Source organism: Pleuronectes platessa, chromosome 19 (genome assembly GCF_947347685.1).
Source record: "Pleuronectes platessa chromosome 19, fPlePla1.1, whole genome shotgun sequence".
Taxonomy (NCBI): Eukaryota; Metazoa; Chordata; class Actinopteri; order Pleuronectiformes; family Pleuronectidae; genus Pleuronectes; species Pleuronectes platessa.
Genome location: NC_070644.1, coordinates 1320686 through 1426469, shown reverse-complemented (window position 1 = coordinate 1426469; position 105784 = coordinate 1320686). Strand labels below are relative to the sequence as shown.

General features: G+C 39.8%; 4 protein-coding genes and 1 long non-coding RNA gene across 6 annotated transcripts; 4 read left to right on the top strand and 1 right to left on the bottom strand.

Annotated features, from left to right (window-relative positions):
* Nucleotides 1–1517: 1517 nt before the first annotated feature.
* LOC128424613 (long-chain fatty acid transport protein 2) lies at nucleotides 1518–18091 on the top strand. The gene is made up of 10 exons (XM_053410879.1): nucleotides 1518–2084; nucleotides 6561–6764; nucleotides 7486–7644; nucleotides 8215–8339; nucleotides 9001–9195; nucleotides 9609–9699; nucleotides 9820–10018; nucleotides 11756–11853; nucleotides 14482–14612; nucleotides 16360–18091. The coding sequence occupies exons 1-10, from the start codon at nucleotides 1604–1606 to the stop codon at nucleotides 16534–16536; spliced, it is 1860 nt and encodes a 619-aa protein (XP_053266854.1). The 5' UTR covers nucleotides 1518–1603; the 3' UTR covers nucleotides 16537–18091.
* A 205-nt stretch (nucleotides 18092–18296) lies between these two features.
* prrc1 (proline-rich coiled-coil 1) lies at nucleotides 18297–30958 on the top strand. Its single transcript, XM_053410947.1, has 9 exons — nucleotides 18297–18440; nucleotides 19628–19768; nucleotides 20243–20635; nucleotides 21131–21276; nucleotides 22006–22108; nucleotides 22194–22357; nucleotides 23579–23682; nucleotides 25221–25323; nucleotides 27472–30958. The coding sequence occupies exons 2-9, from the start codon at nucleotides 19672–19674 to the stop codon at nucleotides 27679–27681; spliced, it is 1320 nt and encodes a 439-aa protein (XP_053266922.1). The 5' UTR covers nucleotides 18297–18440; nucleotides 19628–19671; the 3' UTR covers nucleotides 27682–30958.
* Nucleotides 30959–45091: 14133 nt separating this feature from the next.
* Nucleotides 45092–56120, top strand: lmnb1 (lamin B1). The gene is made up of 11 exons (XM_053411396.1): nucleotides 45092–45617; nucleotides 48396–48552; nucleotides 48825–48950; nucleotides 49156–49326; nucleotides 50378–50503; nucleotides 51022–51242; nucleotides 52533–52761; nucleotides 52857–52961; nucleotides 53496–53615; nucleotides 54452–54556; nucleotides 55110–56120. Exons 1-11 carry the CDS (start codon nucleotides 45262–45264, stop codon nucleotides 55149–55151), a joined length of 1758 nt encoding a protein of 585 aa, XP_053267371.1. The 5' UTR covers nucleotides 45092–45261; the 3' UTR covers nucleotides 55152–56120.
* A 3463-nt stretch (nucleotides 56121–59583) lies between these two features.
* LOC128424647 (uncharacterized) lies at nucleotides 59584–62367 on the bottom strand. Of its 2 annotated transcripts, XR_008333043.1 has the most exons (5): nucleotides 62220–62367; nucleotides 61618–61800; nucleotides 60896–60997; nucleotides 60095–60242; nucleotides 59584–59859 (listed from the first exon to the last, which is right to left on the bottom strand). It is a non-coding gene; the product is annotated as an uncharacterized LOC128424647 (long non-coding RNA). The 2 variants fall into 2 exon arrangements; XR_008333044.1 differs by lacking the exon at nucleotides 60896–60997.
* Nucleotides 62368–68906: 6539 nt separating this feature from the next.
* slc27a6 (solute carrier family 27 member 6) lies at nucleotides 68907–99698 on the top strand. Its single transcript, XM_053410764.1, has 10 exons — nucleotides 68907–69511; nucleotides 73803–74012; nucleotides 75270–75428; nucleotides 78349–78473; nucleotides 82640–82834; nucleotides 89313–89403; nucleotides 89503–89701; nucleotides 90745–90842; nucleotides 95228–95358; nucleotides 96626–99698. Exons 1-10 carry the CDS (start codon nucleotides 69025–69027, stop codon nucleotides 96800–96802), a joined length of 1872 nt encoding a protein of 623 aa, XP_053266739.1. The 5' UTR covers nucleotides 68907–69024; the 3' UTR covers nucleotides 96803–99698.
* The last annotated feature ends 6086 nt before the right edge of the window (nucleotides 99699–105784 follow it).

The following is a 105784-nucleotide window of genomic DNA, read 5'->3' as shown; positions in this document are numbered from 1 at the left end:
AACTCATACACAGAGATTCCTAGCAAAATGGAGGTTTCATTTGTTATATGGTATTGAGAGCACATGTAGACGTGCACGTCATGTTTGTGTGTCTCAGTGGTGGGATTGGTGATGATGTGTGCAAGTGTGTGAGACTGACAGGGAGGGAGGGAGAGGGAGTGAGGAATTATAACATAACACAATATTATTTCTCTGATTTGTTTACCTCTGGATCCTGTCATAACTGCACACAAACACACACACACATACACACATGCACACACAAACCCACATGCACATAGACATCCCCCTCACACACATCCAAACACACACCCACACTTTTAAGCTCAGCGCTCTGTTAATCATAAATAGAAATATACTCAAGGATTTTAGGTGTGGTTTATTATATAAACATGCATGTGTAGGCCCTCATGTACATATGAGTATCACACGCAAACAATTTTTTTTCCCACTCTCTGAAGTCCATATCAACACAGCGTTCATATCAGTAGAAAACATTAGGTTTATAGTTTCCATAATACAGAAATAGTGCCACTAAAGGAGACCAGGATATAGTATTTTACCTTTATGCCAAATATGGGAAAATGGGTCAATATTATGTTAATTAGTATTAAGTATCAATTTGAAGCCAGGGGCTCAGAATGAAAGGATAAATACATGGAATGCATGTTTTTGTGTTCTAATGGTAGAGGTATAAGGAAAAGCACTTACAAAGGGTTTCAATTGGACCGTTTTTGCCTTGAAGGTGCTAGAATGTTGTTTTTTTCTTTACGCAGTGATAAAGATATCGGGAAAAAATAGCACATCTTTGGTGTCATGCTAAATGCATTAACACAGCCATGATGATCCAAAAAGGCAAAAATGTCTCCAAGGTCCCCTCAGGGGCTCCAGTGTGAAGGTGTGTACAATTCCTCATATGTCAGTGGCTGCCTCAGACATGATCCGGATCTGTCGCTGGCAGATTCGGACAGTAACACTGCTCCAGGTGGTTTTGCTGCAGCGACTGCCTTCCAGAAGGTCTTAGATCAAGAGGAAGTGTGTTGCGTAAACACTGGAATATGAGCTTCCGAGTGTGAGCTCTGTTCACGCTTGTTGTTCAGTTGTTGTGGTATTTAGGTAAAGAGTGAATAAAAAGTGACTGTGTGGGTAACCAGTGTCTCCCCAGAAGGAGTCCACCAGGCTCAGTCTTCTAGGGAGATCATGTAGAGCAAGTTACTTTGAGTGCGGATGGCTCAAGAGTTCTGTGTATGTGTCTGTGTTCGTGTGCATGTCTGTCTTATTTTGGTTGAATCATTGTGAGAACATTTTGGCTGGTCCTCGCAAATTCAAAGTGATGTTTGAGGGTTATGACTTTGTTTCAGGGTAAGGGTCTGAATTCGGGTTAGGCGTTTACTTATGATAGTTAAGATTAAGGGCTAATCTTTATGTCAATGAATGTCCTCACAGCTATAGGGAGACAAATTGTTCATAGCGTGTGAGTGAGTGAGTGAGTGAGTGAGTGAGTGTGTGTGTGTGTGTGTGTGTGTGCTAGGGTGTGCTATCAGCGGCAGGTTTCCTGGAGCCCAGTAGCTGTACAGCAGCGGACCAGTGTGGAAGTTGGATCATGATGGTGAGCGTGGTGCTGGGCAGCTTCCTGGCAGCGCTGCTGGCTCTAGTTTTCTACCAGAGGCTGACTTATCCCTTCTTCTGGGTGGATTTGATGTACTACTTTAAACTTCGGAGCTACCGAAAGACGTCGCAGGCTCGCATGCAGCAGGGGATCATCACGTACCTCGACTGTTTCCTCTATCAGGCGAGAAGGAAGCCGAACAAACCCTTCATTATCTTCGAGGAGCAGACCCTCACATACCGGGACGTGGACATCAGGAGTAACCGCTTTGCCAACGCGCTGCGAACGGAGATCGGTGTGAAGAAAGGAGACATTGTGGCTCAGTTGATGTGCAACGAACCGGACTTTGTGTGTGTGTGGTTGGGATTATGCAAACTGGGCTGTGAAATCGCTTTTCTGAACGTCAACATTAAAGCCAAGTCTCTGCTCCACTGCCTACAAAGCTGCGGGGCGAAGACGCTCGTTGTCGGGGCAGGTAGTGCACGTTTCCTCACACGTTTCCTCACACGCAAGGTGTTACAGCGTGTAAAGTCATACAAAAAACAGATGTACGTGCAGAGCCGTACAAAACCTTTTAGGGGCCTCTTTCCGCCCGAGTGTCAGGGTTCCCAGAATTTAAACAGCACACAAATTCTGAGAGTACAAATGTACAATTGTGGGAGGCCCTATTGAAATTGTAAGGATTATTCTGAGCGTAGTGAATGGGACTTTTGAGGGCTTCAACGTGCTCAAAAAGTTTCTAAAGTTTGCAGTAAAATAGAAAGTGGTGAAAATGTACGTATTCTGGTGTATTTGGAAATTGGCGCAGCAAAATAGCTCAACAGCGGCACCTACGGAAAAGCCCCTCATTTAGCATTCAGTGATCCTCACGAAAATGAGGACAGTTGTGAATCATGATCAGATTCATGACGGAACTGGAAGCCCGCCATTTTGGATTTAGTGGCCATTTTGGCCATATTCCACAGTTTTACTTTGATGTACTTGTCGTAGAGCTTTCATCAGATCAACTTAAACTTTAGTTGAGTGTCATCACAACAAGATGGAGATCTAAAGTTATTAAAAGATCGATTTTTCGTCATACCGTGTGACCGTGGTGTGGCTTCAAAGTTTGATTACACGCCATCAAAACACAAGCTTCTGTATCTTGGACATATTTGTATTTCTCCTCATCCACTTTGCGAAACCATGTCAAAATGTATCAAATGGGTCTCAAGACATTGATAATGTAGCCATGGAATAACTATGACTTTTAATCTTGCGGATTATTAATGGCGTGCCATCAAAGTTCATCTGTTTACCATGACACACAAAATCCCTGTAACTTCCGTGTTCATGGGTCCATCGCCCTCAAACTACATGTGTGTGTCAACAGGCCCCCCCCCCCCCCCCCCCCGAAGATATTCAGATGGTTTTAAGGAATGGGCGTGGCAAAATAACTCACTAATGCCCCCCTAAAGGGCAGCCCCGGCACTACAATTGGTCTGCGACTACAAAAAACGATAGGGACATGTGTCTTTTCAAGACAAAGAAATAAGTCTCTTGGACAGATATGCTAGACCACACAGGAAGCCCGCCATTTTGGATTTACATTTTCCACACTTTTACTTTGATGTACTTGTTGTAGAGCTTTCATCAGATCAACGTCAAATTTAGTTGAGTGTCATCACAACAAGATGGAGATTTAAACTTATTTAAAGATCTATTTTTCATCACACAATGTGACTGTGGCGTGGCTTCAAAGTTTGATTACACGCCATCAAAACACAAGCTTCTGTACCTTGGACATATTTAGTCCAATCGAGTCCAAACTAGACATTAAAGACAAGAGTCGCGACCTGATGACATCTACAAAGACACCATGACTTAAAATCATAGTCCCCTGCTGGCTACAGGAAGTGAAGCGTTTATCCTTGCCGCAGTGTGCAAACACATGCAACGCGGAGACGAGTGCTTGGTCATCGATCGCTGTCTCTCGATCGACTGCAACAGACTTGAAATCACCTGTGCTTGGGCCCGTTAGTGCTACAACGTAGCCCTAGTCAGGGCCCGAGCAATGACAGTGGGAGGCCCTATTGAAATTGTAATTATTATTATTATTATTATTATTCAGGCAAATTAATTGGCTTTTTGAGGGCTTTAACATGCTCAAATTCTTAAAATTTTTTGCAGAAAGTTAGAAAGGGGTGAAAATTTACGTATTCTGGAGGAATTTTCAATGGGCGTCGCAAAATGTCTCAATGGTGGCCCCCGAGACCTCCGGAACGTGTTCACATTGACCGATCTTCACAAAAATCGATACACAGGTGTATCATGACCAGACTTACAAAAAAGTCTGTAGGTGCAATTGGAAAAACGCAACAGGAAGCCTGTTTTTATGCATTTAGTGGCCATTTTGGCCATATTCCACATTTTTACTTTGATATACTTGTATCAGGGCTTTCATCAGATCAACTTCAAATTGAGATCAGTGTCATCACAACAAGACGGAGAAAAAAAGTTATTAAAAGATCGATTTTTCGTCACACGGTGTGACGTTGGCGCGGCGTCAAATTGTGATTACATGCCATTAAAACACGACGTTTTGGACCATGAATCCTTTGATGCTGAGCCGTAAACAAACAACTCCACTCCTGCAGTGTCAGTGTTCAACGATCAAAGGAATCTTTATGTCTTGCAAAGGTGACATCTCTCTTTCTCATTTTCTCTCTCTCAGAATTGGACATTTCCTCAAACCGTGTAAACATTGAGGTACGGCGAAGGTTCATCCTTCGCCAGAGGAGACGATGTTGTCATTACTCCACTGTGCATTGTCCTATCACCACCAAACTTCTGTCTCATGATCAGAGTCCAAACCTGAACAGCTGTGTCAATATTTATTTATTTTTTCAGGCAAAACGCATCCAACCATTCAAAATACATGTGCTCGGGCCCGCCCAGTGCTGCTTTGCAGTCCTAGAAATTTTAGAAATTGTATTTATAGTTATTATTATTATTTAATTATCATTATTATTATTCAGGCAAATGAATTGGCTTTTTGAGGGCTTTAACATGCTCAAATTCTTACAAAAATTTGCAGAAAGGTAGAAAGGGGTGAACATTTTCATATTCTGGAGAAATTTGCAATGGGTGTCGCAAAATTGCTCAATGGTGCCCCCGAGACCCCCGGAACGTGTTCACATTGACCAGACAAACAAAAAAGTCTGGTGCAATTGGAAAAAAAAACGCAACAGGAAGCCTGCTATTTTGTATTTAGTATTCATTTTGGCCAAATTCCACATTTAGGTACTTGTACCCCTTTTTTTTTTTTTTTTATGCTTTTGACCAATTGGCAATTTTGTTGCAATCACACCATATCGTCAATTATGGAAAGCGTAACATTTAAAAGTAGCTCATTAAAGCTGTTTTCAGTCATGACCTGCGAGTAAATCCGGAGAATTGAATATGGAGTTTTCCTGCAGTTTGCCTTTCTCACATGCTCAATGCAGCGGGAGGTTCCCTGCACAGATGTGTTTACAACAGCAAAAAATCATAGGCAGGAAGTGACAAATTAACTGTGTGGAGAAACTGCAGAGTGCAGTCCATATCTGAAGGCAGCTTTATTTTGTATTAGAGATTAAAAAAGAGTTCATCACAGACAAATAGTGTGCCATGACTTTTCGAGGCACTGTTCACACCTGGCATTAGAACACATCTTGACCGATATGATGGCGGTGGCCAGAAATAAATCAATGTATGTGAATCACAGAATAATAACAATGTTTCAGGTTCATTATGAAACTGTAGCAGATAGTTAATTCCCCATAAATTATATAGAGAGCAAGTGTAATTAAGAAAAATAACTAAACATAAAAAAGGTCATATTTTAAAATGTAGACAAGAGAAAAGTATACACATTGAAGTATGTATGCAGAACATGGGCTATTAAATATGGAGTAGTAGATAACATAATACTGCTAAATTAAATGTTAGATATTTGAGTAAAAGCTCCAAATATTAATTCAAATTAGTAAAAGTACTTGAGTGTTTAGTGTTATATTACTGGATTATCACTTAATATACTGTTGGGTAGTTAAACTGAACCAACCATTATCTTTTTAAAGATGATCAAACGTTTTGTATGTTACATTTTTACCAACTACAGTGTACAGTGTAGCTGTCAGATAGCATGGATGTGGTGAAGTTAAAGGTAACCTGATAACTGACAGTTGACATGTACAGAGCAAAGTACAATGCCATGACTTCTCCCCTCAATAGTCACACTGAAAGTATGTACATGACTGGTGTGCAGTCCCTGAATGTGAGGGATGTGACTATATTGACCAGGGGTGTCACGATTCTCCAAATCCACGATCAAGAGATTATGTAGATTTGTGAATCTCAGTTTTTGTGTTGTGTTGTGTTGGGGGATAGAGTTTCCCACTCTGCTGACTTGCACGTTGGGTCAGCAATCTCAGGGTTGTTATCTGTCTTGAACAAAGCAAAGTGTGTAATACTGATAAAAATACAACTGTCCCTGACTTTGAATAGAATGAAGTAGATGATGTGATGATATACATGTGTGATAGCTTTTATTGTGCAATAAGTTTTGTTACTTAGTAGGATAACGACAGCTCAGTAGGTTGCACCTGCAGCTGTGGCAGTGGGTTTGGGTTTAACAGTTCCCGAAGTTCCTGTATGTCAGTAATAATATTGTGAGTTTCAGTCTAGATTATTCATTCATCATTTCACTGCTACTTTTTACCTCGTGTCCGTGTCATGGTTTGACATATAATCACATATTTGAGTTAGGAGGACAAAGTAAGTGGAACACTGTGGACGAATGTATTTAGTCTGATACAACATCTAAAATAACCATTGAGTGGAATCAACAGCTCTCTGAACACATGTTTAATGGCTGTGGTTCTGTGTGATGAAGCAGCGCTCAGATAACCCAATTTGTCTGTTTATCCAGATTTGGTGCATTTGGTGGAGGAGGTGCTACCTGATTTGAAGAAAGACAACATGGCTGTGTGGGTGGTAGATCACACATCACCATCCGAGGATGTCAACAGTTTATTGGATAAGGTGGAACACATGTCTGGAGAAACCTTAAGTGAACTTCCTAAAGTTGACATCATGTCAAACTTCCTCTTCATTTTTACTTCGGGCACTACAGGTACTGTGTGAGCTTTGTGTTATATTATTACCTATAAGTGGCCAGCCACCTTACAATGTGCAGAATTTACAGCTTAACTCTAGTTGAGTACTTTAAGATGAAGTGGCAGATGAATAAGTTCATGTGATAGGATCAAAACCAGAAAAGCACACAATGGACATTGAGTTGAAAATGTGTTTTCAGCACTGATTGTCACTCTGACATTTTTTTATTATAAAATGTATTTTTTATTTATTTCTAATATCTGTAATCTCTGCAACTTTTGAGATCATGATATCGGATGTTGGTCTCATGATTGTAAAGCTGAGAACCGTCTAATTTTTTGATATAAATACACAGTTCTACCAAAATAAGTCTCACCAGACAGTGAGTTACCAGCTTAATGGCCATGTCCAGATTGTTGTTTTGTAATGCAAACAAAGACTTAGCAGTTCTTGGCAGTAGCAGCGTTTGGATCCATACAAGACAGGCTGCTGATTCTGCACAAACCACCAGTAACCAAATTTGGTGGTCCAGCAACTATGAAATGGTTTGGCATAACATTTTGTACATTCATGCCCCTGTAAACTAGGGAAATAATTCAACTAGTCAATATTTTCAACTCAGAGGCCATGTGTTTTGAATTTGTTACATGAATAACAAAATGGGACAAACTACAAATTGGTGAGATTGTACAAAACATACAGCTTGTGAACCTTTTCCTGGTACCAATCTGTCCCAGGTCTCTCGAAGGCAGCCCGCATAGGACACCTGAAAGCCATAGTGAGTATGGCCTTCTTCGCAGTGTGTGGAGCAACATCTGATGACATCATCTACATTACTCTTCCTCTTTACCACATGTCTGCTTCCCTGTTGGGAGTTGGAGGATGCATAAACCTTGGTAAAAACAGCCATACTTCAGTCATTGTAGATTTTAAACTCAGTCTTTGGTGTGTTTACACATACAATGCTATGTATTTCACCTTCAGACTGAAAGCCATGAAATTAAAATGTAATTATACTTTGTGAACTTAATTTTGTACACACATTTAGCACTTTTCCAGAGCAGCATTGCAGTATAGCGATTTCCCTCTGTCTCCAGTATTAATGCTAGGCCAAGGCTACACTCTGAAAACACTAATGATGCACATGTGCAGCAAATGCCGTCAATAATAAACACAATCACAGTTACAGAATCAAGAGACTTCTCTAACAAATGCTTAAGGCAAACAACATGAAGAAGGATTTCGGTTTTATAGGTCCATAAGGAATTCTCACTTCCTCACATTGCAGGAGAAAAGCCTGAAACAAAGAAAAGGGAAGTTTCTCTCTTCAGCTATATTTGTAAATGTTATGTGGACATTATTAAAATGTAGAAAAAGAAAACCTCTGAGTTTCTAGTTGCATATTGTCCCACATTGCTGACTGCTTACCTTTCCATCTTCACAATATTTTCTCTTTTGGATCTAAGGTGCAACTTGTGTGTTAAAAAAAAAGTTTTCTGCCAGTCAGTTTTGGAAGGACTGTGTGAAACACAATGTGACTGTGGTGCAGTACATTGGAGAGCTCTGTCGATACCTGGTCAATCATCCTGTGGTAAGTTTATAAAACATAGATCTTTTTTCTTGGTAAACTATAATATTGGATTTCAAGTTTAAAGGTGCAGTTAAGGCCCCTAGAGTTCACTAATGGGTGGACAATCCTATCGGGACCCAAACCTACACCCAATAGAGAATTCATTGAGAATTGTCATATTTTGACAGATCCGGCGTAGATTTTCTAGATTTTTCATCACTGTGGCCCAGGAAACTCACAGACGAGTATCCCATCCGTAGTCGCTGAGTGATAGGATTTAGTATAGTAAGTGAGAAGTGAGTCAGAGAAAATAAAAAAAAGGAACTTGACATTTTGTGCTCGGAAAAGAGATTCCTACATTTTCCCAGTGGGCAGGTGAAAACCAGTACTTTTAATAGTTAAAGGCAGAAAAGTAAGTCGTCCTAATGTCTGGAAATTCTGTCCTGATGGTGATGACCAGAATCAAGTTCTGGAAACCTCCGTCAAATGACCAGGACTATTTTTGATGGGTGATGTTGGGTTATGAAACTTGAGAATCTCCCTACTTCTGACACAAATATGTTCAGTGCCCCAAAACCATTTTGAGCATATTTCTTGTCATTTGCACTAATAAGTACATTGACATCTTTCCCAAAATGTAGGACTATACTTTTGTTAAGTTAAATGCTGCTTTTACCTCTAGATTCCAGAGGAGAGCGCTCACAGGGTCCGGCTGGCAGCAGGAAGTGGTCTCAGATCAGATGTTTGGAAGAAGTTTACCAACCGCTTTAAAAGAATAAAGATCAGAGAGGGTTATGGCCTGACTGAGGCCAGTATCGGATTTCTCAACTACACAGATGAGGTCGGACCGATTGGGAGGGCAAGCTATTTCAACAAGGTAAGGAATAAAAAGTCCTCTTGGACTTTGTCACACTCACACAGTTTTGACACAGATTTGTGTTTTTATGGTACAATATATTCATAGGTAAGTGAAATACTATATAGGTAGAGGCTATGGCTTGCATTATGGGAAGTGTAGGATCCTTGAAACCAGGTAAATAAGAACACTATGGCTGAACCAAAACAGCAAAGTTTGTAGGTTGAAAAATAAAACATTTAGCTGAATAATCTCAAAGGCTTTAGAAAGCTATAAGGTGGTTATAAGCCACTGCCATACCACACAATCTCCACTGAAATACCGTTTATCTCATTATGAAGTAACAAAAAAGAGGAAATATGAAATTTAAGTATAAAGTCAACATTAAACATCGATCATCAATATATGATATGTTGTGTTTTTTTCTTTTCCAGCTTTCTATGCCATTTGAGCTCCTTCGATATGATCCCCAATCATACGAGCCAGTCAGAGCAGACTCTGGAATATGCATACGAGCACAAAAAGGTAAATTAATAGCATGCCAAGTATTTTTACATGACAGGGATTGAGTCTGTCAGACATAGCTGTATGTACAGAAGAAGAGCTGATGTGTCCTCTAAATGTGCATTGTCTTTCTGTGCACAGGAGAGGCAGGGATCCTGGTAGCCCCTCTGACAGCTATGAACCAGTTTCTGGGCTATGCTGGAAACAAGGTCCAATCAGAGAAGAAGCTGCTCAGGAATGTGTTTATAGCTGGCGACGTCTATTTCAACACTGGAGACCTACTTCTCCATGATCACAGAGACTTTCTGTACTTCCATGACCGCATCGGAGACACCTTCCGGTACCATGACAGTGTGTCTGATCAAAACTGTGCTAATGCAACCTTGCTCAAGTATTTGTATCTAACTTTGTTTTAGTTTGTCAAAAATTATGATACACAATGTTTTGTTGGGGTCATATTGATTACCATGACTCTGCCAGCCAGCCCCTGAGTAAAAACTCTGGAGAATGTCTAAATGACCCTATGTGAGAAAACAACAGGAGATCCATGAGCAAGTGGGTGTGTTGATGATGCAAAACTGAAAAAAGCAAAAGAGTACAAATATCTCACGATGAAAAAGGGCCGCCATACACCCATAAGACGCACACAAGAACGCTTTTTTCAGCTACACTGTTTACCCCTGAAACTCCAAAGTGTTTTGCGTCAGGAATAAACAGTGTTGCAGCCAAAGTGACCCCATCTTCAGACCTAATAAAACAACAGAAAAAAAACATAACATGCCTCCCTACTGCTCGTGAGGTATCATCTAAGTGCCCAGAAGCCCAGACATTCATATTTGAGTCGAAACGGCTTCATTTACAATATGTTTTAAGCCTGAGAGTTCACTACCTGAAGTAGAGAGGCTAGCGAACGAAGCGATGCAAACGTGTATCCTGTGCATGGCAGTGCTGTGCCAGTTAGCACTTTAAAAGACCTGGGTCAAAGCTCAGTTGATTTTACTGAAAATGAACTAGTTCACATTCATAGTTCATTTTTAGTGTTTATTAGTTCAAGTGAGAGCAGATTGGAGGAGGTAACAGAAACTCCGGCTCAGTACAAACCAACTGCAGCTTCTGCACTGATCTTGACGCAGCCGTGCTGATCTCTGAGTATCTGTTACCAGAGAGGAGAGTCAGTAGCGCAAGATATCATCATATGTAAACTGATTCATTCAGTTCAGTGTTCACAAAAATGCCATTTCTAGTTGATTATTAATGTTGGGGCTTTCCGACACTTGGATGACACCACACGAGCAGTATGGAGGCATGTTATGGGTTTTCTTTCTGTTGTTTTTTTCTATCTGAAGAATGGGTCCCTTTTACTTAAATTGTATTGGATTTTGCTGAAACACATTCTACCCCAAAAATGGTTTTGTGGACTCAAAAACATCACCCAACCTTCCAATGGCTTAGTGGTGAGTAGATACAGTAATGAGTGAATTTAACTTTTTCGGTGAAGTATTCCTTTAACAGTGATACCTGCAGACAATGAATAACAGGAGCAGAGAGGACTGATACTGAGTCCTATCATATGTCGCTCCTCTAGAAACAGTATTTGGAGGTCCTGTCAGATTCTCCAAATCCTGTTTTATAAAGGGGATATGATGTGACGGAGCTTCCTGCTTTAACATTTATCATCAAAATGTTTCTATGATGCATGTTTTACATTTGGTTTATCTCGTCACTAACTCATTTTTCTTCTGCTATGTTTGAAACAAAGTGAGCATTTAATGTTGTAATAAGAGAGCACCACAGACATAAATAAATGCTAACAACAGCGTAGGCTACTTCTGTATGCTATGGTGATCTACACAGCAGTATAAATCAGGGTTAGTGCTATAGTGTCTCACTCCCATTAGAATTGTTTTTACCGTAGCATCTCCCCTTAACCACTATGACACAATGAGCCCAGCATGGAGCACAGTAAGGCCTCAGACTGAGCCACTGGCAGAGGAACTAAAAGATGACTGTCAGTCTCTTGAGCACAACTTTTACTCTGAAGTTATTGTTTAGCTGCATCTAATCTTATGTTCTACAGGTGGAAAGGAGAGAACGTGTCCACCACCGAGGTGGCAGAAGTTTTAGGTCTTGTTGATTTTATCAAGGAGGCCAATGTGTATGGAGTCACTGTACCAGGTCTGTGGAATCTGTGTTACTCTATAATATATATTACTGCTAAAGTTGTTTTTTGATTTTGTTTATTTGGTATCGAATTGAGAAGTGGGAAATATTATTTGAGGAGCCACAAAAACAAAAACAAATTTGAAAGATAATAATAACTAATATAATTATTATTATTATTATTATTATAGAAAAAGAAAGTATCGGCACAAAAAGGCCTAAGTGACCAGGCAGTGTTTGAAGAGTTTTTTTTAAGCTGTCCAGAGATGCAGCATTGCAGATTTAGAGTTATAGATGGTGAGCTCTGTCTCCGAAGGTTCGCAGTTTGGAGTTGGGGATGGAGAGCAAATCTGTGTTTTAGAGCCGCAGCCTTCTGAGCCCCCGCTCAGTATACTGTATGGGTGGAGGAGGTCAGTTAGATATGGTGGGGCTCGGGCGTGAAGGGATTTATAGGTGAGAAGGAAGAGTTTTACTTGATGCAAGCCAGTGGAGGGTCAGGGGTTTTGTGCTGCCAGAGCTAAGTGCGGGTGACAACCCTTGCGTCAGAGCTCTACACAAACTGAAGTCTGTTCAGGACATTCTTTGGTACACCGGACAGGACTCCAGGTGTTTTAATTTATTTGAATTTTTTATTCAATCAACAAAACCAGTTCTTCATATCAATCAGTCAATCAAATTGAATTTGTACATACCATATTCACAAATCACAGTTTGTCTCATGGGGCTTAAGAGGGTTTGACATCCTATGTCCGTAACCCTCAGCAAGTCAGGAAATACTACCAAAAAGGCCCTATAGAGAGGACAATATGTGAAAGATTCCTCTCCCAGGACAACAAAATGACAATATTTAAAACATTCATGAGATAGTGTCTAAGAGGTGATGGAAGCAGTAATAACAGTTGACAGGATAGAGGTGTTGTCAGTAGAATATGTGTAGAGGTTATATAGTAAGTGGTAAATGGTTTTGTATTTATATAGGGCTTTTCTAGTCTTGATGACCACTCAAAGCGCTTTACAGTACAGTTTTACATTCACCCATTCACACAAACATTCATACAGTGCATCTATTCGCAGCACTTTTGTTATTCTATGGGGGGCCATTCAGGGTTCAGCATCTTGCCCAAGGACACTTCGGCATGTAGATGGGTCAGACTGGGGATCGAACTGCCAACCTTCAGGTTTGAGTACGACCACTCTTCCCCTCAGCCACAGGGGTAGAGTGGTCGCCGCTTACATCGAAGCAATCAGTTCTAATCATAATCTACGATTAGCTACCACCACGATCACCATCAATGATCTCGATCAACCATCACAATACCATTACGATCATAATCCACAATCACAATCCATCATCACAGTCACAATACACAATCATGATCCACAATGACAATCCATCATCACAATCAATCATCAAAATCCATGATGTGGCCGCAGCAGCGATCCTGAATTTGCAAACAATAAAGCACCAGGACTCCAGGGAAGAAGTCATATCAGTAACATGCATTGATCAGACATTAACGTGATGAGCAGGAAAGAGAAGTTCCATGGGTCCTGTGTCCCCTGACAATCTAGGCCTATAGAAGCCTAACTAAGAGCAGGCCCAAGAAAGGTTTTAAACCTACTCTTTATCAATCATTCAAATTGTATTTGTTTAGCCCATATTCACAAATCATTGTTTGTCTCATAGGGCTTTAACAAGGTGTGACATCATCTGCCCTTAACCCTCAACAAGAGTAACGAAAAACTACCCCAAACACCTTTTTAACCTTTTTCCACTGGAGAGGAGCTCATGTGACTACAGGAATGTGCTGGTGCTCAATTAAGTAAAGTGGTAACACAAATAGGATTTTTTTTACCAAACAAATTGTCCCTTTGGAAGATACACCCAGTATTTGTCTAATTTAGAAAAATGAACCCTTGTATAAGCCTGAAATGAAGAGAATCGGTGTAAAGGGACCAAAAGCATCCCTGCATTAAACAAAGGATGCACTTTATGTCTCAGTGCTGGGTTGGTTCTACACTATCTGAGTTTGTCACACTAAATGCACATTCCACCTTCTATTAACCTGAACTGACAGATCTGTGTGATAAGTTTATAAATTGTCACTGATAATAATAATATAGACTAACAAAACATATTTTTCACACAGCTTATTACTGCTAAATGGAAAAAAAAATGCCTGTTGCGTCTTTGCAAGCACAAACAAGCTATTAGAAGTTTTTATCTCCACCTACTGGAAAAGGTTTACTCTTGTTGAGGTTGTAGGGCAGAGGATGTCAGACCTTGTTAAAGCCCTATGAGACAAATTGGGATTTGTGGGCTATGGGCTATACAATTAACCTTTGATTCATGATTGATACAGCTGATGTTTGAATATCAGCCAATATAAATTACATATCATAACTACAGTCTCATTTGCTGCCTGAACACTATGTAACCTGGCTTAATGACGTTCTGCCACAGATAACACTGAAGACTACCTCAAAAGAAAACTTTAGGTCCTTCCACTTCAATTCCTTGACATGTTGCCTTGACTGCATTATATCACAGACTAAATAAAGTAAGGCCATGGAAGCACTGCCGCTGGTTTCCTCTGATTTATTCAATGTGACTTAATGCATTTTCTCAATCTGTGTTTGCAGGATACGAAGGTCGTTCAGGTATGGCGGCTGTTGTCCTGAAACATGAACACAAATTAAATGGAGCAGAACTCTACCACTGTTTAGTCAGAGCACTTCCTGCATATGCCTGGCCATGGTTTCTCAGAATACAGGTAAGTCATACATTACATTACATTTCATTTAGCTGACGCTTTTATCCAAAGCGACTTACAATAAGTGCATTCAACACCGAGGGTACAGACCCAGGACGACAAAAATCAAGAAAGTACAATTTCTTCAAAATAAAGCAAAACTACCAAGTGCATTAAGTAAGTGCCATTTAAGTGCTACTAAATTGTTAGTATTTCTTTTTAATCAAGGTCGAATGCACAGGCACACTCATGCAGGTCGGGAAATTTAACCTCTGCTTTTAACCCATCTGGTGAAGGACACAGAGAGCACATGGAGCAGATGTTGGGGGAGTAAGGTGCCTTGCTCAGGGGCACTAGACAGGGTAGGGAGAATCCTCTTGGCTTTTTGGAAAGATCAATCCACGTTCGTCTTTTTCTTGTTTTTCCGTGGAGTCGAACCAGAGACCTTTTCTGCCCATAGTCCAAGTTTCTGCCACTAGTCCACCGCCTCTCCCCGTAGTGTGAGTGAATTTAGGTTGGTTAAAAACCAGTCGAGCTGCTGCATTCTGGATGAGCTGCAAAGGTCGGATGGCAGGAGGGAGTTACAGTAGTCTAGGCGTGAGATGACCAGAGCCTGGACCAGAACCTGCACCGCCTTCTGAGTGAGAAGGGGGCGTATTATCCTGATGTTGTACAGCATGAATCTGCAGGAACGTGTTGTTGCAGTAATGTTGGCAGTAAGGAAGAGTTGGCTCTAGAGTGTCACACCGAGGTTTTCTAGCAGTCTGAGTGGGGGTTAACACGGAGTTGTCAAAGTCAATAGTCAGGTCGTGGGCGGGAGAGTCTTTCCCTGGGAGTAAAAGTAGTTCAGTCTTGTCAGGGTTAATTTTCAGGTTATGTGCAGACATCCACTGAGAGATGTCAGTCAGACAGGCAGAGATTCGTGCTGCTACCTGTAATTCTGATCGGGGGAAAAACAGGATTAGTTGGGTGTAATCAGCATAGCTATGAAGGGAAAAGCCATGTGAGTGAATGACAGAGCCGAGAGAGTTGGTGTACAAAGAGAAGAGGAGAGGACCCAGGACAGAACCTTGAGGGACCCAAGTAGTGAGATGACAAGGTTCAGACATAGATCCTCTCCAAGTTACCCGATAAGTGCGGCCATTGAGGTAGCAAGAGAGCAGGGAGAGAGCAGAGCCTGAGACACCCAGGTCCTGAAGGGAGGAAATCAGGATCTGGTGGTTCACTGTGTCAAATGCAGCAGAGATGTCTAACAGGATAAAGACAGAGGAGAGAGAGGCTGCTCTAGCAGTGTGAAGTTGCTCAGAGACAGCAAGGAGGGCAGTCTCAGTTGAGTAACCTCCCTTGAAACCAGACTGGTGAGGGTCAAGAAGGTTATTGTGGTAAAGATAGGAGGAGAGTTGATTAAAGATAGCGCAAGAGTTTTGGAAACAAAGGGAAGAAGAGAGACAGGTCTGTAGCTATTTACTTCAGACGGGTCGAGGGTGGGTTTCTTCAGGAGAGGATTTACTCTTGCCTCCTTCAGAGAATTAGAGAAACAGCCAGTATTGATAAGATGGGTGAGAAAAGGAAGAAGGTCAGGAGCGATAGACTGGAGAATGTCAGAAGGGATGGGGTCAAGGGGGCAGGTGGTCGGGCGGGCGGAGGTTACCAAGGTCAGAACTTGAAGTTGAAGTGTAGTTATAGAGGGAGGATCAGGTATTCATTGCCTTAACTATATTAGGTGTAACGTTATTTTCTTAATTTGTGTCCCTAACTGTGTTTTCAGACCTCTCTGGATGTGACTGAGACGTTCAAACAGCAGAAGACAAAGCTGGTCCAGGACGGCTTTAATCCTGATATCACCGAGGACCTAGTGTATTTCTTAGATGTCTCTCAGAAGGACTATATACTCCTGACTGCATCCATGCATCAAGATATTGTGTCAGGAAAGATCATTTTATAAAAGTTTTAAGACAATTTACTTCAAGAGAACTGATCACCTGTGTCATGGCCACATTTCAATTGGTCTCTGCTTTGAACCCGTATGAAAAAATCATCCAACGATTTGAAATTATTTTTCAGAGTCTTCAAGTATTTAGTAATCATTATTGAATCATCAACCACAGTAGCCTTAACAAATACAATTGATAAGTGTTTCAAGGGAAAATACTTTTATTAATAATTGCACATTTTATATATATTGGCTACAGCCTTGTTGAACTCGACACAAAGAGAAGCAGGTCTTTCGTATGTAGGAGCATTTTCTAGTTCTATTTCTGTTATTTTGTAAGTAAGCCTCCATTTGAATTGTTTAAAAATTTTCTCTGTCTTGATAAATGTAGTGTCATATCTACACTTATATCCACAGTAATAACTCAGTCAGTAAAACAAAAGTCATGCCCTACTGTACTTTACTCTCTCTTTTTAACCGAAATGTTGTTTTCAGTTACGTATACCTATACCTGTATTCACTTACAAAATGTGCATGTGGAAATGCTTACAAAATGTATAATTTGTGTGTGTGTAATAGTAGTAGTAAGTGATCACGCTCTGTCCTGATTGAGTTTCATTGATGTGGTGTACGGTGCCGAAACAAAAAGTCATACAAGCAAAATCATCGTAATTGGAGTAATTTGCTGAGTGAAAACAGTATTTAGGTTCAAATGAGAACCTCAGAGAAACAGTATGACTGTTGTTGTACTGATGGCGCTTTGCTGAATTATCTTGAATGCTATTACACTCCCATTCCCCCTCAGGGTATTTTTCCCACGATTCATTTAGGTCATACTACTACTGGCCACGACCACTATTTGAATGATTTTTATTTTCGTTGCAGCCCTTATTTAATGCTGATTTCCCCTCTTCTTAGAACAATGGGATTGATATATTTGTACTTATTTAGTATAAAATAGCATCAGTATATATCATACCTTATCATTACAAAAGAGTAAACAGAACTAATATTGTAAGTAGTGGTCAATTCCCCAGAATTGACCACTACTTTGAGCAAATTGTAAAGGAAAATAGAGTAGAAAGACTGATATCTCTAACTAGTTTCACCTGAATCACTGTGTAAGTGTAATATTATATATGATTACCCATAACAAAAACATGTTGGTTTTTTTACACATTATCAAAAAATTTTAATTAAAACAAGGACATACTGATGGTGACAAGATAAGTATTATTAATTTTATAAGAGCTAGAAATAATAAACGGAGCAAGTTAGACAAACAGATTGAACAGACATGTTTGGTATTTTTCTTGCTTTCAGATTTTTACTGTAATATAGTTTAAATAAACAAATGTAACTATTTACCCTGCTCTTATTCACATCGGTAACCATGCACATTACAGCTGTATCATATAGTAGATTATGATCTACTGGACATTTAACTTAATTTGTACATCTTTTGACTCAAATTTCACCAAATGTGTCCTGTTATTTACCTGCACATGCAGGTCCTTTTTCATGTTAAGAGGATTTAGTGGAATAAACATTAATGTTTCATGGCAAATTCTCTGTCTCTATTAGAAAGTTTCTGACCCTCACCCCCCATATGGATATCTTCTGGAACCATTAGACAAAAAGAGGAGTCCACAATGTTATTTTATCTCTAGAAAAAGTTTGGTGGGATAAAAACGATGGCTCAGTTTGACAGTCACTTCCTTGATCTCATTCACAATTAGATATTAAGTGGGAAGGCACCAATCTTTCTTCCAGCCCAGGGCAGAACTTGATAGGACATTCTGTTTGGAATAGAGATCATCCGGGAGACGGTCGCAGACGTGGCAGCATGTGACGTCATAAGAGTGGGTCGGTGGGTCATTGATGGCTGCAAAGAGTCGCATCAGTGCAGCTTGCAGGTGAGTGGAGAGGCAAAGGAGCATATAGCAATGTATATCACAGGCGATGAAAGATAAAGCTATTAAAGGCACTTTGTCTATATTTAAATGTTAACGTTGCTTCCGCTGACAGAGAGAGTGTGTGTGTCCACGTGTACAGCTGAGCTGTGAGCTATGTGGTAAAGGAAGCTAACTGTAAAGTGTTCCAAACTTAGGCACGGACATGGTCAGCCTACCATGGTTTTAAAGAACTGTACCATACAGATTGGATTAGGTGAAGCCGTTGTGGTGTGTTGTTCTTTACTAGACTGAACAAAGCAGGTTTTAGATTAAACAAAGCTTCTGAAATTTGAATCAGGAAGCAGTGAGTGAGTTGGCAGTGTTGTGTATGTGTTGTCCGTCATGGGGACATGTAGAACAGGAGTTTCTACTTGGGATAAAGCATCTAAGCAGGAGAGGTGGTGCATATCCTCAGCACTGGAATTAGCCTGACGGTTCATGGTGCTGGTGCTCAATCTGTGTCTCTCCCACAGCCGTGTGTCAGTATGAGATAATAAGAATAACTGGTGCAGGATAATGCACAATTCAAGGACAGTTCTAGCTGAAGTGAAGCATTGAAGATTTTAATATGAGATTATGCCTTAGGTAAAATAAGGTCCACATGTAGAAAGAACTAACCTTTTTACTGCTGTCCTGTGTGTGTGTGTGTGTGTGAGTTTATTTATTGAAATCACAACAAACTACACACAGGGGCCCTGGGGCATTGACTACGTGTTCATTCAGTTATGCAACACTAAACAGCTTTTTGCAACCAAAGAGGGTAAATCCTGGAAGTGTTTGTTAGGAAAGCACCGGCTTCAATGTCATATTTAATTTTGTCACGTCAGCTCTGGATATCTGATTGTCTTAACATCTGTGTAACTCACTGCATGGAACATATTGGAATCATTTTGATATAAGGTGACATTAATGCAAAGTATTTTTGTGGCACTAAATACTTACCCTGTTTGATTTAATTCTTGTAACTGATTGTGGCAACACCAAATTCTATATAAACATTGAAGAAACTATTCAATGTAAATCATCTAATTTGCAGTCTAGGGTTAATTTTTTGCTTCACAAGGTTTAATGGTTTGATACATTCTTAGGGACTGTCTGCGGGCTTTAAAACTGATGAACACATCTTAATTCATCTTATCTTATTACAGCTATAATCAGGTTTGAATTGAAGGAATAGGGTATAATAGAGAAGATGATGGAAGAGAGTGGGATTGAGACTACACCTCCTGCCAGTCCTACACCTCCTCTGACTGTGGCTGCCCCAGTCTACGCCCCACCGATGACCATAGGTAAGACATGACCCATCAAGTGTTGCTATTTGAGCAGAGTAGGTTCCCACTGCTGCAGCGAGAAACCTGCCATCCTTTGTCAAGTCATTTGTTGTGTTTCATTTCACATCACTATAAGAGTCAAATTGTTGAGACCAATTTTAGATTGGTAATCCATATCATATTCAATCGTTATGAAGTTGTCATTCTTATATCCCAGAGTATAGTATAGGCTACAAAAAGCACAACATTGGTGTTAAGAAGGAATCCACCAATATGTATTTCAATATAGATTTTAAGAAGAGGATAATTTGAACAGTTTCTTTTAAGAAAACAAATAATTCACATAGAACTTTAGTTATTAAGAAACTGGAAAACTACTCTGACATTTGTGTATATATTCCAGTTAATATCCAATCTGGATATGGAAAACATTTTATTGCCAGGTGTAAATGGAGTTTGTGTCTCAATTCGATTGTGTCCTTTTAATTTCAGGTTTGTCCAGCCCTCTCTCCCTCCCAGGCGCCGGATCCATCTCCATTGGATCCACCTCAGTCTCCACCACTCTCCTTCCTTCCTTCCCTCCCTTCAGCAGCCCGATGACTGCACCCCCCTCACTCTCCTCCCAGTTTCCCCCTCCCTCCACACTCACTTCACCCTTCCCCAGTCACTCACCCTTCCCTCCCTCGACTTCCCCCTATATGCCCCCTATGGCCTCCCCCATCAGACCACTTCATCCCTCAGCTCCAGGTGTGTCAGCCCCTCCCGTAGGTCCCCCCATATCTAGCTTCTCCATGAGTGCAGGATATGATATCACACGCGGTCACGCTGGTCGAACACCACAGACACCGTTGATGCCAACTTTCTCAGGTCCTACTGCCATGCCTGGTAAGAGCCACCCCTGTCTGTAACACACTGTTTGCATGGTCAACATGTGGAACTTGGCTCCACTTGTCCGCTCCTTAAGATTGGTATAGTGCAGGGGTTCCAAAACTTTCCAGCCCGCGACCCCCAATATAACGCTGCCAGAGACCCCCACCGACCCTGGATGTGTTATATAATGTTGCGCACAGCCATGCACACACACTACTAGGCCTATGCAAACACGGGCATTAATACAACACAAAAGAACAACAGCCTTACAGCCATGATACTATTTTATAGAAATTTAAGAAATAGAATATAACCAGGATACAGGAAGTTTCCCTGTATAAACAGCAGGGCTGAGTGAGCATATGCTTTTAGTATAAAAACTAACAGCTTGGTATAGTGGACCAAAAATCCACATTTATCAAAAATCTATTTCTAACATCTCTAGATGAAAGTTGATACATTTACATTTATGTGGATTTGTTTTTAGAATTGTCCCATCATATGTTCTAGGTGTCGTATCCAATGCCATGGTTCAGCAGCCAGCCATGACAGGGGGACTAAATACTGGATCTCCAATAACTTTTCCAGAGGAGCAGGAAGATCCCAGAGTTTCTGCAGACATAAGCACTGGTGGGGGCATCTGGGGCTTCATCAAGGTAATCCGACTCTAATCAAAGGTTGTTTCAGTAACTTTCCGAATACATTCAGCATCTCTGGCTTGAAGAATTACTAATAACCCTGCAGCTCTAGAGTCAGAGGTACAAGCTATGGATGAGACAAAAAAGTGAATGACATGTGGTAATGTGAAATGCATGCATGGGGGGAGAAAGAGAATGATCAAATATAAAATAACAGCCACATATGAAAACCCTGAGTGCAAGCAATACATATTTTTAAAATTTCCAATGTCTGTTTTTTCAACTGTGACACAATTGGAAAAAGATTCTCACCTGCTGACCTTAAAGGAAAGGGATTTTTAATTTTAAGGCTTCTCTTGTAAATAGATGCTATAATGGCAACACTTTTTCTAAATAACCTTATTTTTCATCATACTTGAACACTGGCAAACAGTGGTTACTTCCTATGATTCTTTTTCACATTAGGCTCTAGTTTTCGCCAGGTAATTGCATGTATACAGTATTTTCTATACTCTTTTTTTTATTTTTTCAGTAAGAAGAAATTATAAGTTAAATGATAAGATATGATGTAAAAACTGAAATATGTAGTTGTCTTACTTTCTTTATTATTTGGTGATTAATTTGATCTTGGATTAATAAATTCTGTGAAGGTAATTTATCTGCATTAACCATTTTTCAAATTGATTAAAGCAAGCTCTACTCTGCACTCTGACAGTCACTTATTTTGCTTTGTCTGTGTGTCCTCAGGGAGTAGCAGGCAACACTGTAGTAAAATCAGTCCTGGACAAAACCAAACACTCTGTGGAGTCCATGATTACCACTCTGGATCCAGGCATGGCTCCATACATCAGTAAGTAATCCTGCTCTCATCATCACTACATTCCTCCATTATGTTAAGACATTTGACTAAAAGTCACTGTATTTTTGCTCCACAGAGTCTGGTGGGGACATTGACATTGTGGTGACTTCAGATAAGGAAATTAATGTAGAGGCAGTCAGAGATGCCTTCCAGGAAGTTTTTGGAATGGCCATGGTCACTGGAGAGCCCGGTCAGTCCAACATTGCCCCACAGCCAGTGGGCTATGCAGCCGGTGTCAAGGTTAGTTCACTGCCAATACTCCAACCTAATGTAGCAGAGTTCTATTTTAGCAGAATCTTGCTTCATCATACTTCATATTGCAGATCATATCAGTTCAGATCCAAACCTTTTCTTGAACATGATATAAAGCTCATTATAACTTGCGATCTGATATTCATGGCTTTAACAGTAGCAACAAAAATATTTTTTAGAAATACTTTAAGGGATAATGTTTAGACATAAAGGATTAAACATTTCAGAATAATATCTTAAGTTTTAATGATATATCAGTAAAGTAGGTTGCGCTGAAGAGTAAATTTTGCATGTTACTCTTCAATTATGTTAATTGGATTTCATGATTATCTGACAGTCCCTGCGGTAGCCTGTAGTTTCCTTATTACCTGTAAAGGACATGAGTGTACTATCCTGCAGCGGGTACTGTGTACAAGTGTAGTGTTAATCGCTGTCACCTCTGGGCTCCTCCAGAGGCCCAGGACAGTCACTATGCTGTCTAAAGACAGACTACCAATCTGTATGCCTCACTTTTGAAAATCTTTGTGCTGCACTTTAAGAACGGTCAGGAAGTTAACTTTTGTATTGAAAGGAAGCCATAAGATTCATGCCGTATCAGCCTTGTAAAAAACTAATCCAGAAGTAGAGGTTTCAAGGATGAGGAATTGGTTCTCCAGAACGGTAGTATGTGTACCCGTATATATGTATATATATATTTATTACGTATGAAAGCGTCTGAGCGGAGAGTCTCCTAGTGTGTTCTCCATGTGCGGAAATCAAACTTTGGAGAAAGTCTAAATCCAATTCGGTGAACATCCTCTGGAGTTCATGTCTGAAAAAATTCTATACAACAACTAATCTTCATTTATAAGAAGCTTCCACTGTGTGGAACAATGTATTTATTATCAAAATATAATTGTTGGTGATTTCTTTTCTTTTTGTTTCAACTTTAGACCTCCACTGGCTGAAAAGTCCAGTGTTATATTTTGTATTTAGTAGTATACTAATTTTGTAGTTTGTATTTATGTTACTGTGTTACATAGACAAACCATCTTTCATTCTGGTCCTTCCTGTTCTTCAGGACAGAATAGCCAGGATGTGTTACAAGTACCTGACAATAGTTGTTCCCTCAACCCTCACATTTCCCAACAAAACAGATTCATTTATTCAGTTCTCAGTAGCTCTTTGGTTTCAGTCTTGCATTCGCTCTGTCTGTGTTCATGCGTGCAGGGGGCTCAGGAGCGAATCGACAGCCTACGTCGTGCTGGTGTTATCCATGAAAAACAGCCAGTGGTCTCATTGGAAAGCTTCATCGCTGAACTCTTTCCTGACAAGTAAGAAGAAAAGACATAAATGACATTACACACACACACACACACACACACACACACACTGACACATTTGCACACTGATGCAACTGTGCAATTTGATGTAGCATTTAAGAGCTGGAGCAGACTTCACCTTCAAAAGTTCAAGTATTCATGATATCTGCTGTGGCGCAGGAGGAAGAGTGGGCATCCACTAACCAGAGTGTTGGTGGTTCAATCCCATTCCGTGTGCCATAGGGTCCTTATTTTCAACAGTCACACCTTTTGATGCAGCAGTTTTCACAAAATGTAAATATACATTTACCCACAATACACTAAACAAAACATGTATTTTTTTAACAGCTTTTGAATGTCTCCATTTTAAATTGGCACATATGGTGGACTTTATTGATAATTTTACAGTTATCACTAACATAGGTTTAATAAAATATTTTAATGAGATAATAATTAATAAGGTGTTGTCTATCTAGCTGAATATGAATTGAGTTGACCATGAGTAAATAATAATAAATGCTGTCATGTAATGCATAAATGTGCACCAATCACAACATGCATCATCTCAAGGCACAATAAATAGTAAGGTCAAAACCTTAAAACCTTAATTTAAGAAACCCAACAGTTCCCACAAAGTGCAGCACTGATTACTGCAGGGAAAAAAGATCCCTTTCAACAGAACAGACCTCTAGAGCCAGACTCGGTGAGGGCGGCTATCTGCCTCGACCGGTTGGGTGAGTGGAAAAGAGAGGAGAGAAGAGAGAGGGTGGGGGGAGTGGAAGACGGACTATAGTTACAGCTGTTTAACGTTAAACCTTAAAGGTAGAAGTGTCTGCCTCCCAAACCCAAACTGGGAGCTGGTTCCACAGGAGAGGAGCCTGGTAGTAGAAGGCTCTACCACCCATTCTACTCTTACAGGTTCTAGGAACCACAAGTAATCCTGTATTTAGGGAGCAAAGTGATCTATTGGGATATTACGCTCCTTTGAACGTTTAAATACATAATAGATTTTTGTGAATCTTTATGTGTAAGGAGCAGGATCTGGTATTCTATTCTGAATTTTACAGGGAGCCAATGCAGAGAAGCTAAGACAGGAGTAATATGATCTCTTCTTCTAGTTCCTGTCAGCACTCGTGCCGCAGTATTTTGGATCATCTGGAGGCTTTTCACAGACTTACTGGGACTTCCTGATAAAACAGAATTACAGTAATCCAGTGCATTTGTTACCTCTAGACTGGAATTCAGTCTAGAGGTAACAAACGCATTGACTAGCTTCTCAGCCTCCTTCTGAGACAGGATGTTCCTAGTTTTCCTGATTTGTGCAGGTGGAAGAAAGCTGTCCTAGAGACTTGTTTTGGGTGTCATCTGCGTAATAATGGAAATGTATGTCAGGTTCTCATAATATTACCCAAAGGAAGCGCATACGAACTGAAAAATGTCGGCCCTAGTAGTAGAAGTAGAACCTTGTGGAACTCCATGACTAACTTTTTTGTGCATGGAGGAGTCATTGTTAACAATTTGTACCTAATCCTTTTCTTTAAAATCTCCAGGTGGTTCGATGTTTGCTGTTTGATCTTGGAGGACCCCAGTTACAGCATCCGCATTGAGGTCTTCACTCAGGCAACACCTCTGGCTCTAGCTCATATCCAACAGGTATAAATCAGCAGATGACACGTTCACATGTACTACCGAGTATTATGGAAAATCATTCTTTTCAGTATTAAACATAAAGTGTATATAAAGATGGACGACATGACAGCTTCCCAAAAGTGAAACTGAAGGGTCACTATTGACCAATGAGGGCTGGTTGCAGTATAGGTCATGAACCCCACCTCCTCAATGTTGGGGAAAGGGACATGGGCCAAACTAATAAGTCAAAGTTATCATTGTTTTCGGTCATATTAGGTAGTTCTTATCACACTGATGTACGTCCATGTGCTCATTTAAAGGGATAGTTCACCGAAAAATTTATTTATTTATTATTTACTCACCACTATGCCTATGGGTGAGTGGATGAAGTGTTTGAGTCCACAAAACACTTTTGGTGTGTCAGGGGTAAACAGTGTTGAAGCCAAATCCAATACAATTGAAGGACTGTTGATCAATGTTTCAAAAATATTAAAACAAGAGAAAGAAACATCAGCCTCCATACTGCTCCATTGGTATCATCCAAGTGTCCAGAAGCCCCAAAATTAATATTTGACTTGAGGCTGCGTCATTTACACCATATTCACGTTGGTATGAACACACTTGAAACGCACACACATTGCACACATGCTACATCCGCTATCATTGCCACTTTCGGTTGTGGACTTTTAAGCTTGTACAAAGTGTAAATTGTTATTTCAAGTCTAAAATTTCATGTCGGGGCTTCCTAACAGTTGGATGACACCAAACGAGCAGTTGGGGGCATGTAATGTTTTTTTTCTGTTGTTTATTATGTTTGAAAAATGGATCACCGTTACTTCAGTTGTATTGGATTTCGCTGCAACACTGTTTACCCCCTGAGCCTCCCCAAGGGTTTTGTGGACTCCAACACTTCATCCACCCCTCCATCGGCATAGTGGTGAGTGCATAATAAGTACATTTACATTTTTTGGTTAACAATCCCATTAAGTAGGTTTGGTTCTAAGTAGTTATTTGATGCTATACATTGGGGTGTTTGACAGCTGAGAGACTGAATCGCTATTTACCAAGTGGGGGTATTGGTAGGATCTCAATACCTTAGCTCTATCCTCCGATTGCAACTCTCTCCTAATTAAGTCTTAGGTGCAAGATGAAAGCTTTCATACTCTTCATATTCAAGCTTCATTTCTGGATTTTGTGTGGAAGAGGTGATGTAATACTTTATTTCAAGAAAGAATTTCCATTAAAAAAAAAATCATTGTGATGAAGAAAATAAAAAACTATCTCATAATTATGACTTAGAATCTCATGATTAGGACTTAGCATCTCATAATTAGGACATAGTATCTCATTATTATGAGATACTGACTGTGGGCGGGGCGCAACAGAGCAGGGAAGCCGTAGTTGAGCGGCTGCGGGGACAGCCGCCCGTCTCGCGGAAGTGAGCCACTATGCATCGAGGCAGAGACATAACATAATCGATTCATGTTTTCTGCTCTGTTCATTGTCTTAGCGATGTGCTGCCGCTGCATAATTATAACAGCGCTGCTCCAGGATCAGAACAGACGCTCATTAAAGGTCCGGTCGACCTGTATGTGTCGGAGTCTGTTTCCGCCTCACTTCCCCTCTGACCGGCGCTCACTTTACACTCTAACAATAAACATCAGCGCTGATCACAAGTTTTTAGGACACGTACAGGACTGACATTTACTGTGTGTTGGTTTAAGTTTATGAAACACAGGTTTAAACACTGTGTGCAGGCAGTCCCCTGCTACGCACAACAGGAGACGTTACACGCCGCGCACAGTCAGGAGATCAGGGTTAAAGTGATGGAACGATCCGGAGTCATGATCCGACATCATCGATTAATAACTAAATAATAGGATTATCAGTTTGTGTGAAGAGGGACAGAGACGAGCACACACACACACACAGAGAGAAACGCACACTCCCGCAGACTGACCCTGCAGTCAGTATCTCATTATTATGAGTTAACCATGTCATAATATATTATACACTTCATAGAGTAAACTTGTTAAGTCCTTGTGAAAAAAAATCTCAAACCAGCCTGTGTGTTTACACTTAACTTTCATCAATGGTGCTTAATATCAGGTTCAGAAATGTATTCAGTATCACTTAATCAGATTTTTTTTTTTTTTTACTCTTCCTGTGCAGGCTCAGTCTCTGACTCCTCCTGACTACAGTCTGCGCTGGTCAGGTTTGATTGTTCCGGTGGGCGAGGTCCTGGAGCGAAGCTTGCCCAACATCAACAGAACAGACTGGCATCAGGCTATGACGGGTATGACCCGAAGCCAGATGATCCATAGTGCTGCTAAAGCTCTTGCTGGAATCTACAAACAGCAGTTGCCACCCAGGACTGTGTGAGGCTGAATGATTCCACTATTTGTCACAAACTGGAAGATAGATGAAGTCCGTTGGGACAGTGAGGTTCCTTGTCTCTCCTCATCAGTCTCCCATCTCTCCTGGGTAAAACCAAATGCACATTTAAAGTCATTAATGTTTGTGCGAAAAGATGTGTATTGACATTCCAGCAAGTCACCTGAGTTTTGTGAAAAACTCCATCATATAATTTCTTTCTTGCCAACTCAGAATCTATAGATAACTTCATTATTAACTGATCATTTCTTCATCTCCCTGAGAGATTTTTACACATGTATATTAATATCAACAACCTTAACTGAAAATGTGGCCATATGTAGTTTTCTTGTTTTGTTTAAAAATGCTTAACATTATTGTAGAGACTATTACATAGACTTTGTCCCAATTGTATTCTATGTACTAGAGACCTAAAGTTCTTCAAAAGATACTTGAACCTCATTTGCCTGAAATTATTTAAAAAAAAAAGAGACTCCGAGAAACCCAGAGAGAGAGCGTTTTGACCTGAAACATTTAGAAAAACATAAGCCTGCCTGACCCCATTAGATTGAATTATATAATGTGGACCTTACGTTGGATAGTACTTCTATAGATAGTCTCACTGTTTATTTTAAAACAGTAAATTCAACTTAGTACTAAAGACTCAATAAGTACACAAGAAACTAGTATGCTGTTTTGTGATAACCAGAAATGATACAAGGTATTAACCTTGTATCTTATCCTGACAACACTCAGTAGACCTGACAAGATTTAATTTTGCATTTAAATAGATGCTTTATCAACTTTTCTTATAGTCATCAATCCCAGGTCCAGCTTTTAAAACAAAATATATTACTCGCTGTAAATAACTTTTGTCTTTGCTAAAAACTACCACTTAAACATTGAATTAACTTGCTCAGAGGGCTGAAGCAACAAGGCAACTGCTAACCCATAATTCATCCCCCTTGCTTTGAATCAATGGTGTTCCTATGCTTAATTCATATGCTAACTTAATCTAATACTGAGCTCTGCTAATTTGATAAGTACAAATTAAGATCAATGATTCTTGGAATATGCAACATGCAAACTTAATAAAGAAATGACAAGGATATTATCTGTAGATTGTGACACAGGGCGTTTAGATCAGATAAAGCCTTTATGTCAGTTGATTTTATGCCTTGGTGATGTGTATTCCAATATATCTTTAATGACCATTAATCAATTACTATGGAACATGGGGTTCAGGAGACCTAAGACAGTTTCCCATAAAACTGATGAAAGCACTGGATCACTATCAAGCGATTGTGCTATAAATGGTTCATTGTTTTTGAGGCATTTGATGCAGTAACACCTGTGGTACTCCTTCTGTATGAAACGGTTGGTCTAATCAAGGTTGTGATGAAAAAAGGAATAAGAATAGAAAGAAACCGTAGCCTCACTTGCAATGATCCTTTGACTGAAGTCTTCATTGCTTGTTACATGATTCACCCCGTTAATAACAACTCGTCACTCTAAAGTCGCGGAAGTTCAGTCATTGTGTGTGTTTTCTTATACATACTTAACCGAGTCCATTTTACAAATTAGTGCACGAAAGCTATTTAGAATCAGTATGTAGTTTGCAACTGGGACACAACTAGAATGGTCATATGATGTCATTCTGTTTTAGATATGTGAAGGGAAAAAAAGCATAGTATCACACACGCATTCATATTGATTCTTGCTTGTTTTACTGCAAAATATTTGCCTGCCATAACTGTTGAGCTGTCTGTATTCATTTAGAAAAAAACACATTCTGACCATGACTTGTAGTGGCAGGGATGCAAACTTGCCACCTTTCGGTAAAAACTGCAGTGTCCAATATAAGTTTTGGAAATAGGGGAATAGTGGCTGTATTGACTGCACACATGCCTGATGTTAAAACGGTATTACTGTAGCATTATAATATTTAATTGGCTTACATAACTATAAGTTTAGCTGAGTCTGTTAATTTGCAAGGTGGAGTTGTTTTGATGTAGCTAATGTTTGCCATCTAACTCTGTATGTAATCTTAATTGTTCACTTTATTTCCATGAAGTATAATATTAATTCACATACTTGTTATCCCAAAATAGACTGGTGTGACTTCACTCATATTAGGGCTAACAATAAGTAATAATGCCATTTTATCTTTGAATTGTAACATAAGCTGAGCTCTTCAGCCAAAGTGCCAACTTAAAGCTGTTGTATAGGTAAAGTTGTTGTTCCAGCATTGGCAGCAACTGCCAAAGCAAACTAAAAAGGAAGACTGCATTTATTTTTAAACAGTCTGAAAGAAAGTGTGACGATGAACGCAATCAACTGCCAAGATAATAATAGCGAGGCTAATATTGTCATTACCACAATGTAATTAAACTAGTCGCTTTTAGATTTGTTTTTCAATGTGAGATTAAATCATGAGAACAATGCAGGCCTTCCACCAAAATGGACTTATGATACCTCACATACGTATGAGCACTTGTTATAGTAGCATTATTCTCGTCACTTGAGAACGGTCAAATGCCAATCTCACTGAAAACAACAGAAGCTGAATTGAAATTACCATGTGAATGATTTTCTTTAAGTTGTAGTAGTTGTGAAATCAATTTATCAATTTCATATCTAAACACTGTCTTTTAATAAACCCTTCTTTTATAGGCCCTCTGTGCATCATCGGCCCTGTTGGTATTAACATCGGTTTCTGGTGATCAGATCACAAGTGGTCAACTCTAAGTTCAGGTGGAAATAGACCCAAGACCCATTGAGGCTGCATTTGAAATCCAATCACTCAAACACATTGGGGAGTGGAACACACGTGGCCCCATTATTTTATCCAAGTTAACACAAATGTGTCCTGGACCTCATTGAAGGTCCGCTGATGTCCTCTGACCTGCTACAGATTACCTTTGAACCAAGAGTATGTTACACTTCTAGACGAGCTGGAAACATAATTTGGTATTTTTGAACAGATATGATGTAAGTGTGATCTCAACACAAGGGTTAAAATGTTAATACCATGTGTGAACAACGCCATCATCACTGTTTTCACTGCTTATGAGTTTGCATCCCTTCTATCACTACCTTGGGGTTTGATCAAAAGGTACATTTCTTTTCTACTGCTTCAGGCAGTTGTACACTGACAGAAATGGAAGTGACACATACTGTCTGCATAATGTCATTGTGTTTGTTTGGAAAGAGCATCCTTCTCTCTACTTTGTGTCCTCTAAATGTGCCTTTTTACATACATAAAATAAATGTATTTTTACCTGTTTGTATCTGCACACACTGACAGTTTTTGCAGGAGATTACCCTCTTCCGTCACCATCTCACAACTTCATTTCTTGTATTCACAGTGGACAAAAAGCTCAATGCTTCCAGTTTGCAAAAACATACACTGAGAATGACTGTATAGGCCAAAGAAAAGTCATTCTTTTGATATGAAATAATATCACTGCCAGCTCTAAAAGTTAAAACAGAAAGTGCTGTCTGAGTGCGGTGATGAATAAAATTTGAATCCGCAGAGCTTTAATTTAAAGGGGTATTTAGTAATTGCACATCAATTATTCATATTGCCTGAGGTTAGAAACGCTCTGTCTGAAGACTCAGATTCATCCCTGCATTAAGAACATGGTCTGTGGAGGCAGCTTCTTGGGACCCCTGAGCCTGCACTGACTCATCACCTGACTGCCTTGAGATTGTATCCTGTCACCTAATTTGATCTTTTGAAGGTCAGTGAGGGCAGCTATTTTCATGACCACCTGATAATCAAGTGGAGATCCACTGCTGAGAGGAATAAATGTGACTAGCATGGCATGAATTATTTGGTATGGTGTTCTTATGTGCCCCGCCTAACTGGAGCTTGAAACAAACAATCCAAATAAAACCAGACCAACTATGGTGTTGTAGCCGTCTCCTCAGTTCTAATCAAAGTGCTGTCCGACAGAAGTAGGTCAAAAGCTCAAGATATCTTGAAACCAGATCAAAGGATGTAAGGGAGATTTGCTGTGGTCTGACAAAGTTGATCCTTCTCAAATATAAATGCAATGTACCCAGATGTTTGTTAAAAATAAGCTCATTGTATAAAACATACACTGTCCCAAAACTTTTTATTTTTCTATCTTCTCGCAGCCGTGCAACATCGTTTCATAAAACCATTCAACTCCATCCATGTGAACAACTGCCAGGCCAGTTTGGCTATGTAAGCAAACTTCTGTACCGAGTGAATGACCTGCAAGCATGGCTCCAGACACAAGCTTATGTATAGGCAATGCACTTCTATGTGTCCAGCCCTGTTTTCTGTAAATTATATTTATATAAAAACTATTTGTATTACCTAAAAGGTTTTATAGAAAATGTTATTGTGTTGTAACATTTAGAGCATTTTCACATTGTTTGCAGATCATCGTGTTCTGACTATCATGAACAGCTTGCCTTTTTGAGCTGAACATCCTGAAAACTGAGGAGTAGCTGCTATACTTGCTGTATTTGCACAGGAAGTAGATCAGCTGCTCTACTCTTCCTGTGCCAGCACAGGAAGTTGCACCTACCTAGGGAGCTATTGATCCAGTTCTGTTCTCTGTACATGACTCACTTTCTCCTCAAGATCGGCCGCCAAACAAAACAGGAAAACACCACATCAAACAGTTGTGTCTGAAAAAAAGTCATTGTTGCCAACCTGTCTTGCATTCAGCAGTTGTACACCTCCAGTCAGGAAAGAGTAAGAGCCAATCACTGCACAATCCCTAGGCACAAATGTTCCAACTACCAAGGCAACCAGGCATTAGGAGACAGTTTCTTACACCATTGCATTAAATAATCCATATCATAGTATTCCTTAGAGACCCTGACGATAACCCTATAATACCAAAACATTCATTGTACCTTTTAAACCTAAAATAGATATGTGTGGAGTCTTGCATTGATAAGCTAAACATCAAACCAGTGCCTTTACACACTTAGGAAAGATCTTGAAAGATGCGATCTGGGACTTCAGCCAAGGTGCAGCAACAATGATAGTTGTTAAAAATTAACACTTTGCAATGACAAACATATCCACGTCCATTCTGTCAAATACAAATCTAACAAGATTGTGGGAACAAGATTAATAACTCTGGGCAATGGGATATGTATCTGTTCTTTAGTAACAGCACCTGGTGAAGTGAACTGACGAGGCCTCTTGGATGAGAAATTAAACGTTTGACCTAATCCCATGATGTAGCCTCTATAATGAGCTTTAGTTTGACACACACTGGTCTGCATTGACTCTGACAACACACTTTGGTGGAAACGTTTTAACAAATTATAACATACAGACTTATTTTTGCGCAACATTGTATACTGAAACGAAACTGTGCGCATTTGGTTCCTTGTTGACAGGGAGAGATTGAGATGTGGTGTGTAAGCGGCGGGGATTGACTTAACCAACCAGACATTTAAACTTTCCGTATCCTTCCCTTTAAAGACACTGGGCACTATGCAACTTTGAATGTCATTTTGGTGAGAGTTGACTGTGTCAGAGAGATAGAGAGAGAGAGAGAGAGAGAGAGAGGGAGGGAGGGAGGGAGGGATGAGTGCTGTCACAAGGTAAAACTGTAAACGATCTATCCCCCATTCCAAATAAATCAGGAACCCCTGTAAACCTGCTTGTTCATGCTACAATTCAATCAGCCAATTGTGTGCTGGCAGTGGAATATATAAAATCATATAGATAAAGGTAAGGAACTTCTGTTAATGTTCACATCAAACATCCAAGTGGGGTAAAAGGTTATTTTTGGGGTCAGTGTCCACAGATCATATTCCCAAAAGGACGGAGTTCAAAAGTGTATTAGTCACAACATTTTGCGAGTGTGGCCTAGGGGGTAAGGTGTACGTTCTCCAACATGAAGGTTGCCGGTTCAAACCCCACTCTTCCCCATCTGCATGCCGAAGTGTCCTTGGCAAGATACTGAACCCCTAAATGGCCCCTCATAAATGTTGAGTGTACTAAAAATGTAAGTCGCTTTGGACAAAAAGCGTCAGCTAAATGACATGTAATGTAATGTCTTGACCCTGGAGCAAAGCACAATGAACCCTGATCAGAGGGGCTGATTTGTATGGGTAATATAGGGCTATAGTACCTCTGTAAATCCTTTTCAGACATGATAGCTAATTCTCCAGATTTTACCGGCAGTCTGTTGTTGCTGTAGCAAAGGAGGTTGAGCAAGTCGTCAACTAACCAGAAGGTTGGTGGTTTGATGCCTTGATGGCTTCTCAAGTGTGCATTGTCGAAGTGGTCTTAGTCCAGGAAAGAACCCTAAATTGCTTAAATTGTCCCTGTTGACTGTTCTGTGTGTAAATGATGTGTGATGGAAAAGTGCCATTTATAAAAATGTCTCTCTGATGGGTGAATGTGACTTGTAGTGTTGGACTGATAGTAAAGCTCATACCTCCACCAATAGTCCATTCACACTCAATCAAGCTGCACGTCACTGCACATACTTAGACACCAGTGTCCTAAATATTCCACTTTTTTTTCAAGCTCCATGAATTACTTCTTGAGAAATAAGTGAAAGTTTTATATTTCTTTATATCAAACACCAAAACAAAAACCACCCCTTCTCAATATGTTAAATAAAGATAAAGCATACACCCCGATCTGTCCCCTTCATCCGGATCTGCACAAAAACACAATGGGTTCTTCCCTCAGCCATGCTGCATCCTGACTCCCAAGGTTTTTTTGGATTAATCTTGCTGACAATCAAACAAATATGATAATGTAAACAGAACCTTCATTGGCAGATGTGATGTGTTATTTCTCACGGGCAGGAACTTTGACTGAATTGTAGAATTAAATGGAGTGATTACAAAATGTTGCGGGTGGGTTGCTTTGATATCTGAAAGATGATTGAGTATTGTTTTACCTCCTCACAGTCCTGAGACTCCTTACCCCGATGACTTAAAACTATGCCGGTATAAAGCTGCTGTGTCTCAGCCGGGCTGCACTGAGCCGGTGTGATGTGCACTGGGCTGATCCGCCCCTTCCTCCCGGCGGAGCCCCGGCGCACCTCAGCGGGTAGTGAGGCAGCAAAACCCGGGGATGGATGTTCCTGTCGAACAGCCACAGCCACACGCACACCAACTACCTTCCTCGGTGGAATCCCGTCATTGTGCCTCTCTGTGTTTCGTCTGTTTGCCACGGAGGCTGCCGACGGTGAGGCGAGGAGCTGAAGGTAGAATGGGCCAAAGCTGCCGGTCCTATGTGTAACTCTGGAGATGGATCGGACATCCCGGCGAACACACACAGGTATCATCAGCTGCTGCTCTCTTACGAGGATGCAGATGAGTGCGTTTGCATGTTAGGATTCAGCTCTGTGTAAGTGTGTGTGTGTATTCGTGTGTATCCAGAGGCATCTCTGCGACGCTCACTGGTGTGCAGAATGTGGCTGGTGCACAGCAGCATTGTTACTGGCTTTGCACTTGTTGAGTAATGTTGTCCTCTTGACAGAGAGCTCAGCTGGCAGTGTGTCAAGGGAGACGGGTTCATGTGAAAGAGGGTGATGAACTCACATTGTTCTTGTCAGACTGATCCTTCCTGTCAGAGTCACTGCCTCAACTTCTGAGTTTCCCTTCACATCCTCACTATATGTCAGGAGGTTGCAGTGTCTGTGCAGCACTGAATGAAGCTGCTGATGACCATGTTGCTGACAATGTACAGATACCAGTGGTGTATAAAGTACTTGAAAGCCATACTTGAGTAAAAGTACAGATATCTTACCAGAAAGTGACTTCGGTAAAAGTAAAAGTCACCTGTCAGAAAATGACTTAAGTAAATGTCTTAAAGTAGCTCATATTAAATGTACTTAAAAGTGCATTTGTCAATATTTAGACATTAAGTACAATTCAATAATTCACAATTCTTAGTAGTAAAGTCCATGTGTGGAAATAGAGGAGGGTGAATTAAAAGTGCAGAGTGCTTTTTATAGTAGGGGAGAGCGGGGTAATGTGGGACATTTTTTTAATTTGCTCCCGTCTAGGCGAGCTCAAATGATATATCAGTAAAATGTACACATTTCCCATTAATTCAGGATGTTTTCTAGCAATGGAAATGATCAGAATGTCTTCAGGACAAAGGGCAGTGAAAATATGATTGTTTTAAAAAAAGTGGTCTTGTGTCCCACTTTACCCCAGCTACGGGGTAAAGTGGTCCACTTACTTTTTCCACTTTAAAACTACCATAACAACACATGTTGTAATGTTAAAATCCCGACAGCTAGATTGACAACCACTAATATCGGACTAGTAACAGAATCATGGGGATTGGTCAATTAAGCACATTTATGATTATTATGATTCATGTGATCTCTTGCACACCCTAGCTTACCTGCACATTGTTTCTCTGTCCAATTGGCAGGGTCAGGGATATTGTTTTTCTCTGCGTATTCAAATGCCAGTTCACGGCACTTAACTGGAGCAAGGCCATGGAACTGGTCAGCTAGTTGTTTCAAGTGTTTGGCAAGCTCCTCCTTCATCTTTACCTCAGCTACTGCACCCCAGGCTACTGATTTTACTTCCCCTTTCTCTTTTTTCTTTATGAATCTTTTGAGGGTTGTCTTGTCAATATTTCTATCCCTTCCAGCTTTTCTTAAGGACTTCTTTCCTTGCATGACCTCAGCGGCTGCACTCTCCATCTCTGTGAGGGGTGTTTGGCCCCAGGTTTTCTTCCTGGTGTATAGTTTCTTGGCATGATGGCTTTTCTACAATGTTAATGACATTAAAAATAAAACATATAATGTAATATAACACTAAAATATGTTTAATACTAAACTAAACTTGTGCTTCATGGGGTAAAGTGAGACAGTGTCCCACTTTACCCCACAGCATTTGTCCCACTTTACCCCACAGCCACCGTTTTAGAAAAACAACATGTCTTAGCAATTCAGGCTAATCTTCAGCTAGCATCAATCTCATGGTTTTATATGTTGGAAGTTCACCAACATGTATGATATATAAGTTTTTCTACCTGATTCAATTTGTTTTGACACAACAGTTGATTAAGTTCAAAGCAAGAAAATTTACTTTTACATGCAAAAACAAATTTTTATGAAAAAAACATACTTTCCACAGCACCAGCACCAACTTCTCCTTCATGGCAAGGGGGGAATGGGAGGGGCTTGAAAACATAATGGTCAAATGACCATAAATGTGTTCCGTTGCCTAGATACAGGGGGTGTCTCACATTACCCGATGTCCCATATTACTTACATGTCTGGAATTGATCCATCACTTAATTCCACTTCCACTTAAGTTAAATTTTTTTCTTTAAATGTTACTTTCATCTTAAATATTTCACATTCCCACCTTGCTCAGGTTCAAAGTTGTGACTCAGGTTCAAAATTGTGCTTGTTCCTCTGCTAATGCTTCTGGACACATCTTCAGTGATGATCCTAATAACCTAATAACTAATAATCTTGGGACTTCAACCTATGTTGCTGTACCACAATTGAAAAAAATCTATTGATTTACACAAAATGACCATATGCACAATATTACAGCTCTTCTATCACATTTTCAAACGTGCAACAAAAGATAATATTTCATATTAACACAGTGACTTGTTTTGAACAACCAAATGCAGCTCTCAATTAGAAGTGTTTAGCGTCACTGTAATTTGTGTTTTATGCCAAATGTCATATGTTGTATCATCATAGTATTTGAAAGAAAAAACACAAGCAAACACAGTTTCAACTGTTCTCTGCCCCTCTGGTAATTGGGTTACCCAGTGTTTGTTGATGACACTGGTGTAGATTGAGCTCCAGGGAGATGCTTTGCAAAAGTAATATCATATGTCTTTGGGCAACCACCTTTGCTGCATATGATTTTTCTATTTTCTCCATCTCATAAGCAAAAAATACAGATGCCAAATGAGGTTTCTCACCTCTGTGACTCTCCACATTGTTGACAGCTGAACAAATCAGCTTTGTTGGTTTTACTTTGTGTAGAGAGCGGAAGGCCGTAGAGCAAGTTACACGCCCAACTACAGTTTGAAACGTATTTGTCCACAATACACGTCAAGCCACTATCCAGAGGACTGGTGCCTTCATTCTTAGCAAGGGCCTCCTTTGCAATAATGATGTACTGTCTGGTGGTACTGATGCATATCAGCTGGGGTTTGTGAGTTGTGGATGATGCTGCCAGATCATTGCAAAGTAATGCAATATTTGTTCCAGGCTTAGATCAAGGAAAAAACAAAGATACATTTATTGAAGTGATGAGCGATATTCAGTCTTTCCTAAATGAAATCTGAACGTTACTGAATAAATACCAGTCCTGTGTTCTTGCAGATCTCAGGCTGCAATGATTGGCACCAAATTGGGGGACTAGGTGTGTACAGTGGACCTTAAAAACTGTAGGAAAACCCAACAGCTCCCACGATGAAAAAAACTCCAAAAGTCAAGCTGCCTCAACCGGTTGGGGTGTGCAGAGAAAAATGTGGAAAGAGGAGAGGAAGAGTTTTGTAACTGTCATATTTTAGCTCATTTGTTGTAATGAAAATAATAAGCATGATATGAGAGAGAGAGAGAGAGAGAGAGAGAGAGAGAGAGAGAGAGAGAGAGAGAGAGAGAGAGAGAGAGAGAGAGAGAGAGAGAGAGAGAGAGAGAGAGAGAGAGAGAGAGAGAGAGAGAGAGACTTTTCATTTAGATTTTAGGACAAACTACAGCACAGAGGGAATACTTCTTAAAATCATGAACAATCTGCTAGCTGCTGTTGGAAAACCCTGAGTTTAAGTTTTAGTAGATTTAAGCGCTGAATTTGACACTGTCTTATCTTGACACACATTTTATTGTAGTCCTCATCACAGCGTCTACTTGAATCAATAAAATTATAAAATGTGTTATTTTAATTGTATTTATTTTTTTGCCATAAACATTTTTTTTATTGTTTGCCTTTTAGGTGTTTCCTATTGTTTGCCTTAAAATTTTCATTTTAACTTGTAAACCCTCACCAACTGTGTTTTGAAATGGGCTATATAAATAAAGGTTAAATGATTATTTAGCCCTTATCACACTGATATGTGTTTAAGTGTTCATGTTTCAAATAGGTTATGTTTTAATGACCTTCACCAATCAGATTCTGTTTTGACAGTTTTTCTGTTTATTATTAGGATTATGCAAAAACTCCTGGATGGATTGTCTCTAAAACCTGTTGAATTCTGGTGTGGATTCAAATAAATGGAGGAATCCAGGCATTTATTTTCACTTGCTCTGCAGGGTTTCCCACAGAATTAATCATTTCTTTTGGCTGTGGCAGGGCTGCACGTGCATGCATTGGTCTTGCTGACTTTAGTATTTAAGTTATGAAATCCAAAATGTGTTCAAACTCCAGATGAGATGCAGTTTTTTTCATGTGCTGCTTTAAGAGGTAAAAACATTACTAGTAGTAGTACATAGTTACATAGTTACATAGTATTTGTAGTAGTACATTTCATTAATCTACTCAATCCACTAATATTACTTTGTACCAGTGGCTGTGAGCCTCACAGACAAAATTCCATTCTCTTTAATAGTATCTAAAAACCTGGGTAAATAAGAACAAATCTACCTTATGTCAGTAATTACACTATGTTTTGGTGTTTTTCAAGTCATTCATAATTTCTAACTTGAAGAACTTTGTGGTTTCTATGTTAATGAAGATGCTTTGATCGAATGTCTCCCCAGGCAATGAAATCCAAGTGAAGGGGCTGGGCTGGAGTGAAGAGGATGCCACAGTGCCTCCTGTGGGATCTTCAGTGCTACTGTCCTGTACCCACCACACACTTCTTCTGGATGATGGAGGGAGAGCCCTTCACCTCTGCATTCTCCTCTCTGCTCTACTCCGCAGGGGAACACTTTGTTGCTCTCTCCTCCTCCTCGTCTTCCACCTCCTCCTCAACAGATTCAGCCATCACTGCCATGTCCCTGGAGCAGAAAACAACTTTTGCCTTGGTTATCTTCCTCTTTGTTTTCCTGCTTATCCTTATTGTCCGATGCTTCCGTATCCTGCTGGACCCCTACCGCAGTATGCCAACCTCCACCTGGGCAGATGGCCTTGATGGTCTGGAGAAGGGCCAGTTTGATAATACTCTGGCCTAGGGTTCTATTTAAAAAATGCACACATCCAAACACATTTGCACATTTTTGCACCCATATACATGCACATACATACATACAGTGTGCGCTATGTTTCTGTGTTAGCCTTCCGGTTATGGAGGCATTAATCAGTCAGTTGTAAGTTTCTACTCCACACTGCCTTTTTGGGTGTGTACATGCACAAGCTAAATGAACATGGAACAGTTCATAATTAGCATAGTATGGGTGAATGTTTTGCACATTCTACTCTACATGGATCAAATGGTCTACACACTGCCCTGGCTGATGTGAATATGGGTACCCTGCCTTTTTGATATCAACAACAATTTCAGTTACAAGGACTTTTACCAGAAATGGAAGTCTTGAAACCTGGATTATTTGGAGGTTGTTTAAACATTCTTATAGTATATTAGCCTCAATCCAATGCAGTTCGGTCTTGCTTTATTTAAATTTTCTCACTACAATTAACCAAATATAGAGATGTTATTGAGACAAATTCATAAATGTAGACAACATGTTTGTCTGGAATGCTAGCTAATGTGCAATCCCAGAATCAACCAAGAATTCCAAATCTTTCCGTCATATTATTTTATTACATTTTTGATTATCTCAATACTTTTCTTAATTAGAGTCATTAAACCTAAGTATAAGTGTAACTTCACTTAATCTGAATGGTTTTACTTCTCTAAATGAATTTGTTTCCAACGAGCACAAATGGTTATCTGTCTTTCATTGAATTTCAATGGAATTGTTTCTCCTCAAAATTGCTTTGTAGTCTGAACACACCTTTATGTATGTTTTAACCTGGGTTGGTATTAGTTCAACGTTTCCATCATAATGCTGATGTGAATTTTGCTACCAATTTTAAAATGCACCTTTTTTTTTATACTTCACAAACTCATTTTTTCAGGAAACATTTTAACTTTTGTCACAAATAGCTGCCCAATACCTCATTCAAGTTAAATATAGTCTATTGGAATATTGCTATTCAAATCATGAAGTGATCTGTTCAAATGAGCGAACAAGACCAGCTTTGAGTACAACAGTTCCTCACTCTTGGTGTTATTGATAAAGTTTTCGCACTTAGAAGATATTGACTTTTGATACCCAGCTCTTCGGACAAAAGGAGACAGGCACATCGGTAAAAATGGACCTCACTTGAATCGTTTAGTGGCTCATTTGAATAAGCTTAATATTATAACTTATCTACTCAGTCTCCTAAAAAGATATGTAGTTTCCTCATTTTGTAATGCAATCAAGGTCAGTTCTAATTTAGCTTGAAAAGAAGGCTACATTTTTATAGTGGCAATCACTATGCACATTTGCCGAGGGATGTTCCTTTTGTTTAACTCTGAAACTGTTTACATTGTCAGCACTTCACTGAGAAATCAAAAGACAGTGTCCGGCAGGTGCCTCACTCATACAGGGTAGATATTGTTCTTCCCCACACCTCACTGTCTTAGCTTACTTGGGTGTGTCTGTGCTATGTAAGAGCTTTTGATTCGCTAAGCTGCCAAATAAATTAACCTTTGAGTTAGTAAAATATATGTATGGTCACTTCATTACAACATTTATTTATCCTGGGAAGATTATGTGTTGTTTCGGTGGTGTATTGCCAAAGAAGTTATTCTCAAAATGCGGTTATTCTATCCACTGTGAAATTTCCTAATTTATCCTGGGACACGTCTAAACTAAGGGGCCAACTCCCCGCCTACCCTCATATACATAGAGTACACGTTTATAAAGCAATCAACTGTCAGCAGTGTGGGCTAGACTGATGTCGTGCTACACCAACACTCGTAGTCAACTATGTTAGAAATTAAACCTGTTTATCTTATGGAATATATGATCAGCATACTGTTCACAAATGCAGCCTAAAAGAAAGATGCTTTGAGTCATAGGAGTGATATGTGAGCTATTACTAGTTGTTAACATGCGTTACAACTCCACTTCTAATTCTAAAAACTGAGAGGGAGGCGGGGCACTCAAAACAGGTCAATCTGAGGAGGGCTGTTTTAGAAAAAAAGGGTGCTGTTTTAAATGATTCTGCGGTATTTTGACCAAAATATGTTACAGACATTTCATTAAGACCCAAAGGAACCATATCAACTGTGGTAAAATGGGCCTACGATTGGTCCTGTAAACACCCACAAGTTTGATATGCACACATATTTGTAGTCCATGGCGGGTTTTTTCAGAAGTGTGACGACGCCGTTTACTGTAACCTTAATTAAACAGATGGTCACTGTTGAACAGAGGTAACATAATTTTATCAAGCTGTCAATGACAAGTACATCAATTGTGCTTTAGATTTAATTGGAAAGAAATATCATTTTTCATCAGGGTCCTGCTGAAAATATTTTTATATAATTTTTGGCATTTTTGTATTAAAAATCATAAATTGAAATCTTCCTCATAATAGTCTTCAGGGCTTAAATGCAGTATACAGTGGGGGTTTTGGGCACGGGCGAAACGGGCAGCCGCCCGGGGCGGAACCTTCTCATATCACGTGGGGGGCGGCACGAGCACTTAAAAAAAAAAATAAATAAATAAAGTAATCTGTAATCTGTTTTCTATTATCTATCATATCACTGTGTGTGGAATTGGCAAATTGGCGCCCCCTGCAACTGCAGCGCCTCTGCTTGATGCTGTGTGAGAAAGGGGAAGGGGAGGGGGCGCGGTGGACAGTTCACCTCTGGGTCTCCCAAATGGAACGGACAAGGGGGGCATCCACTGTGTAGAGCAGTGATTATCAAACTGTGTGGCAGGCCCAATGTTTTAACGTCCGCATCTCTTTAACGGCGGAGCCGTAAAGAAATCGCTCGTTCGCCGTAGACAGGGGTCTGCAACCCGCGGCTCTGAAGAGCCGGCCCTCTGCAGTGGCTTCCTGAACAGTGTTGTGTGTGTCGCGGACAGCACACATACACAGGCGCCGGGGCTCCGCCCCCCGCTCCGCTCACCCACAGTGTTGCCAACTTAGCGACTTTGTCGCTAAATCGGGTGACTTTCCAAACCCTCGTGGCGACTTTTTTTTGTCAAAAACTACTAGCGACAAATCTAGCAACTTTTTCTGGTGATATTGGAGACTTTCTGGTGTTTTGGAGACTGACGTGAAAGCACGTATCGTTCTGCAGTTACTGTCCTCAACGAGCAGCAGGTGCTCAGCCGTCCCAACGCACTCACAGGCGGTCAGTCTCCCAGTAGCCAGTAGCAGTCGCAGGACGATGTGCGCCGATGTGCGCCGCAGGATGATGTGTATGGCGAGTGGATAGTGCCAAACCATGTGCGCCGATGTGCGCCGATGATGCGGCGCACATCATCCTGCTGCGCACATCATCGTGCAGCACACTTCATCCTGCTGCACACGGCGCACATCATAGTGCTTCGCACTTCATCCTGCGCCGCACATCATCTTGCAGCGCACATCATCTTGAGGCGCACATCATCCTGCGGCGCACATCGTCTTGCGGGGCACATCATCCTGCGGCGCACATCGTCCTGTGGCGCACTTCATCCTGCAGCGCAGCGGATTTCGTCCTGCAGTGCACATCTTCTTGCGGCGCACATCGTCCGCGCACGTCATCCTGCGGGCACATCAAAGGATGAGGGTTGGACCTAGAGCTAGAAGTTCCACCCCACATAACATTCTTTTGATTAAATTTGATATTCTAACATTTAACGATACAGGACAAAATCGATTTATGTACGTGGGTCTAGATACAGCATTAAAGTCATGAAGTTATTTTGAGAAGTGATGGCCTATTTAAAAAAAAAAAGAATCAACAGAAGAATAAGGAAGCATATTGCATTCACTTTTATTTTTAATTTTTTGGGGTATTTGTAACTAATACTGTGTTGTTAGGAATTGTGTGCATAGGTTTTTTTTTTCGGGGTGGGGCGCAGTATAGACGTTGAAGTGCCTTTGGCAGCACAGTTTCCAGTTGTCTTGGGTAAAGTCTGTAAAAGTCTTGAACACTGTGTGCAATACGAGACGAACTGGCACTGGACAAGGAGAAGACACAGACCTTATATACAGACAGACAGACATCAGCTAAACTAAACACGAGGGGAGGGGGGGGGGGGGGGGGCATATGTGAGACACACAGGGGTAGGAGTGAAGCTACCTAGAAGAAACAGAGACTAGCGTGAGTATCAGAATAAAACAGGAAGTGACATAGAACATGCAACAGGAAATGGTGTATCATTGTAACCTTTTATTAGGACCTTGCTAAACAGTATTTACACAGATATATGCCCAACTTAACTGTCCAGTCAACTCAGTACAGGTTGACTCCAATAAAGTTGTAGAGACATTTTAAGGACCATTAAAGCTGACTGAATTGTAGTACCACAATATGGTCTGAATATATTGTAAAGACAGGGTCGCAAACATTTTTTCCAACCAATTTTAATCTCTTTAAAAACACATTAAAATGAATCCAACATATTGTAGCAAACAGATAAATGGAGGCAGAAGACGTTATCTTTCAGTCAGCAATGCACACACTGCAGCTCCAATAGCCTACATTGCACAAACTTGAAAATATGAACCTGTGTATTATTTGAATAGCTTAGTATTGAATGCACAATAACAGGGGTAGCTATGTGTATACATGGCAATAGGCCCAGTTTAATATAAAACACAATTGTATACAATATATATAGTATGTGGGGGGGGGGGGGGGGGGGGGGGCTGCTCCATCTCTCCATCAGTTCGGGGGTCCTTGGCCTTAAAAACGTTGAAGACCCCTGGTTTAACCCTAAACTGAAACCATCTTTTCTTAGGACGTGTCATTCGCTTTTAAACGGGAAACGTCATCATAATTGTCAGCGCTCACCCAAGAGTACTGCACATCTCGTGCGTATCTTCTGGTATAAATAAGGTTATTTTAACAATGAGTGTCAGTAGAGTCGGATTTACCCCGAAAATTTGCTTTCCTTTCCTTACTCCTCACAGCTTATCCTTCACATCTTCCCTTGTAGCGGTTAGTGAACGAGGTTATTCGGACTTTCTGGACGCAGCCAGAGTCTCTGAGCACAGAGAAGGCTGAAGATAGTAAAACTGTGGCCATTATGGAAAGCGCTGTTCGTTATTGACACCGGGACACCGAGGTTCAAATAACGGAGTTAGCCATTAGTCAGTCTGTCGTGGAAATCGTCTCCGCCCGCTCGGGAGTTAATCGGCCTACCTCGTCGTTATTTACAAGTCAACCCAGAAGTTGAGAAGCGCATTGCGTCGAGCCACCCCATTGGCCAGTCAGTCACATTGTCAACATTTCAATGAGCCGCCATGTTAGGAAGCCAAACCCCCTTTCATTCTGTGAAGAATAGAAGACATTCACTTCCAGGGTAGTTTTCGGAAGTGCCGGTTGTTTACCGCCGAAATACAAACTGTTATACCAGCACAAGTTGTGCCCTGGTCCGGTTCCTTTGTATCTTTTATTCCGGTTTTTTAGCTCCTCTTGTACAAATGGCGACCGCGGCCGCAACTCCGACCGGCCAGAGAAGCACGTGCGGTAGCGGCACACCGCTTAGTCCGACCAGGATCACCAGATTGCAGGAGAAACATCAACTCAGGGACCTCAACGACCGCCTGGCACACTACATCGATACGGTCCGCAGTTTGGAGTCTGAAAACAGCGTACTCCATCAGCAAATTAGCGAAAAGGAAGACGTCCGGAGCAGGGAGGTAACTGGACTGAAAGCCCTGTATGAGACCGAGCTAGCCGACGCCAGGAGGTGTTTGGATGACTCGTCCAAGGAGCGGGCATGGCTGCAGATTGAGCTGGGGAAATTCAAGTCCGAGAATGAGCAGCTTCTCCACAAGTAAGCCTTTCAGCACTTGAATTGTGCCATACGGTCTGACACAGACAGGGACGCCTGCAGACGAGTGTGAAGCTGCAGCTGACTTTTGATTTTCTAGCCCCAATTGATCCATCACGCACGGAACTCTGTTCAGGGGAGAGAGCGTCAGTCGGACTCCACCCAAACAAGAGTTAAACATTCAACGGCAAATGTAGATTTGATGTAATCACAACATTGATCTTTTAAATTAACGAACAATTCTAGTCATTACTCATCCACCATTATCTGCGTTGAAGCTGAAACTCACTACTGTTAGTCTTTTAAAGTGAACTTTTTCTCTAACTAATCCTAAATAAATAAAAGATCCAATCAGTTGTTGGTATCAGTTTCGTTTGGAGTAATTGATCCGTGGTTTAATCAGAATGAGTCCGCTCCCTAGAAGGTTAGTCACATGGAGCCTCTAGGGTCAAACAACCGGGATCTTTCTAGAATAAGAAACACCAGCACAAGATGAAGGGATTCTATTGTTTAATTAGAAAAATATGACATTGTTTTTTAAAACAGTATTTTGGTTTTGCTGTGTACACAAGAAACCTTTCGTCTAAATTGTCTAAAATTTACATTGTATAGAGACAATACCCATGTATTAATAAACATGACTAGAGACCATAGACTGTACATACAAAGGTAGAAAAACTCACATGGGTATGGTGAATTTCTGTATATCCTGGAGATCTTGGCAGCAGCAAATGTCACAGCTGTCAAACTGCATGAGGAGACAATGTGCAAAGTTTCCTCCGGGAAACTGTGGAGATTCTTCTGTGTTCCCTGAAGTAAAAGATCTGCTAGTTGACCAACTGTACAATTAAGCCGAGTAAAAACTGAGCAATTATTTGTTATTATCGATGGGTGTTTTTTTTTCTTCTTTCTAATGGAGTCACAGGATTTGGACTTTGTAGCTCTGAGGCTAAAAGTGTCACTTCAGAAGTAACTGTATGCAGTGTTGTACTACTTGGTTGTGTCTTGCTTGAATCCGATGGAGTGAAGGGTTTTCTGACTGCACCGTAGGGCTGCACAAGTTCTAAAACAATTGTACCTGCTGGGTTTACTTGGCTTTCAGAGGCCCATGACGATCTCCAACAGAACAGCTGTTTGGTTAACACAGGCTGGAGATTGAACCGTTGGAATTGCTGTATTGCAATTATACATTATTATTAATTACATGCTTCGAACATAATGCATACAGAAGAGATGAACTGTATAAAATGGACACACTCCTGCTCTGAGTTAAGATGCATGTACCGGTGCTACTGGGCTGGCACCTGGCAGCATATGTTGTGAGTATTTGTTCATCTTCCGGACATTTGTCCCAGTTGAGCAGGTGTTTCCAGCAGCTGCAACAACACCAGCTAGAGTGGACAATACAACCATTATGTAGATAGTGTTGCACATTATCTTTAAAACAGGGCGGGAGCTGTTTGTTTATTCAATAACTTAAGGTTATTTGCTGTTGAAGGCTACAGCGCACTTTCATATTCGAGTGACTGAATGAAACTGGACGGTGTCCAACTGGTTTGGTCTATATCACTCATGTATGTTTTCTGATAAATCCTGGAAGCTGTGCAGTGTACTCTGTTGTATTTAAAATTGTGGATTGTGTCTGGTCAGTTTGATGAAATAACAGATAGTTATGTGTTTGCTCATCATCAGAAGACAAGTCAAAGATATTTTTAATGTACTTATTTAGTTTAATCATTCAGTTAAAATTGTTATGTTGATGTTTTCATCAATACAAGGAACCCATTTGGCCTTTCTAATCCTTTCTGGCCTTTCTCTTTTTAATGTGCATGCATGCAGTAAAAATGTAACCATAATGCCTGTGTGAATCCTAAAATTTCTCTGGCCAATTTATAATTGTCCCTGTGTTGACTGAAAACTTAAGATGCAATAAGATATACAATAACAGGAGCAGTTTTGGAATATACAGCTCTGATGTTATTCTTGACAAATCTGTATGATCACTTTCTAAAGTATGTTTGGTAGCTTTACTAGTTTAATAACTGTTCTGTGAAGTGAGAGCCTGGCCTCTCCTAGCTAATGTTTTTCAGTAACACGTGAGAAAGTGGACATACCATTCTACATTCCACTCATAGTTTGTACACTTTAGGGGCAGTCCCACAACCGTTTAACCTAGAGGCACACCATGAGAAAAAAATGTCCTCTTTGCTCACAAACCCACTGAAAGACTTTATATAGTTAACCCAGGCTTATGACTAGGATATAGAAATCCTGCGTGTCTTTATAAATAAACATTTTCAAAAAATGTTCATGGAGAAAAATATTTAAAACATGAAGAAATAATGCATCTAGATCAGCAACAGTAAAGCCGTCAGCAGCATAGTCACCTTCAACTCAATATGTCAATGAAAAAATATATGTTCTGGGATGGGGAATACTTTTTCTACTTTTGACCTGGTTCACTGTCTCTGCTCGCTCCCTTGTTGTGTGTAAGTGTTTTGTCAGAAAGTGAGGAGGATCTGCAAGTAATTTATGAACATCCCCTACGACATTGTGTTTGTCCATACTTGTGACTTAGAGGAAGATCTGGCGACATCTAATGACCAATTAATGCAGAAAACCAGGTCAAGCTAAAAAGAGTTTACATACCTTTGATTGCCATTGTTCAGGTGTGGCTTAGGTCCTTGATGACAATCTTTTTGAGTTTTAGGTATCTCAAGCCGACACCAGCATCACACACTATCATCTACACAAACTCAACGTGCCTTTGCCTCGTTCCAGCTACCACAAGAAGGACTCGGAGGCAGCAGGAGCCCAGGCCAGGTTGAAGGACTTGGAGGCTCAGCTCAACTCCAAAGAAGCTATGCTGGCTACAGCACTGTCTGAGAAGAGGGGCCTGGAGGCCACCATGACTGACATGCGAGAAGAGCTGCAGGAGGTACTTCACTACTGACATAAATATGCAGACTCTAAAGATCTGTGTGTCTTAACTGTTCGTTTGGACACTAATGGAGTGATACAGAAAGATTAATTGTGGCTATTTAAAGTGTAGTTGTAAGTGTTGTCTACTTCTATCTGATTCTTTCACTAGTGCTTCCCTGTCATATTTAGTTTTTCTTGAATGCTATTCTGTCCATATTAAATTTGAGATCCATTTTACATTCATCCAGACTTATTTTTAAAGCACTGCCTTTTTGTGTGTGTCACCAGCTGGATACAGGTCTCACTCAGACCAAAAAGCACCTTTCAGATGAAATGCTTCTGCGCGTTGACTTGGAAAATCGCTGCCAGAGTCTGACTGAGGACAAGGACTTCCGTAAGAGCATGCATGAAGAGGTGAGTACCGGAGATTAGTTGATAAAACCGAACAGACGTCTCCGACAACAGCAGAAGCATCATCATTTTCTAGAGGACTGCAACAAATGGTTATCTAATTCATTAGAAGAAAATATTAATTTCTTTTGTTTTTGCAAACTAATCTCAATTGACTTGAATCAATTAGGACAGGGTGAAACAGTGCTGACTCTGTGCTGTGTTACAGGAAGTTAAAGAGGCCCGGCAGCGCTACGAGACCCGACTCGTGGAGGTGGACTCTGGGCGGAAAGAGGAGTATGAATATAAACTGACCGAGGCCCTGACTGACATGAGGGCTCAGAATGAGGAGCAGATCAAGATATACAAGGACAACATGGAGGGCACCTACATGGCCAAAGTAGGAAATCACGCACTCACTTTATAACTTTGCTTAACTTTAAAAGTTTCAGTACAGTAGAATCTCCATTCATTTGCTAATCCATTACATGTTAAATGTGATCGTTCATGCCAGAGGAAGAAGGGTTGAGGTCAGGGCTTTGTGCAGGCTGGTCAAGCTCTGTGAAAAAAAGCTCTGGGCTCAGGGTCATTGTCATGTTGAAACACAAAGTACAAAGCACTTCTTCTGAATGGCGGTGGTGTATGCAGACACAGCTGCTTCTCTCTCTTTTTTTTCGTTTTGTGCTAGTATCTGTTATTCTATTTTCTATTAGGGTAGCTGCACTTTTCCAGCTATGATTGATCCCAGCTGCTTTCCATCTTTAATCACTACACAGGGCTTAGTTTCAAAGAGTTTAGTCCCCTGAGATCCTACATACTCTAAAGACCACTGACATTGCCATCATGCGTAAATGAGTGTGTCCTGACTGTCCTCTCTCCCCACTCTTCCACTGACATCCACTCCCTTTATGCTTGTAACAATTAAACACCAATACTTGGTGAGCTCAACTTATCTAAGCTGTAAAGACATAACAGGGCATGAACTGAGTGTGACAAGATTGGATTTTGTTAGACAAAGAATTATTAATCAATTGTCTGACAAGGTGTGATCTTAACTGATGTGGATGATGAGCAACATATGCAGTGTATAGTGCATATGTGAAATAACTGCATGTGTTAACTTAAGCACAACAGTGAATTAAAAAAGATTGGTTCATTTTGCTGTTTGCATGTTTGTCTAGTCCTTCAGAACATGAATAAGAAAAGAACATTTAGACTGATCACTGAAAAGATGAATGCAAAAATACAACCATATGCTGTCCTAATTCATAGTGTGCATGTAAACAAGTCTACGTCACTCTTACTATTTAAAATCGAGTAAGCCAACATGGCAAACACAACATGAGCAACTTCCTGTATGTCAGGAAGTGACTGACTGCTCAGTTCCCTTAAGTGTGATGAGAAGGAAACAACGTTTATGTTGCTGACTAGAATCATCTGTTTTTTTCCAGCTGGAGGATCTGCATCGGTTGTCTGAGATGAACGGAGCTTCAGCCAACGTGGCTAGAGAAGAGCTCAGAGAGTCCTCTGGGAGGATTGAGAGCCTCTGTGCCCAGCTGACAGGATTGCAGAAGGAGGTTAACATTTTATCTTCCTTATTAACTAGCACTGGGGGGGCATGTTGCATTAGCTACTGGTGAGACAAATGATAATGCAGGAAGTCTAGCTCAAGTTTCTATGACGGACAGGGCTGAAGTTAGTTTGATTGTCAGACCATCAATATGCTATCACTTATGTTTCTATTTGTAAAGCTGTGAAAACAATCTGTTTTAATTATAAAACAGTCCTCTGCTCCCCTTTCTATAAAATATTGGGTCAATCATTCATACACAGGATTATCAAAGGATAATTTTCTGGATCCAGGTTTATGTTCACATTACTTATTTCAAAGTATGTAAATTTACCCATCAATAAAAAAATACAGGAAAAACTCAAGATAACAAATACAACTTCTGATTCACTGATTCTTCATTGGATAAATATTTCATCTCTGCTATTATGGAATTGAAGCATGTTAAACACATGATTAAGTGTTGGCATGACCTGTGACACATGCCTTACTGCTACCTCCCTCTATGACCATGTTTGTATTCAGACCCGTGGTTGGCGTGATCGTATTATGGAGCTGGAGTCTGCATTGTCTCAAGAGAAAGACAAAAGCCGCAAGTTGATGGCAGACAAAGAACGCGAATTGATGGAGATCCAGGCAAAGATGCAGCAACAACTCAATGAGTACGAACAGTTGCTTGACGTTAAACTTGCCCTCGACATGGAGATCAACGCCTACCGCAAACTTCTGGAAGGAGAAGAAGAAAGGTGAGGAACGGCAAATGTTGCAAATTGTGATCACATCAGATAAGTTTCCTCTCTGTTTCTGACACCAAATTAGTTCTTTCTGAACCCAGACAAGAAGTCATATCTGGTATAGATGACAAGTTAAGACAATGCCACATCACTTAAATGTTTTTATAAATGGTCATAGGGAATGTAAATATATATTTCATCAAATATTGCTGATTCACTTTAGACTGTCTTTGAATAATGGCAAGAAATATAATATTATACTCCAGTGTCTCTTCTACCTAATTTCAGCTAACATTCCATATATCATCTCTCAAGAAGTTAAAGGGCCACAATGAAAAACACAAGTAACTAATGGTTGCCACTTTTCTAAATTGTAGCAAGTGTATGACTTAATGATAATGTTAACTTGCATCTTAGAAAAATTTACCACATAACTAAATATCCTGAAAAGCTTTTATGACTAATTAAATTTGCCAATATGCACAGCACACTTATCAAAATACAAAACCTCTTTCAAGTTCATCTCAAGGCTAAATAAATCAAATTGAAACATGTCCTCACTTTATCCTCACTTATAAAGTTTACCGAAATGTATGAAAGACACTGTGTTCTGTGCAATTTTCCCACTTTATATTCTTAAGTAAATGTACTCAACACTGAAAAAATGCTACTTGAATTGCAGCATTCTTTCTTTTACCAAGATAAGCATTTCTGCTTTTTCGCATAGGATCCTATTTTTCTTTTCTTCAACAACTTTTACTTAATCAGAGAAGAGTGTCACTGTTGACTGATATGCATGAAGCTGAGAGGTACTTGCGTGCTGCTTTGGCTAGGATACAGAAGCGGTACATGTTGCCTTTCCAATACAGCAGTGGACTCTCATTCCAGAGGACGGTATGTTCACTCAGATAGCCATGCACCTACAGAAATGGAGTCAAGTCATGCAAAATAACAGGAATCGCGACATTATAAAATTACCCTCCTTTTGTTGTTGTTAGGATCCACTGATGACCCATCAACCCAATGATGCAATTTGTTTCCAAATATATCCATATAGGAATTTAAGTTGATTTAATCTGTCTATTGCTGCAGCGCTACTCTCCTCCAGCTTGATGTGTCATTCTGTGAGCAGGATGACACAGAACAGCAGGAGGATCATCCAGACTCACTGTCACTTCACACAGAGTTACCGTGCTGAAAACTGTGTCCTATGTCCTTCATAGTCAAAATAATGTTACAAATGCCATAAAATACAGAAGACCATCAGATATCTAACTGTGGTCTGTGTGTGTGTGTTTCTAGACTGAAACTGTCTCCCAGTCCTTCATCACGTGTCACGGTGTCAAGAGCCTCGTCCAGCAGCCGCAGCCTGCAGACCACTCGAGGAAAGAGGAAGCGTGTTGATGTGGAGGAACAAGAAGCCAGCAGCTCTGTGTCCATTGCTCACTCTGCTTCAGCCACAGGATCCATCTGCATTGATGAAATTGATACTGATGGCAAGTTCATTTGCCTCCAGCACAGTGGAGATGAGGTGAGTCCCTGATTTTTTTTTTTTTTTTTTTTTTTTTTTTTTTCTTTCGATGTAACAGTAGAATATAACACCCATTTTACCATTGTTTGTCTCAGGACCAGGCCATGGGGGGGTTTGAATTGATCAAGACTACTGGAAATGCTACAGCCACTTACAATTTTACTCCCAAATATATTCTGAAGGCTGGCCAGAAAGTCACGGTAAGTGTTTGTCTTAGGTTCTAATCCTTTTCAGCTGAACCTAGAATTGCTTAAAACTTTTAACATGTATTTGTCTTATGAAGACCATTACACAAACAGCATGTGCTCATACCTGACCTTACGAGACTTAGCCCTACCTTACTGCAGGACTTCTAAGTCTCTGAGAAAAACTAAGCCAGACGTAAGCTGAGCTCAGGAAAGCCATTTCAATGTTGTAGTTTAACTCGTAAACATTATGCCTCCTCCTGGCTAAATCTAAACCTGGTCTGTGAAACTGGCCATGGATTCATGTTAGAAGCTGTCTGTCCAGTCAACAGCATTCTGAATCTTTTATTTAAGGATGATATACATTCATCAAACCAGAAACGTATATCTATTTTTGTCCTTTTTCTGGCTTGCTTTTGAACCACTAATACAGGAAAGAACTGACTGATATCAGTAGTGTATGTTCTTCGTCAGTTGATGTTATATTGGGTTGAATATTAGGAGGTTTCTTGGGGCTTTTTTAAGACTAATGTGCTTGTTTTTGTGCAGGTGTGGGCGTCTGATGCTGGTGTGAGCTCCAAACCTCCCACAGACTTGCTTTGGAAGAACCAGTCCTCCTGGGCTTCAGGCGAGGACGTCCATGTGCTGCTGATCAACCCTCAGGGAGAGGTATGTACACACACGATGCACTGTATGGGTGAATGTCAAACTGTACTGTAAAGAGCTTTGAGTGGTCATCAAGACTAGAAAAGCTCTATATAAATACAAAACCATTTACACACTCACATTCATTCATTCACCACCTACAGGATTGTAAGATTTAAAGTTTACTGGAAATAAAGTTCAGGGCAAAAAATAAGCTGTCTGGTAGATTTGTGAAAAACTATTTGCCCCTTGAGATATCCACTTTTTCACTTAACAAGTTTTAGTAAAAATTAAAAACATCAACAATCTCATTAATTCCAGTATCTTTTGTATTTAATTGTCATCTTTCTGATGATCTGAAACATTTAATTCTGACAAATATACAGTATAGAAGAAATTTTGAAAGGGGCTAACATTTTCTTCAGAGCAATGTAATTTGATTTGAACTCAGAAGGCATAGTTTCAAATATTTTTGCTTCGGTAAAAATGTAAATAACTTTTAGCAGAGACTATATGACTTTTATTAATTAGAAATGAGTCAGTAATTTGATTTTAATTGATTTTTTTTCACCATTTTCCATGTGAGTTGGAGTTGTGACTGGAGGAGTTCTCCTAAATTTTATATATATATATATATATATATATATATATATATATATATATATATATATATATGTGTATGTTTTTGCTGACCGTAATGATTTCTGAAGAGCAGGTCAATTGAAACATATGCCTGCAATTTTCTAAATGTCCCAGACAGTCCCACCCAAGAAGTATAGAACTATTAGATTAATAAGGCTGCCCAGTGGGAAAAAAAACAACAACAACTTCATGGATGTTTTTCACATGCATTTGCGTAGGAGGTGGCAAAGAGAACCACAACGTACCAGACAGCCATAGAAGAACAGGACGAGGACGAGGAAGATGACGGAGTGGAGGAGGAAGAGGAACTCTTCAACCAGCAGGTGAAACTACTCATTATAAGATTTAGGATCCAAGTCCAGTTACTAGTTCTCGCTGCTGTGAGAAGAGCTGATCTGCCTGAAACGCACCTGTCACGGCACAAGTTGTGCTTTTTAGAAAAGTTGTGCTTTTTAGAAAAGTTGTGCTTTTTAGAAAAGTTGTGCTTTTTAAGGGTTTCAATTTTCCCGATAATATAGATAATGTAGGGTCGGCGCCGGGCTTTTCAACCTTGGGGACAGGTGTAACGGGCACCAAAGTATTTTTCTTGATGGAAAAAATAATCAATTGTTATTATATCCTTTTTAACGTATTTCCTTTAGCTTTTTCGTTCTTTTTGCGAACAAAGTATGTGGGTGTCGTCGACACAGTGTTCTCTCAACCCTTAACGGGTCCTCATCCCACATAATGGGGTCTGTTTCTGACCGTTTGGTCAAAAGTATGCACACCAGTAGCAGGCTGGAGGTCATTTTGTAGGGCTCTCGCAGTGCCGCTCCTGTTGCTCATCGCACAAAGGAGGAGATACCCGTACCATGACTGTTTGTTGTCACTTTGCAGGGAGACCCTCGCTCTGCCAAGGGAGGCTGCTCTATCATGTGATCCCACTGCTCCCAACAAGCCACCATCACACCTCCTCTGAGCCCAGCCAGTCGGCTGCCAACTGTAATACTATAACTATTTTTCTATCTTTGTAGTAGTATTTCAATAAAGTGTTTTCAATTTAAATTTCTTATTAAATACAAAACTGCTATGCTCACAGTATTTTTTATGTATTGGTATTGAACAGAATTTGTATTTGTAGTTCACTGCCTTTTTTTTTTCCTTTTTAAAACCAAGCAACAGGTAGCTAAATTAGTCTTTAAGAAAAGACTAATTTTACAATAAATTTTAATTTTTTTTATTTTATATTTTATTGTGGATGCTATACTTAATGCCTTTAAATTACAAGAACTGCCACAAGATGTCAGTCATGAGTTTAGGTCATGGACTGGTTGAGCTTGCTTTCTCAGAAAGAAAAAACGAGTATACTGCATGAACAGGAGTTATTATGTCATGAGGTTTCTCCCATCAGTAATGATCTTGAGGGGGGAAAAGCCAGCAGTTGCATAAGGAAACTTGTAAATGGCATTCTTCTAGTATCTTTGCAAAACAATGGAAATGCCATGGTTAAATGATTTTATTAAAGTGTCTGAGCATTTGCTGAGTCACCTTAAAGCCCTGTGTAAAATGAATCTAAAACGTATTTGTAGTATGAAAAATTCAGACCTGAGTACATTACAAAAATGGACTGAAAGAAACCGCTTCAGCTAGTTTTTACCAGCCTAACCCAGATAGACTCATCCCATCTGAATAATTTGTCAGATGTATCATTGTGTTCTATCAGGGGGCTATAATGTGATGCAGCAAACCTGACTTTCTCTTCTCTGAATAAGCATTGCAACTCTAATTGAGTGAACATATTCTGAACTTTTGATATTTTAAGTGTTTGAAGTACTTTTGTGTCTGTGTGTTACTATGCATGCTATTGGCTGTGATCTTTATAGTTGAACAATTAAATGTTTTCTTGTACTTGTGTTTGCATTTTCATTCAGTTAATCAAGAAGTCAATTAAATAAATAATAATTCCTCCATAAGAAAATTATGAAATGTATATATATCCTGTATGTCATTGACTCACTGATCAGTTCAAAGTCTTTACTTTTAGACTCCTACACTTTTTATGCACTTAACAGTACCTGTAGTAGTACTTTTGATAGATATACATGCATTCTCTGACAATCCAGCTTGTGACAATGGATCCATAACAACATCCTTCAAAGGAAGCCAGAAGCCATAAATAATGGGTTGGATTGGTTCTGTTCTAGACATGTACTCAAATGGATTTTACAGAAAGGGTTTGGCGGTGGACAGGAAAATACCAAATGTTGTTCTTTCTGGCCTGTGTCCCATCCTTAAACCAGGAAAATCCACTGTAGTTTTGGGGTAATCCCGCTAATAAAGGGGCAAGAACCAAACCTACAGGCATGATTCATAGTAGTACTACTTTCATAGTTCCCCAAATGGCATAATGCCTGGGAAGTAGGGATGCACCGATATGGAAATTCTTGGCCGATACCGATATTTAAAATAACAATCTGGCCGATTACCGATACCGATATTTGTTTATTTTCTTTTTGTTGTTATTCATTCACCCTTTTGTGCCAGAAAAATAATTAAATCATTATTTAGAAAGCACTATTTAAAAAAATTTCAGCCCTTCATCACTCTTATCTTTTAATGAGCACAGATTGAATCAGATTTATGAAACAATCTTTGATTTAACTAAACTTTATTTAACAGAGACATATTATGCCCATTTTACCGCAAGTTGAAATGGTTCCTTGGGATCTTAATGAAATGTCTGTAACATATTTTGGTCAAAATACCACAAGGATAATTTAAAACAGCACCTTTTTACCCTGTCTAAAACAGCCCTGTTAAAGTATCATTATAGGGAACGCTCTTCTCATTGATTTACGGTAGCAGTATTGCCCTTTTATTAGATGTGTTACGGCTTCTGTGTGTATGACGTATGTTGTCAGTTCCCTTGTTACCTGTGCATGAGACGGATGAATAGAGCCGTTGCACATGAGAATAAAATACTTAAACAGACGCTACGCTCATACTTTTTACGCCAAGTTACACTGCGTGAGTCAAGAGAACTTAACAAGCCCTCCTCAGTTTTACCTGTTTTTAGTGTCGGGCAGAAATCACATCGCGTCAACACCCACCGTGGCCCTTCGCGATGCTTGTTTTAATTAAACAGTCGGATTCCCCTGGTCCGCACCAGTTCTCAGTCAGCTGCTAGGCGCCAGCCGGAGGGTTCCCCCAGCGGTCGCCGTAGCTGAGGTGATCCGCGAGAAGGGCCCGACACGCGTCCAGAGTGGCCGCCGCTGACCGCGTACCCGGTCCCCTCCAACGGCCCGCCTTCCGCGCCGGCGATGGACACCGCCCCGCGGTCCAAGAGAAAGAAAGCCCCCCCACCAGTGACGCCGTGAGGTGCCACCGGATGAGGACCTCCCGGTGCCGCACACTGAGCCTCCGACGGCGCGGAGAGGAGGGCGACGGAGCGACTGCTCCCTCAGCCGCGGCACGTGCCCAGCGGTTTTACCACAAATATGAACATCGGCCAAGGATATCGGTGAAAGTCAAGTTTATTACCGATAAGCCGATATCAGTAAACGAGGCGAATATCGGCCGCTACCGATGTTCGGCCAATAAATCGGTGCATCCCTACTGGGAAGTGTATTCAAAATCTTCCTAGCAACTAATTTCCTCTGCCAAAGTATCTCATAATGTAATGTAGAATACTACAATGGGTTACAAAGTATCCATAACCTTTAACCTGTAGCACACAGTCTTGTGCTGCAGCGTCTTCCATGACACAGACTCTCAAGCTCTGTCAGATTGGATGAGACGTGTGTGTCACTTCTCAGATGTTCAGTGGAGTACATGTCTGAGCTTTGTCTGGGCCAGAGTCAGAAACGTGACCTGAAGTCGCTCCAGCGTTGTCTTTGTGCTTCACTGTTGAATTTAAAATTGACCAGCCGCCCCTGTCTGAGGTGAGTCAGGAGCAGGTTTCAATCTCTGTCAACCAGCGGACGAGCAGTGCTTGTTGTTCTCAAATCATACTGTTTGGATACAATTTTTGACTCATCAGACCACTGAGTCATTGTCATGTTTCTATCTGTCCTCTCTACCATTAAGGCTGATGGGAGGTCACTGAAATGGTTCTCCATATTTAAAATCAAATATACTCGTGCAAAACATGAAAGGGTCTTGATATTGTCTGTAACCACTGAATATCTTCTGAAGTAATTGAGTTGAGGAACATGAACTTTTGATATTTCTTGTACATTATACTTATAATAAATAAGTTTTTGTTATTTGAGTAGGATTTAAATAAGACTTACTTTTTTATTTTATTTTTATTTTGTTTTAAATTAATATGAGATTCCCTTCACTAAATTACAATGATATATAAGCAGATAATTATAATCAGAGTGCGCTCACTGGAAATTTGGATAATTAAACGTCCAGTGTGTATGATTGATGGGATCTGTTGGCAAAGAGGGAATATAATATTCCTAACAATGTTTTCATTAGTGTATAATCACCTGAAATTAAGAAAGCAGCTCGGCCTATTTGTTCTATTATTCATTTCAGCCATGACTGTCCCATTATTCAAGAGCTATCCACCTCTCCTCTCTTCCCCATTTCTCACTGGCCGCCCCATGGGCACCCACACTAAGTCTGGTTCTAGAGGTTTCTTCAAGTTAACGAGGGACTTTTTTTTATCTCCACAGCCGCCAAAGTAATGCTAATTGTGGTAACTGTTGGGTTTCTCTGTAGATTTTAAGTACTCGACCGTCTATGTAAAGTGCCTTGAAATCATGTACAGTTGCAATCAGAAATATTCAACCCCCCAAAGATTTTAAGGATTTATCAATTAAAGTTGACATAGATAACCCCTGCCTCATTCATTGTAGTATTAATGTGTTTGAATAAGTCAGGCTGCTGATTACCAGCTACTGATTTGAGTCAAACATCTATTGCTATCCTCTGTGTTCATTTCTTTAATGTTAAGAATGTTTCTCATAAGACCTTATCAGATTGCATTATGAAACATCTGGGTCACCTAAATTTAGTGTAAACAAGAGAGAGAACTCTTGACTAATGACGGTATGTATTTTGCACTGATACACAAACTTGATGTTACACATCTTAAACAATATGATATGGGTGTCCCTAGACAACCAGACCTGTGTGCTTTCCTGTGACTATAAATGACTGGAACCTCAGATAAATAAAGTTATTTTCTGACTTCAATTACTGAGGCATTCTCTACAGAATGTAATGTGCCCATTCTACTTCAGATCCATTGGATCATTGTGTGTTTATGTTGCTTAAAGCAGAGCATTCACTGCTTTAATGTAATCAGCATCTTATCTGACAATATCATGGTGTAGAAGTGCAAGGAAATACCAATATGTTATGATCAATGTCATTTATTGTGCACAAACATTACATTAAGGCATCTGCTGGAAATGTTATGATCAACAATTCTCATGCAAATAAGACTTTAAAAACGCCACAAATAGTGTTTTGGAGAGGGGGGTTTCAGAGGGAGGGGGCAGCTCTGGAGAAAGGTCTGTCACTCCAGGTCTGCTGCTTGGTGTGATGGAGACATGAGGTTAGCATCAGGAGCGGAGGCTGCAGGAGGGACCGTGGAGCTGAGGCACACCTGTACTGCTTCTCTTGAGAAGAACTGAAGGACACACAAACAAACCATAGTGTTAAATTATGAAGATGGTTCCCTCTGATTTAAAAAAAAAAACATAAACGTCAGACAGGCCGCTAAAAACTAAAAATGCTGAAGCTAACAGCTACCACATAGCAAGCTAATGCCTTCCTAAGGCTGCCAGGGAGTAGCAAGAGTAGCATTGTAGCAAGAGAGTGTAGCTAATCACAGCCCTCACAGTTCTTCATCAGTGGAGAAGTACCTCACCATGTTTTCATCTTCAGAGGAGTCATCCAAAGACTGTGCTGCTGTTCCAGAATATGTCAGGCCCGCTGCAGCCTGCTGGGCTTGAACTCTGAGCACGCAGAGTAGGCCCTCACGTCCCGTCTCAGTAAATGCATCAGTCCTTCCTGAGAATATATGATAAAAAACAAAACGTCTCAATAGTGCGTTTGTACGTGTGTATGTATACATACACACGTACAGGGCTTTCTTTTCTACAGAAATATTTTTCCTGAGTTGATGTCTCTGCCTATGCCATCTAGAATGTGAAACCAAATATATTTTGGCATAACTGTATGTTTTCGGATTGTCTAACTGTGTATTTGTGTTAAAGTCAAAAGGTCAAGGCCACACTGACCTCATCTTATGGTTTCAGTTGTCAAGAGACACAGTGTCATTTATACGAGAGAAAATATGTAGAAATATGTAGACGTACACTGCACTGGTTAGCGGAGTCATACAACGCAGTGCGGTAATTCTAGTGTAGTTTTTTTTAAATAAATGGGTTATCTTTTTTTACAATCTACAAAAAGTTATCTATACATTTGGTCACAGAATGTTACACAAATAAATTGGCATTAAAGTTCGCATCTTGCTGTCTCGCCAGTCTGACGATGCATCTGAAGCGTCCATCAAGGGCTTTCTGCAGGTAATTTGGATTGTTTGTTTCTTGTGAAGAGGAGAATAACATGAATTCATACCAATATCAGTTTACAATCAAACCTTTTTGTGTTAACCTTGTGTAAACAGAGTCAAAGGACATTGTACAACAATGACACACATTTTTCCACAGTATCTGTCGTTCACTACTGAACTTCTGACACCCATTACTGGACTGTGTCTTCCTGTAGAGTGGTGATGTTCTCAACGTTCTTTTCACAGTCTGTCAAAACAAAATTAGAGTTACAAATGTTAATACCCCACAACCCATTGCCGATACGGTTGTATTTGCACACCACATCGGATCAAAACAAAACTGCAGTCTGTGAAACAAGCAGTTTTGGTAGATATAAGGGAAATGATAATATTTCTACGTGAAACATATTCAGTCCCTTAAGCAAAATAACAATGATGGCAGGCCGCAACCTCGATGCCTTTGTCTACTTTGCTTACAGACTAGTTTGCGGAGTCTCGTGCTGCCGCCCACTGACCGATACATCATCGCTCTTTTCTGAAACTAATGAAGGCAAATTCACACATGTAGACAGAAATAATCAGTATAAATTAAAAGGTGTAAAGATTGCTAACATTATGTTTGATGGGGGTCATCATTATACATAACAGAGGAAAACTTTGAACATGTATTCCTTAAATTTACTTGCCTTCCTGTGGAAAAAGTTGTTTTCCCAGTTAAACAATCACAGCAGGGAAGCATGATTGATCAAAATTCTTTCAGTGTGATATTAACTTGTATGTCAGCAAGCGTACTTTGGGGATTTTATAGAAATGTATTATATGGCACATTATATAAAATGGTGTTTCTGGTATGTAACTTAAAAGTACCTCTTTAATGGTAGGATCATTTCTCTCCCTCATCTTCCTCGTGGTACGTGGATGATGGTAGTGGGCTCAACCCGGCTTCTCTTTCTCTCCAGGCTGCCCTTCCTGCTCTTCATCAAGCAAAACAAAGTGTTCGGTCCAAGTTATTGACGTTAATGAAACTCCTGTAGCTTCACTTGGATCCTCCTTGATTAAAAAACAGAACATAGCAATTGTTTTATAAAATGATTCGCAACTCCATAACATGGAAACATTATTGTCATATTGCATACTATACATTAAACCAAATTGACCTGATATTGTGGAGTAATGGTAGAGAAATACACTCCTTATTAATCTAAAGCATTCATAAATCAAATTCATGTTTATATTTATATTGTAGCGTCCCTCAATGATGAGCTAAGCGTCTTGAACTGGTTTCAACAACCATGTATTCACCTCCCAGGTAGCACAGGCTACGGTGGGCTGTAGCATGTGGCTAACAATGTCGTATTAGCTGAAGAATAGCATCCATTGTGTGTATCAACGGACTCCGCATCCGCTGTCTCAGCACTCGGACTGTAAACCTAGATCGTAACGATCTTTAAAAACAATAAACTACTCACCTGACAGAAGGAAGATGACATCGTTTGTCTTCCAAGCGCTCGGGGGTTATTACGCAGCCCAGAGTTAAAGGACCGGATGTTTACTAAAATCCACACGTCAGTTCCGCTCGCCCAGTCCGTCCGTGGCCCAGTCGGTCCTCGGGATGAACGGTCTCGCAGGATCCCTCGCATTAGAGGTGTAATCTAGCCTCAAATATTAATATTATATAACATGAATAACATTCACGATCACTGAAGGACACCACGCAGGGACGGTGATTTTAACAGCACGCTGTGTCCTGGTCTTCCGCATGGCAGCGTCATAGCAACCCTCATAGCAACGATAAAAACATTCGTGATAACTATTAAAATATTTATCATAAGCACGAACTGGCTGAAGACTGTGGAAGCAAAGAGCACATTTCTCGCTAGAAATGGTGTCAGAATGTATTTTTATGCCCAAACTAAGTTACAAAATTATATTTTTATCTGAAAAAACAAAGAATATCCGCCATGTTTTCCTCTCCGCAGACGGGAGCTTGTGAGTCACGTGACGTGAGAACACGCCAATGCAAAACAATGGGCTGACAAAATGTTACCATCTCACACTCTGAGAGGCCAGATTGTGAGATGGTAACGTCGTTCCAAGTGGACCAACGTTGCCACTGAACGTTTTCTGATGAGACTGGGTTGCCTGCGGCTGACGATGATGTGCGCCGCAGGATGATGCGCACTTCATCCTTCGGCGCACATCATCGTGCGGCACACTTCATCTTGCGGCGCACATCATGGTGTGGCGCACATCGTCCTGTGGCGCACTCCATCCTCATTAAATTTAATATTTTAACATTTAACAATACAGGACAAAATCTATTTATGTATGTGAGTCTAGATACAGCATTAAATTCATGAAGTTATTTTTAGAAGTGAAAAAAAAGTGAAAAAAAGAAACAACAGAAGAATACGGAAGCGTATTGCATTCACTTTTATTTTTAATGTTTTTTGGGCATTTGTAACTTATACTATGTTATGCAGAATTGTGTGCATTGTTTTGTTTTTTTCGGGGGGGGGGGGGTCGCGTTTGGAGGGGGGCTCGCCCGGGCGCAATTCCATGTAGAACCGCCACTGTGGGACAGTGATGACAGAGAATGGCATTTTCTCAGCACTCACATCAGCGAGGATCTCGCCAGGTCTAACAACACACACATCATTAAGAAATCCCAAATGCGACTGTACTTACTGAATAGGTTTAGGATATTTGCTATACCGTCAACAATTCTCAGCAACTTCTACCGGTGCACAGTTGAGTGTCCTGACCAGCTCTATCTCAGTGTGGTATGGAGACTGCACTGCCCAGGACCCTCCAAATGCACATACAGATGCAATCAGAAATATTCAACCCCCTAAAGATTTTAAGGATTTATCAATTAAAGTTGTCAGAATCTTGCTCAAAAAGCAATATCCTGCTCAAAGATGAAGATTCTGCTTCAGATGACATCTTTATGAGTTGAGTGATACAGAAAATCAACACGGAAAATGCATGATGTAGTATTTGTCGGTAGCAGTATATTTTGTTAAGATAGCCATGTCACAATTATTCAACCCCTATATAATATTGTTGTTTTTAAAGCTGTCTGACAGTTTTTTTTGTCCTAAAGTGGAGTTCAAACATAATTAAGCCTTTGGGAACTCTATACTGATCCTTCTTGAAGGTATTCAAGGTGAGTTGCATCATGGGAAAGACAAAAGAGCTTGCACAAAAGCTGAGAGAAGAGATTATTTCATCACACCTGAAAGGTCTTGGGTAGAAGAAGATTTCCCCAAAAATTATATTCCAAGAGACACCATTGGGAACATTATAATGAAGTTTAAAACTGATGGAGCAGCTTCAAACCTGCATGGCCGTGGAAGAAAGCCCAACATTTCATCAAGGGCCCTCCGCAACTTAGTCAGAACAACTCAGATAAACCCCTGTGTGACTGCAAGACACCTACAGGATGACCTGATGAAGGCTGGTACAAGTGCTTCAGTGGCAACTATAAGACGGGCACTGAATAAACAAGGACTCTATGGCCGGATTCCAAGACTCACTCAGCTCTTGACCACAAGGAACATCAAAAGTCGACTAGAATATGCCAGGAGGAATTTTGATAAGACGACTGAGTTTTGGGTGACAGATCTCTGGACTGATGAAACCAACTGGAACTCTTTGGACGTATGGACCCATCACTCTAGGACATTTATCACACCAGATTAATAAGTGGGGCACACAATATCATCAGGGAAAGCACACATCCCCAAAAACAGCCTCTTCAGACTCCCACCATCAGGCAGAAGCTACAGTAGGGGAAAGTCCAGGACACACAGCTCCTACCCTCAGGCCATCCACTTGAGAACAAACATTTCTCTTTCCCAGAAGTCTGACTGGTTGAACATTTGTGAACGCAAACACCCTCCAGTGAGCCGCAATCAATAATGGACAACGCACTTTGCAACATGTTGCAATATTGCATATGCACCCTATGACTGCTGCTGCTCTTTGCGCAAAAATGCATATCCACCTTGCATATTTATATCCTGTGTATATATTCATATAAAGTTGATATAAAAAGTCTACACACCACTGTTAAAATACCATTTTTTTTGTGATGTAAAATAGTGACGTAAAAAGTTTGATTAGAGAAATCATGGCAGAAATACTTAAAACTTAAAACGTATAGATCAGCCAAAAATGTTAAGGTATCAGTCAGGAGAAGGTTAAAAGAACTTCAAAGAAATTAGATATCCCATGGAACACATCGTCAACAAGTGGAAAAAATATGGCAAAACCGTGAAATTACCAAGAACTGGACGTCTTTCCCAAATTGATAAGAGATTGATGAAAAGACAAGTAGAAACTGGTCTAGGGAGGCCTACAGCAACCTTGTTTTAGAGGCACCAGCCCAGAGCCCAAAGAGATCAAAGCCTGAGATCGCCTGAGCAAAGAAAGATACTCTTCAAAACTGATGGCCAAGATGACAGGGCCCCAACCCCTTGGAAGAGTTTCTCTGACTGAGGCAAGAAGCTTTATTTTCTGTTTTTAAATTTTTTACCAAAACCAATTTACATATTCGCTTGATTAATTGAATTAAAGAAGCTGCTCCAACCTGTCCTCTGGCTTTGCAGGGCACACGAAACCTGGTGCATTCTGGGCGCTCTTTTTGCTCTTTTGATTTTTTTGGGCAAAAGCGAATACTACTTTTTTTGTCGCAGCTTTCTATGGTGATATAGCACCCACTTCGATTCTTTTTACAGTCCTCTAGATTGTGAAGTCTTCCTTGAAGTTGAACCGGTGAAACCAAAAGCAGAAAGGTATGAGATAATGATGTCTAATAAAGTTGTATTGCAAAAGGTGTGGGTAATTCACGTAGAAGTTGAGAGTAAGGGCTCCAGCAGATGGAGGGGGAGGGCTGAGAGGAAGGAAAGGATACAGGGCTGAACTGAGTGGATAATGAAGGCAGAGAATCGGGTAGGTGATGCAGAGGTTTGAATGAAGGGTGCTGAGCAATAGTAGGGTACAGGCTATAAATGTATCAATCTCAGCTTATATTCATGACTATATTCTTTGACAGTAAACTGAGCAGTTCCTGCTTTCTCAGGACATTCTCCAGGAGGGACTGTATGTGAGAACACAAATGTTCAAGTTAGAGCCCCAGAATGCTCCAGAGAATGATCCCATGTGAGAACACAGTAGGAGATCCTCCACATGATTCACTGCAAGCAAGGGGGTATGTTGATGATGTTTCTAACACCCGACTGACGCAAAACAGAACAAAAAAATAAATAAAATAATACAAATAGTATTCAAAACAAAAAGTGGTGCCAGACATGTAGAAGACACAGACGGAGATGTCGAGAGAGCTTTTGGTGATAAGGGCCTACACCGGTGTCATCAGGTTTTACGTCCTGCCTCTGCCTGCTGAGCCCCCCCTCACCTGAGCACTCTGGAGATTTCTTTGTTGTTGTGAACACTTTGCCCCACTGGCTGCTACAGAGCGCTGGTCACCAGTTTATTTATATTTTATTCATATCAAATGCATAACGCGTCCATATTGGTGGTAGTGTGGCCTAGGGGTAGAGTGGTCGTCCTCCAACAAGAAGGTTGGAGGTTCAATCCTCACTCTTCCCCATCTGCATGCCGAAGTCACCTTGGGCAAGATACTGAACCCCTAAATAGCCACTGTATAATATGGAATGCACTAATTGTAAGTCACTTTTGATAAAAGCGTCTGCCAAATGAAATGTAATGTAATGTAATGTTATTTCACCAAACCAGGCACGGCACTTTCCTGGGCCATTTACATTACACACAAGTGTAAAGCCGATTATGAACAGTTTGTAAGATATCCGTCTGTGGAATTAGTTAGTAGATATTTCGCTCCACTTGTACTGAGATATTGTTCTACATGTTTAACATTTCTTCCAGGTGTTTAGTTAAAAGATAAGGTGGTGTAATAAAATAGTGATGCTGTAACATAGATGCGTGTGGGGTGGGTGGTTGTGTTGGTCACCAGTCAAAAACAATCTTGGCAAAAGCTCAACATGAATCCTGTGAATAAGTTAATTTTAATGAAACCATGACTACAAATTTAAAATTCATACATATTTAAAAGCATTGTAAACCAGGAAGATGGTTCTGCAGTATGATTGTCTCTCCATTCCGAGATTATTTAAAATGCTATAATGTATCTTCTATGGGCTAAAGCAGGAGTGGGGAAAACATTTTCTATCAAGGGCCATTTTAACTTTTATATCGAGGGCCATGCTCAATTCTAAAGAATATTCAGTCTAACATTTCAATTAGAATTGAAAATCTTAAAATATCCTAAATAGAAAACACACACACAACCAAAACAGTGAAGATAATGCTCTGTTAACAAATAAATCTCTTGAATAAAAGTTATATCCTGTATAACTTTCTCTAATAACTTTTGATGAGTGTAAAGTGAGTGTGTGGAGGGAGGACACTTGAGGCCCATCCACTAATCAACCCGGGCTCCTCCCTCCAATCATTGCCAGATCATTCACTTTAACTGTGTTGTTCTTATGGAGTAACCAACTTCTTGAACCAGATATTTCCTCATGCTTGCTTGACTCTTGCTTACCAGTGCAGGTGCATTGTTTTCAGTTAGTCCAGTTTGCCTGCTCTCCTTCTCTGTCTGTTGTTGCAGTTTGGATCTTTTATATTTTTAATGTATAATATACTTATACTGCAACAGTATTTACATCATATTTTCCAACACACACACGAGTCTCTCACAATATGCTTCTGTTGAAGAACAGTAAAAACCAAACCACTTACACACACTAACATCTGGCTTCGCTCTGCAGTGGCACAGGGTTGAAGTAGCATTCCCAGGTCAAATGACTACACCCCCCTCCAATATCTTATCTCTCCGGGAACTTTCTAAAATGATGTCCCCATTTCATAGTTGCTGATATCTCATGTTAAAAGATTACTAACACACTCAAACATTTGAGAACCGTGTTCAACTCTCATGAGAGAGACTTGGTTACATACACTAATAAAAGGACTGATAAAGGATTATCTTATATTCTAAAACACACCTAAAGAATAACTTGATATAAACTATTGAACTTGATGTTTTACATGTGAATAAAAAGAGAATAACAAGAGTTAAAACCTTAAAAATAGTTGCAAGACCTCACACTAACATTCTATGGCCTCAATATATCAGCGTAATGGTACAGAAGAAGTAGTCAAAACGCCAGCTCAGCAATATGTGTGTGTTTGAAATAAATCCCATAGCATGTAATTAATATTTAAATCACTTGACAGCTATACTAGTAATATAACATTATTTTACAGGTTTGATTTACATCACACAGGGTTGAAAACATGCTTTCAGCCCTGACACAGATTGTGTGTATGTGTGTGTGTGCCTGTGGGAGGTAGACCTGGAAGAGGAAACACAAACATGGTGTAAACACAGGCAGTCATTGGCAAACCTGTTACAGTGTTTGTATTTGTTCTTTAAATTTAAAGCAAATTAGCACGCTTAATTGTTTCCAACAAATAATAATCTAGAAAAAACAAAAACTTTAAATTCAGGACGGTCCAAGGTCATTTCAGCACGATTGTGAGATGATGGTGAAAGGGATTACAGAGCCCTGCCTCCAATTTATCTCAACTCCTGTCACTTCATTTCAGTTCCCGAGATATTGGCAAGTTAATTCATTAAATCACTTATACAGGAACTGTACTCAGAGGTTTCCCTTCAAAATAAAGCGCCCAGCACATTTGCCGGCTCTGTTAGAGGAACATGTCAGCTGATGTGATCACATTCACAGCGCATATTCAACAACATTGTGTTGCTGTGTATAGCCTTTTTAAAAAGAATAAAGTGTATAATTTTGGTATGACATAATACAAAAGGGGAGCAAACAGTGCACCTTCAAGGCTCATTTCAAAGTATTTACAAAGCTAGTTTTCATATTTCAAGTTCAACTTTACACGTGTAAAGGTAATGTTATTGTAGCACATATGTGTGATTAACTATTTTCTAATAAGAAAGTAGTTATGCTTAATTCATCATTATAACCAGTCCGACTGTAAATGGACGGTAATCCTACAGCACTTCCTTTATTAATGACCAATACTCTTTTATTTTGAAGGCGACACCTCTCATGTTCCAGCCTCACGCTGTGTGTGTCACACACACACACACACAAACGTATATCACCTAAAGCATGCGGCAGTGTGTGAAAGCACTCTTCTCCTCTGGTTGTCTTCAGCGGTCTTCATCGTGTCCTCACAGCCGCAGACATGTCTGTGTCTCTGGAATGGCTCTCGGCTCTGGCCCTGGCTGTTGCCTCCGCTCATGTCCTGCTGAAAGTCTGCTTCCCGTACTTCTGGAGGGACCTGTTGTTCCTGATCAAGGTGATCAGGTGCGGAGCGAGGCTGGAGCTCTCTAAATTCACCTCCAGCGTGCACACGGTCCTGGAGAAGTTCGTGCAACAAGCGCAACGCGTTCCCAACAAACCGTTCGTCATCTTCGAGGGAAACATCCACACGTACCGAGACATCGAGCAACGCAGCAACAGACTCGCCCATGTTTTCCTTGAGAGTGTCAACCTAAGGAAAGGAGACTGCGTTGCCTTGCTCATGAGCAACGAACCCGACTTCCTGTGCGTTTGGTTCGGGTTGGCGAAGGTCGGCTGCTCGGTCGCTTTCCTCAACACGAACATCAAGTCCAAGTCTCTGCTGCACTGCTTTAACTGCTGTGGAGCCAAAACTCTGATAGTTGGATCAGGTAAAGCTGTCACTTGTTCTACTGTCACATCACTGTGGCATATGCACCTATGGCTTCGTTTTTTCAACACTTACTTTAGGACAATTAGAAAATTATATCGACTATTAATTCCACTCTGTATCCTGGCATGAGTAACATCTGGTCAAGTTTGTTTGTGAGTAGCTTCACATGCACATTGTGGGTTATGACATAATAGGGAGAGAGCTGCTTATCCACCACTGTACTGTAGGGTTCCTACATTCTTCTGGTTTCTTGATCTGTCAACATCTCAGTCAGTTAGTGGGCTGCAGATATTAGCAGTATGACTGTGACTACGTTCCAATCACGTTTTGTCAGTCTGTATTTTTAAAATCGGTTAAGTATTTAAAATGTCCATACAACAAGTTGTTTATGCAGAATGGTCCCTATTCAGTACTATATTGATGCTAATAACCATTGTGCTGTAGCAAAAAAAGATTTTCTACCACATTAATTAAATCTGACTGGAGGTTTGGGTTTTCAAATTGATAAACTTTCAGTTGGCTTTCACAAGAAGCATTTTCATAATGAGACCTGAGAAAGATTAAGACCTGTTTATTTACATGAAACTGGAAGGGGTTCCAAAGTAATCTGAAAGAGTTTAAATATCCTATAACTGTCTGTTCATGAAGATTGCTGTGCCTGTAGTCACTAGAACTGTCAGATTAATTAAATTTTATTTGTATAGCGCCAAATCTTAATATACATAATCTCATTCTCAAGGCACCTTCCATAGTAATGTCAAGACTTTTTATTCAGAAAACTCCAGCTAAGTGCAAGTGCCTTAAAGCTTAATACATTTATATATGAAGTGAGTAAATATACTCTACTACTTTCCACCACTGATTTATAACCAGTACCCCAATCATTGGTTGTGATCTCAGTCCTGTGGATGTCATAACTTTCCCTCTAATTCCAGGATGTAAACATTGTGCTCATTGACATGGCAGCAAGTGGCATCTGCCCATAATGTCCCCTTGTATTTAGACTATAGACTTCTCTATGCATCCGAAGCCCGTTTTGTGAAGCAGGGATTGTTGTTAGCAAGGTAACTTAGGGTTTAACTATGGGGATTCATGGTTATAAAGAAAGTTCACTTCTTTATGTGGTCAATATATATAATTTTCTGATAAACAACAAGTATTTTATTGAAATAATTCATAAATAATTGAAAAGCAGTGGCTGGAACTGCTGGGGAGAAAAAAGGCTTAATAGACAAACAACAAAAATACCAAAACCAAAAAGGATGATTCAAATGTTACTTATTACATTAAGCGAAAACTACTATAATACCAAACCCTTAAAAAACTTAATCTCTTAAAACTATAAAAGTCAACCCAACTTAAGCAAAGGAAAAATGGGGGATGTGAGCTGAGTCCACATGTGGACAGGCAGACTAACTAATGAGTGTCCAGGGTGCCACCAGTCACCCACTTCAAGTTTAACACGCAAAGCGCAGCAACAATGGTGCGTTCATATCCCGGTGCTCTCACTCACAAACATCAATGTGGGGACCTCAAGTCGTGTGAAATTCAAAGCAGTATAACCATAAGCAATATAACCATAAACTGTATAACCCAGTTGGTCAAATAGACAAAGACAGCAATTCAAACAAACTAAGGAATAAAATAACACACTGCCAAAAAGGAACAAAACCAATATTAAGAAAAGAAAACCAAGCAACAAAATAAACCAGCAGCAGGTGAAACACCTCTAGTGTGGGTCTTCGTTTCAGGACAACAGGGGCACATGCAGCCTGTAACCATCACCTCCAGCCCCAACCAAGGCAGGACAAGAAGCAGAGAAAGAACAGAGGCCCACAGGTGCATTATATAGCCTGGCTCTGATCAGGGGTTTGGCTGGAGGGGGAGTCAAGGCTGGGGACACACTGGGAACACTTCCCCACCACACATGGTAACTAACCTAACCTGCTCTTGAGCTGAATGACTTCAGAGGATCAGACCAAAAACGTGTCGACATCTGAAGAATCAGATTACTGGACAACCAGACCAAGAGAGTTTTCAGTAAAGGGACAAATGATAAAGAACAATAGACATTTTTTTTTATAGATTAGTCAAATCTTTTTACTGTTCCAGACATTCAAAGTGTCAACAGGGGACAGTTTATCGCACACTAAATATGCATAATAACTGTTCATACAAATGTGCACACAAACGTGTACAAAAAGAAAAGTGATCTGGTCTGTGAAGCTGAAGTAAAAAATCTAAACGGAAGACATTAATATATATATATATATATTACCCCCTATTTATTAGCCGAAAACATGCCAATGTGTTCAAATTGCTTGGGTTTTGTGAAACACTTGTGAGTACTCAAAAGTAAGATCCAATCACGTTTGTATCTTATTTTTTATTTGTAGATCTTGTCATACACATTTGTGACCAATCTGATTTCTCCAAAAAGTCCCTTGTTGTGCTGAGCAAAGTTTTGCAAAGCACAGTGAAAACTACCCCTAAACACACAAGGGGAAGCCTCTGTCCCCCTTTTTCCAACAGTTTGGAACAGCTTCCGCTTGTGTTTGGAAACCTTATTTGAACCGTTAGGAGCATTCAACCAAAGAAAATTTATTTGAAAGTCGAAATATTGATTGCAGCTTAAAGCAACAAATTTTGAATGTGTGAATCAATGGGTCATATTCTACTAGTTAGAGTTATAAAACTACAGTTAATTCAGTTTCTTTTGCTGACTAATTATAATTATTCACATTGTTCCAACACAGCTTTACATACAGATTGAGGATGCTTTAACCATTTGTAGGGTTTTGTGAGACTTACTCTATAAAACATTATAGAGTTGTAATATTTCATATATTATTGTACTTTATATGCTAAACACCTTAAATAACATATAGTTTAAAAGTACACCCCTTGATTATGTTGTAATTGTCCAATAATGAACCCTGACTGCTAAGTGTCCTACCAGGTCAACGTTCTGAAACTGTGAACTGTGTGGAGTTTCAATGAGGGATGGAACTTATTGCTCAATGTGGAGGTGATTTCTGAAAACATTTTAAACATTACATTCTGCATCCATTTTAATCATACAGCAATATAAATTTTGTTAAACCACATTCAGCTTCCCCCTTGTTTTACTGCAATAATCCTGCTGCTACAGTTAATAGGATTCACCATGCTGCAGCCATGTGACAGGATGACAGATCATTGCTCAACCAAACAAGCATGATGTTTGTCAGAGACGCTGTCCTCACCCCCACCTCAGTGCAACAGGAGGGTGTATTCATGGAATCGCTGGAAAAGTCAGACACTGATGAGAGTAGTGTCCACAGAATATTATATTGAATATTATATTTATTGAATACACTTACTCTCACTTGCCCACACTCATGTATTTTACAAAGTAATCAAATACAACAAATATCTAAAATATATGACGTGCTCTACATGGTAGGTATTATAATATTGGCTAATATGCAGCACTCTGCAGATATCTTTTAAAGGTAATGGCATGAATCGTTTTTGGGATTATTCAATGTTATCATGGTCAGTGAACTGCAAGTACAGTAAACAGAACCAACCTATATTAAATCAACATTGAGCAAAACATTATCGGTTGTCTTTGTTACACTTCAGCACAGAACAAGGTACTTGGCAGGTAGGTCGCTCCAGTCATGCTGGAGAACTTGTCTCTGTTGTGGAGGTGGTTTCTAATGGATAAGATTCCAAACATCCAAAGTGCCCTGGCTTGCTCTGTGCTGGATTAAATGAACTAAAGTCAGTTTATGTGAAAAGATGAATATTCTGGATCACGCAGCAGTGATATGCTGTGGTGTACAGATTTGGGATTTAATATGAAAGTTATGACATGCCATGCATAAATGTTTGTGCTTATTGGTGGAATGCCTTTAATTCCTGTTTAATGATCAATTTCATTGCATTTTAATTTTCCAAAGAAAAGATCTCTGAAAACATTTCTTTCAGCGACAAATCGTTTTTTCTTCTTTCCTCTGATAGTCGTTATCATACAGTGTTGCTTGAACACGCGAAATATAGTTGCGCAGTTCATACATTTCTACAATCACTATTTGCAGAGTCACTATGAAACATGGTTTTTGTACTTCTAAAATAACTTCCTGTTTGCTCTGATGCCTCCAGAACACACTCAAAAAACACATTTGTTCACAACATACTCCGTATTAAAACTTTAAGATTGGAGGAAGTAGGAAGCCAGGCAGGCTGAGAAGGGGAATTATTATAAACCTTTGTAAACACCTTTGACTTTCTCCATCCCCTAGAACTGGTGGAATGTTTGGATGGCATCCTAACCAGCCTGCTGGAGGACAACATCCAGGTGTGGGCCATGGAGAGCCACAGTGAGCACCCACAGGTACACAGTCTGTTGGATAAAGTTGCTGCTGCCTCTGAACAGCCTGTACCCGCTGTGCTACATGCCACCACCTCTCTCAAATCCCCCACCCTGTACATCTTCACCTCTGGAACAACTGGTGAGTTTTTGAACAGGCCAGTGGGGATAGACATTTTACATCACAGTGCTAACATTTCAGTTACTGCAGCTGATATTCGTGATAATGACACATGCAGTGCTTCCAGTGCAATGTAAGATCAATGTGTAATGGTAATAGGTCTGATAGCCACAGAATTCCTTTATTAATTTAATTTCATTATTTTGTTTTGCAACTGCATCAGTGATACATTATGGATATAGTTTTTTTTTAAATCAGCAGTAACTGCTGCAAGGTTCAATGACAGTTTGATAGGCAATGGTATATCATGGGTAAACATTAGACTTCACTTGTTATTTGAGGAAAAATGTCTTGACAAGGAGAAAGTTTGAATGGAAGAGATTTTGAAAAAACAAGTAGAGAGCAGCCAACTCTGCCAGACTGAGCAAACAGGGAGAAGGGTCTCAGTAACAAAGGTGACCAAGCACCTGCTGCCTAATCTGGTTGAACTGCAGAGGGGCTGTGTGCATAAGAGTACTGGTTGTTCCATTTAAAAATAATGGAGGACACCAAGACTCTTGTGAACCTTAAATGCAACCTAAATATTTTGTAGTGGTCTGCAGGCAGCTCCCTAAACCTCATGTCTTGGTTTTGGCTCCGATAGACTTTGTCAGATGTAGAACCTGATGTATATCGGTGTTTCTTTCCAAATCTTATCCAGTCAGATGAATTTAATACAGGTGGACTTGAGTGGTTATCATCTGACTAGAAAAGCGCTATATAAATACAAAACCATTTACTAAACCAACCAAGGTGTAGAAACATCTCAGTAATGATCAAGACAAAAGAGAGACACCTGAGCTATTCTTAAGTATTCAGACCCATGAAACTTAGCTGAGATTAGGAGGATGAAAATATTGTTTCCATGTATTTTCTTATATGATCACTCTTTTATAAATATTTTGCTTGTTAGGCTACTTCACACAGTAAAAGGAATTGTATATTTTGGAACAGGACAGATTTTTGCATACTTCCATTCTAAAGGAACCCCCCCTTGTTGCAGAGAGAGGTCCCAATAATATATTGTTTTAAGCGGTCCTAGACAATCAGATCCATCTTGGATGGGATCATTAGCTTTGGGTATTACAAAATTATGATAATGTTGCTAGTTTCTGATAACAATCGTTAGTATCATAGAGGTGCATTTGCTATTGAAATGCAGCACTGATATTGTCTTGCATTGTCTTGAACTAAATGTGTTTTCTTTCTATGTCATGTATCATGTCTTCATTTCCACAGGTCTCCCGAAGGCTGCAGTGATCACTCATCTGCAGAGTTTGAAGGCAGCAGCAGGCTTTTGGGCCTTTGGGATGACTGAAGATGATGTGGTGTATATTCCGCTGCCACTCTACCACAGTGCAGCTTCTTTGATCGGTATAGGAGGAACCATAGAGCTGGGTAAGATTCAGAGTTTCTTCATGACCCTACATCTAATCTTAATTCTCTGTATTCACTGTATGTTTTGATAACTTATGTCATAATGTCAGTTGAAATCTAGCAAACCATTATGTAGATCCTGTGTTTTAGTACTCAGATCCAGGTGCCTGTATTACGAAGCATGTTCTATAGGTTGTATGAATAAATGACGCCACAACGAATTTGGTATCGTGTGTATCAATTTAAGTAAGCCTAAAATGAAAAAAAAGGCAGAGGAATTCTATAAAGGGTTATTACTAATTATTTAATTATTTTTGGTCGGATGAGGAACAAACTCTTGACGTGATGATGTGTGTGATGAAGTCAATCTGTTTCAAAAGTTGATCTGTTGTCATGAGGAAAAATCAGTCTGTGGATAATTGTTTTCATAAAACCACAGTTACATTTTTATTTCACCTCCTCTTCTGTTTTTAAACAGATACTTGAAAAGTTTGGAGCAGATTCCTATCATCTGTAAAAAAGTCTCTCTTTTGTCCCTGTCAGAATCCTGTAGATCGATGACTCTTTTCTTCTGATCCGATTGGTCAATAGCCGGGCCGTTGGCAGGTTTTGATCTCTGAGCCGGAGCAGGTTAAGTGTTCATCATAAGTTACAATGGTGATTTACACCACATATCCTGCTTCGTAGTACAGAGCCCAGGACTAGGATTCAAGTCTGCCAAGTCCTGCGATCAAAGTAATACACAGAAACTGTCAAAGCGTATCTGCCCTCAGTCACGTCTCGTCTTTCCATGCCGAGGAAAAGCCACAGCATTTGTCTTTGGCTTCTATTGGTTTGTCTGTCCTGGTGTGATCCTTCCTTTGACTTTGACGTTCTTTTGTATGTGGTGCATCAGAAACATTTCCTGGATTTACAGACTATGAGTTGGATAGCAAAGAACAGCAAGATGTGGCATGAAGGTCAGAGATCAGCAGATGCATATAGCATTTGATGAAAATTATGATTATGGAATTATTCCACCAGATATTGTCACCAGATTTGTACAGAACTTATATTGGAAATTACATTTAAGAAATGTTTTTATGCCCATGAAAGACAAAGCAAATGATGTTCATAATCTATACCGTCATCTGAATGTGAATACAAATTTTATGGAGTTAAATCAGGAGGCAAAGTCAGAAATGGTCTTCCTGTGAAGTAGATGAAATGTGACTTTTTTTCTAAGCCCTAGCAATTTGTAGTCACGACTGCTCACAGAGTCCAGTGTCCAGTGTCCAGTGTCCACTAAAGGATGTGACCCCTCTGAGGACCTGCTGTTTCACTTCAACTAGCAGCTTAATTAGACACGTTGGGCAGGAAGTGAACACTGGAGACTATTATGAAGTTGTGCTGTTGATAACGTTTTTGCACTCTGAATTTCTGTTCCAACTACTACGTCAGCAGTTCGATGTCCCTCACTGGAAAAGATCAACATCCAAACAAGCTGTGTCAACAAACCTTTGGCCAGTGAACTGACAGCTTTATGTTATATAATAAAAATGACAAACCTTGTACACATTATCAGACCCCATTTAGAACTGAGCGGTAGATCAAAAGTGTGTCGATGTAAGTTCGCTTGAGTTCTGTTGACAACAACTATGCGTCGCTTAACATACGTCACATACTACATTGCTCTGATTGGTTGTAGGTCTATCCAATTGAGCGAAGAGGCATTTTTTTTCCTTGGTTCAGTTGAAACACGCCCCATAATCACAGCCCAATGGAGCAGTATCAGACTCGTATTCTGACTAGAATTATGAGTATGACAACGTCAGGCTAGTTCACATCCGTAGGGTGACCACAAATGTGTCCAGGGCCAAATTCAGAGACCACCTAATAAGCTGACATCCTCTAACCAGCTAGTTGCATAAGAGTAATTTGTGGCCACAATATTAACATCAATATGAGATGTCACCATCTGGAGTGAGCACAGACACATTAGGTGATGGCTGCAACCAACGCACTAAACTATCATTGGGATTCAATGTCCTAGTCAACAACCAGTCTGACAGAGCCTAAATATGATGGTTACGCAATTATAGTCGTGCTCTCTCTCACTTTTCCACCCACCTCTCTACCCCATTCTTCACTGCTCAGCCCAACTGGTCAGGGTGGATGGCCACCCACATTGAGTCTGGTTCTTGCTGTTTCTTTCTGTTAAAAAGCACAGGAGTTCCTTGAGATGTAGGTCAGCTTTATGTGTTATTTCCCCAAATTTTCCATTTTTTTAATGTCAATAGGTATTAGTTAAAGAAAGACAAACGAGGGTGGGTCCAGCCACACCATCCTGCATCATTGACACAGAGGTGTGGAGAAGTGGTTATATGGTACACTTGGTAACGAGTGTGGAGGAATCTGGTTGCTGTCCTGCATCTATATGCTGGATTACAGTAAACGGGTGGCAATTGCATGTAAATCCATTCTTTAATTACCCAAGTAACTTTGTTCTTGAGTTTTAACATATTTACCTAAATACATGTAAAGGCATTTGACGACATCAGGCCATTTCCCTGCCTGTTGTGCGTTCAGTTGTAGTGTACAAATGGTTATGCAGTTGGACATGTTCAGATTTTGTCCGAGTTTGTTTGAAACATGCTATGATATTAAGTCTGCTTTGATATATTTGGCCCTCCTGCACATGAATATTGTGTCAGGGCAGCTGGGAAACAGGAATTTAAGGTGTACATTTACCTGAATAGTAGCAAAATGCAGTACCACTTGTTCAAGTACATTATATACCGTTATCATCAAAACAGTTTAAATATACAGCACATGGAAATTAGACACCATGTTTATATAAATACAATTATAAGGTAGATATGCCTAGTGTTGAAAATCTTGAATATGAGAATTTAATCCCAAATTCTGAAATTGAAAGACATTGTTATGTTTTGTACTGCAGGTGCGACCTGTGTCTTGAAGAAAAAGTTCTCAGCCTCCCAGTTCTGGAATGACTGTAGAAAACACAATGTGACTGCTTTCCAGTATATTGGTGAACTCTGCAGATACCTCTGCAACCAGCCTAAGGTAATCTTCTGTTTGACAGAAAGTATACAAACACACACACATTCAAGCCTGATTAACACCAGGTGCTGAACTGAATTTATTTAAATCATTAGACAAAAATGTCTTCACACCAGTTGATTTTTCTGTAACCTATTTACCTCCCTTCGGATACATTTAAGATACATTTTAGAATCATTTTAGCTATGAACTAAACTTTGTCAATTTAATAAAACAATTACATACAGAGTCACCCTCGACTTGTGAATCATTCAAGTTACTTTGTGTACAACTGTAGCAGAAAGATAAGCAGGGTCTTTGTTTCATTGTTTGCATCTTCCCACTGGACACATAGACATGCACACACACACACACAAACACACACACAGTGTGAGGTCAGAGCTCATCCTTTCATGAAGATGGACTCAAAGTCCTCTTTGTCCCCTCTCCCTCTGTTATTTGGCTGTCTGGGTGGAAAGCCTGCGATGAATGTCCTCACAAGTGACTGAAAATGAAAGATGTGGACACGTACAGCACATACGCACCCTTTCACAAGCTCAATGTGTGCACACAAGAATGTTTACTAATGACTGCTTGCATACAATCACTTTGAACTGTGTTCAACGTGCAAATTTACCCACCAGACACAAACATTCATAGGTGTTAACCTTTGATTTATAGATTCACCTCCTCTATAGCAATTCTACCATTATTTTCAATGCTGCAAAACTTTAGTTTTTAATATGAAAAGTTGTGGACTTTGGTCTGAACATTGTGCTGCTTGCTTAACAGACCTTGCTGTTAAATCACACCGTCTTTATATTCATGAAGCCAGGTAAGATGAGCGTTAAAGTTTTCAAAAAACTTTAATCTACACACCACATCCAGAACATTAACAATGGAAAAAAAAAAATATTTAAAGCTACATATGAGGAGGGTCAATTATACCAAGGAATAATGCTGATGTAGGCTTTATCAAATAATTAGTAGAATAACTAGGCTCCAGAGAGTATCATAGAATAAGTAAAGTCATTCTTAAAATTATAATACAACTTTATCATTTATAATATGGAAAGGGGAGATACAACAGAAATCGTTCAGGACTCAGATAGTTACTCAATACTAACTGCTGGTTATGGTCTACATCCCTCACACGTGTGTCTTCAAGTTATCATTGTTGTTGGATAAAGCCACAAACCAGATTAGCTGTCACTGCTTCCTTTTCCTAGCCTGACCAGGAAGTAAAATTCCTCTTCGCTCAATTGGATAGACCTACAACCAATCAGAGCAACGTAGTATGTGACGTATGCTAAGCAACGCATTGTGAGTTATTTACTAACGCCGGGTTCACACCGGACGCTTCAGCGCAGCGCCAAGCCTTAAATAACAGCTGGCTCCCATCCACTCCCATGTTAAAACTTTGTGCCGGTCACACCGGAGGCTGAAGCACCGCGAGGCAGCCTTGGCGCAGCGTGGTGCTTCAGCCTCCGGTGTGACTGGCACAAAGCCGTGCAGCGATCTACTGGATAAACGGGTGATATTATTAGCGCTGCCCGTCGGTTCAGCGTCGCTTCAGTGTCCGTTGTGAACAGCCAAGCGCCGGGGCGATAGGGATTAGCGCGGTGCTTTGGCGTCGCCTCCACGTTCTGTGTTCCTCTTTCAAAATGAATGCGCTGTCGATGTCTTCTAAAACAGACTCAATGGCAGCATCTACACATCTCAGCTCGCCAGCGGCAGGCATGTTTGTTGAAAACGAATTCAACCCAAGGGCACTTTGATGACGTGGTTGATTACGTTACCGTTGATCATCTGTCAATCATCGTATAAAGCCCGCCCTGACAATCTGATTGGTCCGGTCGGGCATCATTTTTCCTCAACGGAGCGACTCCAGACTAGCCTGGATGCCAGACGAACTTAGCCCCGCCCACAACATTTTTGGTCGGGCAGTTCGGTCTGGAGTCGCTCCATTGGGAAAAAATTATGGCCCGACAGGGGCACTAACAATGCGTTGCTTAGCATACGTCACATACTACGTTGCTCTGATTGGTTGTAGGTCTATCCAATTGAGCGAAGAGGAATTTTACTTCCTGGTCAGTTGAAACACGCCCCATAATTTTTTCCCAATGGAGCGACTCCAGACCGAACTGCCCGACCAAAATGTTGTGGGCGGGGCTAAGTTCGTCTGGCATCCAGGCTAACTCCAGACCGAACTGCCCGACCAAAAATGTTGTGGGCGGGGCTAAGTTCGTCTGGCATCCAGGCTATCCTTTTCCATAATGCTACTACAAAACTAGACACTGGCCCACGTCTGTGGCACTGTTTGTTTCTGACTGCACAGCACAATATAACAACAGAGTTCACAACAGAGAGCTGTTCGGTCTGTCACAAACTCAATGATCATTTTCACATTCTTAAAATAGCCTTTGATTATATTCCCGCTCACCATCTAATCACAAATAAATTGACCTGGTGCCAAACTTACTAGCTGAACACTGCTCTGCAGGATGCACATTTTTTACACGCAAACATGAGATTCACGCGAAATGTACTGCTTATTGTTGATAGCAAAAGCAGGTGCATATGAACAACATGTCTTCCACTAAATGATGTGTTGCAGACCACATCGTCAGCTTAACTCTATAGTACCCCCTAACAAAGAAGGGAGTGAATCCTCTGAGCTTCCAGTTTGTCTAGCGCTGAAGGCAGAGATATCAGTTCTTCTTCTTTTGAGTATTTCAGAGTAGCTAGACCCTCGGCGGGCGTAGATTACCAGCCGAGGCCCCAGACCCTGAAGAGCTCCAGAGTCCCCATGCTGAGTTGGTTTGTGGTCTTTCAGGTTCAAGTTTGTTAATTAATATGTAACATCATTCAAATATTTTTTTACATAAGCAAATATTTAACTGACTCAAATTCAGCTAAAATCTAAGACAGGAATAACTTAACACCCTCTTTTAAACTAACTGCTTCAAAATATATTTATTGATATGCAAACATATTCATAGTCTTATTAATAAGGTACATAAATGATAAATGGAAAGTTTTCAGCCTTTTCCAATCTTGTCGACCACTCAAAGTCAAATTTCCTGTTCACGCACACATTCTTTATGCACAATCTTTCTATCATACACAGTTCATACTCTGTTAACTGTTACAGGCTCTTTGGGGGTTCAGTATCTTACCTAAGGTAACCTCAATATGCTTAATGGAGGAGCCAGGGATTGATCCAGCAAACTTGGTTAGTTGACAATCCTGTCTACCTTCTGACCCATAACGGAGGAATAGAAAATATTACATTGTGGCAAGACAAGGAAAGGCAGAGACGCAGGTACTGTTTACTGTGGTTTATTCAGTAACAAGGAAGAACTCCACATGTTCCCCATACGGGAAGTATATATAGCTACAGCCTCTAACATTACCCATCAACCCACTGGGTGAGAGGACACACCCCTGAGTGCACGCCACAACATAATTAAAATCAGTGTTAGGGCAATGCTTACCCTGTTTGCGCACTACAGTATTTACCATTCACTTCTACACTTCTCCACAGCTAGCCATAGTTTCTTAATATGTTGTCTCTCCCTTCCTCTCTATCTCACATACAGGCTCAAACACAATGATCTGACCATCTAAACATACTGACCATTGGCAGAGACTGGAGAAATCCCTCCCATTTTGATGGCCTGTTAAAATTCATACTTATCTATGTGGATTTGTAAAACAAATTTTAAAAAAGATACACTTTGTAAACCACACTTTTAACACCTAAGTGAAAGACAGAGGAAGTTATTTAATTTTCTTACCTTACAGCAGCATGGTTACAGTTGATTAGTTGACATACTTTAGCCCGGATTTGCCCTGACTTGACTCTTTCCAGCATCTTATATAATTCAGGCTTTGGTCCAATGTGTGTGTGTCTGTGTGGTGAAGGCTGCTTTTGTTCCGACAGATTCCCTGTTGCACCCATTTGCTTCACACCAATTTGACCAAGTAGTTTTTTTTTGTTATTTCTTTGTTTAAAGGTTATATAAAGCTTGATTGAAAGCTCCTATTCTTGTATATTCCAGTGTGTCCGCTTAAGAACACAAAAACACAATGTTAATTGATAGCATTTACTCATTATTGAGAAATTCTCACTTTTCCCTTGTCAGATCTGTTTCGCTAATGTCTCTACATCTTTCTCACTTCATCAGAGAGAGGTGGATAAAGTTCACAAGGTGCGGATGGGAGTTGGGAATGGCTTGCGGCAGGATGTCTGGCGGGAATTCCAGAGTCGCTTTGGAAACGTTAAAATGTGCGAGGTCTATGGCTCCACTGAGGGAAACCTGTGTTTCATGAACCATATCGGCAAGATTGGAACTGTGGGCCGGTCCAATTTCCTCTACAGGGTGAGTGATGGGCAACATTGCTTGACTTTTATTTTGAAAAGGTATACAGAAACTGTTGCAACCATTTGTTTGTGACATAAATTCCGCTGATAAACATTCAGGGATCAACAGTGAAGACTGCAAGATCGACCGGTAGATCGAGATCGACCGGTAGATCGCGATCGATTGGTTGGCAACCACTGCTGTAGAGTTTATTTCACTGAAGCAGAGAAAGTGGGAACAAAGGAAAGCTGTTTAGTTGTTGATCTTTGTTGAGATTGTTTACATGTGAAATGTAGTTACATATGAAGAAAAATAAGATATTTTTCTGTTGTTGACAAGGTGTTCGACTTGGAGTATTTCTGCTCCGTTATTCATACGTGTACGGCAAAGTCAAAGCAAGTCTGGATCCAATTGTCCAGACATATTCCAAAGTATGTGTCAAAAAATGTCTTTATTTCTAGAGCCCTGACAGTTTCCCCCTTGAGCATTCATAAGAAAAAATGTCCTTTTAAGAAGTTCACTTGAGGTCTAAACATACCTTTCTCACCCAGTGTGTATGTTAGTGTGTGTGTTAGGAAAGGGACATTTTTAATGGTTTGTATTTATATAGCACTTTTCTAGTCTTGATGACCGCTCAAAGCACTTTACAGTACAGTTGGCCATTTACCCATTCACACAGTGCATTTATTAGCAGCACTTTTTGGTTCTATGAGGGAAAATTTGAGGTTCAGCATCTTGCCCAAGAACACTTCGGCATGCAAATGGGGAGGACTGGGGATGGAACCACCTCTCCACCCCTCAGCCCAAATTTTGAAGGGTTGTTGTGTCTTCAAGGCACTGGCTGTGTTTTTCCTCTAAAAGCATTTCAGTAATGTCTTAATGGCCAGCATAAGTTATGTGGGGTTATAGCAGGACGCTGAATATCTCCAGGCTGACTGAGGAGAGCACACTATCACTGTGAGCTACTGAAGGCTGTTTGCTCTGCCAGCCCCACCAGGAACACCCTGTTAAAAACAGAGCTTCATCGACTGTTCTGTTCAGCCTGTTCTGGGAAACAAAAGTGTTACAGAATTGACAGGGTTCATTTCCAAAGAGTTGGATTCCATAGGCTACATACCAATTCCTTCCAGCATATATGGTAGTTTTACAACAAGGACCTCCTCTGTAACCCCACCCACCCTTCCAACATAGAGGAGCAGCTATAATGTCTTCCATTCCTGTTCTTAGCAGTGTCACGATGAACAAATTGTACTCAAGGCGCACAGCTACATGACTCCTGAGGTGCATCAGCCACGTACTGAGCCACTCAATCCTTATAATACACTAAAGTTTGAATATCAGGTCTGTTTTTGACAAGTCACTATTATTAAATTAAAAGAAAAGTTCACCCAAAAATGATAATTCAATCATTATCTACTCACTCCTATGCCAATGGAGGGGTGGATGAAGTGTTTGAGTCCTCAAAACAGTTCTGGAGCTTTAGGGGTAAACATAGTCATCTAGGGTTCGGCCTCCAGGTAGCATCCGAATCTAATACAACTGAAGATATTAGGGACCTATCTTCAGAAGTAAAAAAAAAACTAAAAAAAATACATAACATGATTCCATACTGCTCCTGTGGTGCTGTCAATTAATCAAATTAAATTTGCATAGCCCATATTCACAAATCACAATTTGTGTCACAGGGCTTTAACAAGGTGTGACATCCTCTGTCCTTAACCCTCAACAAGAGTAAGGAAAAACTACTAAAAAAAACGTTTAACAGGGTAAAAAGAAGGTAGAAACCTTAGAGAGAGCCACATGTGAGGGATCCCTCTCCCAGGATGGACAGAAGTGCAATTAATGCCACGAATCTCATGTCTGTTTGCTGGAGTCAGGACATGGTTAGTTATCCCTGATAGAGAAACCACAAGCATTCCATTGGCATGGAATCTGATGTAAATAACTGCAGTGTCAACCACACAGTCAACTCAACTTTATTTGAATAGCAATGTACAGACAACTCATCTTGGGTTTCCACAAAGTAGAGCAAAAAAAAAGATACAAACACAAGATATATAGTTAAGGCTATAATGATTACAAAAAGACTAATGTGTAACAACTATGAGAGAATAGATTTTGGACAGAGGTATATACAACATTTCTATATATATAGAAGGATTTAAATGGAACAATTTTAAGTATTATCTGTAATGATTAGATAGTAAACCTATAGGTGTACTATTGAGTTACAGTCTACTATATATGCACAACGCACAATAGACATGAATAATACGCAAATTCACATATCTGTGTTATCTGTTCGGAATCCCTTTAATCCAAAACTTGTTTTGTTTAAATATCATGTTGCTGTAATGATTCAAGAAAGACCATAATTCTATATTTTTCACTGAAAGTAAAACAATAATGCAGCAGCCCTAGTTAAAGCAGGTCCACTTGACTTCTATTTGATCACTGAAGATAATAATGCATGAACCTTATTCACTGTTGTTGACAGACTGACCCAACACTTAACACTTTGTTGTTTCAGTCCAACTTCTTTAATACCAGTCAGTCAAGGTTTAAACCACACTTGTCTGTTCAAGTGCTTCCCATGTTCACTTCCCAACTTCCCATATCTTTAACTGTGGTAGAAGCAATGTGCAAGACATGAATCTCTCCAGTGCACATGTTAAGCTGGGTAAACTTTGGTGAACTGTGGGGGTTGAGATAAACAGCTCAGATGAGATCTCCTGGGCCATGTATTATCCATTTGTTACCTCCTGTCCTCCATCAGCAAGAGGGGGGTTGTTTTGATAGTGACTCCTTCGATTCATCCTGCACTATTGTGTTCTAAGGTTATTTTATTATGTCGTTATGTTTTATTACAGATTATGATGATTATTCATTATTATTAATGAGTGTCATGTGCTGATCCCAGTCAGGACAACAACATTAATAGAATCACTTCCTGTTTGATGAATTTGAAAATCTCTTCAAATTAAAAGCACAATGTTCATGTTGGTGCAATGCTTTCCTGTAGCTCTCATAGGTATTAGCCGCACTAAAGAAGAACTGAGTATAGCTGTTAATCTGAGTTACAAAAGAGGGCCTTCGTGTATTTAGCTTTAATCTGACCTCAATTGGGCTATTATTAGATCTGTCCCAGTGCCTTATAAAAGTGAAGTTATCAATCATTTCATTTCAGGACACATATCCTCTGTTAACAGGATTAAAAGCTCTGGGTATTCTTAGATTAAGTTGTGGCAGTGGTCCTTTGAGGAAAACCTTCATTTATAGAATATGTTTTAGCCTTTATGCCCTTTTAATGATTATTAGGAAACCAATTTGTTAAAATAACAGATTATATTTTCTGATGTGAAAAATCTGGTGTGTTCCTATGTGTATATGCTTGTACACAACTTAAAAGATGGAGGAGGGATAAACCTATGGGGATAAACAGAACTAAAAATAACCACACTTGTGTGGGCATCTCATGGCGGCAACACTACAGTTAATCATGTTGCAGTTTTTATCTGGTGTTTACTGTGCAAAGAGACTTTTGCTCTGGATAAAAGTGCTCTATCTGTTGTCAGATTACAAAAATAAGATCAAGACATTACATTGGCAGCTGCAGTGAGTACAAGTAGTAGTCCACCATGTCCTGATTGTGGAAAAACGTAAAAAGTCGTGCACTGAATTTGTAGGCAAAATGTCCTTAAAATATCTTTGAATTCAAAAGAAATGTGAGTGTTATGTTATTTGGTTGTAAGTGCTGATTCATTAAAGAGGAGGCCTTTATTGATATAGATGGTCAAGGTATAGCTAGTACTACTTCACATACTATTGAAGAGTACATGTTTTATGAGCTCAAGTAATTATAGGGGGGTAAAAAGTTAAACGTTTCCGTCTGAATAAAACAGTATAGCATATATAGTATAATGTAGTTTAGTTTAGTAGGCTGTAAATAAAGATAGAGGGCAGATCTCCACCTCTTTACAGTTAAATGTGCTTGACCAATCGCGTGTCACTTTTCAATCAATGATGTTTCACCCTGTTTTTTAACAACCTCAAATAACTAATTAAAACCAAACTTTGCATCATCGAAACATACATCATTGGGATAAGAGCCATACCTTAAATGATAGAAACCATCTTTGGGGGGGAAATGTGGGCGTGTTCTTTCCCTTTTGGTTTGGCTCTTAGCCCATCAACTTACATGAGCTGTTTTAGACATGACCTACGGGTCAAATCTGGAGCATTGCCTACAATGTTTACCCAGAGTTGGAGAAACGTTCACAACAGCAGCAAATTCTAATTATTCAGGCGAAGGTGGAGCAGCCAGGGGCAGCAGCCAGAGGCAGGAAGCGTCATATTAACTCTGCTGCTTCGATCACATTATTTTCTTGACAAAACCACAAACTCTCTTGACATCTTGGTCTGTCTCCTCTATGTGTATGACACAGCTTTTTCATCTGGAAATATTGGTTTTCTGTCTGTCGCCGTGAATTCATACATCAACTTCTCCTGGATTTCTATGGGCATTATACTAACATTTACAACATGCTGTATGACATCTGTCCCTTACTGACCATCAAAGCCGGAGTTAGCAAGCTATTAGAAAAAGTTTTTTTTTTTTTTTAGAGAGTAGAAGAATGATCATCGTTGACTTCAGCTTCATTGTCACCTACTTCAGGTTGAGAATGTTGTACCAATCCATTATTAGATGATGGGTTTTTGTCCCGTTCATGGAAATGATATGTTTACACAATGCATTTTATATTTTATTGTGTTGCTGGACTATACGCCATTTCATCTTGACTACACTGGTGTGCCTTATTTTGAGTCGAGTCTGTACTCCATCAGGTCCATCATAAAACACTCTAACCCAGTGTGGGCCAAGCTTTATGGAGCGTGGTATGGGATAAACTAAAGCGATCTCCATTAGTGCAATTAGTAAGTTGTCCTTTATACCTTTTATCATACGTCTCATCACTCCTCCAGCTATCTTGCATCCAGCTTTAATCAGAAACTCTGCAACAACACTGTCATCCGCAGATTCAAGTAGCTGTTTTATAGTAATCTGGAGATAGTTTTGATCAGCCATGCAAGACTTCAAGCTGAAAGGATTGTTTTCTTTAAGGTCAACATGCTTTCTTCTGAGTAATATTCCTCTCAACATAAGGTTTGCTCTTCCCTCCTAGTTATGAAGGTATATACATCAGAGAGCATGAACTTCTTGTACTGACCTCAAATGGTTTGGAGGAACTTGCTGGATGAGACTGTGGTAGAACTCCGCTTCTCAGATAGGATTGGATATGGCCATTTCCTTTGTTATGATTTCTCTCTCCATGACAAGGATTGGTATAACAGTCACTTTGGACTTACTCTGCACCACAACCTTACTCCAGGTATGATCCTTATCATTTACTGTGGCTCCAGAATTTGAATCACTAGTGTTGATGTTCTTGTTTGCAGTGGCCATCTTAGTGTTGTCCTTTTTGATATTCAGTGGTCAAAGGTTAAGGCCACAGTGACCTTAAATGAATCTGGAAAAAAAGACAATGTAGCAAAATGAAGACAGAAACTGCACTGGTTTTGGGAGGCATACAACCACAGTGCGGTAAATACTAGCTCAAAGCTAGGTATGGATTCAAACCCTCAAAATAGAAAAACTCAGAGGGAAACATAAATAAAAAATGAGTGGACAGATTTCTTTCCTTTTACCACCTCTATTCAATTGAATTTGGTTAAAATAGCTCGCAATCTTAAAATGCATCATCCTATTAATGTGTTACGCGTCTTTAAAAGAAGTTCAGCTTGGTAAGAACTAAATTAAATTTACCCGATATCTTGTCCATATATGGTATGTTACATCCTAAATCTCTTTCTTCTTAGATGCTTTAAATATGTGGTGCTAATAGATTTGACAACCTTGGATATCACTGACAGCAGAACTGAGGTTATTCATCCCCCCAAAAAACTTTCTTGATTTTGAAGGACTAAAGTGTAAAATGTTATGTTTGTCTTTAAAATTAGTAGTTTTTGCTTGCTGTTAGAACTTTTAAAGCAGGCTACTATTGCTGTTTGCAGTCATGTTTAAATAGTTATCTACCTACTAATTCCTCAAACGTTTATTTGTCTATATTTGGAACCCATATCCCCCTAATTGTTTAGCTAATCGGCTTCAAACTTGTCATGTCAATTGTAAATTGCCCTTTCAAAATGAATACAAATTGAATAAACAGCTGAACGCTGCTCTGTAGCAGGCAGTGTGCCTTCAACCTGTGGACCGAGTTGAACATGTCTTCTTCTACATCCTCAAATAAATTACAGTAGCGGTCACATACTGGGTCAAACTGTGGGTCAAAGTCACTGCCAGATCATGTTGATTTTGAATTTGTTATTTATTTCCCCATAAATGTGATTTAACCTTTAGTTGGAATGTGACTGATTGTTACAGTTAAGATGTCTTTGCCATTGCCCCATGATTAACATGTTCTCTTTACTTTTGTAGCTTTTGTTCAAGTACGATCTAGTAAAGTATGACATGGAGAAAGACGAGCCAGTGAAGGATCAGTATGGTTTCTGTCAGAAAGTGGGAAGGGGTAAGAGTGTTTCAATTACATTGTATTTTCAAAGTTGATCTACTGGGAAACAAAAAACATTTTACTGATTAAATAATTCTGACCTATTTTTTCTCTCAGGTGAGACAGGGCTATTACTGTCCAAGGTGAACACCACCAGCCCCTTCTTTGGCTATGCTGGAAGCAAGCAGCTGACGGAGAAAAAGCTGATGAGAAATGTATTTGTGAAGGGAGATGCCTACTTTAACACTGGTGACCTCATGGCTGAAGACCAGGAGGGCTTCATTTGTTTTAAGGACAGAGTAGGAGACACCTTCAGGTACTGTTTGAGGTCTAATATTTCCCAGCGCTCTCCTCTAAAGACAACTTTTTAGCTGTAATCTCTGCTGTCTGAGATCTCACGCAGCGCCATGCCATTATTACAGACATGCCTTTCTTTGAATTGACGTTTCTCTTCTGTTGTGCTGTGGCATTTAACCTGTGATGGTACAAGATTTAGCCTTTAGTCAGGAATGAAGTTCATTAAATTTCCTGCAAATATTAAAGGAACAATATATTGGCCATTCTTTTTTTAAATCTGTCCCTTTTGAGCCCCTTGCAATTGGAAGTTCAACACTGAAGAGTTGGAGTAACCCTCAACAGGATCCATGATTTATTTACAGTGTTTTTGGTTCCATGGGCTTTTACTTTTAACAGTAAAAACATTATTCAAGTGGAATTTTAATCCAGTTTGGTCCATGTTAAGCAGATACAGTAACTATATTAAAGCAAACAAAAAAATCCGTTAAGAAATTACGATTTATGTGTATTTGATATATGGGCCCCCCCCCTTACTCTATTAAATTGTCTCCAGACATGACATTACTCTACTTGGAATAATAATTACAATACGTGTGTCTGGTGCTGTTATAAGAAGTATGTTATGTAGTGTGGGCAGTAGGTGGACTACAGGACCATAAAAAGGATGTTTATATCCTATATAAGTCAAACATATTGTTTCCTTCCATTGTTCATATGAATGTGATGCAGAGGTTGGTGCAAAATTCATGAGTTGACAATTAGTTTGTCAGAATTTTAGGGTTCATTTTTTTCTTTAATCTATTAATCACCAATACCTCCTGTTGTTGCCTAGTCTACTGGACTGGATTGGACTACACAAGTGTTACACCCTCGAAGCAAAGCAAAGAAAAATAGACAAATAATGATTGATCACTTGGTGAAATTGAACTCAAGCAGGCGTTAATGAAAGCTTTGTATTACGTAGCAGCATAGAATGTTCTGAAAATGCTGTGTCCTGAATGTTATGCAACACTTGCACTATTAATTCATTTGACTGAAATCGGCATCTCTCCGTGATTTCAGGTGGAAGGGTGAAAATGTAGCAACGACAGAGTTAACAGAGGCTCTTGGGCTGGTGGATTTTATGCAGGAAGTCAATGTGTATGGAGTAGAAATTCCAGGTACGTTTGAAATATGATTGTGCCAATATGTCTACTATATACATACTGTTATACAAAAATATTGCATATTTGAGGCTGAAGGTAGTCAGCAAGTGTAAACATGACTTGGAAGAAGCCAAAGTTGGTACATAAAGTTATGTCAGAAGAAGAAAGTAAAATACAGTGCAACCAGTGTGAGATCAAGTCAAGACACTACAGGCAAAATATTCAGGCCTCATGAAAGAACCCTTTCATACTCTCACCCTAAATCCTAATGTAAATATTCTAGATGTATTACATTAATGTATATTTATACTGAATGTCTGACACTGAAGTTTAACTAAGTTATGAGATTCATGTCTTCAATGTTCTGGGAGAATTAGTTTCATTTTCATTTAAGATGAAACACGCTATGAGTTAAAGTGTTTTAGACATCTGTCCCTTTAATTGGATTAAGATTTATTCTTCTTTCAATGGTGAAACATATTTATTTTTAGGTCGCAAGAGTCTAACAATAATTACATGGAGGGTGAATCAAACTCCTATTTTAAAGGCCAACTGTAAATAGATTAAACATGTCTTGATTATTTAATCTTAAATGGATGATTTGAATGTGGAATTAAAGCAACTTCAGGTGAAACCAAAAAAAAAAAAAAAAAAAAAAATCTAATTCTAGGCAGCACAGAATTAAGTTTAAAGTAAAGTTTGAATTTCTCATCATGATATGATTGATTTTGCTCATATAGAAAGCACATGAATGATTTTCAGCTCTAAGAAATACAAGTAAATAGAACAGCATTTCCTCTTCTCATCAAACCTGAGCAGAGCAAAGCAAGATCAGCTCTGTCTAGCTTCACGGAGCTCATTGCATCAGAGAATCAAGTTCTCCATACTACAAAACAAAAACAATTATCATCTTCATTGTCACAAAACCACAGATGAGGGTTACACTTTTGTAAAGATGTAAAATGGCTCAAAAATAATACAAAACAGAGAAAGAAAAATCCCCCCCAAAAAAAATTAAAAAAAATTGCACATTAACTGTACCTAGAGATGGACTTTTAAAGGACACATTAATGTGATTTTGTTAATCACTCATCCTTGAAGTTATATTAAGAATCAAATAATAAATTGTCTGAAATATTAAACTGGTGTATCCTATTATCCCTGCTGTGTGAGAATAAGCTATTTAATGATTGGATTTTGTGTAATAATTTGGAGGCCAAAAGCTTTTCTCCGTTCCTCTAATGGACTGGATATATTGGAAAAATCCAAAATAACAAATTGGTACCAAAAGTGTAAATTTAACAATTTCTTTTGGAGTTTTTTACTTCTAAAAGAAAGCAATAGTAAAAACAAACAAACAGACAAACAAACATCCAAGCCTCCTTATGGTCTCAATGCCAGTTGCAACCTGTAAGGATTCTGGCCTTTCCCAGATGGCTTTCCGACTCCCAAACACTCTTATCTCCCTCCTTTCATCCTGTGCACTTACAAAAACGTTCTATTCCCACTTCTCTTCCCCTATTTTCTTTGCCACTCAAGTTTTACATTCTATTATCCATCTCAGAGCAAGATATTACTGAATTGAAACATCTCACTCCTATAGATCTTTCTTATTCCTAAACATAGCTTTATCTTTCTCGTCCTTAGTTCATCTCTCAAACCTTCAGTCAACATTCTTTTACTTTCTTTGGCAAATCCTTTACACGTTTACCCTCACATCCATACATACAACATACATCAAATGGCAGGCGTATATCGCCTCTAGTCTAGTTTTTGTATTATTTCTGTCTTTCCTCTGTCAGTCAGTCGGTTTTCTCTCAGTCTCAGTCAGTTTTTTCTGTGTCTCAGTCAGTCGTTTCCCTCTCTGTCTCAGTCAGCAAGCTGACCTTGACTCTTTTTCCTCTCCTCCTCTCTCGTTTTCACACACACTTTTTCATTCACACTAGTTCTTTCAGAAATAACTCCCTATATTATATAATCAACATTAATTTATAATTATTATATTAGTAATTCTTTCCCTTTTAGTAACGACAGCCTATGTGTTATTGGGGGAAGTGTTTTTTTTTTTTTTTTTTTTTTTAAATGACTGGGATCATCCATCCCTGTTTAATCCACCTGTATAATTTTCTCTGTTCCTCTTTTCTGGCTTTGTCACGATCCACAGAGTGTTCTATGGCTTTTAAAATGACCGCCTCTATTTTATTACGGCAGGTCGACATTTTATTTTCTTTCAAAAGGGCCAAATGAATCACCTCCTGGAATGTTACATTAGTAGTCGTCATTTTGTTTGTTTCTTTAACTACTTTTTTCACAATTTTTATCAAATACTGTTGGCAGAACTTAGATGTGGAGGACGCATTGCCATATGCACTTGGTCAGAACAGGAAGCTTCTACTACAGAAATAGTTTCAGTAGCGCCTGTTCTCTGGGTGTTTAACACAACCAAAATACACACTTTTCCACAATCTATTAATATTCTGCCAATATCTATTCCAACCCTCAATACCCTTTCAGAACTGTGACTCAAAACACTCTTTGTGTTCGTAATTACCTTGATGTCACAGGAAACCACCCCACACTTTTCCCCTTTAGTCCCAGACTAGGAAATCCCTGATTCCCTTTTTCACTTCATATCTGACTCCGGACACAGATATGAGTGTGGCCCCAGGCCATAGGATCCCAAATCCTTTAAATTATAGTGCGTGCTCCAAACACCACTTTATCAGTGTTCCATACACTTCTCAGTGTGGCCCCTGGCCATAGGATCCCAAATCCTTTAAATTATAGTGCGTGCTCCATGCACCACTTTATCCATAGGATCCCAAATCCTTTAAATTATAGTGCGTGCTCCATGCACCACTTTATCAGTGTTCCATACACTTCTCAGTGTGGCCCCTGGCCATAGGATCCCAAATCCTTTCAATAAATGTAAATGGTTCCAAACCATAGGGTCCCAGACCCTTACAATTTCCTTCACTTCACTCTTAATATGCTTACATCTCGTATTTCTCTTTGTTCACAGTTAATTTAGTTATTTTTCCAATCACAGCCGTTTTAGTTATAAAAAGGTCGCTGCTCGCCTGTTTTAGGTTGACCGGTCTTTTCACTGTGAACAACGAGATCCTCGAGATGTCATTTTATCGTCAATACGATCTGTCCTTTTTTCCTTCACTGGATCACGTCGGGGTCACCAATTTTGTCGTCGCCAGGCTTTTAAACTTGAACTCGCCTCCGGCGATTGGACAAGCGTGTTTGTTGATCCAGGATTTGAGAAGGAATAATTAGACACTTATACATGAAGTTCTGGAAATTGAACATTTATTGTATTCACTGAAATACTTACAGAGAGTCTGTGGGGTTCTGCCGGACACGTCACCAGGTTCAGTGGATCATGTCGAGAAGAAGCCCCGTTCAATCCTAAGTCCACAGTATATATAATCAGACACAGGGTGGGCACAGAGGCGGTTCTTTTTCCCTGAGGGAATTCAGCCATTGGCCAGATGTACACTGTTTCCTCAAAGTGCAGTTTTTTGCAAGCACATCACTTTCAACTGACCAGGTGTCCCACTACTGTGGCCTTGGCAAACAGGGAGCTTGCTACAGTGGAGAGACCCAGCAGATTAAGCATTTCAGGAGGATTTCATACCTTTTTCTCACCATGTTTCATGAAGCACCTCATTGTATTAGTTCTGGCACGTCCTCTCTCTTTTCTGAGCATCCGTGCTTTCATTATTTCAAATCTCAAGATGAATTTCCATCACACACTTTTCTCTGAATTGTATTTTGGGTCAGATTGACATTCAGATTGACACCTGCTCTTTCTGTGGTCCTGCTCTGGGCCTGACCCTGCGTCTGAGTCAAAAAGATTATACATCATTCTAAATATAAGAAACAGTTGTAGCATTATTGATTATATGGATTATACAGTTAATATTTGTTCACAGGATATAGGTAAAATATAATCACAAGATACAGAGAAACATAGATATCTCAACATTTCCTAAAGTCTTTCACCTGTGTCTTGCTTTGTAAAGGGACATTGGTCATCTTTAGATTGACATGATAGATATGAATGATTTATGACAGCCAAACTGTTTTATTGAAAGGGAAACTTAAGTAACAATTATATTTGATGAATGCATGGGAGCTCAGGAACAGAACCTTTTATCACTAAATGATTGGGTGATGATGATGTGATTCTAATTCAAATCTACCTTTCCTACATTTTATTTTCAAGCCCACTAGAATATGTTTCCTTGTAGGCAGGAAGCTGATGTATTTTTTATATTTGCTGTGAAGGTGTTTTATTTTGCAAAGATGGATGAAGTAAAGAATGGAAACCACGCTGTTTCTCTTCTTGGTAAATATTAACACTGAGCTACATTAAATGTTTTCCACAGGGCTTGAGGGCAGAGCGGGAATGGCTGCTGTGATTATAAGACCAGGTCTCATGTTTGATGGGAAGAAACTTTTTGAGCACGTGGTGACAGATCTGCCAGCATACGCTCATCCAAGGTTCATTAGGATTCAGGTAATGTGCAGAGAAATGCTAAATCTTGACTTTGTTCTAATTTATTATGACTATAATAGCTCTTTTATTATGACTATTAATAGGTTTGTTCCCCCCCCCCCCCCCCCAATTCATCATACAGCTCACTTAGTTCTACCTTTAGGACTCCTAAGTGTTTGATCATTCACAAAGCTTTTAGCATTAAATGTTCAACATACATAGAATATCTTTTCACTTAACCTAACATTGACTGTCATGATAACCGTACTGATACTGGTTATCATCGGTCTCAGATAACCCTGGGGTTTCTTATCCAGCTAAGACCAGTCATTAAATATGAACAACATTGTCAGAGGCTAAATAAGAAATAAGAGGAAATGCTGATGTCTGCATTTAGTATTGGTTTTAGCGACATACAAAGCTAACTTTCAACAAAGTGAAAGATAAATGATGATCACACGACTAGAAAAAACAAAAGCAACAGTAGAAATACATGATGTACATACATAATGTTGATCTTAACATTATAAGGCTAAACATGAACCGTACAGTTCAGAGACATTTTATTAAGATTCTTTGTTATTTTTTGTCTGAGGATGAACAAACAATTATGACCATGTGATGCGGGCTGTTTTCCTACCAAAGCAGTGAGGAGAGAAGTAGATAATGTGTGATGAGCTTAGTCTGCCTGAGCAGTTCTGAGCTACACTGACTGTTTTGGGCAGCACTGATAGAGTAAGAAAGAAAAAGCATCAAAACTATCAGTGTAATAAACTTTACAATTCGTTTAATAGAAGCTCTGTCTTAAAACAAGAGTGGACACATAGCAAGTCTGGATCGGCAAAACAATTCCACTCATCTGTAAATATACTCCTGACCCCAAAGTTGGCAACTCTGGGTCTGGAGCTGCAACTGTTCTTCTCATTAGTCATCAATCATTCCTTGATTATTTAAATATTTAACTTGTTAGATATTATTATTTGCACGTATTGCCCAATGTGACATTTTCACATGTTAATCAAAAGTCCAAAACCCAAGTTCTTGAATAACATAAGACTTAACTAATTGTTTCAGCTTTATTGTCGTTGATGGGTTCAAAGTAGTGGAGCCAGTCTTACCAGCATGTTCTAAAGGCATGCACACTCAAATGACACAACAAATCAAATGGCTATTGTACATTTGATCCCTTTAGCTTTTAACTAATGATCCCAAAAATTAAAACAATACATTTCAACCTCATTAAACTGTGAAACCTGCTGATTGTTGTCTGTTTATTTCTATTCATTAGGAGATGATGGAAATGACAAGTACCTTCAAGCAGCAAAAGTTCCAGCTGGTGCAAAGTGGCTTCAACCCCTCAACTATCTCGGACCCTCTCTATGTGTTGGACTATCAGCAGAAGAACTACATTCCTCTAACAGAAACTGTCTATCACAGCATCCTCGCTGGAGAATATAAGCTATAGAACTCACAAGTATGGGTATGATGACACCGTTTCAAACAAAGAGGGAGATAATAAGCTCTGCTGAATCCAGATATCTAAAGGGATTCCATGGAAACACAATACAATCAGATAGGATGATTTGTATGAAAATACATTAGTAAATAAGTGGATTATGATCAATTGACCATTTGCATACTTAACACAAATAGCACATGTTATTTACCAGTTTAAAACCTTCAAACAGACAAACTAAGGCGATCTCACCATTCATACCTTTAAACAGGCCTTACCTTCTAAATAAAAGTCTGTTTTGTGTGTATGAAAGCCATTTGTGAATGTTTATTGTAATTTAAACATTAAGACCCTATAAGGGATATATTGAGACATGGCTTTCATTTTTAAATTCTAATGCCCTTAATATAAAAAAGCATTGTCCAATAATCTGTCCAAATATTGCTTTCTTTAAATCCAACTTGAGTACCTAATCATATCTGAACCAGTGGCTAAATTGATCGAATTTTAAGGTACAAAAATAAGGGATTTATTGTTAAGTCAATAATAGATTAAATAGCTCACAGACAACTATGCTGGTTCATTTGATTTCTTTATCAATGTTTCAACAAGATAGGTACATGTTTACAAACATTTTCTTCTTATGCAAGCAAAATATCTGATTGATTAAATCCCTACATTATGCTGACCACTAAGAGGACACAATGCATGTTTTCAATTAGTTAAATTTTTTATGAAACTGAAATCATTTTATAGTCTCTGTGAGAGATTTTGATGAAAGCCCAACATTTTTGCCATATTCTTTTTTTCAAATGGTATGTTGTATTTAGTGATTTTTATTTTCTGTTTTTAGTTACCTGAGAATTTAATGTGTGCTGCTAAATTCCTTGACTGACATGCTTGGGAACTTTGCCAGGTCCAATGATCCTTAACTATTAGGTAAGGAATCAGTTAATGTTAAAGAAGTGTATTTGTACTTTCCCAGTAGATGAAGGATCAGGGGAGAGCTGTGATTTTTACCATCAGCCGCAATAAGCTTGCTTTCCTACCCACTTCCGAGTTTGAGCTAATGCTTTTGATTTATTTAAGGTGTCAACAGCTTATTTCAGTATATCACCATATTCCTCTTTTCCAAATAAGAGTAATATTTAGAAGGTTCAATTTACTTTTAGCAGAGAGTGTCTCTAGTGTGGTCGTTGTGTATGGCGTGGTCGTTGTGTATGGCATGGCGTGACTCTTGGAGAAGAAGAGCGCAGTGATGTTGCTGTGGATGAAGCCTGGTGGCTGGCAGAGAACAGGGAGCACGCCGGTTTCTGAACCAACACGCAGGCGATGTCCAGGCAGGATTCAGACAGGGAGGACAGGCGGAGAAACTAACACAGAGGAGGCTAACAATTAGTCGGACAGTATAATCTGGCAATGAAGGAAGACCAGGGTTCTTATAATGCAGCATGTGAGAAGTGGAGCTCAGCTACAGGTGTGCAAGGGAGCTGAAGGAAGAAACTACGCCCATACTGGGAACAAGGCAACACACACTCAGTCCAAGCATGCTATACCAACCAGTATTCATTCAGACACACATAAGAACAAGACATTATCTCAAGTATGATGTTTACATGAGTTGATAAAAGAATATTTCATTCATATTCCCACTTACTGTTATAGAGAATAGTCTGAGTATGATATTGAGCAGTTGGTAACTACTTTACATGTTGATGTCCCATAATGCTGTGAAAACTGCAAAAATGTGTGAACAAAATGTGACCATGTTTGGAATATTTCAAATGTTCTTTTATTGCATATTCTGAGTATGATCTTATTCGAGCAAAGTTAATCAGAAAATGTTGTTTGCCTGTCAGTACCCAATCAAAATAAGATATTGCTGTCCGTGTGAACACCGTCACTAAAAAGGCAGAAAATGGAATTTTCTAAATGTTTTCAAATGTACAAAAAAGGAAAAACTTGAAATATAATATTCTATTATTGACATAAGTCTCTTATTCATGACACAGGAAATTTTATTTAGATGCTCTTGGTGTAGAAACATCTCTAAGATGCTCAAGAACAATGGAAAACAATGATTGTTTGTGAATCAGAGCTCATATCCACCTCCAGCATCAGATATCCTGCTCAGGTTCTATCATCTTAAATGAAGACTGCCATTTCCATCCATTGTTCACTGATTTTTATTTCACATGACCAAGCTGAGCCAGAAGGAGAACACTTGTATAATTCTGACTTGCACTTTTTACGGAGTCAATATGGATGTCTACGTTTTACTCAGGTATATTGTCTCATCTTACTCCTACACTACTTTGCTTCGAGCGTGGGTCACAACAATTGACTCACAATAATATAATGCACTGATCAGAAATAATTAGATTTCACCTTGTTGAGATGAACTTGTAGCTAGCCCAGAGAGATCATCCGAAGGTTGCTCTCTTTGTTTGAGAAGAACATCTCTAGATAAGTATGTTTTAATTGAACAACTCAAATCCATTTTCCCTCTCTAGGGACACCTTGTGTCTTCAATCTCTTCAGCTGTACTACTCATCTAAATCAAATCTCAATCTCATTTATTTGATTTTGTGTGTATTTACTAATAGGCTACATTAAGAGTTTCAGAATGTGCTATTTTTGGATAATCATTTCAAAGATTATAACAATTCTGAACTGAATATAGACCAGTTTCTTTTATTTTCTTAGTTGATGTTCCTCCTGCTAAGTGTTGCACTTAGAAACAATGGGTTTAATATTTATTGTATTTGTTCTTGTTTTTCATGCCTCTTGCTGCCGCCACTTTTCTCTGCCATGGTTGCCGTGTGCTGTAATTCAGTCTCTGAAAGTGTTGGCAGTTTAGCCTCAATAAAAGGGGTGAGCTTGAGTGCCATGGTGTTAAAAAATGCTTGAAGAAATACATCTTGGTTTGTTCAATACATTTTAAAAAAAATTGATTGGATTAGAAATTTTGTACATTAGTGACAGTATCGATAAAAACCCTGTTGCTGAATGTAAAGCAACATCCCACACTCGCAGAACATTCACACTGACATGTGACAAGTAGCTTTAATGAAATAAGTGAAACATCTGTTTGCCAATAAGAAGCAAATGAAAAACAATACATACATAAATTATTAATATATGAATAAACTGCAACATGACAAATAAGACATTACAGTAAGGATCCTAAACATTTTTGTTAACATACTTAATCTCAATCAGTCAATACAATTTTATTTATATAGCCCATATTCACAAATCACAATTTTATAATTACAAGGTTATTATCCCCTGCCCTAAACCCTAAAAACGAGTCAGGAAAAACGACCCCAAAAAACATAGAAACCTCAGAGAGAGCCACTTGTGAGAGATCCCTCTCCCAGGAAGGACAGAAGTGCAATAGATGCTGCGTGTAACTGACCACATCAACAAATCTTGAATAGTAGGCGGCTCTCCACAAAGCAAGAGCCGCCTACTATTCAAAACTAATAGAAGAGAATAAAAACAACCCCAGGTTTCTCTTCAGCACTGTAGCCAGGCTGACAGAGAGTCACACCTCCACCGAACCCAGTATTCCTCGATCCCTAAATAGCAATATCTTTATGACCTTTTTTAATGATAAAATTCAAACTATTAGAAATAAAATCAACCATCTCCTGCCCTCAATTGGCACTAATACCCTCCCAACAACAGAGATCTCAGAAACGGCTGAGAATCCTACCCATTACTTAGACAGCTTCTCTCTGATCACCCGTGATCAGTTTACCAAATTAATCTCAGGTTCTAAACCAACAACCTGTATCTTAGATCCCATTCCTACCAAATTACTTAAAGAAATTCTGCCCCTAATTGATAGTTCGTTACTTAACATTATCAATCTGTCATTATCATCAGGTTATGTACCACAGTCTTTTAAAATAGCTGTCATCAAACCCCTACTCAAAAAACCCACCCTAGACCCAGAGGTTTTAGCCAATTACAGACCAATATCTAATCTCCCCTTCATCTCTAAAATCTTAGAAAAAGTTGTTGCCAATCAGCTGTGTGAGTTTCTCCAGGAAAATAATATATATTAAGACTTTCAATCGGGGTTTAGAGCCAATCACAGTACAGAGACAGCCTTGGCCAAAGTCACTAATGACCTTTAAATAGCCTCAGATCAGGGACTTGTGTCGGTCCTCGTTCTGTTAGATCTCAGTGCAGCATTCGACACAATTGACCATCAAATTTTATTACAAAGACTCAAACAGTTAATCAACATTAATGGAACCGCCCTTAACTGGTTTAAATCGTATTTTTCTGATCGCTCCCAATTTGTGCAAATTAATGATGAGTCATCTGTGCGCACCAAAGTTAACCATGGTGTTCCACAGGGCTCTGTGCTCGGCCCAATTTTATTCTCATTATATATGCTTCCACTAGTAAACATTATCAGGACACACTCGGTAAATTTCCACTGCTATGCGGATGACACCCAGTTATATTTGTCAATAAAACCTGAACAAAGTAATCAATATACTAAACTTCGAACATGTCTCAAGGACATAAAAACCTGGATGACCCGCAATTTTCTCTTATTAAACTCAGACAAAACAGAGGTTATAATACTTGGCCCCAAACACCTTAGAGATGCATTATCTAATGATATAGCTGCGCTAGACGACATTGCCCTTGCTTCCAATGAAACAGTCAGGAACTTGGGAGTGATCTTCGATCCTGATTTATCCTTTAATAGTCACTTAAAACAAATTTCTAGGACCGCTTTTTTCCACTTGCGTAATATTTCCAAAATTAGACATGTCCTTTCCAAAAAAGATGCAGAAAAACTAGTCCACGCCTTTGTTACATCGAGACTGGACTATTGTAATTCATTTTTATCTGGCTCCAGCAGTAAGTCGTTAAAGACTCTACAACTTGTCCAAAATGCCGCAGCACGTGTCCTGACGAGAACAAAGAGAAGAGAGCACATTTCTCCAGTATTAGCGTCGCTACACTGGCTTCCAGTTGAATCTAGAATAGAATTTAAAATTCTCCTCCTCACCTTCAAGGCCCTTAATAATATGGCGCCTTTTTACCTTAAAGAGCTGTTAGTACCTTATAAACCCGCTAGAGCACTCCGCTCCCAAAATTCAAGCCTACTTGTCGTCCCTAAATTCTCTAAAAGTAGAGTAGGAGCCAGAGCTTTTAGCCATCAAGCCCCTTGGCTGTGGAATAATCTACCACTTTCAGTTCGGGAGGCAGTCACCATCTTTTCATTTAAGAGTAGGCTCAAAACCTTCCTTTTTGATAAAGCTTATAGTTAGAGCTAATTAGTGCGGCAGAACGTTACTTGTTCTATTTTATGACACATGACACACGTAGCTTCTCTTTCCAGCTTCTCCTTCCTCTTCTCCATCCCTATCCCCCTTTCCCGGAATCCCTTTGCTTTATCACCCGCAGATCCAGGGCCTCTGTGGCCGCACCATGGATTGCGGTTTGTGGATCGTGCACCGGGGGTCGCGGTGTTGGATCCAGTGTGGCGGATTCTGAGTCATGTGGGCTGATCGTGGTGCTGGTGGCGGACCCTGTGTCGCGTTGGCATTGGGCACGGGCGGTGGACCAGGACCGCGGTGGTGGCTTGTGATGGGTCCTGGTGGTCGGCGGTGGACGGTGACTGAGGACTGGAGTGGCGTCTGGTCTGGATGGTGGATCATGGTCTAGATGGTTGCTGACCATGGACTGTGCTTGCAGCGGGACTGCTTGGCATGTCATGTTGGGGTTGTCCTTCGGGATGTCTACCCTCATCACATGCTGCTAGAGACTTTGATTATTGATGATGTTTTCCTGCACGTGGCATCTATTGCACTTCTGTCCGTCCTGGGAGAGGGATCCCTCACATGTGGCTCTCTCTGAGGTTTCTACATATTTTTACCCTGTTAAAAGGGTTTTTAGTAGTTTTTCCTTACTCTTGCTGAGGGTTAAGGACAGAGGATGCCACACCCTGTTAAAGCCCTATGAGATGAATTGTAATTTGTGAATATGGGCTATACAAATAAAATTTGATTGATTGATTGAACAGATGTACCATATTTACAACACAGATTTGAAATTCAAAATTCCAGATTCAGCACATTTTGGTGGTCAAAGGTCACATGGCTTTGTATGGTACATTTTTCAGCAATTCCAAAATAGAGTTTCATCACATCTGGTACACACATTCACTTGGACTCAAGGATGACCTTAATATAATCTGCTGGCCAAGGGTCAAAGGTCAAGGTCACTGTGACCTCACAAAGCACGTTTGCCTTGTGAATGTAATATCTCCGAAACACCTTTAGTGAATTTCTTCACATTTGGTACAAACATTGACTTGAGGATTTCATCGTAGTAGGTCAAGGTCGGGATGGCCTCACAAAATATGTTTGTTATTCTTGAACAGGAGATCTTAAGATCAGCTTGAGGGAATATCTTCATTCTAAATATTGGTGGCTTTAACAAGGGAATTAAACATACCAGTCACATATAAACATCAAAAACACAATGCTATAAAGTTTGATAAACTTCCATAATGACAAACCTTTGCTTTGACAGACATATAGTTGTGTGTATTTGCACATCAGTGTGTTCCAGATACAAGTAGCTGCTAACATTTATCTCATCTCATTTTCGTCCGCTTATCCGGGGTCGGGTCGCGGGGGGAGCAGCTCAAGCAGGGGGCCCCAGACTTCCCTTTCCCGGGCCACATTGACCAACTCTGACGGGGGGATCCCGAGGCGTTCCCAGGCCAGTGTTGAGATATAATCTCTCCACCTAGTCCTGGGTCTTCCCCGAGGTCTCCTCCCCACTGGACGTGCCTGAAACACCTCCCAAGGAAGGCGCCCAGTGGGCATCCTTACCAGATGCCCGAACCACCTCAGCTGACTCCTTTCTAAGTAAAGGAGCAGCGGCTCTAATCCGAGTTCCTCACGGATGGCTGAGCTTCTCACCCTATCCCTAAGGGAGACGCCAGCCACCCTTCTGGGAAAACTCATCTCGGCCGCTTGTACCCGCGATCTCGTCCTTTCGGTCATCACCCAGCCCTCATGACCATAGGTGAGGATAGGAACGAAGATCGACCGGTAGATCAAGAGCTTTGCCTTGCGGCTCAGCTCTCTTTTCGTTACAACGGTGCGGTATAACATTTATATGATGGGAAATAATACATTTTTGGCAGACAATGTTCATTTTTAGATGTCTGCACGAGCACACCACCGCTAAGATCTGAGGAACCCCAAGTCAGTTTGTTTTGGAACTTGGCCTGGTCAGTGTGAGGAGTCTACTCAAGTTGAACAATCTGTCGGCTGATCACTACACGTCTGGCCTCACATAACCATGGTGGCACCCATAGAGGCTTACGCTATAAATACTTAATCATTAATTATAAGGGAATACAAAGTTAATACCTACTATCATATAATAACACGTGTTCTGTTAATAAATTGATATGGCTGGATACAGTCTGCTTGGTTTATGTACACAGGGAGTCTGCACATCTGACCCTTCAATCACTAGCAAAAGAAAATCAGTGTGTCACATCCATAGTTTATATTTTGCGTTGAGTTTATAATAACAAATTCCTCCTCTTACTGCCCCACTCTGATAACCAGTGCATCACCTGGAGAACACTGGAAGCACTGGGAGAGTCATGTTTGTGTGGACTGCCACCTGGCTGCATGAACCATCGACTACGTCACCAACAGACCACAACACGTGAAGCTTCATGTCTGTGTGTCTTAACTAGTAGTTTTACTCAATGGAACAGAATTTAGTGTGAAAGAAAGAGAGGGCGGTTAAGACATTTAGTTCTTCTTCATGATAGTTTCTAGTTCCATCATGAAAAGCTCTCTTGGGGTTGACAAAGATCATTTGAACAATTACTAAAATGAAACCCTGTGAAACGTGCTTATTATAATTTGTTTTACGTTAATGTCAATTAATTTGAAATGTTTTATTACACATATTATGAATATATGCACAACAGTTAAAATGATATTCTGAAAGCAGCATTTACCTGTACTTTCAACGAAATGGCACAGTATAATGTAAGTATGGATTTTAACAGCAGATGGCACCAGAGCGTTCTGGTGAGAGTTTGAGCTGCAGTTTCAAAAACAACCTGCTCAACACTGAGTGAAAAAAAGAGAAAGGAATTTAATGACATGTAAAAGGTTACTGCTACTTATCTATTTTTCTTTTATTATTATGTAGTGTGTAACATGTTTTCATCTCTTCAATACAGTTCGTCCATGAGGAAACCCATTTGATTTTGATTCAATTTTTTTTTTTGAACATACACAATTCCTCTCAATTTATATTTATTCTCTCTTAATTTGAACTACCCCAGCAGAGTAAATTTGTATCATCTGCAAATACAACATTGGGCCCAATACTAGTCCCTGGGGAACCCAGTTATGATTTCAAATACCAAATTGATCTGAACCTATCAGTATCTAGTCTGTGAGTAGCTGGTTGTCCTGGAGAATATTCTAACAGGATATTATACTATTCCTCCCAACAAGTTATTCCTAAATGGGATGGAAAGAAGCCTGGAAAAGACTGCATACATGTACATGTATATATTCATGGGTGGCTGTGGCTCAGGTGATAGAGCGGGTCGTCCTCTAACCAGAAGGTCAGCAATTTGATCCCAGTCTCCCTGTTCCACGTGCCAAAGTGTCCTTGGGCAAAATACTGAAGCCCAAATTGCTCCTGGCAGCGGTGCATGCAGTGAAAAAAGAGCTGCAGATAGATTCTTGTTTGAATGTGTGAGTGAATGGCAAAAATGTACTGTGAAGAGCTTTAAATGGTAATCAAGAAAAGTGCTGTATAAATAAGGACAATTTACCAAATACTACACCTATTGTGATGTATCATCAAATTTTTCTATCACGATGAAATTCATGACTTTTGCTGTCCCTGCCTTTTGTTTAATAAATAATCCTAAGAATTGGGGCCATTGGAGCATGTGAATTA

Coding starts and splice junctions, on each gene's coding strand:
- LOC128424613 (XM_053410879.1), top strand. CDS start 1,604: ATGATGGTGAGCGTGGTGCTGGGCAGCTTCCTGGCAGCGCTGCTGGCT. Junction 2,085..6,560: donor GACGCTCGTTGTCGGGGCAG/GTAGTGCACGTT, acceptor CTGTTTATCCAG/ATTTGGTGCATTTGGTGGAG. Junction 10,019..11,755: donor CGCATCGGAGACACCTTCCG/GTACCATGACAG, acceptor TATGTTCTACAG/GTGGAAAGGAGAGAACGTGT.
- prrc1 (XM_053410947.1), top strand. CDS start 19,672: ATGATGGAAGAGAGTGGGATTGAGACTACACCTCCTGCCAGTCCTACA. Junction 19,769..20,242: donor CGCCCCACCGATGACCATAG/GTAAGACATGAC, acceptor TTTTAATTTCAG/GTTTGTCCAGCCCTCTCTCC. Junction 20,636..21,130: donor AGGTCCTACTGCCATGCCTG/GTAAGAGCCACC, acceptor CATATGTTCTAG/GTGTCGTATCCAATGCCATG.
- lmnb1 (XM_053411396.1), top strand. CDS start 45,262: ATGGCGACCGCGGCCGCAACTCCGACCGGCCAGAGAAGCACGTGCGGT. Junction 48,951..49,155: donor GTAAGAGCATGCATGAAGAG/GTGAGTACCGGA, acceptor GCTGTGTTACAG/GAAGTTAAAGAGGCCCGGCA. Junction 51,243..52,532: donor CTGGAAGGAGAAGAAGAAAG/GTGAGGAACGGC, acceptor GTGTGTTTCTAG/ACTGAAACTGTCTCCCAGTC.
- slc27a6 (XM_053410764.1), top strand. CDS start 69,025: ATGTCTGTGTCTCTGGAATGGCTCTCGGCTCTGGCCCTGGCTGTTGCC. Junction 75,429..78,348: donor AGGAGGAACCATAGAGCTGG/GTAAGATTCAGA, acceptor TTTGTACTGCAG/GTGCGACCTGTGTCTTGAAG. Junction 89,404..89,502: donor CTGTCAGAAAGTGGGAAGGG/GTAAGAGTGTTT, acceptor TTTTTCTCTCAG/GTGAGACAGGGCTATTACTG.